At 45.4% G+C, this 131,939-nt stretch overlaps 4 protein-coding genes across 6 annotated transcripts; 2 read left to right on the top strand and 2 right to left on the bottom strand.

Moving 5' to 3' along the window:
• Positions 1–13,371: 13,371 nt before the first annotated feature.
• LOC132221033 (olfactory receptor 10J1-like) lies at positions 13,372–14,304 on the top strand. The gene has a single exon (XM_059674966.1). It carries the CDS (start codon positions 13,372–13,374, stop codon positions 14,302–14,304), a length of 933 nt encoding a protein of 310 aa, XP_059530949.1.
• Positions 14,305–27,573: 13,269 nt separating this feature from the next.
• On the top strand, positions 27,574–28,506 carry LOC132221009 (olfactory receptor 10J1-like). The gene has a single exon (XM_059674894.1). The coding sequence runs from the start codon at positions 27,574–27,576 to the stop codon at positions 28,504–28,506; it is 933 nt and encodes a 310-aa protein (XP_059530877.1).
• Positions 28,507–74,397: 45,891 nt separating this feature from the next.
• Positions 74,398–80,932, bottom strand: ACKR1 (atypical chemokine receptor 1 (Duffy blood group)). 2 transcript variants are annotated; one of them, XM_059674846.1, is made up of 3 exons: positions 80,807–80,932; positions 75,847–75,921; positions 74,398–75,410 (listed from the first exon to the last, which is right to left on the bottom strand). In XM_059674846.1, exons 2-3 carry the CDS (start codon positions 75,865–75,867, stop codon positions 74,448–74,450), a joined length of 984 nt encoding a protein of 327 aa, XP_059530829.1. In that variant the 5' UTR covers positions 75,868–75,921; positions 80,807–80,932; the 3' UTR covers positions 74,398–74,447. The 2 variants fall into 2 exon arrangements, with proteins under 2 accessions (XP_059530829.1, XP_059530830.1); XM_059674847.1 differs by having other exon boundaries at positions 75,847–75,918; positions 80,807–80,931.
• Positions 77,427–109,092, bottom strand: CADM3 (cell adhesion molecule 3). Of its 2 annotated transcripts, XM_059674844.1 has the most exons (10): positions 108,853–109,092; positions 91,020–91,121; positions 88,938–89,078; positions 88,290–88,442; positions 87,432–87,569; positions 86,925–87,095; positions 84,595–84,685; positions 84,084–84,253; positions 80,807–80,932; positions 77,427–79,765 (listed from the first exon to the last, which is right to left on the bottom strand). In XM_059674844.1, the coding sequence occupies exons 1-10, from the start codon at positions 108,932–108,934 to the stop codon at positions 79,647–79,649; spliced, it is 1,293 nt and encodes a 430-aa protein (XP_059530827.1). In that variant the 5' UTR covers positions 108,935–109,092; the 3' UTR covers positions 77,427–79,646. The 2 variants fall into 2 exon arrangements, with proteins under 2 accessions (XP_059530827.1, XP_059530828.1); XM_059674845.1 differs by lacking the exon at positions 91,020–91,121 and having other exon boundaries at positions 108,853–109,090.
• Positions 109,093–131,939: the final 22,847 nt, after the last annotated feature.

Genomic DNA, 131,939 nt, shown 5'->3' with positions numbered 1-131,939 from the left:
TTCCTGGAACGGCATCATTAAATTGTTCACTATTTCAGAAAATCTGATCACCAACAGCGACGCCGTTCAGGTTTGTATCGCTGACACCTTACCCTCATATCAGGCTGTATTTGTTATCACCATATTCATCATGTATATATTTGCTCATTATAAAGTTATTTTATTTCTTCTTTATATTAAAATTGGGAATTATATTGATTTAGAAAATAAAAATGTGTATAGGTAGGCGAGGTGGGTATAGTTTCAGGCTCCTGAAACTTCCACCATTTTAGGGCCCTTCCTTAAAAAATGAATAGAAAATTATGAACTTAATATTCGATGTTAGAATGACTATGTAGAACAAAAAAATGAATCACAACAAATTACAAAATGCAAAAGCTGAAAAATAACATGAACATTACAAAACCCAGGAAAAATGACAATGTGCTGCTTGACACTCTACTATAATACTTTCATTTTCCTTCATATCTTTGCTACATCTTCTCATCAGCTATTCTAATAATATTTTTATAGAGAAACTAGAAATATAATTCATTCTTTCCTCTAGCATCACTGATCAGCATTTATTTTCTATTATTGATAGTTGAAGTGCATTAAAAATGCAATTCTTATGAGATATTCTCGCCGTGTGTAGTACTACTAGAGGTTTGTGCCTTCCAAACACAAGAATTTTGATGAATTTTACATTATCTTATTCCAATCAAAAGAGACAAAAACATCATGATTATTCTGTATTGAGTGCATTCCTGATAAGAGAGAACTTCCATTTTCACTAGACACAAAGGAATCCAATTCTCAGCTTACACATACCCTATGCTTGTAAAAAAAAAATGACAAAATTGCCTTCAGACTTCAGATATTTCAACCTTGGTTTTCCTTTATCACCTACCAATGTCCAGTGTCAAGTTCTGGATGGAGCAGGGGTTCGTACTGTGACATGGCCCTAGGCCCTTCACCTTGTGCCCAGAAGCCAGGAAAGTGGGCTCTTTGGGAGGATTTTTCTGGAAGCCATTTCTGCCCCAGCATGGCTCGCAGTGCCTTACCACACCTGGACGTAACTATGAACCACACATATCTGTTACACTAAACCAGAACTGGACATCCTCAGCTTAAGTTCACCTTAGCTGGTCCCAAAAGCTTCCTGCAACTAACATCATGCTCCTGATAGGAACCAAAGTGTGACAGAGGGAAGACTGAGGGCAAGCAGAACGTAGTCTTGTCCAAATGTGTTAAATATGTTTCGTAAGTTTTACAGAGACAGATGCCTCTTCCAGGAGTTTGGAGGTGTCCTGAAGCTTAACTCTCATCAGTTACCCCATAACTCCATCTCTGGGAGGCAAGCTCATAACCTATGGATTTCTTCTCAGGGTCACAGAGAAAATGTTCCAAATGGAGGTCATGAAAGGGAGCCTGGCTGGACTGAAAACCACTGGCCTACATTTTAAAGAAGGAGAAAGGGCCAGAAGAAAGGGAAACAGAGGCCTACACAGAGGAAGTTTCCAATGGACTTTTTCTTCAAAACAGGCCAGGCTATCATAGAGGTTCAAGAAAACAACAGAATAGCAAGTGTCTGATCAAAATTAAAATGTGTGTTCTAAACACTGGACTGAACATTGGAAGTAGTGCCGTGTCAGAAAATTCAGGACCTTTTGGTAGCCATAACTATAGGTCAGTGTCTCTCATAATCAGAGATTTGCACAATTTTTAATGAAAAAACAAATATGTATTTTTATTGGTGATAATCTTAAAAAATTAAGGTAAATATATTATGACTCATTCAGATGAGTCATTGCTACTTGACCTCAGTGCCTACATTAGCATTTTTTGTTTACAATTTACAACTGCATCCAAATGACTATCAAATGAAGTCTCGGTGCACCTAAGAACATGCGTTAAAACAGTGGAAAGTGGAGAGAAGACTGAACCAACATGAGGCCCACCACAAGAACCTCAGAGACAGATGTCGGAGAAGGAAGGGGCGTTTATCTGAGGCGTTCCTTGAGATAAACTTTAACCGTGCAAGTGTTCGGCCAGTTAAAGTAGTTGCCCCCAAAGAGACCACCTTATGCAGGCAGGACCCGGGGCAGGCATTGTCATCTGACCTTCTATCAGTGTAATTACGATGCCGGAGGAATTATGCCACATACATAGTTACAGTTGCAATTCACATAGCAATCTGTTCTCCTTTTAACACTGCAGTGGGCACAAAGCTTATCAGCACTCAGGACACTGTTACTTAAAAAATTCCTGGTGTCCTGGGACAGGCTTAAAGGGAGCTCCCAGAGCTGGCTTCCCCTGGTGGCAGCAGCGCCGCCTTCTCTGGCTGGCTGGGCAGGTCAGGAACCAAGTTTCAGATTTAGGGCGGCATTGCCTTCAGAGATATCTCCCTGTACACGCACAGCCAGGATCCATCTGAGGCCCCACCTTTGTCTGTCTTCTGCAGGGAGTGGAGCTGAGCGGAGTGGGGAGGGGAGGGGGACTACGCCCAAGCTGAAGGCGATCAGCGAAGATAAACTTCCAGCGATCAGAGCCACCAGTGCAGCGCAGGGATCAGAGTGATTAGCGAAGACCAGGCGTCCAGCGATCAAGCCATGATCAACTCGAATGGTGTTCGGGGACCCTTTAAATAGCCTGTAGTACCCATGGCAGGCCAGGGGGAGCAGGGGGATTCTGAAAAACAAAAGGCATAACAAGATTTCAAGTTTAACATTCGTTCCAATGGGCATATTAGTAAACAATCTTGTAAACACTTGGTTTCACTCTGGGGAGGGGGAGGAGTATATGCTATTAGATATATGGTTATCAGGGTAACTCACTGTAAGTCAGCAAAGTTCAAATCTTTATTTGCACGTGCCTCAGGGCAGTGGGGAGTGTGTCCTGAATATCACACTTTAAGTTTTAGGAAAGTTAATTTAAATATTTTAAAACCTTTTTTAGTATTTTTAAGCATTTTTAAACATTTCTATATTTTACTACAACAACAGACAACAAGTAGGGTGATTACCAGAGGGGAAAGGCAGCGGGGGTGGAGGGGGGGGGCGGGTAGGAGAGGGTAAAGGGGAGATAAATGGTGATGGAGTCTTGACTTGGGTGGTGCAACAAGCAAGTCTATTGGTGCCATTTCCCAAAGAGCTCAGATGAGAGCATTTTTTAGCAATACATTATTTTTTCATTAAAGCATGCACATTGTTTTTTATACATACTGTTACACACTAGTAGACTACAGTATAATTTAAACATAACTTTTACCTGTACTGGGAAACCAAACCTATTGTGTTACTTGCTTGCAACATTTGTTTTATCAGTGGTCCGGAACCACACCTGAAATATCTCTGAGGTATGCCTGTACAGATATACATTAGAAGGTTCCTTTTGTTTGTTTGTTTTGGCTGAAAATTTAAAATGAGAAAGGGGTGAGAACCAAGTGCTCTTAAGGGCTATATCATCCAGTGTGAGAAGAAATACAGTAAAGATATGACCAAATAGGTAAACAAAAACCTATCAGGTAGTAACAAGGCAGAGAATTAAATCAGAGTGATGTGATAAAGAGTGAATTATTTAGGTTAATACTAAATAATTCATACTAAGATGATAACTGCAGTAGAATCTCTCAACAACCTCAAGTTCACTAAATCATCAGATTAAATGATATTCACCATCCTCTCTGCAGAACAGATGGGCAGGTGCATACTCTATGCTAAATGACCACCACTGGTAAGCGTCTCTGTAGTAGGAATAGCAGGAGTTAGCAGTACCACGGAATCACGGCTCAAGAGAGTGATTAACAATGCTGACCGCATCAGAGTTACCAAGTAGTGGGAGATGGATGAATTTGGTAATTAGAAAAATGTTGGTGTAATCCCTGTCTTCCAGGGTCTGTATCGGCCATGGAAGTAAACTCACTAAAGTGATCAATCTCTGAGGCTTTACTCAAACTCATAAGATAACGCAAAATGCTAATTCGTTCACTTTTAATGATAAATATACCAGGCCAGTCTTTTCTGTGTGGTTTTGCTTCCTGATGGATATAAATAACTTAGTGTATTAAAATGCATGTCAGAATGTTACTTACTGTTCCATTCTTACCCTATCAAAGCATGTATCCCAATAAATGAATGCTGCATCTTGTCTTGCTCCTCATCACATACTGTATGTGTGTTTGAATCATTGGTGCTTAGCACAGTGCAGGGCATATTTAGATTTTTAATAAATAATTAAAAGATATAAATAAGCTATTAAATCATGACTTTATCATGATGTCACACCTAATAAATCATTCTCCCCTTCCTTAGAGACAATTTTCTTTTTTTATTTTTAAAAATGATCTCTTGAAGAGCACTAGAGACATGCTAGACAACTCTTTTCTCTGATTGTTCATTATTTATGAAAACGATTGATCTTGTCTTTGTATTTGTACTTAGGAAAATGATCACCCAAAACCATACTCTTCAATTAATTCCTACGGTAATTAGTATCATAGAATATTTTCTTTTATGACTAATGGCCTGCCTGCCCTATTGAGATATGTAAAATATAGGAAAGATACGGTCTTCTAATCTTTTTTCGTACGATTCTAACCACAGGATATTAACTATAAATTTAATTAACTGGAAATACAATATAATAAAGTCACCAAATGGAAAGGAAGATAAATTCCTTGTGCTGCTAATTCTGGTTTATAGGTACCTTTCACCGCAGACACATGGCTGAAGAGAGTCTTCTTTGACCTGCTTGTCACAGTCCCTTTGTCAACAAACACTTTACTTCATTTTTAAATATGTATTGTTGAAAGTATTACATATGTCCTCATTCTCTCCCCATTGACCCCCCCCCCCCCGCTCCAGCCCTCCCCAGGCCTTCACCTCCTTATTGTCTGTGTGTCCATGGGTTATGCATATATGCGTACAAGGTCTTTGATTGATCACTTCCCACCCACCCATCCTCCCCCGCCTTCCTTCGGAGATGCCATTCGAGATTGGCACTCTGTGAACGAATACGTTAGTCTTTTCAGAACCCACAAGCAATGTGCTTCTCTATGGCACATCTGTAGCATGTACCTGGCTGCAAGGATTAGTTTAATGTGTGTTACTCAGAATTTGTGACCAGCATAAAAGAAAAGTGAGGGAAACTTGAAGAATGTTTAGACTGTGCATTGCTCTTTCTTGTTCTGGACACCATCATTTACCCCTTATTTATAGAGCTTTTATTATTTCTGCTTAGAGAAATGCTTTAGTGTTCAGGCATCACTCCCACGACAACCTATCTACCATCTTACATCTCTGCTAATTATAAACCATAGGCTTGCTGGCTTATGACTATTTGTAGTCATATATCATCAACAGGTCAAAAGTGAATAGTTTTGGGTTTTTTTTTTCTCACTGACTGTAATAAAATGTATACTAGAAAGAGGATCCAGGTTTGAATTCCTATTCTATTCAGTTCTACCTTGCACTCTTATCCTAATTGACAAAAAAACTTCTTCTATAAATAAATAAATAAATAAATAAATAAATAAATAAATAAATATCCATGGAATAAATGTAGAAGAAATGACATGATTAGCAAAAACACTATTTGCAAGCCTTAATAAAAAATAATTCAGACAAAGTCATCAAAAGATGAAATAGTAAAAGATTGATGGGATAAATTTGAATAGAGCATCAAGCTCTTGCAACATGAAACACTGATCAATTTAGCATTGCTTAGAGTGGAATAATCAAACAATATCTGCCTCTTGATTAGTGTTGCCAGATAAAATACAAAATGCCTAGTTGAAAATGAATTTCAGATAAATAATTAATAATTTTTAGTATAAATATGTACCTTGCAATAGTTGGGATATAGTTATCTTGAAAAATTATTTATTGATTATTTAAAATTCAAATTTAACTGAGTATTCTGTATTTTTATTTGTTAAATCTGATAACCCTGTTTGATGTCATGCAAAATTTTCTATAGTAATATAGTATAATATAGTTTATAGAATATATAGTCTAATATAGTTAACATGATTTAATAAATCAAACTTGCATCTAATTAAGCTTTTAGAACTAACTTCCAGTCTACAGGAAATACAGGATATGAAGAACAAATTAAATGATACAATGAGTAAATAGATATGCAGAAGGTGAGACTTTGACCTAGTTTTAAACATGTCAAGGAAATGTAAAAAAAGGTGGGGGAGAGTGGTAGTGGCCAAACCATGCTCAAAGCAAAGAAGAATGGCCTTATCCCCTGGGGATATTTGACAAAATTTAAATACAGTTTTGGTTTTCTCCAATTTAGTGGGGGCAGGGGAGAAGATACTTCTGACATCCAGTGAATAGAAGCCAGGGATGCTACTAACCACCAAACATCTTACAACACACAGGGCAACCTCCCCTGCTCACCTCCTCCCTGCCTCCACGCACACATCAAGGAGCTTACGTGCTGGTGAGGATGTGGAGGAAGGGATCCCTAGTGCACCACTGGGATTGCAGACTGGCACAGCCACCTTGGAAAACAGTGTGGAGTTTCCCCCCCAAATTAAAAATGAAACTGCCATTTGACTCAGTGAACCCATTTCTAGGACCATTTCCTAAGAATCCTGAAACACCAGTCAGAAAGAATATATGAACGCCTGTGTTCATAGCAGCATTATTTACAAAAGCTAAGATCTGGAATCAGCCAAGTGCCTATCCGTAGATGAGAGGACAAAAGAGCCGTGGCATATGTACACCATGGAAAACTATGCAGTTGAAAAAAAGAAAGATATCTTACCATTTGGAACAACATAGAGGGACCTGAAGATTGTTATATGAAGCAAAATAAGCCAGTCAGAGAAACACAAAGACCACATGATCTCACTTGTATGTGGGATCTAGTGCACAAAATAAACTGACAAACAAAATAGATCCAGAGACGTGAAAGCACGGAACAGACTGACGGCTTTCAGATGGAAGTAGTGGGGGGACAGATTAACCAAAACACTTATTCTCTGCATAAATGCATAGCTCACGGTGAGGTCCTGAGGAGGGGGCAGGAGTGGGGAGGAGGGGGTCAATGGGGGGAAAGGAGACCTCGGTGATACTTCCAACAATGAAGATAAATTTAAAAATAAAAGTAAAAAATAGCAACAACAAAATGTCCGTAGTGCCACTATTGAGAAGCCTTTGTAGACTAAAAGAGACTTTAAAGACTTAACAACCACATGCAATGGATGGTGCTTGTTTAGATATTGAAACCGCACTTTAATATAGAGCAATCCTATGATTAAAGGCAAGGCAGCTATTTTAAAATGGCAACGTAGAAAATTGTTTATTGATATAAAGAAGGTTCTCCATACATTGTTAGGAGAAAAAAAAAATGGGTATAAGAAGTTTGCGAAACTTCATTTTGTTAAAAAGGACAAAAGAATACAAAAATAATTATCTTATTTTTGGCATAAACCTAAGTGTACGTGTGTGTAAACAGATACACACATATGACTGCGTGGAGAAAAGATTTGAGACAATTTATCAAAATGTTAATTGTGTTGATATTTCTAAATTGGAGATCATAAATGATTTACGTTATCTTACGTTTTCTCTCCTGTGTTTTCTAAAGTGAACATAAATTACTTTTTTAATTAAAGGGAAAATAGGATTATTTGATTTATTTATTAAATCTTTATTGTTGAAAGTATTACATATGTCCCCTTTTTTCCCCATTGACCTCTTCTAGCCCACCCCCATCCCCCACCCCTGGCCTTCACTACCCTACCGTCTGTGTCCATGGGTTATGCATGTACGCATACAAGTTCTTTGGTTGATCTCTTCCCACCCACCCTCCCCTGCCTTCCCTCTGATATTCAACAGTCTGTTCCATTCCTCCATGTCTCTGGATCTATTTTGTTCATTGGCTTATTTTTTTCATTAGAAAATAGGATTATTTTAGACAGAGAATTCTCAGTCTGGTTTGAAGATCATTATAGCAATCTCGTTTTACAGGGTATGGCTAACATGGCTCCTCAAACATCTCCTGTGGGTACAGAGATCATCTTAATGCAGTTGTGCTTAGCCAGAAACTGAACTTGATGGAGTAGTGATCTATTGCTGTTTCATTTTCTCTCCAGCAAAATCTGTGCATGAACTGAAGGGAGCATGAGGAATAGGTCTGCTGTTGCCAAGAATGAGAGGTTGCTCTCCATAAATGAGAGAGTTAGGCTGACGTGTATATCCAATGAGACTTAAGAAAATTGGCTGTAGGCTGAAGCTGGGCAACAGAAGCTCTAGCCCCTATAACCTCTGCTTGCCTCCATCTTTTTTTTTTAAATCGTTACCTGAGGATATGTTTATTGATTTTAGAGAGGGGGGAAGGAAGGGGGGCGGGGCATCAATCAGCTGTCTCTCATATGCTCCCCACCAGGGATCAAACCTGCAACCTAGGTATGTGCCCTGACCAGGAAGGGAACCAGCAACATTTCACTGATGCTCCAACCAACTGAGCCACCCAGCCAGGGCACCTCATCTTATTTGAATCCATTGCAAGAAGTTGGTTTCTCTCTAATCCTAAAAAAATCTAAAAATTGCGCTTTTCTCTGTGTAAGCTTATTAAGTATTCCTAGAGGTTTTCTTGATTAAAACTCAGTGCAATGAGGTTCTCAATCCCCAATAGTGAGTACTAATAAACACATAGCAGCCTGAGTCTCATCTGCTTCCCTGGTTCCTAACGAAACCTGTGAGACATGCTCTAGGGCCCTTGCATTCTAACTCTTAGTACCCGGAGGGGTTTTCAAAGGCGAGTTCCCAGGAGGCTTTAGGCAAAGAGATTTTCTCCTCTTGGGGAAAATAAACATCCAAAGCGCCTGAAATCTGGGGTTTAAGAGATGGCATTTTTCCTGAGCCACTTCCCCAGCCAAAGAAACCAATGCCCCAGCCTCAAGGAGTTCAGCAATAATTTGCAGTTCTCTCTGATGCGAGGAAAAGCTGACTTTTCCTTGCTTTCCTGGTTCTTTTTATTATTATTATTTTATTGATTAAGTTATTACATATGTGTCCTTATCCCCACGTTACCCCCGATCCCCCCCACTCATGCCCTCATCGCTTTCCTGGTTCTGGCTTCCACAACAAAGAGCTTTCCTAGGCGTCCTCAGAACAGATGCAGCCCCTATCGTTCCTCTTAAAGATCACTATCCAGAAAGTGGCTCCTCCTTCCTGTGGCCAAGGTCAGAAGCAGTGAGTTGCTGTTGGCAGAACTAAATGAAAATGGCTGCCATGTATAGTTTTCAAAAGCTAATTCTTCTCCCTCTACGGTTTTCAGTATTTGGATGTATTGATTCTCATGTCCATTGATATTCTATTTCTTTAAGCTCATCTTGCTGTGGGTATGGATTCAAGGACATGAAATTTAGCAGACATGATAATGATCTTCAAATATTTAAAAAACTATCTGGCTGAAAAGGAAACAGAAGGTAGGCTACTGTGGGGAGGTGGAAAGTTGCAGGCAGGCAGCTATTGAATCAATATAATGTAACATTTTCTAAGAATTAAATTCATTCAAAAATAGAGTTAATGACAGTATATCTACATGGATCTAAATGGAATATTATGCACCATTGAAAGTAAAGTGTGAGATAGATTTATAGTACTGTTATGGAAAGTTCTCAAGAAATAATATTTAAGTGAAAAAAACCACTTGTGAATTGGTGTGTCCCACATAATTTCATTTGTATAAAATTGAAATGATATAGAAATATGCATAATTGTACATAGAAAATTTCTAGGCATAAATAAATAAATTTAAAATACAAACATGAATTATGTTTCCTTCTGGACTAAAGAATGCAAATTACAGAAGGAGATAACTAACTTTCCCATTTATACTCTACTTTACAGATGGCTTTTTCCCCCTTAAGCATTTTTATTTTTTTTTTAAAAAAAGCCTAGTTTTATATTTGTAAGAAAACTTAGTATCTTAAAGAAAACAAACAAACAAACAAAAAAACGGGGCATTAACTTGTAAGATAATGAATTTCCAATCGTTGGAAGCACTGAAGCAGAATTTGGTGAACTATTTGTGAGGAAAGCTGGGCTTTAAAAATTACCTCCTAACTCTAAGTTTCTATGATTCAGTTCTGATGAAAGAACTTAAGGCTACAAAGAATATGAGTTTTCCCAGCTTGCTTCCAACTGGAAGGATTTGAATAATGAAACGGATAAGATTAACCCCTTGCCCAGGAGTGCTTGTCAGGTCTAAGCAGAAAATGATTTCCCTAGAAGGTAATAATTTTTCATTTTTTAAATTGTGGAGAGATGTTTTAGGCTAAAGACCCAGAATATAAAGAAACAGAAAATGGTGTCAAATGCTGCATTTCTTGGTGACATGGTTTCAGGGACGGAGGCTGCCATGTGGTCTCAGTCACGCATCAGGTCTTTGCCACTTGATGGGGCGTTGTTTTCGTGAGGGGGTGATGAGAGAGGAAACATAATGGCAGTAATGCACACGCACAGGTCAATCTTTTCTCTTCCATAGCCTGGCTGAGTTTTTCTTTCCTTTTAGTGTAAGTACGATTAGTGAGTTTTGTTCCATAATAAATTATGAGCCACAGTAAAGCAGGAATGCTTAAGGACTAGCTTATGCCCACATCCCTGCGGAAAATTAACATGTACATTTTCCTCTAAATTTTGAAATGGTTTATATTTTCTTGTTCTTAAAAATCTGTAATAAGGAAATTTCAAACTCTGACCTCACCCAACTACTTATATCTCACTGTAGTAATACCCAGAATTGACCCTGTGGTTATTAAAAGTTTTAGTATTTTTTTTCATCATGGATTTTTGCATTAAGGTTTAAAAACTATTGTATTAAAATTGTGTTCATCTTGATTACTGACTTTTTTGGAGTTCCCTTAAATTTTGCACCCAAACCCAGTGCCTCACTTACCACCCTTACTTCCAACACTGTTCAGAAAGGTTTTCCTTCTACCAACCTTTCTACAATCTTTCTTTAAAAGTTGAAGTTCATTTCCTCCCGATGTGGTCCTGAGGTGCTCAAATTGCTATAAAATATTCTGTCAACTTTCCTGTCTGGGCCATAAATTAACCCCCTACTTTCACTTTTTCTCCTCACTCCTCTCTGCAATCTCATAATAGAGTTCCATTTTGGAACAGAATTATAGAATTTGGCTGTGTTTAGGAGATAATAATTAAGAAGAAAATATGTATTATCCGCAGTGAAAGATAACTTAAGATTCTCCATTTACCACCTAGAACAAATTATTTTTAGCATTTTGCTATATTTGTTTCCAGCCCTTTTTTAATGGCAGGTGTGCCATTGAATGCATTACCTTCATTTCTTTCTTCCTTCTTTTTCTTTTCTTTATATTATTTTTATAAAATTATGGTCTGTCTATGTATCTTTGTATCTACCTATGTATCTGTGTAACTATGTATGTAGGTGTATAGTTCCCATTAAATGAATATGATATAAATTATTTAATCATTCCTTTTTTCATTTACATTGTTTTTGGTCTTCATTATTATAAACTAGAGGCCCGATGCAGGAAATTCATTCAAGGGGCTCGGCCCTGGTAGCTATAGTGGCTGCCTCGGACCTCACAGCTCTGGCTTCATCCAGAAGGTTGTCCAGAAAGATGTCCGGTATTACACTTTTATTATTATAGATGATATTATAAAACCTTCTTACACATGCATCCTGATACATATCTCTGATTATTTCTTTAAAATAAATAATTGGAAGAGAAAATATCAAGCCAAGGAGAATAGGCATGTGTTATAATTAATACACTAATATTTTACCTACTTATCTAGATAATCCTAAGAATCTTCCAGTTTTCCTAATGATTTTCAATTTTTCCAATGTATTCCTCAATGTAATCTCATTCCCAGAGTAAGGCAAATGTATTAATACTTGTTAATAGAGACCAAAATAGCCTTCTTTATTTTATCTGTTCAAACTGGCCTTAGAAATAAAAGATTGAATCTATGATTTTTTAAATTTTGGACAAATCACCTAATCCTAGGTGTCTTAGGTTTTCCATCTGTAAGATGAACATAATAGTTACCTAACACATGGGATGGTTATGCTGTTAAATAATATATGTAAAAATGCTTTATAAACTAAAAAGTGCAATAAGTGACTATTATTTTTGTTGTTATCATTATTAATTTTTTAAATGAGAACTTTGTGATCCCCAATTACTCCTCAAATAGAAAATAGGGCAGATGTGCAAAATGCTTTCCCTAGATACCCAGTTTATAATGCTGAAGAAATTAGAAAGGAGAGTTCAGAGTAGTGAGGAAGACTACCTATAAAAATTCATATGCAAGCACAAGCTACAATACACAGAGAAATAACACATTTCATGAGAATTAGTTACAGAGCAACACTAGCAATGGAAAAGGGCTTGGATTGATAGGATTAAGAAGACTTTCTGTGCAAGAGGAGACTGGAGTAAAGTATTGACTAAAGAGAAAAACATGCTTCATTAAAAACCAATGCAAGTTATTGAGAAACACACACACACACACACACACACGCACACACACGCACACACACGCACACCCTCATAGACACAGACAACAGTATGGTGAATCACCAGAGTGAAAGGGGGTTGGAAGGAGGTAAAAAGGGAAAAGGGGAGATAAAATGAAGATGGAAGGAGACTTGACTTGGATGGTAAATACACAATACAATATCCAGAAGATATTCTATAGAATTGAACACCTGAAACCTATATAATTTTATTCACCAATGCTGCCCCAATAAACTCAATAAAAACTTTTTTTTTTCAAAAAAAGGAGGGTGGTCAGGTTTGAGGCTATTGAATGATTTGTGAAAATGGTTTATGAAAGATGCAGACAAGTGGAACAGGGAGAAAGCAAACACTTATCTGTTACTTGGCAACTTAGAAAGGAAGATGTTTAAGATCAAAATTGTGCTTTAAACAAAGTAGGATAGATTGGCAAATTTGTTTTAGGTAAACAAAACCATGCAACTGTAATCCAGGAGAAAATTCTTTTAAAATTTAACTATTTATCTATTTAACTATTTAACTATTTCTCTTTAGCCTCAGTTTTCCCCTAACACCTGTGTTCTCACTCATCAGGAAATCTGTTCTAAACTTGACCAGTTAGCCTTCCTTCTAACTTATCACAACTCTGTGGATTCTCTTTACTGGTATACATAAATCTGCATACACGGAATTGCTTCCTGATTGTGTTTTTCTATCTTTACCTATTAGTGAGCAGTCGTCACCATTTCCCTGGCATCCATCCAGGAGCAGGTTCTTATTATCTACTCCTCCTAGAGTTCTCCTGCTCAAACCATTGGGCGCGGATATATACTGACTGATTGGCCTAAATCTCCAGCTTCCAGATGTGGAATTTATCAATGAAGAGAGAGAACTACACAGTGGTGAGTGAATTTTTTTTCCAGGGTTTTTCCAGCTTTCATGAACACAAACTTATTCTCTTTGCAATATTTCTCACCTTGTACGTTTTAACCCTGGCTGGCAATGTCATCATTGTGACAATTATCAGTACTGATCGCCACCTTCACACCCCCATGTACTTCTTTCTTAGTATGCTTTCAACTTCAGAAACTATGTACACATTGGTCATTGTACCACAAATGCTCTCCAGCCTCATAGGACAAAGCCAATCCATCTCCTTGGCTGGCTGTGCCACCCAGATGTTCTTTTTTATCACTTTGGCCATCAACAACTGCTTTCTACTCACTGCAATGGGGTATGACCGCTATGTCGCCATCTGCAAACCTTTGAGGTACGCAGTCATCATGAACAAGAAAGTGTGTGCCCAGCTGGTTTGGGGGGCCTGCAGCATTGGCCTGCTTGTGGCCATCATTCAGATTTCCTCTGTGTTCAGGCTATCCTTTTGTGGTAAAGAGGTGGCCCATTATTTCTGTGACATCCGCCCAGTTATGAAACTCTCCTGTGCTGACACCAATCTACATGACATAATTAATTTTATCATCAGCTCCCTTGTCATTGTGGTGCCCATGGGTTTGGTCTTCATCTCCTACATCCTTATCATATCCACCATCCTCAAGATTGCCTCAAGTGAGGGCCAAAAGAAGGCTTTTGCAACATGTGCCTCTCACCTCATCGTGGTCATTGTCCACTATGGCTGTGCCTCCATTGCCTACCTCAAGCCTGAGTCGGAGAACACCAAAGATCAGGATCAGCTGATCTCAGTGACCTACACCATTTTTACTCCTCTCCTTAACCCTGTGGTATATACTCTGAGAAACAAGGAGGTCAAGAATGCCCTTCTCCGTGCTTTCAGCAAAAAACCTTTTACCTAGGACCTTAGGTAGTTTGACATATAACCTATCATACTCTGGGTATGTTTGCAATCTGAAAAAAATTATCTTATTTTAATTTTTGTATGTATCTGTCCATTTTTCCCATCACCATTTGTTGAAAAGACTGTGTTTACCCAATTGTATATATTCTTGCATCCTTTGTCACAGATTAATTGACCATATAGATGTGTGGTGTTTTTCTTCTGGGCTCTCTATTCTGTTCCATTGATCAATGCGTTTGTTTTCATGCCCGTACCATGATATTTTGATTACTATGGCCTTGTAGTGTAATTTGAGGTTAGGTAACGTCATACTTCCAATTTTGTTCTTCTTTCTCAATATTGCTTTGCTATGCAGGGCCTTTTGTGGTTCCATGTAAATTTTAAAATTATTTGTTCTAGTTCTGTGAAAAATTCCATAGGTATTTTGATAGAGATTGCATTGAATCTATAGATTGTTTTGGGTAATATGGATTTTAACGAGGTTAATTCTTTTTATCTATGAGCATGGTATATACTTCCATTTATTTGTATCTTCTTCAATTTCTTCCTTCAATGTCTTATAATATTCTGAACACAGGTCTTTTACTTTCTTGGTTAGATGTATTCCTAGGTATTTTTTTGTGCAGTTGGAAAAGTGATTGTTTTTATTCATTTTTCTTTCCAATTGTTATTGGTGTATAAAAATGCAACCAGCCTTAGCCGGTTTGGCTTAGTGGATAGAGTGTCAGCGCACAGACTGAGCGGTCCCGGGTTTGATTCCGGGTACAGCACATAACCTCAGTTTCAGGCTCGATCCCTGACCCTGGTTGGGGCGTGTGCAGGAAGCAACCAATTAGTGTGTCTCTCTCACATTGATATTTCTCTTTCTCTGTTTCTCCCCCTCCCTTCCATTCTTTCTAGAAATTATTAGAAAGATATACTTGAGTGAGGATTAACAAAAGATATTCAACTAAATTCTGAATGTTAATTTTGTATTCTGCTAGGCCACTTTCTTACAACATTACAAGAATAAACTCACAATAGATTAAAGATTTAAATGTATGACCCCAAACCATAAAACCCTTAGAAGAAAACAGTAAACTTTCTGACATAGCTGTCAGTAATATTTTTTTGGATATGTTTCCTCAGGCAAGGAAAACAAAAATAAAAAGCCAACCTACTGAATGGAAGAAAATATTTGCCAGTGATACAAATATTTGCCAGTGATGGAATTCATATTCAATATGTAAAAAGAATTCATACAACATATCAGCAATAAATGAATGAATTAATTAATGAATTAATAAACAATCCAATTTAAAAATAGGTAGAGGAACTGAATAGATATTCCTCAAAGAGGACATACAGATGGTCAATAAACATATGAAAAGATGCTCAATATAATAAACATCAGATAAATGTACATTAAAACCACAATGAGAAATCACTGCACACCTATCAGAATAGTTATTATCAATAAATCAACAAACAATAAGTATTGGTGAAGATGTGGATAAAAGGGACTCTCATGCATTGTTGATGGATTTGCAAATGGTGCAGCCTCTATGGAAAACAGTTTCGGCTGTTCCTTGAAAATTAAAAATTGAACTTCCTTGTAACCCAGCAATTATACTTCTGGGTGTTTATCCGAAGAAATCCAAAACACAGATTTGAAAAAAACATATTCATCCCTATGTTCATTGAAGCATTATTTACAATAGCCAAAATATTTAAGCAACTCTAGTGCCCATTAATAGATGAATGGATAAAGAAGTGGTACATATCCTACTATTAAATGGAATAATACCTAACCCAAATGGATGGATCGAGAGGGTAATATACTAAGTGAAATAAGTCAGAGAGAGAAATACAAATACCATATGACTTCACTTACATGTGGAATCTAAATAAGCAAATAAATAAATAAACAAACAAATGAAAGGGAAACTCATAGACATAGAAAACAAACCAATGGTTGCCAGATGGGAGGAGGGTTGGAGGGCTGGGTGAAAAGGTGAAGGGATTAAAAGTACAAATTGGGCCCTAGCCAGTTTGGCTCAGTGGGTAGAGCCTCTGCCTGCGGACTGAAGGGTCTCAGGTTCGATCCCAGTCAATGGCACATGCCTGGGTTTCGGGCTCCATCCCCAGTGAGGGGCATGCAGGAGGCAGCTAATCCACTATTCTCTTTCATCATTGAAGTTTCTATCTCTCTCTCCCTCTCCCTTCTTCTCTGAAATCAATAAAAAAAAAATACATATTTTTTTAAAAAGTACAAATTGTCAATTACAAAATAGGCACTGGGTTGTAAAGTACAGCATAGAGAATATAGTCAATAATCTTGTAATAACTATGTGTGGTGTCAGGCAGGCATTCACCTTATCAGAGGGAATCACTTGACAAAGTATATAAATGTCTAACCACTATGCTGTACACCTGAAACTAATATAACATTGAATGTCAACTATAGTTGAAATTTTTTTTAAAATAGATTCTCTACAATAAGACAGTTGCAAAATTTGATGGTAAGACTGCATTAAAGAATCAAGAGTGTCTCTGACTTGAATTTTTTTTATCATCACTCTCCTAAGCCTTTTATTAATCACAGTAGTAGCCCATCGCGAGATATCGCGCACAGTAGGCTGCCAGATGCTTCCGCAGGAGCAGGCAGGAACCACAGCGCGCAGGAGGTGGAAGCGAGCCACTGGCACCCACGGGAGCCAGGAGGGACCCGAGCTGCTTCCGCAGGAGGCGGTCCCACCATCTCCTCTCTGGGCCTGCGCTCGGCTGTGTGGGCTGTGGGCCGGCCCCCCCCCCCCCCCCTCTCTGTTTCTGTCTTCGCTCTGGGCCTCACCTGCATGGGCAACCTCCTCCTGTCTGGGCATGACTGGTGCTGCGTCCTGGCCTAATTTGCATATTTCATCTTTATATATATATAGATAGGTTACCAATTTTGTTGAAGCTCGTATTAGAGCTATTTCCTTGGTGAGTCTTGTACGTTTACATGTTAGTAAGTAACTTGTTACATCCAGCAACTGAATTTCTCTGATACATGCTTTCTACCGAGTGATGCAGATGCTCTTCTGTATTCACAGTGTAGGGAGATCTGAAGATATTTTCTGAAATTAAATTTATTAATTCCACCTCTCAACCAGCTCTGGCTGTCTCAGATTTGAAAATTAGCCCATGATTCTTGGTCTTTCCTATGTGGAACCTGAGCTGGTACCCTTGTCTTGCCTTGACCCTCGTCACCTATATATATAAAAAGCCAGCGTCCATAACAACCGGAACGACCGATGACCAGTCGCTATAACGCCCACTGTGTCCAGTGAACTGGCCTCTTCAGGCATGGGGCCGGCAGGCAAACCTCCTGCGGCCCCTTTCCCCGACTGGTCTGGCCCTGATCAGCCTGTGCCACTGTGAAAGGCCCACAGCCCCTCCCCCAGGCTGGCCCTGCCACTGATTGCACCCCCACACAAATAGGGGGTGGGGCTGGCCATCCAACCTCCTGTAGCCCCTCCCCCAGCTGGCCCCACCCCCAATGGGCCCCCACTACCCTGATCAGCCCAGAGCCTCTGCCCCTGGCTAGCCCCACCCCTGATCACCCCCTCACTCCAATAGGTGGTGGGGCCAGCCAGCCAACCTCCTGCAGCCCCTCCTCCAGCTGGCCCAACCCCCGATGGGCCCCCAACACCCTGATGGCCAGCAGCCCCTCCCCTCGCCCACCCCCACTCCAGATCAACCCCCCCACCCCAATCAGGGGCAAGGCCGGCTGGCTAACCAACCATGGACCCTCCACCAGGCTGCTGGCCCCAGATCAGCACCCCCACCCCATTCAGGTTCAAAGCCCACTGTCCCACCGCCCACAGCCCCTCCTCATGGCCGGTCCCACCCCCAATCAGCCCCCAAACCCCAATTGGAGGCAGGGCCTGCCGGCTAATCGCCTGCAGTCTCTCCCTCCAGGCCGCCTGACCCTAATCAGACCCCAAATTCCTGCCATCTCCTCCTCCCAACAGGCCCAGCCCTGATCTGCCCTGATTGGGGCTGGGCTGGCTGGACCCCACCCATGCACAAATTCCTGCACTGAGACTCTACTTTCTACATAATTGGACTCATTTTCTGTGAACAGTTGGGTGCCTAGTTTAAACTCACAGTTTCAACACTTGTCTAAACAAGTCTGGGAATCTCCCAATTCCTCTTGTTTTTTCTCTCTAAAGGGGAAAATTGTACCGATATGTGAAAAATGTTTAAGGCTTTGGGATTATTTGGCCTTGAGTAAAATGAGGCAGAATGGCAGAACTTGCCAAATGAATGCTGGTACATAAAGGGCTGATATTTAAAAATAATACTAATAATAATCCATATCTACCACCCATTGTCCTTCTCCTGCTTAAAGACAATCCAAACCTGCATTGTAAGTTGTATTGAAAGTGCATGTCAAACCCAGGTCTTGGGAATCCCTGATAGCAGAAGGGCCAATAAGGGAAATATTCATGTTTATGGAGCATTGCCTTGAAGAAAAGTTTGCCTCCTCAGAACAGCTATCTCCAACCTGACAGTGAGTGTGAAGAGGACCTTTTGGAAAGTTTTCCATAGCCTTTATCTGGGTTCCCTGGGAAGACTTCTGAATCTTTTCTCAGTAAGTTCAAGGGAAACACTCTTACAACCCGGCTTCTGATAAAGCCCCATTTGAGATTCTGGCTTTGGGAGTCCTGCCGACTACAGTAACCTATTCCTGAAAGCCTCTGCCAGCAGTGATGCTATTTTTATAGATTGTTGATTTGTTGCATACAGAACCCTATAGACCTCCTGCGGCTGTACAGGGCTTTATGAGATTGTCACCCTATGGAAAGCAGTGTGTTCCCTTTGGGTCCTACAGCTGGATAATGCAGAAAATTAGGACATGATTCACCCAAATGAATCAAAAGGCCTACCTATGTCTTGTTTTTTGTTTGTTTTTATTTATTGTCATTATTGAAAGTATTACAGATGTTCCCCTTTTTCCCCCATTGGCCCCTTCCATCCCACTCCTGCCCCCCCCCCCAGGCCTTCTGTTCATGGGTTATGCATATATGCCTATAGGCTACTTGGTTAATCTCTTCCTTCCACCCCTCCCCCTTCCCTCTGAGATCTGCCAGTCTGTTCTGTGCTTCCATGTCTCTGGTCTATTTTGTTCATCAGTTTATTTTGTTCATTAGATTCCACATACACGTGAGATCATGTGATACTTGTCTTTCTCTAACTGGCTTATTTCACTTAGCATAACACTCACCAAGTCCCTCCATGCTGCCTCAAAGGGTAAGAAATCCGTCCTTTTCACTGCTCTATAGTATTCCATATAGTGTTCTATGTGTCAATGTACCATAGCTTTTTTATGTCATTTTTTTCCCTTTATTGAATAAGATATTACAAATGTGTCCTTATCCCCCCAATGTCCCCTCATCCCCCAAATCCTGCCCTCACCCTTACCCCCTGTTGTCCACATCCATCACTTGTGCTTATATGCATGAATACAAGTCCTTTGGTTGATCTTTCCCCCTCACTCCCACCCTCCCCTGCTTTCCCTCTGAGGGTTGAGCATCTGATCGATGCTTCTCTGTCTCTGGATCTGTTTTTGTTCATCGGTTTACGTTGTTCATTATAATCCACAAATGAGTGAGAGCATGTGATATTTATCTTTCTCTGACTGACTTATTTCACTTAGCATAATGCTCTCCAGCTCCATCAATGCTGTTGCAAATGGTAGGAGATCCTTCCTTTTTACAGCAGCATAGTATTGCATTGTGTAGATGTGCCGAAGTTTTTTAATCCACTCATCTGCTGATGGGCACTTAGGCTGATTCCAAATCTTAGCTATTGTAAATCGTGCTGCTATGAACATAGGGGGATGCATATATCCTTTTTGATTGGTGTTTCTGGTTTCTTGGGATATATTCCTAGAAGTGGGATCACGGGGTCAAATGGGAGTTCCATTTTTAGTTTTTTGAGGAAACTCCATACTGTTCTCCACAGTGGCTGCACCAGTTTGCATTCCCACCAGCAGTGAACGAGGGTTCCTTTTTCTCCGCATCCTCGCCAGCATTTGTCATTTGTTGATTTGTTGATGATAGCCATTCTGACAGGTGTGAGGTGGTACCTCATTGTTGTTTTGATTTGCATCTCTCGGATGATTAGTGACTTTGAGCATGTTCTTATATGTCTCTCAGCCTAATGTATGTCCTCTTTCAAAAAGTGTCTATTTAGGTCCATTGGCCATTTTTTGATTGGGTTGTTTATCTTCCTTTTCTTAAGTTGTATGAGTTCCCTATAAATGTTGGAGATTAAACCTTTATCAGAGATATCATTGGCAAATATGTTCTCCCATGCAGTGGGTTTTCTTGTTGTTTTGTTGATGGTTTTTTTTTGCTGTGCAGAAGCTTTTTATTTGGATACAGTCCCATTTGTTTATTTTCCCTTTAGTTTCCATTGCCCTAGGAGATGTGTCAGTGAAGAAATTCCTTCGGCATATATCTGAGATTTTGCTACCTGTGGATTCCTCTAATAACCTTATGGTTTCCTGTCTTACGTTTAAGTCCTTTATCCATTTTGAGTTTATTTTTGTGTATAGTGTAAGTTGGTGGTCTAGTTTCATTTTTTTGCATGTGTCTGACCACATTTCCCAGCACCATTTATTGAAGAGACAGTCTTGACTCCATTGTATGTTCTTGCCTCCTTTGTCAAATATTAATTGAGCATAGTGGTTTGGGTCGATTTCTGGGTTCTCTATTCTATTCCATTGGTGTCTATATGTCTGTTCTTGTGCTAGTACCAGGCAGTTTTGAGAACAGTGGCTTTGTAATAAAGCTTGATATCTGGTATTGAGATTCCCCCCAACTTTGTTCTTCTTTCTCAGAATCACAGCAGCTATTCGGGTTTTTTTTTTTTATTCCAGATGAATTTTTGGAACATTCTTTCTAGATCTGTGAAATATGCTGTTGGTATTTTAATGGGGAGTGCATTGAATCTATAGATTGCTTTGGGTAGTATGGATATTTTGATTATGTTGATTCTACCAATCCATGAACACAATATGTTCTTCCATCTGTTTATGTCTTCCTCTATCTTTTTTTTCAATGTCCTATAGTTTTCTGGATAGAGGTCTTTTACCTCCTTGGTTAAGTTTATTCCTAGGTATCTTAATTTTTTTGGTGCAATGATAAATGGGATTGTTTTTTTAATTTCTCTTTCTGTAAGTTCACTGTTGGCATATAAAAATGCCATAGATTTCTTGGCATTAATTTTGTATCCTGCTACATTGCCAAATTCATTTATTATTTCTAATAATTTTTTGATGGAGTCTTTAGGGTTTTCTAAGTACAGTATCATGTCATCTGCGAATAATGACAATTTTACTTCTTCTTTTCCAATCTTTATGCCTTTTATTTCTTCTTCTTGTCTTATCACTTTAGCTAGCACTTCCAGTACTATGTCGATACTTGTCTTTCTCTAACTGGCTTTTTTCACTTAGCATAACACTCACCAAGTCCCTCCATGCTGTCTCAAAGGGTAAGAAATCCTTTTTCACTGCTTTATAGTATTCCATATACTGTTCTATGTGTCAATGTACCATAGCTTTTTTATCCATTCCTCTATCAATGGGCACTTGGGCTGTTTTCATGTCTTGGCCATTTGAGCACATTTTGTAGAGCTGGCTGCTGCAGGAACCATTTCTTCCCATGTTTAGAGGCTGTGGTATCTCTGGTACACTGCACACTCACTGACTCAGATGCCGGTCTACTTCACAATAGTGTGAGATGAAGGCTCCCTGGCTCAAGGCAGAGAGGAGACCTAGCGCTCATGATCTTGAGGATGACGTTGCAAAGTTGTCTGGAAAGGAGCTTCTGGATGTTGGGTTAAGATGAAGCTTTTTGTTTGGAAACAGGACATTGGTTAGGACATTAAGAGCTCAGAGAATGTGTCTGTGAAGATGGATAGCTGAGCCCATCTCAGGAGGGCATGGAAAAGTGCTTGGATACCATGTTATCACCTCAATTTATGATTTACAAGCCTGACTTTTTATTTATTTCTTTATTGATTTTCAAATATATTTTTGTAGATTTCAGAGAGGAAGGGAGAGGGAGAGAGAGAAACATCAATCAGCTGTCTCTCATATGCTCCCCGCCAGGGTTCAAACCAGCAACCTAGGTATGTGCCCTGACCAGGAAGGGAACCAGCAACATTTCACTGATGCTCCAACCAACTGAGCCACCCAGCCAGGGCACCTCATCTTATTTGAATCCATTGCAGGAAGTTGGTTCCTGTATAATTCTAAAAAATCTAAAATTGGGGTTTTCTCTGTGTCAGCTTATTAAGTATTCCTAGAGTTTTTCTTGATTAAAACTCAGTGCAGTGCTAGTTTCTCAATCCCCAATAGTGAGTACTAGTAAACACATGGCAGCCTGAGTCTCATCTGCTTCCCCCGGTCCTAATGAAACCTGTGAGACATGCTCTAGGGCCCTTGCATTCTACCTCTTAGTACCCGGAGGGGTTTTCAAAGGCGAGTTCCCAGGAGGCTTGAGGCAAAGAGATTTTCTCCTCTTGGGGAAAATAAACACCCAAAGCGCCTGAAATCTGGGGTTTAAGAGATGGCATTTTTCCTGAGCCACTTCCCCGGCCAAAGAAACCAATGCCCCAGCCTCAAGGAGTTCAGCAATAACTTGCAGTTCTCTCTGATGCGAGGGAAAGCTGACTTTTCCTTGCTTTCCTGGTTCTGGCTTCCACAGCAAAGAGCTTTCCTAGGCTTCCTCGGAACAGATGCAGCCCCTTTCGTTCCTCCTAAAGATCACTGTCCGGAAAGTGGCTCCTCCTTCCAGTTGCCAAGGTCAGAAGCAGGGAGTTGCTGTTGGCAGAACTAAATGGAAATGGAACGCCATGTATAGTTTTCAAAGTCTTATTCTTTTTCCTCTACGGTTTTCAGTATGTGTTTGGTTGTATTGATCCTCATGTCCATTGATATTCTATTTCTTTATGCTCATCTTGCTGTGGGTATGGATTCAAGGACATGATATTTAGCAGACATGATAATGATCTTCAAATATTTAAAAAACTATCTGGCTGAAAAGGAAACAGAAGGTAGGCTACTATGGGGAAGTGGAAAGTTGCAGGCAGACAGATATTGAATCAATATAGTGTAACATTTTCTAAGAATTAAATTCATTCAAAAATAGAATTAATGACAGTATATCTACATGGATCTAAATGGAATATCATGCACCGTTGAAAATAAAGTGTGAGATAGATTTATAGTACTGTTATAGGAAGTTCTCAAGAAATAATATTTAAGTGAAAAAAACCACTTGTGAATTGGTGTGTCCCACATAATTTCATTTGTATAAAATTGAAATGATATGGAAATATGCATAATTGTACATAGAAAATTTCTAGGCAGAAATAAATAAATTTAAAAAACAAACATGAATTATGTTTCCTTCTGGACTAAAGAATGCAAATTACAGAAGGAGAAAACTAACTTTCCCATTTATACTCTACAGATGGCTTTTTTCCCCCTTAAGCATTTTTATTAAAAAAAGAAAGCCTAGTTTTATATTTTTAAGTAAACTTAGTATCTTTTTTAAAAAAGAGGGGGTGCTAACTTGTAAGATAATGAACTTCCAATCGTTGGAAGCACTGAAGCAGAATTTGGTGAACTATTTGTGAGGAAAGCTGGGCTTTAAAAATTACCTCCTAACTCTAAGTTTCTATGATTCAGTTCTGATGAAAGAACTTAAGGCTACAAAGAATATGAGTTTTCCCAGCTTGCTTCCAACTGGAAGGATTTGAATAATGAAACGGATAAGATTAACCCCTTGCCCAGGAGTGCTTGTCAGGTCTAAGCAGAAAATGATTTCCCTAGAAGGTAATAATTTTTCATTTTTTAAATTGTGGAGAGATGTTTTAGGCTAAAGACCCAGAATATAAAGAAACAGAAAATGGTGTCAAATGCTGCGTCTCTCGGTGACATGGTTTCAGGGACCGAGGCTGCCATGGGGTCTCAGTGATCAGGATCACATTGCAGTCCAGTGCCATCACCCATCAGGTCTTTGCCACATGATGGGGCATTGTTTTCCTGAGGGAGCGATGAGAGAGGAAACGGAATGGCAGTAATGCACCCGCACAGGTCAATCTTTTCTCTTCCATAGCCTGGCTGAGTTTTTCTTTCCTTTTAGTGTAGGTAGGATTGACTTTACTCTTCCATAGATCTGAGTATTGTTCCATAATAAATTATGAGCCACAGTAAAGCAGGAATGCTTAAAGACTAGCTTATGCCCACATCCTGAGGAAAATTAACACATGCATATTCTACTGTTCATTTTTCTCTAAATTTTGAAATAGTGTATATTTTTTTGTTCTTAAAAATCTGTAATAAGGAAATTTCAAACTCTGACCTCACCCAACTACTTATATCTCACTGTAGTAATACCCAGAATTGACCCTGTGGTTATTAAAAATTTTAGTATTTTTTCATCATGGATTTTTGCATTACGGTTTAAAAACTATTGTATTAAAATTGTGTTCATCTTGATTATTGACTTTTTGGAGCTCCCTTAAATTTTGCACCCAAGCCCAGTGCCTCACTTACCACCCTTACTTCCAGCACTGTTCAAAAAGGTTTTCCTTCTACCAACCTTTCTACAATCTTTCTTTAAAAATTGAAGTTCATTTCCTCCCCATGTAGTCCTGAGGTGCTCAAATTGCTATAAAATGTTCTGTCAACTTTTCTGTCTGGACCATATATTAACCCCATATTTTCACTTTTTCTCCTCAGTCCTCTCTGCAGTCTCATAATAGAGTTCCATTTTGGAACAGAATTATAGAATTTGGCTGTGTTTAGAAGATAATAATTAAGAAGAAAATATGCATTATACTCAGAGAAAGATAACTTAAAATTCTCCATTTACTATCTAGAAAAAATTATTTTTAGCATTTTGATATATTTCTTTCCAGCCCTTTTTTAATGGCAGGTGTTCTATTGAATGCATTACCTTCATTTCTTTCTTTCTTTTTTTTCTTTGTATTATTTTTACAAAATTATGGTCTGTGTATGTATCTTTGTATCTACCTCTGTATCTATGTGACTATGTATGTAGGTGTATAGTTCCCATTAAATGGATTTGATATAAATTATTATTATTATTTTTTAATATATTTTATTGATTTTTTACAGAGAGGAAGGGAGAGAGATAGAGAGTTAGATACATCGATGAGAGAGAAACATCGATCAGCTGCCTCCTGCACATCTCCCACTGGGGATATGCCCCGCAACCCAGGTACATGCCCTTGACCGGAATCGAACCTGGGACCTTCCAGTCCGCAGGCCGACGCTCTATCCACTGAGCCAAACCGGTTTCGGCTTGATATAAATTATTTAATCATTCCTTTTTTCATTGACATTGTTTTTGGTCTTCATTATTGTACACTAGAGGCCTGATGCACGAAATTTATGCAAGGGGCTCAGCCCTCACAGCCCTGGCTTCATCCAGAAGTTTGTCCAGAAGGATGACCATTCATTCAGCTGTCTGGTCTAATTAGCATATTATACTTTTATTATTATAGATGATATTATAAAACCCTCTTACACATGCATCCTGATACATATCTCTGATTATTTCTTTAAAATAAATAATTGGAAGTGAAAATATTAAGCCCAGGAGAATGGGCATGTGTGATAATTAATACACTAATATTTTACCTACTTATCTAGATAATCCTAAAAAATCTTCCAGTTTCCTAATGATTTTCAATTTTTCCAATGTATTCCTCAATGTAATCTCATTCCCAGGGTAAGGAAAATGTATTAATACTTGTTAATAGCTTTGTTTTTTTATCTGTTCACACTGGCCTTAGAATTAAAAGATTGAATCTATGATTTTTTAAATTTTGGACATATCACCTAATCCTAGGTGTCTTAGATTTTCCATCTGCAAGATGAAGATAATAACACATGGGATTGTTATGCTGTTAAATAATATATGTAAAAATGCTTTATAAACTAAAAAGTGCAATAAGCGACTATTATTTTCATTGTTATCGTTATTAATTTCTAATGAGAACACTGTGATCCTCAGTTACTCCTCAAATAGAAAATAGGACAGATGTGCAAACTGGTTTACCCGGATACCCAGTTTATAATGTTGAAGAAATTATAAAAGAGAGTTCAGAGTAGTGAGTCAGACTACTTATAAAAATTCATATGCAAACACAAGCTACAATACAAAGAGAAATAATGCACATTTTATGAGAATTAGTTACAGAGCAACACTAGCAATGGAAAAGGGCTTGGATTAATAGGATTGAGAAGACTTTCTGTGCAAGAGGAGACTGGATTAAAGTATTGACTAAAGAGAAAAACATGCTTCATTAAAAACCAATGCAAGAGATTAAAACACACACACACACACACACACACACACACACACACACACGCGCGCGCGCGCGCACACACACCCTCATAGACAGACAACAGTATGGTGAATCACCAGAGTGAAAGGGGGTTGGAAGGAGGTAAAAAGGGAAAAGGGGAGATAAAATGAAGATGGAAGGAGACTTGACTTGGGTGGTAAATACACGATACAATATACAGAAGATATTCTATAGAATTGAACACCTGAAACCTATATAATTTTATTCACCAATGCTGCCCCAATAAACTCAATAAAAACTTTTTTTCAAAATGGGGAGAGCAGTCAGGTTTGAGGCTATTGAATGATTTGTGAAAATGGTTTATGAAAGACGCAGACAAGTGGAACAGGGAGAAAGCAAACACTTATCTGTTACTTGGCAACTTAGAAGGGAAGATGTTTAAGATCAAAATTGTGCTTTAAATAAAGTTGAATAGATTGGAAAATTTGTTTTAAGTAAACAAAACCATGCAACTGAAATCCAGGATAAAATGCTTTTAAAATTTAACTATGCATTTTCTATTTCTTTAGCCTCAGTTTTCCCCTAACACCTGTGTTCTCACTCATCAGGAAATCTGTTCTAAACTTGACCAGTTATCCTTCCTTCTACCTTATCATAACTCTGTGTATTCTCTTTACTGTTATACATAAATCTGCATACACAGAATTGCTTCCTGATTGTGTTTTTCTATCTTTACCTATTAGTGAGCAGTCGTCTCCATTTCCCTGGCATCCATCCAGGAGCAGGTTCTTATTATCTACTCCTCCTAGAGTTCTCCTGCTCAAACCATTGGGCACGGATGTATTCTGACTGATTGACCTAAGTCTCCAGCTTTCAGACGTGGAATTTATCAATGAAGAGAGAGAACTACACAGTGGTGAGTGAATTTTTTTTCCAGGGTTTTTCCAGCTTTCATGAACACAAACTTATTCTCTTTGCAATATTTCTCACCTTGTACGTTTTAACCCTGGCTGGCAATGTCATCATTGTGACAATTATCAGTACTGATCGCCACCTTCACACCCCCATGTACTTCTTTCTTAGTATGCTTTCAACTTCAGAAACTATGTACACATTGGTCATTGTACCACAAATGCTCTCCAGCCTCATAGGACAAAGCCAATCCATCTCCTTGGCTGGCTGTGCCACCCAGATGTTCTTTTTTATCACTTTGGCCATCAACAACTGCTTTCTACTCACAGCAATGGGGTATGACCGCTATGTCGCCATCTGCAAACCTTTGAGGTACACAGTCATCATAAACAAGAAAGTGTGTGCCCAGCTGGTTTGGGGGGCCTGCAGCATTGGCCTGCTTGTGGCCATCATTCAGACTCCATCTGTGTTCAGTCAGCCCTTTTGTGGTAAAGAGGTGGCCCATTATTTCTGTGACATCCGCCCAGTTATGAAACTCTCCTGTGCTGACACCAATCTACATGACATAATCACTTTTATCATCAGCTCCCTTGTCATTGTGGTGCCCATGGGTTTGGTCTTCATCTCCTACATCCTTATCATCTCCACCATCCTCAAGATTGCCTCAAGTGAGGGCCAAAAGAAGGCTTTTGCAACGTGTGCCTCTCACCTCATCGTGGTCATTGTCCACTATGGCTGTGCCTCCATTGCCTACCTCAAGCCTGAGTCGGAGAACACCAAAGATCAGGATCAGCTGATCTCAGTGACCTACACCATTTTTACTCCTCTCCTTAACCCTGTGGTATATACTCTGAGAAACAAGGAGGTCAAGAATGCCCTTCACCGTGCTTTCATCAGAAAACCTCTTGCCTAGGATCTTAGGTAGTTTGACATATAACCTATCATACTCTGGGTATGTTTGCAATCTGAGAAAAAAAATGATCTTATTTTAATTTTTTGTATGTGTCTGTCCAGTTTTCCCAACACCATTTGTTGAAAAGACTGTGTTTACCCAATTGTATATATTCTTGCATCCTTGTCATAGATTCATTGACCTTATAGGTGTGTGGTATTTTTTCTTCTGGGCTCTCTATTCTGTTCCATTGATCGATGTGTTTGTTTTCCATGCCATGATGTTTTGATAACTATGGCCTTGTAGTGTAATTTGAAATCAGGTAACGTCACACCTCCAATTTTGTTCTTCTTTCTCAATATTGTTTTGCTATGCAGGGTCTTTTGTGGTTCCATGTAAATTTTAAGATTATTTGTTCTAGTTCTGTGAAAAATTCCTTAGGTATTATGATAGAGATTGCATTGAATCTATAGATTGCTTTGGATAATATGGATATTTTAATGAGGTTAATTCTTTTTATCTATGAGCATGGTATATTCTTCCATTTGTTTGTATCTTCTTCAATTTCTTCCTTCAATGTCATAATATTCTGAATACAGGTCTTTTACTTTCTTGGTTAAATGTATTCCTAGGAATTCTTTTGGTGCAATTGGAAAAGTGATTGTTTTATTAATTTCTCTTTCTGATTGTTATTGGTGTATAAAAATGCAACCAGACTTAGCCGGTTTGGCTCAGTGGATAGAGCGTCAGCTCACAGACTGAAGGGTCCCAGGTTCAATTCTGGTCAAGGGCACATACCTCCATTGCAGGTTCGATCCCCAGCCCTGGTTGAGGTGTGTGTGGCAGGCAACCAATTAGTCAAACAGAAACTTTCTCTGTTTCTCCCCCTCCCTTTTATTCTTTCTAGAAATCAATGGAAAGATATCCTGCGGTGAGGATTAACAAAAAATACTCAACTAATTTCTGAAGATTTATTTTATATTCTGCTAGACCACTTTCTTACACCATTACAAGGATAAACTCAAAATGGATTAAATATTTAAATGTATGACCCCAAACCATAAAACCCTTAGAAGAAAACAGTAAACTTTCTGACATAGCTGTCAGTAATATTTTTTTTGGATATGTTTCCTCAGGCAAGGGAAACAAAAATAAAATAAACACAGGAGACTACATCAAACTAAAAAGTTTTTGCACAGCAAAGGAAACCATCAACAAAATAAAAAGCCAACTTACTGAGTGAAAGAAAATATTTGCCAGTGATACAAATATTTGTCAGTGATGGAATTCATATTCAATATGTAAAAAGAATTCATACAACATATCAGCAATAAATGAATAAATTAATTAATGAATTAATAAACAATCCAATTTAAAAATGGGTAGAGGAACTGAATAGACATTCCTCAAAGAAGACATACAGATGGTCAATAAACATATGAAAAGATGCTCAATATCAATAATCATCAGAGAAAAGTACATTAAAACCACAATAAGAAATCACTGCACACCTATTAGAATAGTTATTATCAATAAATCAACAAACAATAAGTATTGGTGAAGATGTGGATTAAAGGGAACCCTCATGCATTGTTCATGGATTTGCAAATGGTGCAGTCTCTATGTAAAACAGCTTGGCTGTCCTTGAAAATTAAAAATCAAACTGCCTTATAACCCAGCAATTATACTTCTGGATGTTTATCTGAAGAAATCCAAAACACGGATTTGAAAAACCATATTCATCCCTATGTTCATTGAAGCATTATTTACAATAGCCAAAATATCTAAGCAACTCTAGTGCCTATTAATAGATGAATGGATAAAGAAGTGGTACATATCCTAGTATAAAATGGAATAATACTTAGCTCAAATGGTTGGATCGAGAGGATAATATACTAATGAAATAAGTCAGAGAGAGAAATACAAATACCATATGATTTCACTTATATGTGGAATCTAAATAAGTAAATAAATCTACACTAATAAAAGAGAAAAATGGTAATTGGAGTACGATGCTACCCTTTTCATTGGCTAATCAGGGCTATATGCAAATTAACTGCCAACTAAGATTGGCAGTTAACTGCCAACAAGATGGTGGTTAATTTGCATATGTAGGCACAATGCAGGGAGGCGAAAGGGAAAGCAGGAAGAAGCCCCCTGCCACTGACAGTGATCGGAAACCCAGGGGGGAGCTAAGAGCTGGGGGACAGGGCAAAAGCGGCCCTGGGGCCGCCTTTGCCCTGCCCCCCAGCCATGATCAGAGAATCAGGTGCCTTTTCCGCCCTGGCCAGTGATAGCAGGAAGTAGGGGTGGAGCCAGCGATGGGAGCTGGGCACGGTCGAAGCTGGCAGTCCCGGGAGCTAGGGGTCCCTTGCCTGGGCCTAAAGCGAAGCCCACGATCACAGGGCCGCTGCAGCTGCGGGTCCCAACTGCCCGGGCCGGACGCCTCAGCCAGAGGCGTCCTGCAGGGGCAGGGGCAGAGCCCGCGCGATCACGGCGCCCCGCCGCTGCCACTGCAGGTCCCCGCTGCCGGGGCCGGACGCCTAGGCCAGAGGTGTTAGGCCTGGGCAGGGGTGGAGCCTGCAACCGCAGGGAGCTGGGGGTCCCCCGCCCAGGCCTGACACCTCTGCCGGAGGCCTCAGGCCTGGTCAAGGGGCCAATCCGGTGATTGGTGATCGGAGGGTGATGAGGGTCAACTCCTCTGGCCGAGGCATCAGGCCAGGATGGGGGACAGAGCCGGGGATTGGGGGGATATGATGGTCCCCTTGCCCAGGCCTGAAGCCTGGGTCAGAGGCATCAGGCTTGGGCGGGGGGTGGAGCAAGCGATCAGAGGGAGATGGGGGTCCCCTGCCCAGGCATGATTCCTGGGCCAGAGGCCTCAGGCCTGGGCGGGGGCCAGAGCCAGTGATCGGGGGGAGATGGGGGTCCCCTGTCCAAGCCTGACACCTCTGGTGGAGGCGTCAGGCCTGGGCAAGGGGCCGATCAGGCGATCGGAGGGTGATGGGGGTCTACTCCTCTGGCTGAGGAATCAGGCCTGGGCAAGGGGCAGAGCCAGCAATCGGAGGGGTCTGGGGGGCCCCTGCCCAGGCCTGATGCCTGGGCCAGAGGCATCAGGCCTGGGCTGGGGGCAGAACCAGTGATGGGGGGAAATGAGGGTCCCCTGCCCAGTCCGATCCTGAGATTGGAGGGTGATGGGGGTCAACGCCTGAAGGCTCCCAGTATGTGAGAGGGAGCAGGCTGGGCTGAGGGACACTCCCCCCCACACACACCCGGTGCACGAATTTCGTGCACCAGGCCCCTAGTAAATAAATAAATAAACAAATGAAAGAGAAACTCATAGACACAGAAAAGAAACTAATGGTTGCCAGTTGGGCAGAGGGTTAGAGGGCTGGGTGAAAAGGTGAAGGGATTAAAAGTACAAATTGTCAATTACAAAATAGTCACTGGGCTGTAAAGTACAGCATAGAGAATAGAATCAATAATCTTACCTAATAATAGATAAACATGTAAATTGACTGTACCTTCACTACACTAGGAGAGTATGCAAATTAACCCAACAAAGATGGTGGGTTAATTTGCATTAGTAGACTCCAAGCGGTGGAGCGAAGTCAGATGGCCCCAGGGCTGGAGCAGTGAAGCCGGACAGCTCCGGGGCTGGAGCAGTGAAGCTGGACAGCTCCAGGGCCAGCTCTGGCCGGAGCCCGGCCAGAGTGAAGGCCTGGGTCCCGGGTGGCAGAGGCAACCGGTGCCAGCAGCCAAGGGAAGGGAAGGCCTATTGCATGAATCTCTTCATGCAACAGGCCTCTAGTCTTGTAATAACTACGTGTGGTGTCAGGCAGGCATTAACCTTATCAGAGGGAATCACTTCACAAAGTATATAAATGTCTAACCACTATGCTGTACACCTGAAACTAATATAACATTGAATGTCAACTGTAATTGAAAATTTTTTAAAAAAATAGATTCTCTGCCAATAAGACAGTTGCAAAATTTGGTGGTAAGACTGCATTAAAGAATCAAGAAAAAAAAAAAAAGAGTGTCCCTCACTTGAATTGTTTTATCATCACTCTCCTAAGCCTTTTGTTAATCTCATAGGCTACAAATTTTGTTGAAGCTCATATTAGAGCTATATCCTTGGTGAGTCTTGTATGTTTACATGTTAGTAACTTGTTACATCCAGCAACTGAATTCTTCTGCAGTTATATATACTTTCTACCGAGTGATGCATATGCTCTTCTGTACTCACAGTGTAGGGAGATCTGAAGATATTTTTTGAAATTAAATTTATTAATTCCATCTCTCAACCAGCTCTGGCTGTCTCAGATTTGAAAATTAGCCCATGACTTTCGGTCTTTCCTGTGTCTAACTTGAGCTGGTACCCTTGTCTTGCCTTCACCCTCATCATTTTACATGGTTGGACTCATTTTCTGTGAACAGTTGGGTGCCTAGTTTAAACTCACAGTTTAAACACTTGTCTAAAAAAGTCTTGGAATTTCCCAATTCCTCTTGTTTTTACTTTCTAAAGGGGAAAATGGTACCGATATGTGAAAAATCTTTAAGGCCTCAGGATTATTTGGCCTTGAGCAAAGTGAGGCAGAACTTGCCAAATGAATGCTGGTACATAAAGGGCTGATATTTAAAAATAATAGTACTGATAATCCGTATCTGCCACCCATTGTCCTTCTCCTGCTTAAAGACAGTCCAAACCTGCATTGAAAGTGCATGTCAAACCCAGGTCTTGGGAATCCCTGATAGCAGAAGGGCCAATAGGGAAATATTCATGTTTATGGAGCATTGCCTTGAAGAAAAGTTTGCCTCCTCAGAACAGCTATCTCCAACCTGACAGTGAGTGTGAAGAGGACCTTTTGGAAAGTTTTCCGTAGCCTTTATCTGGGTTCCCTGGGAAGACTTCTGAATCTTTTCTCAGTAGGTTCAAGGGAAACCTCTTACAACCCGGCTTCTGATGAAGCCCCATTTGAGATTCTGGCTTTGGGAGTCCTGCCGACTACAGTAACCTATTCCTGAAAGCCTCTGCCAGCAGTGATGCTATTTTTATAGATTGTTGATTTGTTGCATACAGAACCCTATAGACCTCCTGTGGCTGTACAGGGCTTTATGAGATTGGCACCCTATGGAAAGCAGTGTGTTCCCTTTGGGTCCTACAGCTGGATAATGCAGAAAATTAGGGCATGACTCACCCAAATGAATCAAAAGGCCTACCTATGTCTTGTTTTTTGTTTGTTTTTATTTATTGTCATTATTGAAAGTATTACGGATGTTCCCCTTTTTCCCCCATTGGCCCCTTCGATCCCACTCCTGCCCCCTCCCCAGGCCCTCTGTTCATGGGTTATGCACATATGCCTATAGGCTACTTGGTTAATCTCTTCCTTCCACCCCTCCCCCTTCCCTCTGAGCTCTGCCAGTCTGTTCCATGCTTCCATGTCTCTGGGTCTATTTTGTTCATCAGTTTATTTTGTTCATTAGATTCCACATACACGTGAGATCATGTGATACTTGTCTTTCTCTAACTGGCTTATTTCACTTAGCATAACACTCACCAAGTCCCTCCATGCTGCCTCAAAGGGTAAGAAATCCTTCCTTTTCACTGCTCTATAGTATTCCATATAGTGTTCTATGTGTCAATGTACTATAGCTTTTTCATCCATTCCTCTATCAATGGGCACTTGGGCTGTTTTCATGTCTTGGCCATTTGAGCACATTTTGTAGAGCTGGCTGCTGCAGGAACCATTTCTTCCCATGTTTAGAGGCTGTGGTATCTCTGGTACATTGCACACTCACTGACTCAGATGCCGGTCTACTTCACAATAGTGTGAGATGAAGGCTCCCTGGCTCAAGGCAGAGAGGAGACCTAGCGCTCATGATCTTGAGGATGACGTTGCAAAGTTGTCTGGAAAGAAGCTTCTGGATGTTGGGTTAAGATGAAGCTTTTTGTTTGGAAACAGGACATTGGTTAGGACATTAAGAGCTCAGAGAATGTGTCTGTGAAGATGGATAGCTGAGCCCATCTCAGGAGGGCATGGAAAAGTGCTTGGATACCATGTTATCACCTCATAGCTTATTCTCCGTCATAGCTTATTCTCCCTCTCATAGCTTATTCTCCGTCATCTATCACTGTGATTAATTTGTAGTAAGCGCCCTAAAACTACTTATGGAAAGAACTACTCTGGGTTTTTTTCAAGTTGATTAGAATTAATAAAGTTGTGCGAGTTAAGTCTCCCAGTTGCAAACAACCAAAGCCACTGTAGGTAGTTGTAGTAGTCTATATCCACTTAACTATGCTGCACGACAAACCACCTCAAAACTCAGTTTTTAAAACAGTAAACATCTATTTAGTTCATGAGTCTGTGGGTTGCTTTGGGCTTAGTGATTGTTTTGATTTCAGAGGGTGATTAACAGCATGTCAGTTAGCTTTTGGACAATAACATAATATGAGTCAGAAATGAGGTGATGGGAATTAAAGCATTTTAAGATCCTTGTCTTGCTTGTATAATTTTAAATTGGCCTAAATCAATCTTGATTTTTCATTTTTAATTTTAAAACTCTATAATTACATAACATCAAAAATTTCCTAAGGAATATTTTTTAAATCATTTTCAGAGCATTTTGTATAATATTAAATAAATAAGCTATTTTCCATAAAATATCTTACTTTATATTGATTTATTACAGCTCCAGGTAAGTTAATTTTATTAAAGTCTTTTATAATATCCATAACACATACCTTAAGAAGAAAAATTTGACATATCCACATTTAGTAAGTGCTCCACATTATTGAATTAAAATAACTATGACAGAATATAATTTATGGACATATTCAAATGGCATTTTAAAAACTACATTTCACTTAGGGATAAATATATATTCATTAAAATAAAGATTGAAATGAAACTATTTTTGTTATATCAGAAATATACAAAAATATCTTTAATGATTTGAATTGTGTTTCTGATATTGAGAAACTAAAACACACAAACAACTGTTTTGTAAATAATATCCATGCTTAGTTTCCAAGTAATTATTTTTCAGAGTCTAATTAAGTGCTAAAGATATCTTGATGTTTTATAGAATATTTATTAGATTGGGATCTCTTGGACAACCAATATGAATAAGATTCAAAAATCAAGAACATGTAAATTTAAAATAATACCCTATGTTTATAAATATAGACATATGTATTAATGTATAAACATGTAAAAGAACAATACACATGTACTCAATAGACTGTTGACCTCTGAGGAAGGAGAACGTAAGGAAAGGGAAAGGATGGGTGTGAGTTTCTGTTTGTATCCATAAATGTTATTATTTTAAAAACAGAGATAGGAAACAGTTATGACACATTGGCAAGGCAAATGCATGGTAATTGATATATAATTTTATAACTTTTCTCTACTGACTTATAAATTTAAAATTTTCAGACTCATTATTTTTAAAGATAATTTCCAGGTGAATTCTGAGTGATCATTTTTTGTTCCTCATTAACGTGTTATATTTCAACATGAATACTCATTATGATCCATAACTTTAAGCAATGACTTATAATTATTAATGAAGCAAATGTATGACTAAGGGGAAAAATGTAAAATGGTACAACGGTAAAAACCACCAACTTGGTTTGCAATGATAAACTCTTGGAGTGGTTGAGTCATAAGCAGGCACTTCTGATTCCCACTAAGTATCAGACCTGCTCAATTGATTTCCACTGTAAGTTCTGTTTTAAAGGAACATGGTCAAGAAATAGAGGACCTCCCCTCCCCTCCCCCAGTTTCCATTTCAGAACCGACAGCTGACCTGCATAGTACATGATTTCAGTTTTCTGATAAGATGCCACTCCTTCATATTTTGACATTATCCCATGACCTGGAAACACAGATAGTAAATGTCAAAGGGTCTGTACCCTCATGAAGACATGGAGCCTGAGCCTGCTTCCTTGTCTAACATGTCCAAGCTTCCTCAGGTAAAAGTAGGAAATTAGAAGTTATGGGCGATGGGGCAAACACAACAGGTGAAAGAAGAGATCAAGGAGTAAAAGGCATTCTTTCTCTATATGTACGTGTTTTTATCATCTAAATTTGACTCCTGTTAGCTAGAAAAAAAGACTTTGTCCTTGAAAGAAGAGGGTAAGAAGTCAGGTGGTGAGTTTCTCCCCTTTGCTGGAACCTCTCCAGTCCTTGAGAATATTTTCAGTTCTCAGTATTCACATAGGAGAGAGGCATCAGGTCAGGGAGGTACTGAGTCCAGTTGGGTGAAATACTGCAACCGATAGAAATGGGGAGAGACAGGGTGTCTTTTAAAGGAGGGAAGATTTGGGGTGAAGAAAGGAAGAGGTGGTAGAAAAATTGGAGAAACGATTTTTCAAGCACCAGAGATTCCTAAGGCTCGAGAGTTGGTTTGATTACTAGATGGGAACACTGTTAACTCTAGTTTAAGAGAATGAGAAATGGTTTGGGCCTTGTTGGTTCACCAACTGTCCTCTGTACACAGAAGGCAAGGAGACACCAAAGAAAGAGGCAGAGCACTCCAGATCGGTAGGTGGCAGATTTAATAAGCAACTTACATATGAGGCTTGTCTTGGGTGGGTCTCCACGCCACCCATCAGAATTTTAAAAGTTTAGAGGTTTTAACTGGGTTCAGTCATCTATACTGGCCAGATGGTCTCAACAACGCCTTACCCTCTCCTGGCTATGTCCCTGGAACAGCTCCCATTGTGTGAATGGTGAGCAGAGTGCACATTCCAAGGACAAGCGAGGAAATGAGAAGCTTGCCCAGGTTCAGCTCATGAGTTCCCTCAATTACCTCCTTCAATACTCATCCCCTTATGACTGGCTCATATAATCTTATATGCCCGCCTCTTCCACAATACTCTTGGCTGTCAGCAAGAAGTTTCTCTAGAATGAAGGTGGCTGGTTTGGCTGCTCTCTGGCTACACTAGCAGCAGACGCCACAGGAACAATATAGGTGCATGCAAAAGAAACTAGATTAAGAAAATGATTCCCCAGTAAGTAACTTTTTTCCCTATCAAAAGCCCCATGATCCGACCACTGATTTAAGTCCACTAGGCCAGGGGTCGGATCACTCAGGGTGTGCACTTGTGTCCTCGTGTGATTTAATAAATGTGATGCTATACTAGCAGACTCATCAACTATGAACGCACAGCACTCTGTCTGAGTAATGGCACAGCTTCCTCCTTGCGAGCGAGTAGTAATGTCCATTGTTACTGCCATTATAGAAAGGCTATTGTATTTGGGAGAACAGCTTTCCTCATTAGAAACATTTCAGAGTTTAGGAAGGACTGGCTTTGCTGGCTGTCATTTAAGGCTTGCTGGGGGAATTTAATAAGGGCTACTGTGTGCTATAAAGCCTCCCAGGACATTGGAGGAGAATGTGCTCAGCCTCTCGTGAGGAGAGGGAGGATGGCAGCTTTAGGAACTTGAGCTGGTTGTATATGCCATACGTGTTGGCCAGGGAAGACAGCATGCCAGACCAGAGCCTCCACATTCTCTCCTCTTTCAATGCTATATGTTCCATTACAAGTATAGTATGTTTCAACAATTCTAGTTTATGTCAGGACAAATGAATCTCAGTGGAGATTGAGTAGTTCCCCAGTGGTGTATAGTAACTCACCCATCCTGGTGAGATGTCTCATTGAAAATTCCAGTAGATAACACCTCTTTCAGGCATGATGGGGCTTGGTGTTCTCATCAGTATAGCATATTGCTCTACAGTGAGAGTCAGGGCAATGGCTGTCTCCCAAGACTTCCATATAATATGGTACTGGGTCAGCAGACATACCCAGTCTGGAATGTGAGACAACATGCCCTACTGGCTGCTCATGAAGAGGTATTAAAGCCTGGGACAGTATTTCAGTCTACCCAGCCAAGGTGGTTCTATCTGTTAATTATGGGGCGCGGCTACAGTGTTTTGGACAGGTTCAAGCCTTGGACTAATCAGAAGGCACAGTCCTCTCATTGCCACGTGCAAATCCCAGCTGAGGGGCAGAGCCTTCCCAGCACAAATATAGCCAACAGCTATAGCTGTAAGCTTGAACCTGTGGTCCGAACACGTGGCCCCACGTGCCTTGTGATAGAGTTCGGGTGCATGTAGTTGAGTGAGCTTGAAACTCACGAGAACGCTGTAAACAACGTGATCACGCCCCTACTTTGCCTCGTGGCACCTGCAATAAAATAAAGACACGGCTTGTGGGCGCTGTCGCTGTCTCCTCATCAGGGAGGCAGCGTCCCACCGAGACCCAGCTTTCATTCTCTTGTCTGTCTTTTCTTAATCCTTTCATCACTCAGGATCACCCTTGGCTGTGCTGGCATGGCACAGTTAGTAATTTAATATGCTGCTTTAAAATTCCATTCTGTTTCCGTTCACCTGAATGCTTGTGGGTTATAGGGAGATGGGAACTCAATTCAGTGTCACCTTCTTTTGACCAGCCTTACACATCAAGACCGTTTAAATGTGACTTCCCTGTCCCTGGTCATTCACTATCTAATTGAGGAGGCTGTCCATATATGGCACTACGTGATACTCAGCTCCTCTAAGCCCCTAATGGTATCAGCCTGGTTTGCTCCACAGCAAGGAGAACTTGGGTTACACCAGACACAGTGTCTGCACAACCAAGGTAAATTTAGGGAACCTCACTTGAAGATAGGGCACCAATGCAATCAATTTACCAATCATCACCAGTTGGGAACTCCTAGGTGAATGGCTCCAAAGTCCTTTGGCAATTGCCTTGGGTGTTGTTTAGAAAACATGGGACATTTTTTACTGCATTAATCAAGTCACTGTATTTCAAGGGCAATGAAGCATCCTTGGCAATATGAATGCTAAGGTATGCACCCAATCTGCCGTATCTATTGAAGAGTCAGTTGCTAGGGAAACAACTTCCTGATTGTCAGGGGGTGTCAGCGACTTATGAGCTGGGACATGGAAAACAGTGAGGGTTGCCTCAGACTTTTGCAGGAAAACTTCAAACATCTTTCCATATATCCTGACCCCACCAGGGCTTATTCATGGTCATCCACCTGTTGGCTTTCCATTGTCCAAGCCATAGGGTTAATTCCTTTAGAACAGCCCAATTGTCAATGGAAGTTGACTTTGTCCACCTGGAACTTGGTCTCAAAGATTCCAGAAGTCAAGGCATGGCAGAGAAGCAGGTCCTAAAACATAATTAAGGTCAATGGATCTCACCAAAACCAACCGATCTACAGTAAAACTCACCAAAATCACCAATCTAGAGTAAAACTCTTGACAAGCTTGAGGACTTCTGTGTACCTGATCGCTGGAGACATAGTCAACCTGCTGCTTGATAACATCAATCTTGTCCAGAAAGCTGGGAGGGGAAGGAAAACACAGTGGTGTCGAGGGTTGTCAATTTGCCCAATATTCCCACCTCTCTACCACGTCAAGCTAATGGAAATCACCACCCTACAGTTAAGTCTATGGGAATTCTGCTTGTGTTGGTTACATTTATGACTCGAAGCTTATGCCTTAGAGTAGTTAGAGCAAACAGAACTTGAAATAAATGTATTTGTCTGAGCAGTAGATCTAGGAACCAGGCCTGGGCTCCCAGGACGCCTGGCCTATAGCTGCAGTCTGAAGTCAGACCTAGCAGCCTGTGTGCCTTTGATAATGACTAAGTAAAACACCTTAAATGTAAAATTGGTTGGCTTTGACTACAATGGTGGGTAGTTTGAAAATTGTATACTTTCGCATCTCTCACCTTGGATTTCCCCAGCAAGGGAATAATGAAAGTGCGATGTTTGAGTTACTCAGCAGGGGCCTTCCTTCCTTCTGCCTTTTAAGACTCTCACTTTTTAAGGAAAACAATAGAGGTTGACACACAGGGGCCCTTTTTATCCTGACCACACACACTGAACAGGAAACACACAGTGCTCCCTTCTGGTCTGTTTGGTCCATGAAATAAAACAGCCCAGAGATGAAATTTATGGTTTTTAAAAAACCTCAGGGCATCCGGGTTATGGGTCCTGACATGGCAGGGAGGAGGTTTGGGGGGGCTCGAGTCTCAGGGACTCCCATGACTGACCCGAAAGCTTGACATGGAAAAGTTTTCCCCCGTCTCTCTCCCAGCATGACTTTGTGCCAGGGCTCATGAGTAATTAATTACCAGCCAAACAGTCCCAAGTTCAGGGCACTGAATTCTGCCCACTGGCTGCTGCAGCTCTTCCTGTTTCCAGGAATCTGGACTGGAGGCATCAACAGGAATGTTCCCGCTCCCTCTCTACAGGCCCCAGGGGTTGCTACAAGAATAGGAGTGGAGCATTTGAAGGATCTACATACACCACCGAGCCCAGCAGCACCTGCATGTCCAGAGAGAGTGAGCTGATGAACTGTGCTCCTCTGCTGAGTGTGGCATGCTCTTCGTCACAGTAGGGAGCTGAACCATGGCAGAGGTGGGTCGGTGGGAGATGGTTTTCTTTTCTTTTCTTTTTAAAATATATATTTTTATTGATTTCAGAGAAGAAGGGAGAGGGAGAGAGAGATAGAAACATCAATGACAAGAGAGAATCATTGATCCGCTGCCTCCTGCACGCCCTCTACTGGGGATTGAGCCCACAACGCCAGCTTGACTGGAATTGTTCCCTTGACTGGAATTGAACGCGGGCCCCTTCAGTCCCCAGGCAGACACTTTATCCACTGAGCCAAACCAGCTAGGGCAGTGGGAGATGGTTTTCAACCCATTCTTTGATGGAAAGAAAAGTTCTTACCATGCTATGCTGTTCCTGAGGAGAAGCTCTACCTGCAGGAGCGCTGTGTGCACTGCTAGGAGCCCTTGCTCTATGGGGCATTTGGGGTGTGTGTTTCCTTCCGGAGCTGGGACCAAAATCCTAGGGGTACTCTCTTCTTCTGTTGTCTCTGCCACAGTGCCCACCGCATGCCTTCTGGAGTCACAGACACACCTAAATCAAATGGTAGCCCTGTTTGGGAGATGCCTAGAGCTTTAATCCACTTCCCTCGCACTTTGCCTTCTCAAAGGCGGCTTGTTACCCTAATCCCCTTTCCCGTGCGTGACCTTTCTTTACCAGGCAGTAGAAAGAATGGAGACACTGTGCCAGGTGGGGATAAAAGTCTTTCAAAGTCCCCAAATCCCTACAAAGACTATCAACTCTTCCTTTACTCACTTGTTCCCTTCAATCTAAAGCTGAGATGTTCTTTTCAATAAATTTAAAAAAAAAAAAAAAAACACACCTTTTTAGGCCACTCTGTGCCACAATGTTGAACTCTAACTTTGTCTTTCTTCCTGGACACTGCAGGCCATTGTCTAGAGAAGAACAAATAAGCTGCTGTGTATGAGGAATGACCTGACTTACTGTGGCTCTCTGGAAACAGAGACCATAGAGGAGGTGTAGAGAGAGATGAACAATGCGGCAAAGATGATGACCTATGAGCCCTGGTCGTGTGGCTCAATTGGTTGGAGTATTGTCCTGTACATGGAAAGGTCTTGGGTTTGATTCCCAGTCAGGGCACATAACTTGGTTTTGCTTCAGTCCTTGGTTGAGGTGAGTGCAAGAGGCAACCAATCATATTTCTTATTTCATCTCTCTCTCCCCACCCCTTTCCTCTCTCTAAAATCAATAAACATATCCTCAGGTGAGAATTTTTAAAAATGGAAATATATCACAATGAGAGATTGTTTGGAGTGGAGATTGTTGAAGAATTTTAAGAAAAATGATAAGATATTTAAATTGTAGCAGCTTGCAATGAAGTGCTATAATGTAACCCGTCTCCATTCCCTCATGCTATTAGTTCTGTTTAAGAACAAATATCTGGCTGATTACTACTTTGTGGCTGGATTCCTTTTCTGTGTTAGTGTGAGATCAAGAAAAGACAATAGCCACAGTAAGTAAGGGCAAGAAGATCAAATGGAATCAAGAAATTAAAATTAGGAGCAAGCATGAAAATAAAAATTCTGGTGAATTTGCAGAAACTATAAGAGGGTTTTAGATTTTTCCAACAAATATAGAATGATGGTTTTGAATCAAATTCAATATATATATATCAAAAGACAGGTTTACCTTAACTGACATCTGGGTCAATTATGTATGTGAAAAAACATCAGCAAACATTTGACAACCAGAATATTTTTAGTAAATATTTAGATTATCTTCCTGAGGTAATGAGGTTGGGGTACAATGACCATTAAGGGGAGGGGAAACTTGAATCCTTAATCCATGTATGCCTCCAATTGGTTTCCCTTTTGAGAAAGTCAGAAATAGACCTACAGCATGAAAACCTACAGCAGTGAATGAAATACCATGTGTAGAGCTGGGGGGGGGGGGGGAGGCGTGGGCGGAGAGCTTTGGCTCAAGTGTCCGCTCTTCAATGAATTGTATTCATTGGACTAATTCAAGGACTAAACCCTTCCATTTATCTTTCTTACAGGACACCCATTTTTTGTTTTGTTTTATTTTGCTTGGGGCATATGGTTTATTATCTGAGCCATCAACAAATTCTATTGATCATAGCTATGGCTTAGTAACTATACATCATGCCCTGGTTTCCATTGCCATTCAAGAAGTATTGCCCTTTTTTCTTCCCCTAAAGAATTCTCCTTGATTACCCTCAATATGACTTTCTCTGCTATCTAGACAGAAGAACAATGCACCAGGGTCTTCCTGATTCTTCACCCTAATTAAGTCCTAATGGATGATGCCTGTTGCCACCAACTCCCATTGGCGGTGAAGCGAACCAAACTTTAGAGATCACTACTTCTCTTAATTATCCAGAAACTCCTAGCTATTTTTTATTTGTTTCAAATGAGTTTATTGGCTTTTCTTGGTGGGGGCAAGGGTGTAAGGATCAGAAACTATTCAATGTAGTAGGCAAACACACTGCTGATGGCTTTCCATTTGTTAGAACAAAATTTCTAGGAACTTCTGATTAAACAAATCCTTTCCCATTCAGGTTTACAGTTAAGATAAAGCAGCTCCAATTGTGTGAGGTGGCTGGTTTTATTTTAGGGGGAGTTCCCTTCTGTTTATTTATATTAATAAAAAGAGCTAGATGTTAAGTGTTGATAATAACATAAATACTGCATGATTATAGGACGGGTTATCACAAGAGTATAAAATAGATAACATGCTTATAAGAAAAGTATACTAATTAATATTTATCAGAAGAGTATAATATAGATAGCACACTTATAGAAAGCATTAGATGTTAAGTGTTGGTGATATTGTAGGTAGATGATAGATAGATAGAATGCTTATCAGATTAGTATATTCAATTTACTACCTTTATAAAGGGCCAGTTATATTATTTCCTACAGGAAATAAGTTTCTTTTGCCAAATAAACTCTCTTTCTTAAATAACTCATTCTCATTAAAAAGAAATCAAAGGCTTCCAAACAAGTGCTACTAAACTTCACTGAAGTAATTCTTAGCAAAAACAATGAACGTTGACATGTCATAAGCCTATACTACTTTACAGAAGGTAAAAATACAATTTCTTTTAGGACATTTGAGATATGTAAAATAATATATATTGGTCTTCCGCAGACAAAATTATTGTAAGCTCAGAGACAGAACTTATACTGATTACTGTAGTGGATTGAATGGTGCTCACCCAAAAGATATGGCCACCCAGAATCTCAAAATATGCTTATATGGAATAAGGGTTTTTTCCGGTATAATTAAGGTGAAGATCATGGAATGGGATTTATCCTACCATAAAGGTAAATCTAATGATGTGTCATTACAATAGACAGAAAAGGACAAGAAACTCACACGTGAAACCTATATGTTCATGTGGACCAATGTCACCCCAATCAATTCAATAAATAAAATTATTGCCCTAGCCGGTTTGGCTCAGTGGATAGAGTGTTGGCCTGCGCACCAAGGGGTCTTGTGTTCAATTCAGGTCAAGGGCACGTACCTTGGTTGCAGGCTCCTCCCAGCCCGGGCCCTGGTCGGGGCTCATGCAGGAGGCAACCAATCGATATGTTTCTCTCACATTGATGTTTCTCTCTGTTGTTCCCTCTCTCTTTCACTCTCCCTAAAAATCAATGGAAAAATATCCTTGGGTGAGGATTAACAAATAAAATAAAATAAAATAAAATAAAATAAAATAAAATAAAATAAAATAAAATAAAAAATAAAATAAAATAATAAAATAAAATAGAAAACAAGGACAAGACAAGCTACACACAGAAGAAGGCTATATGAAGACAGGGGTGCAGATTAGATGTATGCTGCCGCAGACAAGGCAGACCAGGGCCCCCCAGAGCAGAGGGAGAGAGGAGGGCCCCCACAGAGCTTTCTGTTGGAGCCTGACATCGCCCACAGCACCTTGACTTCCGATTTCAGCCGCCACAACTATGAGAGAACATATCTCTGTTGTTTTAAGCCATTCAGGTTATGACGATTTGTTACAACAGATTGAGAACAGTAATATAATTTTCTTGCTGGAATAGCCTACCAAGAGCTTTACAGAGTAGGAAATAGAAAAAATTTGACTAAAGGATCCAGAATGTTATGGATGAGCTGAGGCTGGCTGGGGTTGATTCCAAACACAAAGGAGTAAGGGAAAGTTTCTTCTTGAGTATGGGGTGCACATGGGCTCGGCAAGATTGGCTGAGACAATTATGTTCTGGTCATGACTATGCATTTTACTTTTATCTAACCCCAGAGATTCTCCCCTCCACCCCCCACTTTGCTTTCTCCTGCCTGCCCAATCTAACGCCAACAGAGTTCATGTAACACCCTTACTCTGTCCCTTTGATTTGGATGCATAAAATAAGTGGTTCACTACCATTTTCATAAGCATTTCCTCAATCTCTTGAGATTTTGCTTCTCAGTAACTGTCAGTTTGGATCTAATAAACTCATAAAAGTTCTTACAGGTTGGAATGTTTCTTACATTGACACAAATAATTATCCTTTTTGTGTGTGAGGAGAACATTAAGATCTACTCTCTTAGCAACTATCAAATATACAATACAGTATTATTAACTCTAATTTCCATGGCATATTAGGTCCTAGAACTTACTCATTTTACAACTGCAAGTTTGTACCCTTTGACCAATCTCCTTATTCCCTCCCCCACAACCTGCCCCAGTCCTTGGCAACTTCCAATCTGTTCTGTTTGTGTGAGTTCAGTTTTTAAAAATATTTTATACAGTATTTGTCTTTCTCTGCCTGATTTATTTTACTCAACATAATCCTCTCAAATTTCATTTAATTGTTGCGAATAGCAGGATTCCTGTCTTTCTCGTGGCTGCATAATATTTCATTGTGTGTGTGTGTGTGTGCGCGTGTGGGTGTATAAAGTCAAAGTAAATGTATATTTTACAAACAGAATACTTTTTGTCTTCACTAATGTTATTTTTCTAAAGCATTTAAATGTGTTAAAAAATTATAAGGCAAATAAAAATTATAATTACTGAATATAAAAATGTAATTTAAATATTTTAAGCTGAAAAGTTTAATACATAGTTGAAACTTTATTTAACTCATACTGAGTATTTTTATAAAAATTAAGATAGCCACAATTCTAAAGTTCAATGTATGGTTACTTGCCAGTGTAAGGAATTGATGCCATGCTATTTGAATATTATGCATGTTATGTTTGCTACATGTATCTAAACTTAAGCATGATGTGTATTGTTTAACCCAGCAAAACATTTCTCATCTGTCCTGTGAAACCTGTGCTAATTGCTGAGTCTCTGTGGAACTGCAAATTGAAATGCAAAGAGGAGCAAGAAAATGGACAATTAGCACAATTGGGAAATGATAGTCTTTTATACAAGAACTGATTGCATGCATTTTATCAGAGGGGACAAACTTGACAAATTAATTAATTTTGTTATTTTCTGTCCCAAGAGGTCTGCCACTGAAACCTCTTCTCATGCTGCCCAGTATCTACCTCAAAGTGACACAACCCACCCATGTAATGTATTTATGTTAGCACTGGTAGCTATTTATTAGTAAAGGGAGGAGGCAAAGGGAATTGGACATTATTAAGCATAATAAAGTAGGGAGAGGAGTCAGACAATAAGCAGCAGGAACTAAGATGGCAACCATATGGGGTGGAGCCAGGCCTGGGCAAAGGATCAGATTGGATAAGGGACACAGAACCCCAGAAGATCTAGGAAATGGGCAGGTTAGGAGGAGTACCCATCGCAAGCTTGCAAAAGATTGGGTAGTTGATTGGTTAGTTTGAAAGGACACCTGGTCCTTCCCAAGCCCGAGATAATATAATTCAAGCTGAACACAGCTCGCTCTCCCTCTTGCCTGGTAACACACGCTCACCCCACAATAGCCATGGGGCCTGGCAACCACCTGGAGTCTGGCAGCTGCACAAGCCGGGCTCCAAGTGTGAGCCTGGGTACAGCAAGGCAGGGCCAGCCGGAGCCAGCTGGGAACAGGGACTATGCTAGCCGGACCAGGACACAGGCTAACCTGGACTAAGCTTTGGCCTGACATGGGATTTTTGGACACTGGTCTTTGTTCTGGGCCTGATGAAGACAAGGTTGGACTTTTTCCAGAGCGGGATGGACAGAAATGAGGCATGGGGAACCTGGGCACAGCTATTTATTTTAACCCCCATAAATCTTACCACTAAACCTCATCTTCCCATGGGTGGGTACCCAGAAATGCTTTTCTAGTGACTCCATGAAAGGACCCCATTTCCACTGGCAACATTAAGACACGATTGCTTTTAATTCTGAGGACAAAGAACAAGAGATATGGAAAAGCATTTCTCCGGGAGAGTTAAAGTTATTAGTTATAAGAGCAGATTTCGGATTGTATGTCCTTTGTCCATCACTGGACACTGGATCTCCGGGGCAGAAACACCACTGTGTTTTTAAATACATTTATTTTTGCTGATCTTCTGACATGAGTCCCTCTAAAATGTGGAAGCTAGGACAAAATCCCTTTTCCAGAATCAAAGTGTTACTGACACTAATGGTTGTCTTAAATATTTAGTTTAGCTGGGTATTAGTGATGAGAAGCCAAGCTCTCTTTAGTTTTACCTCAACTGACAGCTATAACATGAACAGCCTTATTCTATATCTTGAATTTCAATCTCCTTTCCAGTTGTACACATTAGTTGTTTTCTTTTTAAGCTTGTTTTCTTTACCTTTTTCTCTGCCTTTGGTAATAAAATTCTACTTTTCTAAGAACCACACCCCCCCAACTCTGCGCTGTACTCAGGGGGTAAATATTCTGATTGCTCAACCTACGTTATCTGCCCAACACAGTCTTGGGAGAGATGGGGTCCTACAACCATGTTGGGCACGCTGTTTACGTTGATCTGTCAGAGTTTCCTTCCCTACTGCAGACATGATGATTAGTTCAGAGGTGGGCACGTGGCCCCAGCAGAGAGGGCTTTTCAGAGATCAATATGATCTCTGAGCTATTTCTACTTTAAATTGTAGGCAGGGAGGACCATGTAAGCATAGAGATGCTCTCAGATACTTTTGCTACCAACAAGAGAATGGCTAAGAAAAACAAAAAGAAAACACAGAAGAATAAGAGCCAGGAGATGAAGAGAAAGGCATCTGACGATGTCATCTGAGCCCCTCGATCCAGGCTCACCTACTATGGAATTTTGAGTTATATGAACAATTTCATTCCTGTTTTATTTGTTTGTTTGTTTTTGTATCTAATTCAGGTAAAACTTCTGTCATTTATAACCAAAATGCTTCAAATAATACACAACCTTCCTCCCACCTGGCTCTTTTATGTCTTGTTCTTTTATATACTTTACTTCAGCATTTTCAACATGTCTTCCTCATACAAGCCTCTGTGACACTGAATAAAAGAGTGAATAAAGCTAACAATGACTTATTGAGGGTTTTTTCCCCCACATATAAAAGTTTTCTCACATCCTTTGTTTTTTAATTAATTTATTTGAGATGTGAATTATTATCCTTATAGTTATGAATGAGAAAATGTCTGCTCACAGAGTTGAAGTCTCTTTTGCAAGATCTCACAGCTAATAGGCAACTGAAGCAGATTTTGAAGCCTGGAAGGACTGAGTCCAAAACCTAACTTTCAGCGGGGAAAAAACCCCCAAAACAACAACAAAACAGTATTTGTTTGTTTCAGATGCCCTAGATCCAGTTGCTTCTTGGTTGCCTTTCTCTTCATGGTTCCATGATTCTTTGAACTCACCGTATCTCCCAATTCACTTCTCTCAAAGAGATTATTGATCTTTTCCTAGTGTGTGAAAACCATTTAGTTTAATACTTAATAGTTTTCAGGTGTGCCTTTCATACTTCTGAGTATCCTTTTAGGATTCTTTTCAGTATCCTCAGAGCCAAACATAATCCCTGGCACATGGTAGGCACCCTAGGCTAAGGACTCATGTTGGGAATTATTTGGCCATTGATTCTTGCCTCTCCATAAGCTAGCTCCTTCCGCATGTAAACATAACTACTGTGGCCTCCTTGAGAGTTCTCTTTCGTAGAGTCACCTTTTTAGTTCTTGCCAAAACATGTTCCAGTTGAGGAGGGTTTAGGCTACTGTAGCCTGATAAGTATGAAGATGCAGTTTCTCAGGAAGATTAATTTGGTGTTCATTTACATAATGGCGAAGAGGGGAAAGGAGCAGAGAGCAAAAAGGCAAGTGATGTTCTCTCGCAGGCCCTTACCACAATGTGCAGCATTAATTTACTTGTTTACATGCAGAATCAGGCTGTAAACTCCATGAGGGCAGGAACACTATCTGTCCTGTTTGTTAATTTATTTTTTTAATGCCCAGCACAAAACATATGACCTTGTACCCGGTATTAAGTACATACATAGATTCTAATGCCACACAATTGGAGTTCAAATTCTGGGTTAAATATATACAGGCTCTCTGGCCTTGGAAAGCCACCTAATTTCCATAACTCTTGATTTCCTTATTTTTAAATAAAAATGAGACTAATTCCTCTCTCATATGGTCATTGTGAAGATCAAATTAGATTATCTAACCACAGAAAGTGTTTAGCATAATGACTGGCACACATTAAGCACTCAGAAATGCCTATTGCTATCAGTTGTTATTAATAGAGAGGTCTTTAATAAGTATTTTTAAAATGAATTATGTATATGGTTCCAGACCCTCACTATTCCTGTCTCTAACTCTCCATATATACCAATTAACCAACATTTCAAATAAGAATTAACCAATGAAATATTATAAAGACTGGCCACCTCCCTTTTGAATGGTTATTTTTGTCATCTATTAATAATCAGGAATTACTCATATTGTGTTTGCCAGATCCCTAAAGCTTTGCCAAATGTGCCATTTATCAACTTTTCCTAGGGAATCTGAGGGTAGAAATGATGGGCTTACTAGGTTGGAATCTATAAATTAGGATGAAAGCTTTGGCTTCGCCATGAGGTGTGGACTTTAGGGCAAGATGGAAAGGCCATCTTTTGATCCAGGGAAGCAGAGAAAATAACTCTGGGATTGGAGCCTAAGGGGTCGGCGGGGGGGGGGGGGGGGATGGGGAGTGGGGGGGGACAATAGATATAATTAGAAAGCAGTACGGAGATGACAATGAAGCAGTACAGAGATGACACATCTCTTTATGTGTTAGCAAATGCCAAGCTAAAGTCATAAAACTGTACTTCTAATTATTCTCTCAGATGCCGCTTGTGTCCTGAGAGCTTTGTGTATTGCACCAAGGTGTGTGTACTCTGCAACAGCCGTGGGGGAGGAGTAGGCAGGAGGAGTGAAGGGGAAAGGATGTGGGTTCTGGGGCCTGACCTTTGGAGAAGCGAGTCCCTCTTGCCTTTTGTGGTGTCAGTCAGTGGAAATGTACTTGGCAGCAAAAGTGGCCACAAGAGCCTGCTGCTGGGGAGCCGCTCTGGGCACCTGTTTTATCACATGCTCAAGAGAGATCATGCACTTTCACCAGCCCAGATGGATGTTCTGTGCCAACGTCCTACATTTGTGGGCACTGAGCAGTTGCCAAAGGGTTATGTCCCGACTAACGCATAGCTGTGGGTCTGAGCCCTGCAGTTGAACTAAAAGCATTTTTCCATGCCCTTGACTCTGCTCTCTCTGTGTGGAGAGGGGCCACAGCTCAGACACTTGTGGGGGAAAACCAATACCTCCCTTTTCTGAGGTCTATCTGGGGCTGAACCAGTATAGCCTCCAACCCAGAAAATGGACTTAGTCTTCTTTTGAACAAATCTTCCTCAGGGTCTGGTATCTTGAAAATGCATAATAAATATTTGTTGAAAGAGTTGACTCATTGATTAGTTAGTTAATTAAAAGATTGCTACTAAACCTAACTTTTGGCTTTTGTAAGACTTAGGTCTATGTTAACTCTTTTGTAAGACTTAGGTCTATGTTAACCCAAAGTTAAAGTTCCCTTTTCTCCCAAACTCATATTGAGAACTAGAAAATGATATGTACAAATCCTGGAGCCTTAGGTGGCCCAGTCTTATCTCCAGGTTGCATATAAAAATACTCTCACAACAGAAAATAATGAAAGTCAGAAAAAAATGGGCTGGTCTTCATTTCACTCCCTTTTATTCCTTTCAGGACATCCTCTTCAGAATCCACATTCCTGGCACAGATCAAGCATTTCACAAACAGCAGTTTCGCCTATGTTTTTATTACTATTTTCATTTATAATTGTTTTATTTTGCCCCTTCCCCAGATTCCCACTTCTGCGGGTTCTGTCCTGGGACACTCCCTTCCTTTAGTGAAAGCTCCCGTGGAAGCACACGTTATCAAAATCACACAGAAGCCATTATCAGGAGCACAGTTTAGATTAGTTTATCAGATTGGCTCTAATCGCCTAACGAAGACCAAGTAGCAGAACAGTGGAACCCAGTAAATAGCAAATGTTTTCCTAGCTCCTAACGTGAAGAGCATTCAAAGAGTTGCTTGCAAGAGGCTCAAATTCCCTAATTAAAAAAAAAAAAAAAAAAAAAGACAAATCCCTTGAATGACTGTAATAAGAAAACAACAATTTACCCATAGTGTGTGGAGTGTCTTCTTACACACTTGGAAGAAGTAGCACCTTTAAATGCTGTGAATGTGAAAGAAGATAAATTCGTAGACTATCCAAGTCATAAGGCAAGTGATATAATACAAATACAGGTTCTGCTTTAGGTTATCTTCTATAAGAAGCATTATAAGTGAAGGGTATGTGTCTTGAACATCGATTTAGAGAAACAATTTGATTATTCAATTCTTGAGAAATATCCCATTCACAAGAGGTCAGTTCACCAATCACCAGAAAGGTAGCATTTGCAGGTAAGAACGTCCCACTCTTTTCATTTTAAATTCTATAAATCACCAAATAGTTGGAAAATTCTCTACTTTGTCAACTGTGTGACCTTAGCCAAGTCACTTAAATTTCTGGGCATATCTCTAAACATTCAATGAAAAGGCTGGACTAGATAATCACTACAGGACTTTCAAGTGCTAAGCGTTTGTGTAAATTAGTATCACTTGGAATTTTATCTCCTAAGGCAGCAACCCATCAAGAAGAGAGTATAAGGGGACTAGTTCCAATTCTCAAGGTTTATGTAATGTGACGGTGACGCATTTAACCAAGTTGCTGCCTCTATTTATCTTTAGTCTGGACTCACTAGCCTACGTCACTAGCACAGTATGACCATTCACAATGAATATCATGCCATAGTTGACAGGGTGCTTTCTGCTGGAAGACAGGCACTAAGGCATAATGATCAAAGAGTGTGAACTCAGGAGTCATATTGCCTGGACTTGTCCCTTCTCACTTGTACCTTCATAGTTGTGTGTTCTCGGGACAGTTACTGGTGCCTCGGTGGTGTCACCCATATAAAAAGGAATGCAGGAGCCCTAGCTGGTTTGGCTCAGTGTATAGAGCGTTGGCCTGTGGACTCAAGGGTCCCGGGCTCAATTCTGGTTGGGGGCACGTGCCCAGGTTGTGGGTTAGGTCCCCAGTAGGGGGCGTGCAGGAGGCAGCCAATCAATGATTCCTTCTCATCATTCATGTTTCTATCTCTCTCTTCCTCTCCCTTCCTCTCTGAAATCAATAAAAATATTTTTAAATAAATAAATAAATAAAAAGGAATGCAGGAACACTTACTTAATGGGTTACTACTGGATTAAGTGCATTAATACTTTAAGATGCTTCAGATAGTTGCACAGCCATAGATACCACTCAGTAACCATTAGCTATAAATGCTAGTTACTATCATCATGTCCATTTATTTTCATAAGGGTAAACAGAGATTTCCAGTGACCCCTCAAGATGAAACAACTAGAGGAAATTGCCAAAGGTGACCCAATTCAGAAGTGTCTAGTGATGAGAGGGGACCCTGCATTCTAGGTTCCAGTCTAGTAGTAATCTCTCTACATATTCTGCCTTCTAGGTGAAACCAAGGGTTAGAGCAGTGATGGCGAACCTTTTGAGCTCGGCGTGTCAGCATTTTGAAAAACCCTAACTTAACTCTGGTGCCGTGTCACATATAGAAATTTTTTGATATTTGCAACGATAGTAAAACAAAGACTTATATTTTTGATATTTATTTTATTTATTTAAATGCCATTTAACAAAGAAAAATCAACCAAAAAATGAGTTCGCGTGTCACCTCTAACATGTGTGTCATAGGTTCGCCATCACTGAGCTAGAGTCTGATCATTGGCTGCTCTTAGGAGCTTCATTCCAACAGAATCTGCCTACTAGGTCCGAAGGCACAGCCAGTCCCCACCAACAAAGCTCTCACTTGAGGCCTGCAACTAGGACTAATAGCTATACAATTTTCCATGTACCGAGCTAGTATAGTACCTCCCAGACAGCTGCTTTTACTCTGTTTTCAGTGGGAGAAATTAGTCTCTTCTTTTAAATGGTCATATCAGTTTGCATGTACCTCTTCCATACAGCATCATTCACTTCCCAGCACAGTTGAGAAATCCTGCACAAATATTTTATCTACTCTGCTACATGCTCGCTCCTTGAGTAAACTATTGCTGTCTTATTCTTTTTGCATCTAATTATGTACTCTATAAGTATTTGTTGATGAACTAAATGGATGAATGAATGAATGTAATATTTGAAGTAGTAAAGTATTTGAGATCAGAATCAAGCCCCTTCAGAGAGAAACATGATTTAATTCCACTCAAGTAAAGTTTGCATGGTAAAAATGTACCTGGCACTGAGCCACATATAATAGGTGATCCAAAACATATGTCATAGTCTCTTAAACACTTTTGGACAGGCAAGACATATATTCATGAAGAAATCATACCTCAGGGGAAAAAAGAAAATGATATAACCGAGTACTGGCAGTCTTTAAATTAGAAGGCGTTTCAAAAAATTCATTTTAAGTTAGTTATTTAGAATTTAGAGTACACTCACGTATGAAAACATTATCACAAAACTAGAGGCCCAGCGCACGAATTCATACATGGGTACAGTCCCTAGATCTGGCCTGCAATCAGGGCCATCTTCCCTGGCTGCCCGCAGCCGGCCCTGCCCCCCCCCCCCACTGCTACCCACCCCCAGTTCCCCATTCACCATCGGGTAATCAGAGCTTGCTGGCCAGAGGGAGGAACTGAGAGGTCGCTGTTCTGCCTGCTTGCTGGCCCTGGCCCCGCACCCGCTGAGGGTTGTCCTCTGTGTGTGGGGCGACTGGTGGGGTGGGGGCCTTGGCCTGGTGCCACCCGTGTTCCCCACCACCCACCCATGGTTCCCTGTTTGCCATTGTGCGATTGGAGCCTGCCAGCCAGGGAAAGGGATCAAGAGGTGGTCAGTGCGCTCACAGTGACTGGTTGAGCAGTCGTTCTGGTTGTTCTGCTGTTAAGGTCAACTTGCATATTACCCTTTTATTTTATGGGATAGAGGCCCACTGCATGGGTGGGGGCTGGCCGGCTTGCCCTGATGAGGGCCCTAGATCGGGGTGGGGGTCCCCGACTGGGGGGCGGGGCCAGTCGGGGTGAGGGACTGTGGGCAGTTTGCAGGCCTGCCACGCCCCCAATCAGGGTCCCCACTTGGAGGTGGGGTCAGCTGGGGCGAGGGGTCTCTGGTTGTTCTGGTCGTTCCGCTGTCTCAGTCGCTGGGCTTTTTATTATATAGGATATGGTCTGTTTCCAATATTTGTCCACTATATTTTGCTAGAAAAGTCAAAGATGAAAAGGACTTCAGAATTTATCTGGTCAAACCCTTTCATTTTATAGGATACACAATGTGACTTTCTCAACATCACACAGTGAGTGAACTGAGATTAGAATCTTAATATCTTGATTTCCTATAAAGAGCACATTTTATAATAGTACTAATGATAGCAACAGCAATCATCATAACAGTGAACTGCATTTATGTACATATTTACCAAACATCCATTGGGTGGCAGACACTGTGAAAATGACTTTTCACCCAAGCTGCAGACCCAGGCATCCTCTGCTCAACCTCCTCCTTCTGCTCCCTTTCCCATCGCGTCCCACTGACTTTACTGCCCAGATATTCCTCAGGCCTATCCCCTTCTTCTCATTCCTACCATCACTTTCTGAGCTCAGGCTATCTCAGTTCTTATCTAGCTGATTAGAGCTGCTTCCTACCCACTCCAAAAGTGATTTACCTACAATATCTAAACAAAACAATACACCAGCTCATCACATTTCTCTGCTTAAACTGTACCCATGAGTCCACATTGTCTACCAGGTAAAATGAAAGCTCTCTAACTTGTTTGACAAAGTTCTCCATGATCTAACTCCTCCTCATTTTTTGGTCACTCCCTGCCTCCCACTCTGCGCTACAGCAATGCACACCTGCTCTCCATTTTCTGCTCAGGCCTTGATGTCCTTCCTCCCCGTGCAGGCTCACATTCTCCCCTCTGCCTGCAACCCCCACCTCCCTTCTCTCTCCTGGTGGGTCTCTCTCTCTGTCCTTTGGTAACAGAGATTCATTTCACTGTCTCCAGGTTGTGTCAGTCTATCCTTTGAGTACAGGTTCTTGAGCTCCTTGCCCAATGGAGGGTGATAGAACAAACAATCCTACCACCACCTTATTAGGTGAGCAGAGTTTCTACATCTCCAGTAGCATTGCTTAGGTGACTCACATCAGGGAATCCACGGCATTGCTGGATCCGTTGCAGTGACTGAGGAGCTGTGGGTGACATCTCTGAGGCAGAGACCAGAACACACACAGTGAATGAATCCTCGGGGAACAAGAATAGTCAGGGCTCCAGAGAGGACGGGTCAGCTGCCCTTCTGGGAGGATGGCCCCCAACAGGCACCACTTCTAGGAAGCCTGCCGTCTTGTCCCCTAACCTTACCTTTCCTGGCCTCGTGTCCAGGTTCCAGAAACTATTCTATCAGGGACTTAGAACCCCAACACTTCTCTTGCTTGTGTCTCCCTCAGGTTCTCTCATCTCTTCTCTCAAATCTTCTCCAACAAGGTCTGATTCCACCTTCCTTACATAATAGGAGTATTGGCCTGTCAGGGCCCAAACATTGCCCCCAAAAGCCTGTGGGCCATCTATAGATACCTGGCGATGTCCCTTGTCCAGCCTTCAAATGCAAAGGGGTTTATTTTATGCCACAGCTGTATCTCTCTCTGACTAAAAAGAAATCGATGGCATTTACACCAGGGAGTTTTGCTAAGCTTTAAGACTTAGCTCAGCATCACTGCTGATCAGAAGCCACTCTTACTAGTACAAGCAGCATCCCTCCCACTCGCCTCAGGCTGGGCCGGGTGCCCTGGAATAGGCAGGGCAACATCTCTGTCACCGCGCTCACTGCACTGTGTTGTAAAGATCGGTTTATATTCCTATCTCCACCATGCTTATGTGTTTCTGAGAGCAGGGGCTATCTCTTAATAATTTTTGTATTTTTTACCCCAACAACGGTGTTTGACACAGAGGAAAATACTCACTAAAGGATTATTGTTGTTTTACTGCATTTCAGGGATCTCCTTTGATATCTGAAGTAAACGGGAGAGCTAACATCTGCCCTCAGGGAACTTATATCCAGTTCAACCTTGACTATTACTACTATGGAGAGTGTGATCTTTTCCTGATACGGGGGGTAGATGAGGCACCAAGAATTACTATCCAGAAGGAAGACATATAGAAATGCATTTAGCAAACCAACAACCAATAGCTCAGATCAACTGAATGGCCAGCTGTGATGATTCAGCATTGATCAGAGACCTATGATAAAATATCCACCAGAAGCTCAGGTATTATACATTTTTTTAAGGGTTTTAAATGAGGTACAGTTTGTGGAGGGGTGGCACGTACTGTGACCCACGGAGCACAGAGTGAGATATCAAAGGAGTGTTTAACAGGCACTTCTTTCAAAACAGCTTCATGCTGGGGGGAAATCCTAAAATCCAGGTAAGCATTGATTTTTTTAAAATCTATCAGAGTCTTAGGAATGCATAAAGGGTGTTTTGAATAGAGGCTTCTGAGAGCTGCCATTCTTATGGAGGAGTTGAGATGGGCGCGTGTGTGCAACTGGTGTGTAGCTATCTCCAACCTCATTTCTCCAAATTGCAACATTTGGCAGAGAGGCAAGACCTAGAGGTGATGAGGGACTTCAACCAGCAGGGCACTTGCTGGAAGTCTCATGCCTCTCATGAATTTTTGCCTTGCCTTGCTGACAACTTAATCTCTCAGTAGGTAGAAAAGGCAATGAGGGAAACTGCTAATCAGGACTTAATTATGACCAGTGAGGGAGACCTGGATAATGGCTTGTGTGGTATAGGAAACAGAAGAAAGTGGCTATCGCATTTCTGAAAATTATCTTTTTAGTATATTTTTACTGATTTCAGAGAGGAAAAGAGAGGGAGAGAGAGATAGAAACATCAATGATAAGAGAGAATCATTCACTCATTCATGCATAATAGAGACCATTATAAACTTTTGAACAATAATAGATACAGAGGCAGAGCTGCCTCAAACAGATTGTCAAACTGCAGCGGGAAGGCCGGGGAGGGTGGGGGTGCAGGAGGTAAGGGGGTAAGAGATCAACCACAGGACTTGTATGCATGCATATAAGCATAACCAATGGACATAAGACACTGGGGGATAGGGGAGGCTAGGGGACTGTCTAGGGCGGGGGGAAAATGGACACATATGTAATACCCTTTGTAATACTTTAAGAAATAAATAAATAAATAAATAAATAAATAAATAAATAAAATTTATTTATTCTGGAAAAAAAAAATGATAAGAGAGAATCATTGATTGGCTGCCTCCTGCATGCCCCCGACTGGAGATCGAGCCCATAACCTGAGCATGTGCCCTGACCAGGAATCAAACCATGACCTCCTAGTTTATAGGTAGACACTCAACCACTGAGCCACACTGACTGGGCTAAAAACTATTAACAAATGATAGGGTGGCCTCTTATTATAATAAAATATGACAACCATCTCAATTCTGTTTGGAAAACAGATAATGTATGAATAAATTAATTATAATATTTAGATTAGTGTACTTCATACACCAGACAAGCAGATTTTTAAAAGTTCAGAGAAATGGATTATGATCTTGTGACCCATGATGCGAAATAGTGATGGAGCTCCACTCTTCAGTGGACTGGGCATTTCTTTTAAAAATGAAATTCAAATAAAATAATTCATAAGTCATTCTGATTGAGAGAGAGAGAGAGAGAGAGAGAGAGAGAGAGAGAGAGAGAGAGAGAGAAGGCAGCAAACAAAACCTATGGGATCGCATAAAGAGCTCTTTGATGAGCTTAGATTGAATAAAGACATGCATAAAAGATACAACGAGAAAAACATAGCTCATAACAAATCCAAAAGCTCACATGGTTTTGTAGGGACAGTCATAATATTAATGCCCCACATTCACTGAGGATTCACTGTGTGCCAGGTACTGTCCCCAGCACTTCACACACGTTAACTCATTGATTCCTCAGAAGGACACCCTGAAGTGAGTATAAAATTTATCTTGTTTTTACAGATGAAGACTCTAAGAAACATACTGGTTCAGTACTGACCCAGGGTCAAAACAAAAACAAAACAAAACAAAAAAACAGCAAGTAGCAGAGTCAGTATTTGAATGTAAGCAACTGGCCCCAGAGTGGATGCTCTTAACCTCCGTGCTCTCCTTCTATCCACTTCACCACGCAGGCGAACGAGCAGAATGCACGGTTTCGGCACAATTTCGTGTGGCTTTTAAAGGGACTATTCCTTGAAACAAGAAGAAGGAGGTAATAATGGGCGTAATAGCGGTAATCAAATGGGAACAGATGTCAAAGGAAAGGCAGTCCTTTTCATATCTTATTTTGGTGCCATTTTCTCCAAGGAGAAAATAGTTTCGTTAAAAAGAATAAATTATAAACACTGCTGTATTCTTGAAGCCAAAATGAGAGGAAAGGCTTCTAGCTGCTCCAAAATCATAGCTGCCCCGGGATTCTGGAGATGCTACGTGGCCAGAGAGAAACAAGACACGATTGTGCTGCGAGGAGGGGTAAAGGAGGGAGAATCACGGAAGCCAAACCCTGAAGGCCATCCAGCCCAGCTTCGTCTCATTTTCCCTCGTGCAGTTGCCTGCACTGCTCTCAGTTCTGGATGATATTCCTTCATCCCCACATCCTCGTCAGCAGGAGATGCTCCTGAGCTTGTTTATCCGAAGTTGAGAGGCGGAAACCAACGTGCTCAGACCTGGAGCTGAGTATAAAGCAAGCGCTCTGCTGGCTGTTCCAGGCTCCCGCGTGGCTGCTGCCTCCACCTTCTCAAGTGCAATCATGGAGAGCAGGCTTAGATTTGCTCTGTTCGCTCTATTTGGTCTAAAGCGGAAGGGGTTTCCCAGCAGGACAGTCCCCCGGCCCCGAAAGTGTTCCAGTGGGACCGAGAGATTGGCATGGGAGGCTGCCCTGCTGAGGAGAGGTTGGTCTGATGAAACAGTGGTCCTCAGACTTCAACTGCATGAGCAGAACGACAGTACTAAGTGGAGGACTGGTGTAGGATTAACACCCTTACCGTCTGTCTTTTATCAGTCCATTGAAGAAGGGCAACTGCAAACCAAATTAAAAATAGCCAACTACTACACTATATTTTTCTTTCTACATTTGGCTACAAACTGATAAAAAAAGATTTCCCACCAACTGGCAAAAATCCAGAGTGTTATTTGGGAAATATTGGATTAGGGGCTGTCTAAGGTTCTATCGAGTTCTAAAAGCTGTGCAACTCTAAGTCATATATTTTGGTACCTAATTATGCCTTCCGTGTACTCTAGCTAACATCTTGACATCTTACTCAGCGATGTGTTAAGTTCTTTACGTGTGAGCCAGTTTAATCTTCTACATAACCCTGTGTAATAGGTACTGACTAACCCACTTTCCATGGAAACTGAGATTCGGCGAAGTTCTGTGACTTGTCCCTGGTCATACAGCTGGGAATTCAATTTTGGTCTTTGACTTCAATGCCTTTGCTCTCAACAATTGTATTCCATCCCTTCAATTATTAAATACTAATAGGAGTATAAAATATTTCAAATATCTTCACAGTCCCTGAGTCCCTAGGTACCAGTGTGACCAGACAGGGGACCTGGCCCTGAGCAGGTCTGCCCAGCACCGGCCAGTCGTGTGTGGGCTCTTGACTTCCTGCAGGAAACATTCCACAATATGAGCCCCGTGGTTGAGCGTATGTTTATTAAAGCTGGGGACAGTGAGACAAGGAAGGGCCCAGCCTAGAAGAAGCAACAGGAAAGACCTCGGTGGGGCCGCTCTAGCTCACTGGGGAGCCAGAGGAAAGGGGCGGAGACAGGTCCAGGTTAGCCCAAGATGAGCTGCTACTGCCCATTGCTCCCCTGGTTGTGAGTCTTGTGGGGACCCTTAGAGTTTAGGCCAGGGGTGGGCAAACTTTTTGACTCGAGGGCCACAATGGGTTCTTAAACTGCACCGGAGGGCCGGAACACAAGCATGGATGGAGTGTTTGTGTGAACTAATATAAATTCAAAGTAAACATCATTACATAAAAGGGTACGGTCTTTTTTTTTTTTTTTTTTTTTTAGTTTTATTCATTTCAAACAGGCCAGATCTGGCCTGCGGGCAGTAGTTTGCCCACGGCTGGTTTAGGAGGTGCGCACCTGCAGGGGAAGAAGAGGAAGAAGGGAAAGGTGCCGGCATGTTCCCAGGTGAGAGACAGAGCACTTTGTTTTGAGGGTTTTTTTTTAATCTCTTTCTTGCAGGCAGGGATCTTAGGGGAGGTCTCCGGGGAGGGCTTTAGCAGAATATTCATCAGTTTTCCAGTTGTGCCCTTTCAGCGTCGTGGTCTCCAAGGATCGGTCAGTGCCAAGGGGGTCATTAGTCATTGCAGCTGGCCCGGGTGTCACCCACTTGGTTTTGCCGCCTTTCTGGGCCTGGAGCTGAAATACAACTGAGGCCTAGATGTTGTCTCTAGGGAGGTGACCTTCTGGATCTGCCGTAAATTGCTCAGCCCGTGTGCTCAGCTACCTGTCTCCATTTCCACACTCTACTTGCCAAGGGATTTTCCTATCTTGCTACTAAAATACCTCAGAAGGGCCTGTATACTTTCAATTTCTAAATCCCATGATTGCAATTAGTACAGTACCTCTACTGCATCCCATAAAATTTGCAAGTATTTATTGAATGCCTGCTATGGCTCAGCTAGTAAGCTCGGGGCTAACTGGGGCACACAGAAGATATTTGTTGGTTTGTTAGTTGACCGGCAGATTTGTATAGGAAAATAGGAATCAATAAAATTGCTAAAATAGTTCTCCCATTTAACTTACTTGCTGAGTATTCAAACTACCAAGAATCACCAGCAAGGAGGGTCTTTTCTCTGACTTACCAACCCGAAGAAGAAGAACGCTGATGTCCTATCACTTCAGACTCTCGTCTCCGTGCCGGGGAGAATATCAGGGACCCCATCCTCTATGTTCTCCACCTCCGGCTGTGCCTGCAGACTGTCTCACAGCCTGAGAGACCGCATAGACTCCCCTCTGGATCTTCCTGAGCCTCTGCACCATGGAAAAGATGTTGGGAAGAACCTACTGCGAGCCAAATAGTAGGAGGAGTGGGTCTATGAGAATAGGTGAGAGGAGTTGGGGTCATCGGGTCAAGAGGAAAAGACTGAAAGGACTGAGAGCCAGCTGTTTGACTTCACAGTTCATACTTCCATCATGCTCATCTGTGCCCTCCGCCCTGTGTGTGTGCAGAGAGGGTTTGTATTGCCTGTCACCTGCCCAGTGAAAAGGTCTGTTTTGCATGTTCTCCTCCTGTCAATGTACTCGTTATCTTAGTCTGAGCACAGTGTTTGGAGGGGAGGGGCTAAGGCCAGGCTGCGGGAGCTGCCCTGCTGCCCCCCTCTCTGCCCTGCCTGCCAGCTCCCTGGTGCTGCATGCTCCCCTGTCCTTCCAGCTCTGCCCTCCCCACGGCACGGGTACACACTCGCCAGTGTCTGGGCTCGGGGTCTGTGCGTGGGTGAGAAGGAAAGCGAGAAGAGCAAAATCTATCCATGACAACCTGAAGGTGACAATAACCACATCTCGTTGAAAATTGCCTGAGAATGAGCTACATGTTCTTGTGAGGCTGTGCAAACACATGCAAATCTGTTCAACCATGTGACCCTCTTAACTATGTTCTCCATCTGGATGTGGCCCCACGTGGGGAGGCCAGGAGAAAGTGGGCGACCGTGATGGTTCTGTCTAGTTCTCCCTTTAAGCTGAGGATGTGGCTAGAGAATCATCCTTCATTCTCCAGGCCACCTTTTTCATACAGCTGGGGTCTGCGGAAGGGGCTAGGACCGAGGTAGGCTCGTGGTCAATCAATACATACTGCTTTAATCCAGCTTGTTCTAATCTGGACAAGGCGGGCTTTCTGTTTCCTGTCCCCTTCCTCATCCTCAGCCCCTTCCATCTCCCTCCTGCCCAGACCACAATACGAAGACAACATTGTCCTATTATTCTGGGGATCCCAGTAAACAGGAGCCTCTCACACCCTGAGACCAGCCATCAGCCCGGAAACAAGAAGACTGAGCCTGACTCGCTTTAAGGCACCTCCCAGAGTGCCTCACCTGAATGTCGAATCTACCGTGGAAAACATAGCAACAGGGCTGTGCTGTGTGACTCACGACCAGCTGGGTGCAAGAGAGAAAGGAGCAAGGTTTGGAAGTCCTTCTGGAACACGGAACTGGGTTCCACTTTTAGATTCTTCTGGTTCCTAGCTATTTTTACTTGGACAAGTTGCATCATTTCTGATTGGAAGACCTCACTTTCCCCTTTTGCTACTTAACCTCTGTCCTCCATATATGCATTAATATAAACAACAGGCATTCAAAATTCAAACTTTGTGCCAGCAGTGGGCTGAGCTCTAGAAATTGAAAGGTAAGAAAGCCATAGACCAGGGGTGGGCAAACTTTTTGACTCGAGGGTCACAATGGGTTCTTAAACTGGACCGGAGGGCCGGAACAAAAGCATGGATGGAGTGTTTGTATGAACTAATATAAATTCAAAGTAAACGTCATTAAATAAAAGGGAACGGTCTTTTATTTCAATAGTTTTATTCATTTCAAATGGGCCGGATCTGGCCCGCGGGCCGTAGTTTGCCCATGGCTGCCATAGACTCTGTTCTGAAGACACCTAGTCTAGTGGGAGTGACACGCAAGGACCGAGGCTCAATAGCACAGGTGATCATTGTTCTACTCGTGATGGTTTGGGAGCACAGAACAGGTGCACCTAACTCACCAGTGCAGCCTGTGGGGACATGGGGGATGGCTGTAGGTCAGGGGGCACCGGAGTCTGAAAAGCAAGTGGAGGCACTGGCTCGGTGAGGAGGAGGTAGGGAACGCTGCCCAGTCCAGGAGCAGCCCCGTGCAAAGGCACAGAGGCCCAAGAGAAGAAGCTGGCTTTGGGGAGCAGCTTGTCATGCCCTGTATCTGGAACTTTGCATAACTGGCCAGACTGGGGGGGCAGTTAGGTGCCATGCTAAGGCTTGGCTTTACTCTAGGACAGGGGGGCGGTGACACTTGGAGGGGTGATGTGGGCAGGTAGGGCATGTGGTCAGAACCTCTCTGCTGCAGGTGGGAGGACCGGGCTGGAGCCTGAGAGGCCCATCCGGAGGCTAGAAAAGCTAGTCCCTGCTCATGGCCCCAGAAAAGCTCATCTGAGCAATCCCAGCTCACAACCTGCCCTGTGAACCCCAGCTGCTCCCGGGCACAGGTGCGAGGCGGTAAAGTTTAACACGGGGCTCCCTCCATCTCTGCTCCTTCTTCATGCGGCTCATTGTTCCTCCTCAGCTGCCTGATTTTCTCCTGTTGCCCTTGACCCTCCTTTTGGGCAACATTTCTGATAAATTAACCTGTACTTAGTGTCCATTATTTAATTCCTTGCCACTCAGAGGGATTCTGTGTTAACAGAGAATCACAGGCCAGGGCAAGTTTGACCCCACGAGAGAGACATTTCCAACAGCTCCCATTGGAGGGCTCAGCGGAGGAGTGTGGCTGAGGAGAGACTAAACTATGAGGCCAGCCCTGCCCCATTCAGATCACGGGAGAGGTGGGTCTGAGAACGTTTCTGGGGTTAAGTCTGTGGTACCAAATGCAGACAAGGCCTGGCCACTGGGAATGGGGCAGCCTGGCCTCTGCCTTAAAAAACATGGTGCTTGCACCTGGGGTCTAGACGAGGGGACCGTGTGTGGCTGTGCACATGTGCCTGCCCAGGGCCTGTGGGTGCACAGGGTGAGCCCATGTGTGGTCTGTCCACCTCGAGGGAGTGACACTTTGCCATCCTGTGACTTGTGACCAGCTCCTTGGCACCCACTGGACACTCGGTCGCTTCTGATCCTGCCCTCACCTCACATCTGACTTACCGACACCCCTGCAGTCACCTTCCTAGAGGTCACCCGAGCAAGAGAAGAAGGAAAGGTAGACGGGCTGGGTTCCCATTGCCCACAGCCCACAGGCCTCTGCCTTTGGGGGGAATGTTTGAGGAAAGTCTACACTTTGGGGGCAGAGAAAGCCTGGCAGCAAAGAGAGAGATGTTTTTGTTTTCTCACTTGGTCTGAAGCATGGGGACCAGGTGTGTGCAGGGCCTGCTCCTGGTGCTGGTAACCCCTGAATTCTGAAGTGGAGTCTGGCGGGTGGGGAGACTGGAGAAAGGGGAGTTCGGGGATCCAGGGCCTCTGCTCTGCTGGGGGCCAGGGAAAGGGTGGGGCTCTGGATAAAAACAGAGCTCCCCTGAATATGCAACCAAGTGTGCAGTGTAGACTCCGTGTGCAAACGCGTCCCCTGCCTTCTTGTTCAAGTGCAGACGCTGATTCCATAGCAGGTCTTTCTGAGAGTCTGTATTGTCTACAAGCTCCCAGGTCATACCATTATTGTGACCCATAGCCCACACTTCGAGTGGCAAGGCTGTAGAATATGTGGCATTAGTTCATGGTGTCCCCGAAACATGTATGCGCACTTTAACAGCTGATAGCTCAATTGATGTTTCTGTTAGGTTTGATCAAGCAATTGAATCAATACCCCTCCCCCGGGAACCGGCTCTTCAGGCCATTTCACTATGGACATTCCCTTTGCTGCGACCACATTCCATGATCTTCCCATCGGGTATGCACAAAGAAGTCTCGGCCCAGAAAAAAGCCTGCCAAAAGTCCTTTAAAAGACGCTGACTCCCGTCCCTGGGGGCTGGAGCCATCCAGACTCAGCCACCTGGTGTGCGGATGATGGAATAAATTCGTGATCCCTCACCACTCTGGCCTCGTGCGTTCCTCCTTCAGAGACCTAACAGTTTCTTTCTTTTCAGCCAGACTACGCTTTGAACAAAGGAAACTCATCCTAAAATGATGCTGGAAGTTTGAAAACACAGTTTAAGTACAAACACTGCCTTTATAATTATTCAAAGTGTGTATACGAAAAAACAAAAACAAAAAAACACAAAGTGTGTATACATTTTTGTGGGGGTTTTTGAGACACAGGGTGTGCCCCCAAAAACGTATTCACACTTTTACAGCTGATAATTCATTTAATTTCCACGTCTTTCCAGGTTTAACTGATTTGAAATAATGGGTGAAGTCAGACTAAGCTTTAACCAAAAAAAGTCTATCCACTAGACTTTTTTGGAGGGATACACAAAAGATAAAGTTTACCGTACAAACCTGGCAACAGTTGACAAATTGAGGCACACAAATACCGAATGAAATGATTCCTGATGTTTGCCATTCCATTGCTTCATATTATCAGCAGTACCTGGGCCAGAACGGTCATCAGTTTGAAAACAGGCATTGACAAAAGTAATTATTCATTTCTGTAGATTCTTTTACATTTTGAAAATGAACTGTATGTTAATAAACACTGACTATGATCATTCAAAGTGTGTATACATTTGTGGGGACACCCTATATTTCCAAAGAGTTGGGGGGAAGCTCAGGGGCTGCTGAGCAGACCGGTTCTCCCTACTCTTCTACCTTCCCGCAAAGAGCATCCGGAAGATGCTATGTTCCCAGAGACAGAAATCACCGGAGAGGATGTGTGAAGAGCTGAATGTGGTCTTTGCAGGGTCTCCGGAGCAAGGTAGGTATAATAAATGGCGCAGCGTTTTGGCAGGCGAAGACCATTTTATGCTCTGCCCTAAATAATACTGGAGCAAAAAAGTAATGCAGCAAAATCCAGCCCAAATGTTAGCAAAATGCCTGCCAACAGCCCCCATCATCACCATTCCCATCACCCCCACTGATGGGCTGCTCTTTTAAAAGAATACTTTCTGGGAACTTCCTACCAAGCTCTCTGGGGCAGGCTCTGTTAGCCCTTTGGCCACTAAGCCAAGGGGAGACCCAAGGACAGAGGTGGAAGGGTAACTCTCAGCACTCCTGCGCCTTCTGGGAAGTCATCAGCCTTTGTGAGAACTCACATTTAGGTGGAATGGCCCGGAAGGCAATGGAGATTTTCCAACTGCCTGCAGGGCAAACTCTTCTTTAAGATTAATTGCAGTGTATTTCCTCCAAGCTGTAACTCATTTTACAGCTTCCACACCTGCTGGCTCATTTAGTCTTTATGTCAGGTCTGTGAGGAGGCAGGACAGGTATCGTTGCCTGCCTTTCCCAAGTGGGAAAATGAAAGCTTAGAGAGTTGGTAGGTGGCTGCAGCTCAAAGGCCAGTGCCCATGTCCCAACTCAACCCGGTGTTCCCTTCAAACACACAGGGAACAGAAATGACCCTCAGAACCCTTGACCGGCAGTTGGGTATCCTGGGAGTTGTCTACTTTGGTGTGTAAAAAAGTTATTTAAATTAAGATCACCCAAGACCTGGCAACAAGGGGCAGGGCGTTGTTGGTAAGCAATCCCTTCGTTCTAAAGCTGCTACTTATTAACATTTATTCTGGTTAAGAACTTTCTAAAATATGTACTTAGGCTTCTCTGCTCTCTTTTCAGAGGATACCAGTGTCCTCATAGAGCCAATAGCATCATATGATTGTCCGGCCAAACCCAGGTCTGGAGGGAAGTGGAGCTGAAGTGACAGCTTCTGACCACTAGAGGGGCCCCAGGCACCAGCTACAATTTTTCTTCAGCAGCGGGTGCTGGGAATAGTACCCATCTTTTGGAAAAATTTAGGTCAGATGTATATCTGGCAAAGAATCCCTTCATTGTTTAGCGAACCAGGTCCATAAGGGACCAAAGTATCTCAGCTCGGAACCAAAGAACTTTAATTTTAGGATCCAAGCAAAGAGATTAAAATCATCATAAGTAGGAGAAGACACCAGAATCAAAGAATATGCATTTTAGTTTAGCTCTTTCCTTTAACATGTTATCATAGAGTTTTCAGAGTCTTCTAGTCCCAACTATTCTGATTCAGAATAGCTTTTTTTTGTTTTTAATCCTCACCTGAGGATCAATTTTTACATGTTGATTTTAGGGAGAGAGAGAGAAACGGAGAGGTAGAGAGAGAAACATTGACCAGTTGCCTCCCATATGCACCCCAACTGGGGATCGAACCCACAACCTGGGTATGTGCCTGACCTGGAATTGAACTGATGACCTTGCGGTGTATGGGAGGAGACCAACCAACTGAGCCACACCACCCAGGGCCTGATTCTGAATATCTTACACTGAGTCAAAAGAACTATTGAAAATTTCTCCTCAGGCGATTCTGACACACTGCCAATCTGGGGGAAAGCTGTTGGATTCGTTCTGCCTGTGTCCCTCCCATGCAGGGGGTGGCCCTCTACTCTGTTTTGATATTGATGACTGTCCAGCCTCTGGCTGAGACCTTCTATAACTGTGAACTCAGAACTCAGCTCTCTCTTCTGTGGCACCAGTTCTTTTCTCTTATAACTGCATTTGTAATTGATGTGTTTGCTTAGTGTCTAATGCCTGTCTCTCCTATTTGTCTGTAAACTGCACAAGAGTCAGGCCTCACCTCATACGCTCACCACTGGAGACCAAGAACACTGGGCAGAGTGGAGAACAGTGGGTGGGGAGTGTCTGGGTGTATGCGTCTACATGAACACGAATGCGCAGCCCCTCCCTGTCATCTGTAATCCAATTGTGAAAAGCCTTTCCTCGCACGCAGTCAAAATCCACCTCTGTGATTTCTTCCCGTCCCATGTGTCTGGTTGTAAAGCTACAACTACCTACACGTGTAATGCTCATTCCACAGGGCAACCGCTCAGCTACATGAGGACAGCTATCTATTTTCTATATTTTCCCAGCGTCAGCAGCGTCCCACCCCTCTCATGCCTGCTCCTCAGCCCCTCCTTAGAGCAGTACCGTGGCCTCTGGGCTGTCTTCATGTTGGCCACGCTCCGGTTAAAAGTGATAATTTGTTAATGTCACTTTCAACATGTGGTAACCAGAGCTGCGCTCTTGGTTCCAAAAATGGCCTGTCCAGGGCGAAAGTGAGTGATGTAGCCCCCCCCCCCCCCCCCCCCCGGCAACTTCCCCGTCCTTGTACTAGTACACTGTGTCTCTTAATGCACTTTGAGTCTGATTCGCTTTTTGGCCACCACACAGGCTATTGAATCATCTTTAGCCCATGGCCAAAAAAGAAACCTCTGTCTTCTTTTTTCATGAGAACTTCTGTTGAGTCAGGCTTCTTCCATCCTGCTTTTGCCTTGCAATAAATTTTTTTGCGTTAAACCTATTAAATGTTATTTAATTTCTGCATTTTTTGCGGTCTCGGAGACCTTCCTGCCCGTTGGCTCCTTTCACATTCCCAGCGCTTTCCAACGATGTGGCGTGAGCAACCCCACTCTGGGCCTTAAAGGAATGGATGTGAAGGAGGAGAAATGGGCTCATATTCTTGGAAGCTTCCAGGCTGATAACAGCGTCCACTTCTCCCTCCCTGCTTTCTCCGGCCACAGACAGAAAAGGGACAACTAATTTGTAAAGTTTTATTTTCCAATGCCCTGCGCCCCTGGCTTCTCCTCTGGGTAATCAGCCTCATTGTTCTGGCTTTCAGAACCCACCCACCCACCTGTAAGAATGTCTGAGAACATTCCAGCATGTGCCAGCGCTGCAGGGCCACCACCTACAAGGGGCTCTGCGCTGTGCTAAGGGTCTTTGCTGTGTGGTCGAGGCCTGGGCTGGGAAGTCCAGGTGACTGAGGGCTGGTGGGTTTTCAGTGGGTCCTGGGGTCCAGGTATGTTCAGGGTTACTAAGGAGAGAGCTGGGAAACCCCAAGAACCGAGGAAGAACGCGGACAGGTACCTCTCACTCACAGCGTCTTGAACTTCGTAGGCACTCCGTACATTCATTAAATGAAATGAGCTCTAAACCCCAAGTGCCTTAGAGGGTTACCCAGAACTACATACAGAAAGGAGATTGCAGGAAGGCGGGAGGTGGAGAGGGGGCAGGGTGTCAAGCTGGAACTGAGGAGAAGGGAGAAGTGATAAGGAAAAAGAAACATCAAGCCTGGAGACGACAATGACTTTTAGGCCCTAGGAGCGTGTGGGCTTTCTCTGGCTGAGCGTGATAATATCTAGGGAGGTGACCAGACACCAATGTTGGTTCTGAGCCAATGGCTGACTGTCTGCTGGAACTCGAGGGCAGTGTCTTTTCCTCAGGTTAGAGGAAAACCACAGCCCTTCTCAGCTCCACCCCCACCCCCACCCCTGCTCCTACTGTCCAAGGCCCACGGTGTCGGGAAGCTCCTCCAATGTGTGGGTCAAGAAATGCGACAAAGTCCTCCCGCGCCAGCCGGCCAAATGTGGACACACAAAGCAGGTGCACGCACCAGAAGCTGTGTTCGAACAATCCTTCCGTCTCGTTGGTCCCCAGATGATTGGCTGGCCTGGGAGGGGCACCCCAGAGGCCTGGGGAGAGAGCGCTGTTTGGGGGCAGTGACTCTGCACTGATTCTTTGCCTAGGTGTTCCTCTTCTCCACGAGACTTTCAACCGTCTAGGGTGGAGCAACATGTGTGATTCCTACAAAATTAATTAGTTCCTATACTCAGCACGTTTCCTGAACTCTCACTATGCTCCAGTCACTAAACAAGTTCTTGTACCCTTACACTTGTTTTCCAGTGGAGGGAGGAGGTGGTAGATGAGCAACAAACTGGTAAACAAGCAAATGAAGCACAAACAGAATTTCAGGGTGCGATAAAAGCCCCACTGACAATGTCCCCAGTGTGTTGGTGAAGAATCATGGGGAAGTCGGGGCTACACCCCATTGGATGTCAGGGAAGTCACTTTTTTTTTTATTTCAGAGAGGAAGAGAAAGGGAGAGAGAGAGAATCATTGATCAGCTGCCTCCTGCATGCCCCCCACTGGGGATAGAGCCTGTAACCCGGGCATGTGCCCTTGACCAGAATTGAACCCGGGACCCTTCAGTCCCCAGGCTGATGTTCTATCCACTGAGCCAAACCAGCTAGGGCAGGGAAGGTCACTTTTGAAGAAGTTGATTTGCACTGAGATCCCAAGAAGGGCAGCACTGTCAATAACACAGGAATGAGCATTCCACATAGACGAGACGTCCAGTGCCAAGGCTTTTAGAAGGGAAACAGGCTTTGCCCATGCAAAGAACAGACTGCTCTTCAGGCCCCTGGGCCTCTCAAGCTTGGTGAGCAAAGGGGAGATGAGCCATGCTTGGTCCTGGAAGTCCTAGAGGCAGAAGCCCGAGGCTAACTCTGAGCACAGTAGGGAAGAACCAAATGCCAAATGAGGGGTGTGATACTGTATCTCCCTAAAGAGAGACTTCCTAACTTCATCATATTTCCCAAGACTTATCACCCCTCCTCCCCCAAAGTGGATAGCACCTAATCCAGAGAAGAGCTTAGGAAAACAGTACCCGCAATCGCCCTAGAGAAGGGAAGCGGAACTTGGGACATTATCTGTGAAGTCTGAGGGAGGAGGAGGAGGCCTAAAGTGTCCCCAGGCTGTGGGAGAAACATACACAGAAAGGTGAGGAGAAATGTGCAGCGAGGGGAAAGTTGGGGTTCTCATGCCAGAACCAAGTCCGCAAACAACTGGACAACGCGTTAGAGCAGTGGTCGGCAAAGTCAATAGTTAACAGAGCCAAATATCAACAGTACAACGATTGAAATTTCTTTTGAGAGCCAAATTTTTTAAACTTAAACTATATAGGTAGGTACATTGTTATTAACTTAATTAGGGTACTCCTAAGCTGGCCTTTGCTAAAAACGTCCTCAATCTGATTGAGGTACGTTCGCTGAGGTCTACCCCTTCCAACTCTCCCACCCACACTCGTCTTGTATACTTGTTTCGTCTATCTCAGTGGTCGGCAAACTCATTAGTCAACAGAGCCAAATATCAACAGCACTCTTCCCTCCCGTTGATTCCAATATGCCTAAAAGCGCTCCTAAATCGAAGCGTGACATCAGGAGGTCTGAAACCCCCTAAAGCTCTGCCTCCAAATTCCCCAAACCCGCCTCCAAGTGCCGTTCCCCCTCTTGGAGATTCCCTCTTCCTTTCCCCCAGTAATTACAGGAAAGATAAAAGCTAACATGCCTTTCTGCGGAACTTATTTTTAAACGCTCTTCCTGCCCAAACCACAGAGACGATGTGCAGAGATGATTTAGAAGGACTTGAACTTGTTAATTAACCTAAACAGTCACATTCATCTGCAAGATGCATTGTTAATTAAAACTGCGATTCTCCGTGTGCCCAGACAGAGGGCTGCTGATGTCAGAATAATTAGATAGTCTGTAATGGTTTTCTTGCAAATCCCTGGCAATTAGAGTTGGCGATGAATTGGGTTTAAAATCCCAGTGAAGTTTTCAATTAGGATTCCTCTGAGGGTGGCTTCGGAAGGAAGGTGACGGTGAGGCTGGGAGGATGGGGGGGTGAAAGGAAAAGGGGGAGGTGAAAGGGGGTGAGGACAAGCTCCTTGTTTCCTAAATCCTCTGGGAGGGGCCTGAGCTGGCGATAAATGAACAGTGGGCACCAATGTGATCTCCAACCTTCCTTTGAAAACAAGTCTCTCTCCTTAAAGACACAAACGCAGGTCGACCCTCCCCCGGGGCGTTGTGTGCCCCCAGGAGCCTGCTGCCTGGATTTCGTCTGTCTCTCGGAGAGGATTTTTCTTTAGTCGGGAGGCCCAGTAACTCTCATACAGCTGACGTCCCTGCCAACCCTGAGATTAAAGGCTTAAGGGTTCTAAGAAAACAGGATCTGTGTTCCTGAAGGGTTGCATAAAAGATTCAGGAGAAGGCTGAAGTGTTTGCTGGCATGCAGTGGGTTAAGTGGGCTGGGTACCAGGACGCTGAGGGATGCCTTAGAGAAGCGGCTGAGGTCAGGTCCCCTTAGACTTTCCAGACTCTCTAAACGCAGCCGAGATGATGACACGGAGCAGCAGGGCCTGAAGGGACCAGGCAAAGCAGAGAAGAGGTCCCTGAAGGGACCAGGCAAAGCGGGCAGGGGCAGAATGGGGAGGAGGTAACTTTAGGGAGGGGTTTCTAACCAGCCCTGACCTCTGAGAGGCTGCTAGGTGGCTGGCTTTCACTTCCCCTTTTCCTTTGGAGGGATGGGAGGCTGCTGAATCACCTGGGATTCTTGTTCATTGGACTGAGCAAGGAGGGATTTTCACTGGAGGCCTGAACCGGTGTAGATAAGACAAGGCCAGTGGTCTTCAATGAAGTTTCCCTCGCCTGGGATTGATACTGAGCAAATCAGCAAGTCAAAGACACCCTCACCTTCCCCGTATCTAGGCCATTCTACGCCATGGGAGGCGGTTGGGCCATGTCTGTAGGACTGAGCGGGTGGTCACAGGTTGGAGGGGCAACTATGAGAGGAAGCTGAAAAGGAAATAAGAGAAAAAGAAAAGACTGGAGCACGCTCAGGAACTGTGTTAACATCATTCAGGTTTGCAAGTTATCTTTCTTCTTCACTTCCTGTCCCTTCCTTTCTCTTTCGGAATGTCTCCCGCATCTCCATCCGTCCCTTCATCTTACCTTTCCACTTGGCATGCACCAAGCAGCAGCTAACCTGGTAGCCACTAAGAGACAGGAGGCGGGGGGCTTTGGAGGGTTTGTCACCGCACCCACCCAGGGAACTTCCCAGGGCCTCTCACGCTGTCCGCCTCGGATGCTCTGCTTCTCTCTGCCTCTCCTGCCCTCGGCGAGGTCTCTCCAAGCCCAGAGCCAGGCAGTTGGCGTGGGGCAGGAGCCCAGTACAGCTCACCTTTGAAAAATGGAAAGACCATGTTTGGATTCCAATGCAAGGCACCCTCTCAAGTTTCCCCAGCTTTTAACTGAGTTAAAGAGAGGAACTCCAAGAGAGAGAGAGAGAGAGATATCTTGGGTAGAGGGGGAATTTTTGGTGGCAGTATAAGTCGCTCCCCTTACGTAGAGGGGCTCTTTCATGTTCTTCCAATCATCACCTGAATGTGGCTGAGTCAGGGTGGAGAAAAGCCTCCAGGACCAAGCTTAGCAGCCAGAAAATCAGGGGGACATTTAAGGAAGAGGTACCCAGGGCACAGGGATAGTGTGAGAGATGGAAGAAAAGATCTGTGTGGGGAGAAAAGGCTTATTCCAAGAGCTGGGGTTTGAAAGAGGAGTTTGGGGCATTCTAAGCAGAAATGAATCGGGTCAGGCCCCTAACCCTTTAAGTTTCTCATGTTGCACCACCTCTTGACTCTTAGTTCCCTGCACACAACCTCTACAGAAAAGATTAGGCACAGAAACTGGGGTAAAGAAAACATATGTGTAGGAAGTGTGTCATAATTCCCGATTCCATGTCCTGTGAACAGGGATGGAGAGCAGAATGAAGTGGGGGGGGGGGGGGGGGCTGAGGTAGGCGAGAACAGACACACACACACACACACACACACACACAGGTGTTTGCAATTCACACACTAATGGGAGGTAAGCAGACATGTCAGCATAGTATTATATGTATGCATCTAACATGGATGTGAGCTTTAACAGATGGAGACAGGCAGGTGTACATGCCCACACACATGGGGATGAGGGTCATGCTGAGGAACCAACCTCACAAGAATGGCTTCTAGGTAGTGGCTTCCAGAATTACCTTGATATGTTCCCTGGACTCTGTGAGGTTCCAGGAAGCTTCTCACCACCATTCCCACCACCACTCTGATCTCTAAACAAAGCCAACAGGTGTCGGAGACAAAAGGCACGGAGGACTGAGGACCACAGAACAGGCCAGCCAGGGAGGGGGAGTCGGGCTGTGGGCTCATCTCTGCTTTGCTTTCTCCGGTTTCTATTTGTCGTTCATGTGCTCTCTGTAGCAGTTTCTCTTCTTTCCTGACCTGCTAAGCCATCTCTTCTGGTGTTACAGGTTTAGCTGCTCCCCTCCTATTCCGGTCCCCTTTCCCTTCCCCCTGGAAGAGATGGCAGTGACCTCCCACCTGGAGAAAACACCTGTGTGCCCCGAGGATGTAGGTACATCCCCCACTTCCTCCCCAAGCCAGGCAGAGCAGCAGCAGCAGCAGCCAGCAGGGCAATCTGGCATGAAATCAATCGATCTCTCTCTCTCTCCATTTTCCTTCCTCTCCTCGACGTCTCCAGACAAAGTAAGAGACCACCAGCTTCATAAAAGCAGCACAGACTTTAATTCAGGTTGGCAGGTAGGAAGGGAGCTAAGATTTTCCTCCCAGGGCATCTGGAGGAGAGGACTGTCTTGCTGGGAGGGCCAAGGACGGCACGGCCCTGCGAGTCGCCCGCTGGCAGAACAAGGCCAGGAGCAGGGGCACGGCCACGCAGTGCAGGATGGCCAGCGCTTCCGCCAGGTGCAGCAGCAGGTCCAGCGCCTGCTGGGTCGGACAGGACGACAGCACCAAGAACCTGGACCTCACTAGTAAGTCCAATCCCCACAGCACTCCGTGAAGCCACCAGAAAATGAACCAGAGCCACAGCACGTCAACCCAGGGACACGGCCCCCTGCCCAAGGCCCTTTTCACCCCCTTGGCTCCCAATAAACCCAGTGGCAACAAGACAAAGATGGCAAAACAGCTGGCAGCGTGCAGAAACTTCAAAATGCCCTGGCCAGGTGACAAGGAGCAGAGTCCATGGGAGGTGTCACTGGCCAGGGTGATGGGCAGCGCCAGGAGGATGGCCAGTCCCCAAAGGCCCACAGTGAGCCCCAGGATGAGGCGTGGGACCGGGCCTGCACCCAGTTTGGGACCCAGGCAGGCATGGCAGCCTATCAGCAAAGCTTGGGCAAAGGCTGAGCCATACCAGACTAAGTGGGCCAGGTGGCACACGTAGGTGTTGTGGGCACCACGGAGGCCTGGTGCCAGGATGGGCACCACGATGCTGAAGAGGGCACTGCCCACGGCTAACTGTGTGAGGAGGAGCTGATGGCCAGGACAGAGCTGCCGGTGAAAGAGGGGTCTGAGCAGAGCGAAGAGGACAGCCGCACTGGTCAGGATGCCCAGGACGCTGGCGAGGATGTAGAAAGGCAGTGAGGACTCGTCCAGCAGGTTGCAGGAGCGGCAGGGGGCAGCTGCGTCCATTCCAGAGTAGTCATAGGTCTCAGTATAATTCCACTCATTAGGATCAAAGGAAAAGCTACTCGAACTGTTGTCAGTGGAGGAGTCCACCTGGAGGGTCCCCAGAGGGACAATCACACATCTAGTTACCCCGCTGGTCTCGGGAATGAGAGGGGGGGGAGGGAGGGAGACAGGGGGGAGCCTGGGGTGGAGAATACGGGGCTGGAGTGGGGATGCAGTGGGGCTGGTGGGAAAGGACATCGCAGTGGAGACTGGGGAGCCTGCCGAGGCAGAGTCATGGGTCAGCCAGGGCAGGGCAGGGGGCAGGGCTGGCAGGCAGGGGAGTCCCAGGGAGAGCAGCCAGGGGCCTGGATGGTACTGATTGAAAGACAAATGAGGAAAAGCATAGGGACCTGGAGTCGGGAGGTAAGAAGAGAGGGGAGACGAGGGAAGGGATACGAGATGAGGAGGGAAGGAAAGAACGAAAAGACAGGGGGGAAACAGAGGGGTAGGAGGGGCAGAGTTGTGGGTTCCGCCCCACACTCACCGGGTGCAGGCAGTTCCCCATGACACTGCTGGGCTCACGCAGGCAGAGAGGGAGGCCGGGCAGCTCTGTCACCTGCTGTGGTTCCAAGATAAGCGCCGGGCTAATGAAGGCCATCAGTTCTGGGCAGGGCCTTTGGGTGGCACGGGGTGGGGGCACTCAGGAAGCCTTCACCCCACGCCCACTGCCTGTCTAAGCTTGAGGCCCACACAGGGCATTGGCCCTCGGCTTCCTGTTTTGAGGTCGGAGCCCCCTGGTGGGGTCCTGCACTTGGAAAAGGAAGGAGGTGGGGGCCAGAAGGTGGTACTTTCCCGAAGGTGGAAAGGGAGGCTGAGAAGCCAAGGGCTTTCCAGCAAGAAGGATTCCTTGGGTTCAAGGAAGGAAGAGGGGCCAGGGGTGAAGTGTGAGGCAGAGATAAGAGGCATGCTGGGAAGTTGGAGGGGAAGGCAGCTGATGACGCTCACTGCTCCTCCACCCCTTGAACCTGAGCCAGTGAAAGATGGTTCAAAAGCCACGCGTTTGTGAGAGGCGTGCTCGGGGTGCAGGGCTGGACCCTGAGGTGCTGAGGCTGGGCTCTCTGTGTAGGAGTCCGGGAGTGAGCAGGGCTCATTTACCTGTGGGGTGGCTGGCGTGTGCCGTGTACCTGTGGGGTGGCGTGTGCTGTGTACCTGTGGGGTGGCGTGTGCCGTGTACCTGTGCACATGCCTGACGCAGGTGTCTGGATCTGGGGGTTTCACTGTGGGAGGGGGAGGGCTACTGCAGGGTGTGACTGGGCATGCGCCTCATCACCTCTGGGTACAGTGAAGGCACCTTCCAGAACAAGCAGGGCACGTGGTCTGAAAGGTAGACAGGCTCTGGGGACAACGGGACAGCGTCTTTTCAAGGGGCCTGTGGCCTCTGGGGGAACCTCTGTTCGTGTCCGTGGGGGACACAGAGGCTGTGCAGCTGCTGCACCAGCGGGGACCTCAGCCCTGTGTCAAGTTCCTCGTGTGGGGAGAGGCCCTTTCTCTCCAGATGGCGACAGAGTGTCTCCCGGGGAGGGTCCCCTAAGCGACACACGCCGGCTCTTAGGTAACCCTGTCCCCCAGGAGCTTTCCCAGGGTCTCTGCTGAGACCCCCTCTGCCCCCACGATCTAGTTCTTCAGTTAGGGAGGCTTAGGCGGGACATCGGAAGAGATGAGTAATGGCGTGTCTGGGTCCGAATGGGGAGGTAGAGGGGCTGCTTAGGCGACAGTTTCGTTGGTCCAAGGAGGCATGTGGTGTTTCAACTCCAGTCCTGCCAGGGACCTCCTTTCCATGCCCACAGGGCGCCTGCAGGTGGAGTAGGGAAGCCCAGGGGTGACAGAACGGGTGCCTTACAAAGACAAGACCACCCCTCATCTCCCGGGACACTAGCTCAGGTTTACCATGGGGGGGGGGGCGGGGGAATGAGTTGGGGGACCTGTTGAAACCGTCCTGGAATGATGTCGGTGGCATCTTCACCTTCACCCCCACCTCCTCCCCTCCTGCCTGGGGAAGGCAGGGGGAGCCGTCGGAGGCTCCGCCCCAGACACTCAGGAAAGCAAGGACCCAGCCAACGGGAGTGAACACACTTCTCTCCCTCGGAGAGCTGTATTGTTTCCGTACAGAGACGCCCTTGGGAGAGGGGCCCGGCGTGGCCCACGCCACCCCTGCAAATACCAGGCGCGGGGGATGCCGGCGAGCAGCCCTTAGACACGCATCCCCACGGGAGCGAGAGCGGCAAGAAGGAGGCAGCCGAGCGAGCGACACGGTGATCCGATATATTGAGGGTGCCCCTCTGAGATTAGCATAGGAGAGTTAGAAAGGTTATAAAGATATACGGTCCCCTCCCTGCGCCCGGCCCCACCCCCACCCCAGACAGACACACAAACACAATGGTCCCTCTTCCCCGACTCCCCGTACAAATATGGCTTCTGTGTAATATGGACAGAGTGATTCCCTCAGAGGCAAAGTCAACTTCCCCGGAGCGGGTGCTAGGAGACAGGAGCCCGGGGCTGGGGGGCCGGCTGCCCGCTGCTGCGAGGGGAGAGCCTTGGCTTGGGGGGCTGCTGTGTGCCCAGGGCCCCAACCGGCTGCTGGAAAAGCCACGGTGTTACCTGCCCTGGGGGGTGGGCAGGCCTGCGGGTGCAGCGCCCCCCCACCCCCACCCCCGTGCACACCCCTGGGTGTCAGCAGGGAGGACATGCCGGACGAGGGTGACAGCGGTGCCCAGGGGCATCCTGGGTCTGAGGCAGGGCGGCTGGCTGGGCCGGGAGCCTGAGCAACTCATCTCTATGGCAACCAGCTCAGGCCACGGAGGAAGACAGAAAATCAAAAGGAGGGGTGGGGGTGGGCAGAAGGGAAGTTTCTCTCCAGCCCTCGGCTCACCGGGCCCAGAAGTGCCAGTGGTCGTCTAGGGTCGGGGCCAGGGAGAGGCTGAGGGTGCATAGCAAGGGGTGGCACTGGCTCCAAAGCTCCGAGAAGGGAGGCCGGGCCGAGGTCTGATGCTCCGTGTTTTAGGGCGAGACTCGCTGGACAACTGAGCACGGACACATCCCGGGACTGCTTTCTCCATGACCGATGGGGTCTGGGGGTGGCATGGCGATGCCAGGATGAAACCGCCTCCCGGGGAGGCCCCCCCGTTGGCTAGGAGCCCTCTCCTCGAAGGCCCTCCCTCACGGGTTCCACGGCCGCCACCTGCCAGGACCGCTCGCTGCCTCTCACACACAGATGTGCACACAACACACACGTCCACACACTCACAAAGTTCACATTATCTGCTTTGTTCGGGCAGGAAACAGCTCAGTGCAGTGAAGCTCCTTTTAGTGTTTTTGTGGTTATATCTGCCTGGCTGCTGGGAAGGGGGGAAGGATGGAGGGACAGCGTAGGAATTGGAGGGGCAGGGGCACGGGGCAGGAGGAGGAGTTGGTAAACAATGCCATAAGAGCAGTGGTCGCCCAGCAACAGTCCAGGGCTGGGTGAGTGAGGGCCGCTGGGCAGGGGAGCAGACAGTGGCCTCTCCACGGCTGCTGGAGCAACGAGGGGCCACCTTGCCCTGCGGCCCCCAAGGGCAGCTCCTGTGTAAAGGGCCTGGCTTCATACATCACGGGGGACAAGGGTAGGTGGGCCATCGCGACATCCTGTCTCTCCAAATCCATCCCTCCTGGCGGGGACCACGTCCTCCCCACGTGGACGCCCTGGGTCTCTGTGTGGCTGCCTGCCCTCTGCAGGTCCCCTCCTCAGGAACCCATTCGTTCCTTTTCCAGGGGCGTGAAACAGGGGGAGCAGGGAGGCACGGTCTGTCCCCCTCTGGCTCTGCTCACAACCTCCTCGTCCCAGAGAAGTCCAGGCAGCAGCTGCTCTGCGCAGAGGACGGAGGGCTGGTGCAAGCCCCCTCCCCCCCCCCCCCCCATACACCAGCCCTGCTCCTGTCCCGTCCTGACCTCTTCCCCCTCCTCCTCCTCCCCCTCCTCCTCCTCCTCCAGCTCCAGAGGCTTTGCTCCTCTCGCCCGGGCCCGGCCCCCCGGGCCTGGAGACAGGTTTGATTTGGGATTGTTACAAAAATAATAATAACCCAAATGCAGAGAAGCCAAGGAAAGGGCCGAGGGCAGCCCTCCCTCCCCCCCTCCCCTCCCCATTCCAAACCGAGTACAAAACCGCACCCAAAGCAGACATTCTGTACAGGGGTGGGGGCTGGGGAGCAAGCGGGAGGGCGGCCCCGGGGTTGCTCTGTACAAGTCCGAGGTGGTTACGGCCCCAGAAGTGCCTGTGGGGTCCCTGCAGGGGCGCAGGGGAGCGGGCCCCTAGATGAAATACTCCTTCTTGTCATCCCCGCCCGACTGCCCGCCTTCCGCGTTGATGATGGCTGTGTCCGCGTCTGGCGCGTCGTCAGAGCCTTTCGCTTCATGTGTCAGGTAGGTTCCTGGGGGGGGCACAGAGGCTCCTCTTCCAGGAGCAGCTTCCAAACCTCTGACGCCCCCGGCCCACGCTCCCACCCGCCCATCCACGCCTGCTCCTGGCCAGAGCTTCATTCCTCCCATCAGACCCAACGTGCACTTTGCTGCCAACACCCCTCCCCCGACCACACCCCTACGAATTCATGAGTGCTGCCTTTAAATAGAGAATCTCAATAATACTGGCAAAAAAATAACAGCGTGTGTGTGCAGATGTGCTTGTGTCTGTCTGTGTGTCTGTGTATGCGTGTACAGTGTATGTCTATGTGTATATATCCATGCACACGTGTGTGTGCACATATGCATATATGTGTCTCTCTGTGTGTGTCTGATGTGCCTGCAGGCCGGTGTGTAGATATGCATGCATGTGCATGCATCTGCATGTGTGCGCACATATTTGCATGTGTACGCATGTGTACATGTGTGTGTCTGTGTGTGTAAGGTGGTGCTAAGGGAAATTGGCATGTCGGCTCCTTGTGCAATGCAGTAGAGAGCTGGCCAGCACCTGATCAGTCGGGTAGCCTGGCTGCAGCTGGAAGTTACTAGGGGAACATCTGAGAGGAGGGCATGTGAAGAGAGGGTAGCGAGATGGCGTGCATAGAGGAGAGAGGAAGAAAGAAACGAGATGTTGTGGAGACCAGGGGCAAGGAGGTCGAAGGTCAGGGAACATGAGGCCAGACAGAAAGGCAGGAAAGTGTCCAGAGATGGCAAGAAGAGGCAGAGTTGTGCAGTTCCCTCTGAAGGCGAGAGCCCTGGTGGCGGAGCAGCGTGGGAGCAGCAGCTGGCTGAGTGGGAAGGTTGGATTCTGTGGATGATGAAAGCAGTGAGGCTGCACTGAGGGGCCTGGGGGCTCCATCACTACCGAGGTGCCTGCGTTCTTCTTCCTCAAACCTCAAAGGGGCTGCCGGGTCCCCGAAGGCCCTCCATGCAGCCAGCTCCCGCCTGCCTCCCGGAGCTGACCCGCCTCCCTCCCCGTGCCCACCTCTCCTCATCCCTCCCTCACAGCTGACCTTTGTGCCGAATCAAGTAGTGGCCGATGAAGATGAACAGGATGAGCAGCAGAAAGACAATGAACGCCACGATCCCGCCGATGATGGCGTGGTAGGTGCTGGAGGCCGAGGGCACCGGACTGGGGTCTGGAGAGAAGGGGCAATGCACACGGTCAGGCCCGAGAAACCCAACATCCCAGCATCTCCGGCCGGGCCACAGGGAGCCTCACACAGCAGAGAACACAGGCTGGCGCTGGGAGAACGGAGTGGCTGGAGTGGCGTCGCTCAGCAAGGGGGCTGGGCCTTACCACGTGTCTCACACAGTGTGTGGGACATAGCTACGTTTGCAAGCATTAATGTGCTCGTGCATAAATAGATACATCTCCTCCAATTAACCTTTTAAGTTGAATTCATGGCCCTGAGGTTGGACCTTAACAAAGTCCAAGTTCATCACTTTAATGTTTAGGTCATCTCTTGAACTCTCTCCCTCTCTCCCTGTCTGCCTCTGTTTCTATATTTCTTTCTTCTAATCTCTGGGCTTTCAGAGTATTCCTTCCCTATCCTCCATCCCTCCTTTGCTTCTGTCTGCTTGATATTCTGAGATGGATTCTCCGCAGGGGGCTTCTCAACCTGTGACCCCTTTGCCCTGAGATCAGACAGAGAAGGAGCAGTGAAAGACTGATGGGCCCCAGAACCGGGCACTTACGTAAGATGCACCTTAAAAATGAGAGACTGCGCCCCCCTGCCCTGAAGACCAGAGCTCCCCTCAGCGGAGGAGTTTGAGTTCCAGCAAAACCCAGCCCTCCAGCAGGTCTCATCAGGAGGGCCTGCGACTGCATGTTCACTTCCCACCACGCAGAGGCCTGTGGGAAGCTGAAGATTTCCGTTATGAAGTCCCACCATGATGCTTCCAAGGATGGCCGATGTCTCTGCCACCGGATAGCGAGCCTGTCCTCCATAGCAGCATCCGTGGAGGATCGATGCCCACCGCACAGAGGGACCAAGCATGCCAAGGCCAGTACCCGCCAGGGCAGAGTCCCAAATGCCCGGGAAAACAGGGCCCAGGCCCAGGATGCAGTGCTGATGTGTCCAAAATTACCCTCAGCATCAATGTGACCCCCACCCATGGGAGAACTGCTGTTTTTCCACAGACTCAGCTTGAGTCTCGATGCCTCATTGACTCCTTATTCTGTATTTTGTCTCTGCCACCTTGTCTCCTCGGGCTTGATCAGGCCGGCTTTAAGCGCCTTGCCTGCTTATGCCTTATTTAAAAAGAAAACATTTGTGCTCTGGTTTTTCATGTTCCACTTGGGAGGGAAAGGGAGGATGACCCTGGGGTGCCCTGATAGGATGGGGGCGTGTGATGGTGTGAGTGACAGGAAGCAGCATGAAGGTACCCACTGCCCTTCTCCTGGGGAGTACGTGAGACACAGTCCACATTAAAAACAAATCCTGGCCGAAACCGATTTGGCTCAGTGGATAGAGTGTCGGCCTGTGGACTGAAAGGTCCCAGGTTCGATTCCGGTCAAGGGCATGTCCCTGGGTTGCGGGCACATCCCCACTGGGGGATGTGCAGGAGGCAGCTGATCGATGTATCTCTCTCATCGATGTTTCTGACTCTCTATCCCTCTCCCTTCCTCTCTGTAAAAAATCAATAAAATATATTTAAAAAAAACAAATCCTGGGTAATTTTTCTAGCGATTAGGGAAACGGAAATTCCCTAGACAACAGGTCTCCATAGCAACAGGACCTCGTGGGTCATCCACGACAGGCCCCCGTCTCTCGGTGGAACGGTGGAACGACGTTTAATTTCATTCCAGGCAGGTGGAGTCAATACTGCTAGGCTATTCCTGCAAGAAGGTGCAGTAACTCATTCTACCATCAGGGGTCAGCACTGGAAGCAGTTTAAACAAGACTCACTTTCCAGCACAGGGCACAGAGGACCAGCAAGAGGCCAATCACAGGGCTCAAGATCTTGCTCTGGCTGCCAATCATCATACAGCTTGTCTGCGGAGATGCGGGGGTGGATACCGAACCTCAGTGCCCGCCCTTGCTCCAGGCTTCTGGCCCTGTTTGTTGTGCTGAGCCCGTCCCCACCTGCTGAGGTCTGCCCTGGGGTCAGATCCGCCCCAGCCAGACACTCAGGTCCCTTGTCCCTGGGAGCCCGTCTGTGGGAGAACTGCTGTTTTTCCACCGACTCAGCTTGTCTTGATGCCTCATTGACTCCTTATTATATATTTTCTCTTTCCTACTTTGTCTCCTCAGGCTTGATTAGGCCGGCTTTAATGGATGTTTCACTCAAGGGAGCCTCGATGTTCCCCTGACAATGCATTTCCCTATTCTCAGGAAAGGCTTGTAAGACTTCTTGGCACGACCCCACTCCACTGCTATTGGGTTCTGCAAAAAAATCTCCTGCCTAGCCCGGCCAGCATGGCTCGGTGGTTGAGCATCGACCTATGAACCAGGAGGTCAGGGTTCGATTCCCAGTCAGGGCACAGGCCCGGGTTGCGGGCTCCATCCCCCGTAGGGAGCATGCAGGAGGCAGCCAATCAATGGTTCTCTCTCATCATTGATGTTTCTCTCTCTCTCTCTCTCTCTCTCTCTCTCTTTCTCTCTCTCTCTCTCTTTCTCTCCCTCTCCCTTCCTCTCTGAAATCAATAAAAACATATTTTTTTAAAAAATAATCACCTGCCCCACTCTCCATAAGGGAATTCTGCGTTAGCCCGTCTCTTCTCCTGACCTGGGTTTTAAGGTTGCACCTTTGGTAAGAAGGTCAGAGGAGAAGCAGCACCTAGTTTCTGTAGATGTGGTAATTGGGGAAAGATTCCGACTATTTCTCAACAGAGCACAAACTTATCTCCACGTCTGGCCTTGACCCAGGTCTGCAGGAGATTGCATTCTGTCCCAGTCACAAAGCAAGTCTGAGACTAGCCTGTTGCAAAGGGACAGGCATCGACAGCCGTACGTGAGAGGCCCTGGGGGTAAACACAGGATGACGACTCCTGCTGCCAGGTGAGTGCAGGGGCTGGAGGATGGTGTCCCTTGAGTCATCATTGCTAAACGAAGGCCTAGGAGAGCCCTGCACCCTGTGGGTCTTTCCTTATTGCACGTGTCAGGGTGGATCCGAAGCTGAGTCTTCAAGCCCTCAACCGGGGGGGGGGGGGGGGGGGGGCTGTTGTCCCTTGAGTCCACTCCAAAGCACCATCGGCGGCGCTCTCAGGTGACAGAAAGATGAGCGTGCCTGGTGGACAGAGAAGGGGAGAAGAGGAATGCGGGAGGGGAATGGAGGGGGGCTCACCGTTCACGTTGAGAGTGTAGCGAGCCTTGGAGCTGCCCAGGTTGCTGATGGCCGTGCAGTGGTAGGTGCCGCTGTCGCTCTTGTTGAGGAAAGGGAAGATCAGGGCATTCTCCTGGGTGTTCTTCAGGGGTGGCACGCTGCCTTCCTTCTCCCAGAGGTACTGCTGGGGGCTGTTGAGAGTTCAGAAGAGAACCAGTCAGGGAGTTAAAGGGAAACAGAAATAACGGAGCAGGGAAGTCGGGGGCTATTGGATGAAAGCTCGAGAGGTTATAGGGGCCAGAGACACTGAGCTGCTCAGAGGCAGGGGGAGGGTGACCTCTTGGGGTTCCTTATGGGAACCAGGGAGGGGCCCCTCCCCACTTCTGCTGCTTTGCAGTGGAAGCAGGATGGCTGTTAGTGTCAGGGAAAATGAGAGGCTCGGACAGTACGGAGGCGACGGGAGGACGTTATGTGAAGATGTCCATCTGAGAGTATGGAGTTGTACTGGCGGCCAGGAAATGAGTGCTCTTACACGGGATTGCCTCGCCCCTCGCAGTGCAGCAACAGCTTCTGGCCCTCGCGGGGATGTGGAGGTTCTGGCCGGATCTCCGCCTTTGGTGAGTCTGTGGAGAAGGAGATGGTGTCAATACAAAACTCCCACAGGGTTCAGGAGACCGCCTTGATCTCCAAAGCATCCTGTCACACACCACAGCTCCCACCCCTGATGCCTCGGGAGGCCACGCGGCTGTGAACCGAGGCCTGGCTCTTTGTGAGCAAAGAGCGCTATTGCCATTGAATGTGGGAGGGACTGGTGCTGCCACCTGGTAGAGGTAGGGTGCTGGGGGGTCTGTCCTTGGTGAGGACTCAAGACATGCCTGACAGAGAGCTGGGGAGGCATGCCACCGGTGCATCTGTGCCTCGCACGCTGCCCAGCACATCAATGGAACTTAATGCAAAGTTGTGACAGAACAAATACATTTGCACTTGACTATTGAGCTCACAACCTCTCCATCCTCTCTGTTCTGTAGGGGAACTTAAAGCAGTTGAAGAAAACAAAACATAATTTTTAGCTGTCTGTCCAAACATGAAGTAAGAGCTTTGAAGCAGCAAGCGATGGGGGCATATTTTGGCTGCAAAAAGGGACTGACACAATATAGACGGGCTATGCAAAGGAATGGTGGCATCTGCCACTGACACCAAAGGGCTGCTGAGGAGGCTTGGTCCAGATGGCTGCGGAGAACAGTCCAACCAGACCCTGGCTTAGAAGAACAGGTAAAGAGGCCGAGCTGCCCCTAAGACAGAACCAAACCTAACCAGTTAATGAACGCGTTTCAGTCAAATCAAACAGGACAAAGAGAAGCAGGCCCCGCAGACACCTCCAGCATCGTGCCTGGAGTACAGCATTTGTCGACTGCCCGCTGATCACAGGTGGGCCACCAAGCTCCCTGGAGAGTCCTTGCCAGATGGCCGGGACCTAACAGAAGTCTGTGGGACCCCGACAGGGGAGAGCTTCCTTAGTCCTGGCCTGGGCCCAGGCTCAGAGGAACACGCCCAATGCCAGAACGACCCATCAGAGAAACAAATTACAGCAACATAGAACTCAAGTTTACAAAGCATTTCTTTAGATATTATTTCATTTATCCTCAAGAAAGTTCAGTGGCGTAAGCAGGAGCCACGAAGAGACGACATGCTTTGGTGAAAATAACACAGAAGTAGAGGCACCGCAGCCAGAATCCGGGTCGTCAGCTTCCAAATTGAGAGTCTGCTAAATGGGAAGTGATGCGACCCCAGACCTACCTCATGTTCAAGTTTCAGCAACAAATTTAGCAATTGACTTAAATAGCCCTCAAGTCAGGCCTGTATCTCCCACAAGAAAGAGATTAAGGGTTTTGGAAAAACCCTTAATTATTATTTTGGAAAAACACCCAGCCTTTAGATGAATTAGGAAAAAAATACATTATTTTACAACTCTTCATCTTCCAGCTTTGGACTTTATTTTCCTTCCCCCTTGGTTCCTCCTCTTGGAAAAGCTCTTTTTGAAAATGTTCAAATTTCCTCGAGTGAGGAGGGAAGTTCACTGTCCATCCTCAAGGCAGAGCCCATGGAGGGAGGAGGATCCTGGGAAAGGTTAAGAGTAGTGATGGTGATCGTGGACATGTTGGGTCAGAATCCCAGGAAAAATCAAAGAGCTGTGGTAGATAGAGGAGGACATAGGAAAAGACCTGGGAATAATGATGCCGGAGAGATTGTGTTTCCTACCGCCTGCATTTTCTTGAAACCATCAAAAGCTAGATCAAGAAGAAGCCTCAGTAATCCCCATGTTCATCTTCTCATTTAGCAAGTAAAGAATTGAGCTCAGGGAGGTGTAGCAATTTTCTTAGCATCACATGGCTCATAAGTAGCAGAGAGCAGACTAGAACGCACGTCTTCTGATTCCTGACTTGCTATAGTTAGCACGACAGCTTACATGCTGGTTGCATCATACTGGCCTACTCCAGGGCTTGGCAAGCTTACCCATTGGGTCCAATCCTGCCAGCTACATGGTTTTGTAAATAAAATGTTGTTGGAACACAGCTATGCTTGTTTTTTTGTTTACATATTATCTTTGCTACTTTCCTGCAAAAACAGCAGAGTAGTTGACAGAGAGACCATATGACCCCCAAAGCCTAAAATGTTTGCTGCTGGGGCCTTTACAGAACTAGTTTGCTAACCCTTGGCCTATCCTACCACCTCTTGTCTCATTTTGTTTTCACCTACTCAGTTCTCTGTGCCTATTTCTTCACGTACAGCCACCACCACTTTCCTTTTCCCCACACCCCATCTCATACCTGATTCGTCTTCACCCATAAGCCCATGACATACATAAAACTTCAATGCGTTGAGAGGTGGATCTGTCAGCTCCGTTTAGAGATTCATGGTTCACAGAGCATGTGATGTCGGCCCCGTCATCGTCCTGAGTAACCTGGAATGTCACTGAGCTGCTCACGGTGAAGGTTTTACCATTGGAGTCCTCCTGTATTCGGGTTGGTTCTCCTAGAGTAGCGAAACAGATACACACACACACACACACACACACACACACACACACACACACAGAAACAGAGTGAGCCCTAACACACAGATAGTGTGTGGGCCCCACTGTAGACATACAGATGGTGAGTTTCAACTTTGACAAACTTAGGAAGTTGTGAAATGGATATGTACACACATACACCCATGAGTGTACACAGAATATCTGTCATTCCCGTTTTTTCCTTTTGCATCATGCTTTGTGTGCACACGGACATACAGACACGCACCCCTCCCTCTCTCATCCTCTCTGCCTCCCAGCACACCTCCCCCTGTAACCCCGAGGCAGGAGGGACTTACCATGAAGCTCTTGCCCACCCTTCCGCCAGGTGAGCTGAGCTGCGGGTTTGCTCCCAGAAGACTGGCAGTGTAGGGTGATTGTATCCTTTTCCCGTAACGGTGACTTGTAGCCGGTGATTATGGGCTTCTGTGGGATTCCTACCATGCACAGGGGATGGGCAAGAGGTGAAGGGGAGGCCATGACGTTATTATACTTGGCTCTCCCTGCTGAGATGGCCTCTCTGGGGGAGAGGATACCTCGGTCCTACTGTGGTTTATGATGGGTAGAAAACTAGTTATCTTTCCCTTTGATCTCCTACCTAAGGACCAGGAAGAAAGATCTGGGCGGGGAGGGGGGTGGGGGGTGGGAAAGAGGCATGGTAGTGTGGAGATACACCGCACCTAAGACATGCTATGTGACCTGACAACCCAGAGGACAACGGGGTGGCCACAGAAGCAGTATGAAGCTCAGGGAAACAAAGAAGGGAATTGAAATGTAGGATAAAATATAGGATGAGAGCATGTGAGCAACTGTGGTATTCAACCTGGACATTTAAGCATACACTGCATGCGCCTCCCATATTTCCCTCACATAGTCTCGGGAGGCAGATGGAACAGACCTCAGCATCCTTCTGTTACAGGTTAGGAAGCTCAGGCTCAGAGAGAGTCAGAGACTTGTCCCAGAGCAAACGGTAAGTAGAGGAGAAATTATTATAAGTCAGTGTTCTTTCCATTTTGTTCCATTGCAAAGGGAACGTGGGCTGAACTTTTCCAAAAGGCTCGGAGCCTTGCCTGGCTCTAGACTCCTTTGGGGACCCACCTAGAGAGGTTTGTTTGCACAGAGCATGCGGCAGTGACCCTGGGGTTGGGGAGCCTCACCCAGCACAGTGATGAGGGACTTGGCAGTTCTCACGGGCATCGTGAAGATGGAGCAGGTGTACTCGCCCTCGTCCGCCAGGGCCACGTTGCTGATGCTGATGCTGAGCTCATGGGGTGTGGATTTCACCAGCTGAATCCGATTATCTCGAAGGGCTAGCAGGGAATTGGGAGAGTGGGAGGCGAGGCTTTTACTGGCACCTTTCATGTTTATCTCCCACCCCAGGTCAGCATTTTGGGGGGAAGGGGTATAGTGCGATTTGGGGCAGGGGGAAAACCCTGCTCCCGCATTTCAACAGTCTTTAGGTCATTTTCCTGGGCCACTGGCCACAGTAGCCTCAGATAGACTCAGAAAAGGATGTTGGATCTCGAGGGCTTCCATGTGAGACTCACAGGTCAACACTTAGATTAGGCTCTCTTCCTGCTCCTTTGAGGTGAAGTCCACCCAGGCCCCCTTAAGACCATGAATGGCCCAGGTCAGGGCTGTGATAACGAAGTTTCTCTGAAACCAGCCAGGGAGCCCATGGCTTGTTGTTTCTTCAAATAGCCATACCTTCACCTGTCTCAGCCTCTGGGCTATAGGGACCTTTCCCCTAGGTGCTGCAATCCCCTTCCCCAGCCCACGGTCCCCACAGAGAGAGACAGCTCTACCTCTCTTCTCCCCAAAGTAAAGAGTCTGCTGAGCAGGGTTAGACCACTGCAGGGATGAGTCCTCATGGTCTTTCACTTGACACTTGAGCACCACGGTGCCACCAGCCACCACCGTCTCATCGGATGTCCAGGGCTGACTGTCTGCAGGAGTAGAAGAGGGTTAGTTTCCGGAGCCAGCCCTAGCCCCTCCACCCATTTCTGGGCCAAAGTCTCATTCAGACCAGCCACAGTCCAGGGCTCTGTCTCTTAAGGCATCACGGAGGAAGAACAGGGGGAAGAAACAGAGGTGGTGGCGGGGACCTTATTTCCTTGTTTGGAATGCACAGGACAACAGTTACTTGTTGAATGTTTGCTTAATAAACTGACATGGCCCCACACACTTGGAGGAGTAAAAGCCCCCCAAATCTACCCATGCCACTCCACATGTGTCTTTCCTGATAGAGGTCTACCATTCACCTTTGAAAAGTCTATACATTCACAGATGTATCTGTCAGCCTATGTTTCGCCTTCCTGCCACCACCTGCCTATAGAAGCAAGAACAGGAGAAGCAGTTGTGACTAATAATCCCCAAACTAAAAGCGAACACGTTCACTTACATAAGCGGTAGCTGATACAACTTCAACCCAAACAAACAAAACAGCTTTAAAAAACGGAAACATTTGACACCGACTTTTCAGTTCCTCCAACAATAGCTGCTCCCTTAACATATTTCTTCAGTGTTTGTGCTACCCGCTTCCCAACACACAAACCCATCACCATCCCGGTGTTAGAGGACTAGTTTTCCCTTCGATGTGATGGAAAGATGTTTTCTAATTCCTCTCTCCCTAGTCATGTTAAACACACAAACAAAAAGGACGAATCAGATATCATATGGATGAGCCACTGGAATCCCAAATATGTCTTCTAGTCAGGCGTCAACTGTGAGCCCCTGGGGCTGCCTGACCCTTGCTCCTCCTCCCCACAGCCTTGTCTCTGATTCCCATGATTGACTCCCTCCTCTTCAGGACGGACTCTGTGACCCAATAGCACTGACCTTCACAGACTAAAATAAACACCTCCCAGCTGATTCGGAAACATCTACAGTATTTCTTCTACGGTGCGACATTACTTAGCCAGCGTGACTCTCCTCTGAATAGGAGGCCAAGAAACACAATTCCTAGGTTTCCTAATGGAGTAACTCAGACAATCCCTATGCTCCCCATGGCACCGACCATACCCCTTCCCTGTCTGCTATTCCTTTCTTCCTTGGTCACCACAGCTCCAGCTCCAGCTACCATGAGTGCTCCCTCCAGCTCCAACTACCGAGTTCTCCCGGTAGAGAAGGTGCATGTGCTGAAGTTGCTCTCAGGGCTTCGGGATAGCTGTCTCCACACTGAAGCACAGAGCCTGGCCACTAGTTTCAGGGTTTAGAATCTGAATTAGAACGGAAAGGGATCTTAGGGATCATGGAATCCAATTCCCTCATTTTACATGTAGACAATGAGACAATGGAGGTGCTGTGAGGGCCTAAGCTCATTCTACTTATCAATGATTCCAGTTAGGACTAGAACTTCGTTCTTCTGAACACTCAATGCAGTTGCTTATGTCATTGGAATGCCCCTCAAGTAATCATCTAATTAGAATTAAAACTATGACTATGAGATTAATGACCCATAGGTGGAGCTGGCTGGGTAAATTTGGGAGTGGTATATTCCTTAACTATCTCAATGAAAGATTTGGGAAGCCTTTCATTTACTGCTAGCTATATATCAATTTTTGACTAGCAATTCCATTGTCCCTGGTTCCTTATGAAAATTTCTACGTTGACTATGTCTTCCAGACCTTTTTATTCTGAGCAATACACTCCTCCTGAAATCATTCCACTTTTCAGAAAAAAAGTGTCGGGGACACAGAGGTCTCTGTACTATAAAGGAAGAAGGAGCAGGTGCTAGAGATAGAGATGTTGGTGTAGAACTAAGAACTACAATGTCAGATGGGAAGTCGAGGAGGAGAACACAGGGTGAAGGCCACATGAGTGGGAGGTGATATGAGGATGGCTGCGGGCACCGAGAGACACTGAGATGAGGAGGCCTGGATTCTCACCTTGACTGACCAGCATGTCAGGCGTGCTCCAGAGTGTGGAGCGGATGGCCTCGTCGAGTGGAGCCAGAGTTCCCAGCTCCAAATCCTGCTCCTGCCAGTAGCCTGGGGAGAGAATCTCCATCAAGGATGAGCCCTGCATATGCGCTGCTGTAGTGTGGGATCTATACTTTCATTGGTGGAGGTGGGGGAGAGCTAGGCCCCTGTGCAAAGGAGGTCCACCAGATTGCCCAAGAAAAGGCGGGGTTCTCACAAAAAGGCGACATTAACTAAAGTACTGGAAAAGGAAGCAACTCTTCCTCCCACGGGTGAATTAAAGGAGGATGCTAAATGTTGCCAGTCAACCAGCTCATGTTAGCGCCAAAAGTGCTCCTAGAGGCCACTGGTCCAGTTCTCCCACTTGGCAGCGTGTAAAGGTTAAATGTGACATGGTGGAGGTCACTACAGCGACAATTAAAGGTAACCCAAGACTTCTCATTCCTCATCCAGGATTCTCTCGGCTTTACTCTATTATCTACCGAAATAATGAGAGGTTTAATAATTAGAAAATACTTTCCCATTAATCCTTTTAAAAGGCCTGTAAAAGCAGCACTCTGGCATGACTACTACTACTTGCAGAGTGGAAACAGAATGAAGTGACTTGCCCAAGGTCATATAAATAGAAAACAAAGACCAGAAATGAATGCCCGATCCAAATCCAAAGTTCTATTTGTCTCCGTTAAGACCCTAGCTCTACAGACAGACACCACAGTGAGGGCAGAAGGTGCCCACCACCTTCCCAGAGGCTCACCTTCCTACTGGGGGCTCCAATTCTCAAGTTGGCCTCCTTCCTCCTCAGTCCAATTGCCCACTTACATCACTGACTCTGCTCACTCCTCAGGCGCAACAAATCCCTCTCTTCCTAGCAAGCAGCCCATGAACCATTCTGTGACTACATTGTGCCAAAGGCCTATTCCCCCAAGCCAACCTGAAGGGGCAGAGGGACAAAGAAACAAGGGGATCTTTTCCGTCTCCCGCCATAAGCCCAGAAGTAGCCAATCACGCGCGCAAGATTCAGTGAGGTCATCGGCTGCTGAGCAGAGTTCTGAGCTGCTGCTTGTCCAGACCCGGAGTTCCGGCACAACTTCAGTTGGGGCAGCCTGCTCGTTAGAGACCTTGGGGAGGGTGGGTGGGAGAGGAAAGGGCGAGAGGAGGAGAAGGGGGAGCTGGGACCTAGGGGATGCGTAGGGGAGGTGTGGGGAGGGGCAGAATGGCAGGGGTGTGAGACTAAAAAGAGAAGTGGCACAGGGGCTTAGGGTCCTTGCAGAAGAAAGGGGAGAGAGAACTGATGAATCAGAAGGGAAGGTGGGGGGAAGGGAAAGGAGATAGGGAGAGAGGGGGGAAGATGGAGGAGTTAAAGAGATTTTTGGCGTTTGGAGGGGGGCTCGAAGAGATAGTTTCAGGGGTTCGCAGGCCTTCATGGAGGCACCCCCTCTCCAGAGTGTCTCATAGACATGCTCTCAGAGATTTAGAAATTACTCTGTTGTCAAACAGAAGTGTTAATGCGCAAATGAGAGGGGGAGTAAAGCAGAGAAAACAGAAAATCTGTTACAGGTAGAGAGAAGCAGGCAGAAAGGGGGCAGGGCACGTGTGGATGGAGAAAGGCAGCGAAGATGAGGACCAGAGAAAGAAAGGTGGCCTGGAGAGGGAGGACCAGGGGTCTCCCACCCAGCAGGGACCCTCCCTGGTGCCCGGACCTCACCCTGCTGCCTTCTGTGGACATCAAGGAAGGAGGCAGCCTGAGGCTGGTGAGTGTTTCGTCTTATTTTTCAGTGGTTTGTGTGTTTGTGGGTGTGCTGCTTCCACACACAGCAGGAAGCCAAATGGTGGTGCTAAAACTTGGGGTGGTGGAGGGAAAGGAGGCTCCAGGGAGGATCAGTGCTCAGCCCACGGTATTAGAACCAAGTGCACAGAATAAGCACTGAGTAGGCCTTTGCTCAAATGAACAGAGGAAATAGCCCGGCATAGGGCTTGCAGTTTGCAGAGTGGATTTCCAACCATGAATTCACTGAATGTCAAAACAACCTTGAAAGATAAGCAACTAGACATAATCGCTTTTTAGAGACGAGGTTTAAAGAGGTTCAGGGACTCACCTGAAAGCGTACACATAACAACTCTCAAGGACCCTCCTCCTCTCTCCGCTGGTGCTCTCAGAGCTTTTCAACAGCTCCTTTCCCTTACAGCATTTCGGCCATTGTATTGCAATTTACTTGTTTAATTCTCCGTCTTCTCATTTAAGCCTCGAGTTGCTGGAGAGCAGGGGGCTTACCTTATTCATGTCTGTGTCTTTGAAATTTAGCTCATAGTGGGCTCTGGTATATTTAATTGGTCTGGTCATGCATTCTGTCGCAGCTGGCACTGTGCTATGCCTATGCCTAATCAGGCAGAGTGGGTATTCTGCCCCACAGCATGGATTTAGTCTTTACTCTCCTGCTCCTTTTTTTCCCTGTATTCTCATTTCTGTTCTCCCTGCTTCCCTTCCTTCCCTCCTCCTGCATTTGCTGGCTTTTTTTTTTTTTTTTTTTTTTTTTTTGCATAGGATGAATAAATGAAATGGTGATTGGGTCATTCAAACTTAACTAAATTGTTCAGGTGATGGGACTGATAACTAAACAAATGATCTCCAATAAACGGCATATTTGTAATATGCTTGATATATTGTCCCTATATGCGAACAGGGAACTCTGGTTTGTAGTGTTTTAAAGAAATTGCTTAAGAGGTAGACGTTTTATTTCTGCACCTGGGGTGACAGTTCTTCCTCTCATTTTGCGAAATACTTAAGTTTTCTTTCTCTTTGTGTAAAATTGTACACCTGTAATGATAACATTATGAATGGCCACTCCGTGGGAGCAGATGAGTAATTATGATTCTATCAACAGGATAAGTAGAAGAAATTATTCCCTGGGTTGTGAAAGGCTAGTGCCTCCTTTGAATTTAGATCGTGCCAATTATTTACGACATCAACACAAGTCCATCCATAGAGTCAAGACTGGAAAGGAAAACTTGAGAGGGTTCTGAAAGGGCCATGTGGACTTTGGAGTGGAAACAGTGAAAATTCTTCTCAGGCAGGGGCTTTGGAAGGAATGAAGAGATTGAAACCACAGGACCCTCTCGTAGAAAAATAGGTGGTCATATTGATCATACCGTGTCCCTGCTCAGGACCCTTCACTAACTTCTCTTACTCCCCCCATTGTCCACAGATCACATCTAGATTTGTTAGCCTCGCCTTTCAGATCCTGTACAGGCTGAGGCCAATGTGCCTCTCAGCTGTGTATTTCCTTTGCTTCACTCACCCATATCCCAGACATATGACTCTATTTGGAATCCTTTTTGTAACCGCTTTGCTTTCTCGCATACACCCCCATTCCCACAATAAGTGTTGATAATGTCCTTCACCCGTCTTCACACATCTAAGCACTATTCATCCTTGAAGCCTATTTTCCGTGGCATCACTTTCAAAACGTCTCCCCTGATTGTCCCCGGTGAAAATAATTTCTCATTTCTCTGAGTAACAACACTTTATCTGCCTCCCTTAAATTATGCATCACTCTACTTTGTACTGCATGTTTGGGTTCCCTCCAAAATTATACAGATCATGCAGGTAGGGTTGATATCTGATTCATTTTTGCATCCAGTATTGGATCTAATACAGCATGTTACACATAGAGGGGGCTTGAAAATATGTACTTAATAAATGAAACAGAGAGGCTGAGTGCGCATTTTCTCCTGTGAGAACTAGGTTCAACATCTGCCAGGGAAGAGGCAATAGCAAACACAACAGGGTAAACACAAACAGGCCCTCCAGGAGGGTCGCCCATCCAGAGGTGAAGTTCTGGACGTGTACAAGGCGGTGGGGATCAATATTCATCGGTCACCCTCTGTGTCTCAAGATCCAGGTTAGTTGTTCTATATGCATTACTCCAGGATGACCCATTTAGTTGGTATTCTACACGTTAAGGATGAGTTAACTAGGACTCAGAGACTAACTAGGGCTAAGAGAAGCTAAGTAGCTCATCTAGATGATGGATTCAAAAGTGTTGAGATGGGACAGGCTTTAAACTTAGATCTGTCTGACCATGAAGCCCCGGCTTTCTGCACATCTTCATGACACTGCCTTCCTTCACAGACACGCCTTTGTATCTGTGGTTGTGGGGCAAGGGTCACAGGGGGAAGACGGTTGGCCAAGGGTGGCTCGCCCAAAGAGTACTCACACCCTTACTTGCAATGTGATTAAAAAAACAACAGGGTAGCAAGATGGAAATGAGTGTTTGTGGTGATGGTGGTACCATCTGTACCCACTGGTTGTATTTTTTATTGGATTTCTTAATGTATCTTCATCTATACTTTGGGGGCTATTTCGTGCACCCTTAAGAGCCTTACAATATGGGACTCTTCAGTTATCAAAGCTACGGATGTGTCCAGTTAAAACTATGGCCCCATGTTTTCATAGCACTCTAACACCTATGCTAAAAACTAACGTTATCTTCCTGTTGGCCCTCAGTTGCCTCGGAGGTTCCGAATTCTTGGTTTATTTTCCCATGGGTTCAAGTATCTTTAGGATTCCCACCATTTTAAAGGACAACATGGCCCTGATTGATTGTTCACATTAAAAGGAGCAGAGGTTGAATTGGAAACTTACTAATGTGCCTCCTTAAAGCATACGCTGGCACCTGTGGTTGAGGTTTTCACCTTGCACATAGTAAGTGCTCAATAAATGTTTATTGAATAAGTAAATAAGTGACTCCAATAACTAAAAGTGTATTATCTCTTCGATTTAGATGATGCTAGCAGGGAAGGCTCTGTGCCAGTATAATCCCTGATTGCTTGGATTTTATATCTTCCTTGCCCTGTCTGTTTTGGGAATCTAAGGTATATTGGCCTGAGGGTCAGTGTGCACAGGTGCACATTTAGGATGGTGGGACAAGGGGGCAGGACTCTCCCACATAACTGTTGCTGTCCTTGACACTGCTTGGGTCCAGACCCCCACTTCACAGACCAGAGAAAATCAGCTCCCTGAGTAAGAGTTGATGATGGTGATGGTGATGATGAGTCAGCATTTCTCTAACCGCAGAGTTAAAAATAATCTTCATCTCAGCCTACTTATTTCTCATGACTACTGTGACAGGTGGGTGGAGGAGTGTTATCTCCAAGGGAAAAATACGTTGCGAGCTGTGGCCCAGAATACTAAGGAACACATTTTTATTTTTTTTAGTATATTTTTATTGATTTCAGAGAAGGGAGAGCGAGAGCGAGAGCAAGAGAGAGAGAGAAACATCAATGATGAGAGAGAATCATTGATCGGCTGCCTCCTGCATGCTCCCTACTGGAGATCGAGCCTGCAATCCAGACATGTGCCCTTGACCTGAATCAGGCTGATGTTCTATCCATTGAGCCAAACAGGCTAGGGCAGGGGAGGCACTTTTCGAAAGGCTTACCCACTCCCATGCTGGGGCCCCTGGCCAGGTGATTTCACTCTAATTCTTCCCTGACCTCAGACACATAGTAAAATCTTGTGCCACACACTACAGAGAACAGCCATGGCAAAATCAGAATTAGAGCTTAGCCTTGGAGCTTTATGCCCAGAGCCAATCCCAGCTGAGTCCTGATTTAGGCAAAAACTCCAAGATTTGGGAAGTCACTTTGACTTGAGAGACTTCAGAGCACAATACCCTGATCAAAAAAAAAAGAACTCCCCTTAACTCTCCAGTTGCCCTCGAACTGGCATAAACCACACTACTCCTATGAAGTCATGGTGCAATTTCTTAGTATAAGATTTGGAGAGACTGAGAGATAAAATATTTCTTATTTTCTGCCCTCCATTCCTTTCAAACTCTGTCTGCCCTTCCTTAAATTCCCAGCTCCCTGATATTCCCAGCATTACAGTGCAATCAAACAAAAGCTGGGGCCACAGAGGTGGGAGTCACGCTGTCATCTGAGATTATCTGTGGCTTCAGGTATTGTCTGTGCATTTTCCTTCTCTTTCTGCTGTTCCTCGGGGACAGGGCTGTGTGATCCCCTAAAGGATCTCCTTGCTTAGCTCGGATATGCTCCAGGTCACATTTCCTTCAGAACTTCAGCGCTCAGTCACGCTTCAGCGGCCGGCCAGCCGGCCTGCCTCCCGGAGCGAGGCCTGCTCTCCAGCTCGCTGCCCCCTCCACCCTCTCTCTGGCTGGACTGCTGAGCTCTTGCTCCTCCTGGTTCCCTCCCTCCATTGTTCTCCCCGGAGCTGTCTGGTTTTTCGGCAGTCTTGTTTACCTACTTTCCTTCTGGCTCCCAGCAGCCTCTTGGGCCTAAAGTCGCCACTCTCGGCCGTACTTTATTCTCCCAGGAGGCTTACAGGATGTCAGTGAAAACAGGTGGGAATAGAAGCTTCACTCTAAGAAGACCCTCACCTGCTGCTTCGCCCTGCAGCTTGGAAAAGCATGGGCAAGAAAGCCAGGATTTACATAACCTGCACTGTTAGATGATCCAGGATTTAGGTTCCACGGGGGCTGATAGAGACTCAAACAGGCGTATTGTTGGGCATTGGCAGACACCTTTTGGTTCCATCCTAAGCAGGTTGCTGCAAATGAAAGGCTTTGTCTCCTAGGCCTGGAATGCTGTGTGGCTAAGCTTTTCCAGGCCGGATGAGAGAAGGGAACTTTGCAGGTAGCTAGCTAGCTTGCCTGTGGTGGGCCTGAGGGTGGAGTTAAAACAAAAAGCTCATCTAGGTGTTAACCCCCTTTTTCACTGAAAACACACACAAAAAAAACCCCCAAAATCCACCAACAACAAACAATAACCCAGTTATTCCAACTTTAATATGTCATGAATATTCCTTATATTTCCTAAAACCCTGCAATCAGTTTGCATGTCTGGTCATTTTCTACAACCCCTAATGGCCAGATGTGGTTACTTTTTTTTTTTTTAATATATTTTATTGATTTTTTACAGAGAGGAAGGGAGAGAGATAGAGAGTCAGAAACATCGATGAGAGAGAAACATCGATCAGCCGCCTCCTGCACACCCCCCACTGGGGATGTGCCCGCAACCCAGGTACATGCCCCTGACCGGAATCGAACCTGGGACCCTTCAGTCCGCAGGCCGACGCTCTATCCACTGAGCCAAACCGGTTTCGGCGAGATGTGGTTACTTTTAAGATTTTTTTTATTCTACCAGACAGGATGGAACTGATATCCTTTTAAATCCCCGTTACCAAAGTTCAGTAATTCCTCACCTTTCTGTTACACTTAATTCTTCCCAAAGTATTTTCCCTTCTGTGACTCTCAGAAGCATAAACTTTTAGAGCTGACCAGAATCCTAAGTAGCATCTAGTGCAACCTTCTTATTTATTTATTTTTTTAATTGGTTCTAAAGAGAAGAAGGGAAGGAAGTGAGTGGGTAGACACGCACACGTGCGCGCGCGTGCACACACACACACACACAGAGAAAGAGAGAGAGAGAGAGAGAGAGAGAGAGAGAGAGAGAGGTGTGAGAGAAACTCCAATTGCTGCCTCCCTCACGTGGGCTGGAACCCACAACCTGGGTACGTGTCCTGCCTGAGAATCAAACCCATAATCTCTTGGTGTGTAGAAAGATGCACCAACCAACTGAGCCACACCAGCCAGAGCAGCCCTCTTATTTTAAAGATGAAGAACTCAGGCTCAGAGGGGCTTAGGAACTTGAGCTCAGTAACACAGGCAGCAGGTGGGAGCTGTGGTTATAGCCTGGCCTCCTGAACTCATTGCCATTTGAAAGCAGGTCTTCGCACCAGCTAATTCAAAGGTTACGTTTCCATTTAGTGTAATTTCACTTCCAGTGACATCCACCTCCCTATGTATTGTTGTGAGAAACCCCAGGACCTTTGCCCTCAAGGAAATTAAACTAAATGCCGGGCAGGTTAGAGAAGTTGCAGTGAGCTATGGATGTAACCCCTGAAGATGCACAGAATCGCATCTTCACAAATTCCAGGACCTGACCAGCACATCTCAGTTCTCACAAAAGATGAGGCCAAGGGGCCGAAGCCACTTCCTGCCCTTAGGAGTTAAAAAGGACAGGCTGTGTGTGTGTGTGTGTGTGTGTGTGTGTGTGTGTCCTGGCATCGGCATGGTGCAGAGCTGGAGGAATGCTAGCCTGATTGTGAAATGGGAGACGGAGACTAGAAGAGATTTTTCAGAGACTAGAAGAGATTTAAAGAAAAAAAAAAAAGCAGAAGAGCATATCTTATCCTTGAGCTAGAGAGAGGAGGAAAAGCTGGAGGCAGGCTGGGCTTGCAGCAAGCTGAGGCCCTGAGAAGCTCCGTTAAGATGCCTGGGAGCAGAGACTGGGAAGTGGGTGGCACAGGAGGAGTGGGGACAGCTGTTGCTATGATTTGATAGTGAGTCAGTGTTCTACATGCATTAGTGCTGGGAGGGAGCCCGGGGCTTGCCCCCAACAAAAACAAGCTCCTCTGCGGCCAATACTGTGCTGCAGCAAAGACTGCAGTTAGGAAACAGAAAGGAAGGGGGCTCTGTTCCCAAGGAGCCTCTTCCTGGCCTCAGCGCCTTGCTCCTGGCACTGAGCGCCTAAGGCTAGCAGGGGAGACAAGACAGAGGAAAGGGAGGGCTCAGGACTGGATGGGTCCTGTGCAGGGGGGTCCGATTCTAATCAGGTGTTTCCCAGGTGAGCTCCTAAGGCCGGCCTTGCAGTCACTCAGCCCTGAGAGGTTTCTGGAGTGTCCATGGCCCCATTTCCTCATTTCCTTCCCAACGTGCTCACACACTCAGAAATCAGGACCAGAACGACCTGGGATTTGCATTCTAACACAATGGAGTCAGGAGGCCAGACTTCATCTGAACTTGGAGATGCCCCTTGAACCAACTGCAGGCACTTATAACCTTCCGCTAAATGTATCTTGCTGGTTTCATATGGATGTAGTAAAACTGGGGGGAAATCCTCACCTCCCGCATCTTAGGAAGTACTTGGAAAGGACACATAACAGCATCACTTTTATGCAGAGTTCAGTTTAGCGGTGGGAAATTTGGGGCTGCAAAAGGGCACGCAAGCCCAGAGGCATGGGGAGAAGGAAAGGATGGACGGATCCCCTGAGGGTGAGAGGTCTCTGTTCAGGCTCCAGAGGCTGCACCAACCCTCCGAAGGGATGTTTGAGTGCATGGGTGAATCCCCTCTTTCAGCAGGCTGTCTTCTCAGCCTGATGACCTGGGGCGGTAGGTTACTATGCTGTGAAAAAGTTTAATTTGTTAGAAGTCAGGCAAGAAAGCATCTATCTCTGCTGGTTCTGATTTTACTGACTTGTTTTCATGGTTTCCCTTCCCTGGGCGATCTGTCAGGGTGTGGATGCCAGGTTCAGGGCAGTGGCTAGAACGTTACATGGAAAATGATGTGTTCCATGCTCCACGCCCACACGACTCGGGTTCCCCTCTTCTCCCGATCCTATCCAAGATTCAGTCTACTCCCCTCACTTTTTTTCACTTAAAAAATGTGTCTTTTTCAGAGGGGAACACATTGTTCAATCAGCCTTACTTTGTGCCTTCCTGGGAATTTAACTCTTCTGTGAAACAGAAACATTCTCCTAAATCTGCAGACTTCACAGTCCCCGGAGTGGCCAATAGCACTGACGTCCTCTTCCTCTCTCGTCCTAAACCTTCACTGGGTGTCTCTTTTCCAATGTGGGGATATACTCATTTTTGTGCCCAGGTGCATATATATTCCAACTTGATTATGTTCTTTTTTCCCTTCAATATGTGTCCCTCAACATACATGGCACACTACAAATTTCACTATTCATATATGTTTTCATTTTTTTTCCAGACATAAGCACACAGCTTTTCTTATGACCCAGATACAGAGCCATTTTCACAAGCCCATTAATAACCAGAACCTCTTATTTCCAGAAAACCATATGGCTTCAATGCAGATCTTCTCCCCAAAGCAGAATCTAGGCTCTCTTTTCTGCTCACACTCCCCAGGAGAGGGCCAGATCCTCTCCTCCCCGGGGCTGAGGCTCAGTCCATCTGTTACTGACATTGGACTCCAGGGCTTGGAAACCAGAAGAGCGTTGGCATTAAGCAGCCATTGAGGATAAATGAGAATGTGTGAGCCCATGGGCTTTGTGATGGGGCTTTTTATATTTGTCTGATATTACAGGATAGAAATTGGGGGAGGAAACATATGTGTTTGGGAAGATTTCATCTTTAAGAACTAGAGTGAGAACTGGTAGGAACGGGTAAGTACAGTTGTCCCACTGTCATTTTTGCATTTTCTGAGGAACAGATGATAGATGATTAGGAGCAGATGGTATAACTGGCCCCGCATTTTATAATAATAAAAGAGCTTGGCCCGTGGCTCTTCAAAGGCTGACCTAGGCTATACTAAGTCTCAAGTTACTTGTCATCAATGTATTTATTAGAGCCTTGCTGGGTTTCCAAGAAGTACCAGGCATTTAAGCCAGAGCCTCAAATAAACCAGTTTACCTCTGTAGCTTTTTACCCCACCTGAGCCTTTGGCTCGAATTCTAGAATCAGAATAGAAGCAGAGAGCCAGGGCACAGAAGAAAAAGAAATGTATGAAGCAAGAACCTGCTTATTCCCAATGAAATCTGGCATTGGAAGTACTAGTTTTCATTCTGCCTTGCCAATAACTGGGACTAGATGAAAGAAGTGGAGAGCTAAGTCATGGTTAACTTGGACATGACCGGCTGAGACACCAGCCTTCATTTCTTTTTTTCTCCCCTAAGGCAAGGTGATGCATCTGACTGTTCTGACCCTGAACTGGAAGTAAATGAACTAAAGGTGCTTATGATTATTAATCAATACACAATTAGTGTAGGTCTAGCTGGGGTAAGGAAAAAAAATCCTTAGAGAAGACCTCTAGGAGAAAGATGGAGAGATGAGAGGGTTAAATAATCCCAGAGGTAAGAGTTCACATAGAACTGTAGTCGGCAAACAGCAGCTCGTGAGCCACATGTGGCTCTTTGGTCCCTTGAGTGTGGCTCTTCCACAAAATACCACGTGCGGATGCGCACGTACAGTGCGATTTAAACTTTGTGGCCCATGCGCAGGTGTCGGTATTTTGTGGAAGAGCCAGTATTTTGTGGAAGAGCCACACTCAAGGGACCAAAGAGCCGCGTGTGGCTGCCGAGCCACGGTTTGCCGAGCCGCCATTTGCCGACCACTGACATAGAATGACACAGATGTTGAACAAAATGTTGGAACCTCTGCACTAGAATCCTTTCTGAAACATGTCTGCTATGCGTGATAATAGGGGCACAGGGAGATGAGTAGATGGAAGATACTCCAGCTGTTACTGTAACCCTAACTCTGTCTTCCTAAAGGCTTGCTCATAGAGATAAATCACTTCTATTACCTGTCCTTGAAGAATGAAGTTTCTCCTTGTTTCAAATGAGGAAATGTAAGAGGGGTCCCTGAAATTCATTCTGGAAGCCTGATTCCCAAACTAGACTCTGCTGTAAGTCATTCTTTGGTGTTAACTTTTATATGAAATATTATGCAGACATTGATACAGGGAAGTAAGCACTTAGAAGGAGAGAAGCTGGTGCAATTCTCCTGTGATGGGAGCAACTAGCTGCCTAGTCCCAGACTGGCAGGGGCTGAGCATTCTCGGCTCCTTGCCACCCTTGATGTCATCCACTTATTGGCAGATACCCTGAGAGAGTAGCAGAATCCAGTTTAAAGATGCATCTCCTGAGATTTGGCCAAGCACTTGGACTCTGGATGGATGGGATGGTTAATGTATTTGAGGCCCATTTAGTTCTGTACAAGATGGTTGTAATAAGAGGGGGCATGAGTCAGGGTTTTGATATTTGTTTCCTGTGCCTCTCATATGCTGAGTCCCTCCAGGATCTATTCTGATAACCCATCACTGTGGGTTGTCTTTGCTTTTACTTCTAAGTTTGAGAGAAAAGGAAAGAGACGCTCCTTGACAGGATAGCTAGCATTGGCCATCAAGCTGAAGTGGTTTTAAGAGGTTTGTGCTTATAAACTAAGTAAGACTCATTTTGCATTCCCCATTTATAGTGTATGTGTGGTTATTGTACATGAGCAATCCTGTCTCGATCTAAAACATGACTATTTGTAGTTCTGTTTTTCATATATGAGTCCATAGATGACAAAACATCCAGTTCTTTTAGGCCCTTTGATGTCACTCTCTAGGCTCTAATCCCCTGAACATTTCAAACAACAATTCTTTTCAACCTCAGAATTGCTTGTCTTTTCTGTCCCCTCCTACAGTTGGCTAGATGGTTGTGAGGACTCTCCACATATATAGCTCAAGGTTTTGTTCCCCTTTTCCTGGTGGATCAAGTCAGGGACCATCACCAAGATACCGTGGGTGCGTTTGTAGTGGGGGAGGGAGATTCCAACACTGTTCTGAGGTGTGTCTTGTGGAGAGTAGAGATTATGAAGCAGGAAGGGACTGTAGGACCATGGACAGCAACAAGAAGAGTCTGGCGTGTCGCCATCAGTAGCCAGCACCTTGGAGAGCTCAAAGCACAGGTAGTTCATTCCACAAAGAACAGGGGAAGCAGCCAGCTCTCTAAGAATCAATCTGAAGGAACAGACACCAGGGCTTCTATGAAGATCATGTTCCATACCCACCACTCGCTCCGATAGGCCTCCTCAAAGACTGTGTTTGAACCTGTCATACGTACAGCCAACCAGAGTATGTGAAAATGAGGACTATCACCAGACTTAATTTGTCAACATGAGCTTCAGTAATTACGACAAATTACCTAAGTATTAGTGGTGGAAAGGGTTTTAATTTGCTGCAACCAATTAGGAATAAAATTGCAGTTATCATCTAATGAGGTAAGCAGTGCCACAAAGCCTGTGTCCCCTCAGAGACACTGGGCACGAGGAAGTCAAAATGTGTTACAAGATAGAGTCTGATCTGAATTAGAGTGCTCGAAGGTGTGCAGAACTGATGTGACTATTCCAGTCCTGATCCTACATGAAAAGGAGAAATGGAGCATGCCTCTCAAGAAGGGTATTGTTTCCAGGACTTCGAGGCTGCTATGTTGATTGGGGCATTTGGTCACTTTCCTCAGGCTGAGGGAAATTTTGATAAAGAGAGAAACTGCTTGGCCTTCCATCCTTGTTGCTTCTGTGAAGAATGCGTAGCTTTACCGAGCCTCTATTTTGTAAAAACCTCAACAGCTTCATGTGTTCAAGACTCTTGAGAGCTTGGTTTCTCAGTGCCAGAAGGGCTAGATCTCCTTGTCATAGAAGAAGATTGAACTGGGTTTTTATTTGGGTTATAGGAGCCCTTAGCATTACCTGGTTCTGCCCTTGTAAGGAATCACCACGACTGCTGATTTTGGAGTTTATGGATGGACTTCTAGGACATGACCTCATCCAGGAAACAAAATGTGCCAATATAGGGACTTATAGCCAATGGTCAAACTGAAATTACTACATTTCAACATGAAAAAAATCAAAGCAGGAAATATAATTACCAAAATGTTCTAACACCCAATATTTTTCATTCACTAGTAAGTAAGGAGCTGGTCCAATCCACAATTTGTTTCCAGGGAGAATCTAGAGTCTAGAAACCATCCTTAGGTGAAATTCCATTACTTAGAAGTAGATAGCAAAAGGGATAGTTGGGCCAGTACAGTTCTACTAGAATAGGAAACAACAAAGAATGTAACTAGTCACAGCCCCATAACTATGCAGATATTTTTTTCCTAGCCTGTGACTTAAGGAAAAGCACCTTTTGATCAAATTCTACATACTACCTGGACTGCAATAAAGTGGTAACAGCAAGGAGTGCCAAAATAAAATCTAAAGTTTTACAGAGCAATAGCTCAACTACCCAATCTGCTATTTCAAAATGACCAGAACACACACACACACACACACACACACACACACACACACACACACCCATCTGTAGAATGTGATGGCTGCAGAACTATGAGTCACTCTCCAAGTGGATAGTGAATGTCTCCAACAAGGTACTCTTGAAATTAGATTTGTACCTTCTTTCTCTCTCAGTTGGAAGATGAAGGAGAGAGGGGGAGAGAAGAACAGGGAGGGAGGGAAGGAGGAAGGAGGGAAGAAGGGAGAGAGAGGGAGAGAGAGAGAGGGAGAGAGAGAGAGAGAGAGAGCCTAAGAGTATTGAGCTGACTCATTTTACTGTCAGTCTCTGGCACAGGATTTCAGGCCTTATGTAGCAGAACTCCAGGTTGTGCCTTAAGGATCACGGGGAGTGTGGGGAAGCCAAGAAGAAGAGTAAAAGGACTAGTTTTACTCTTACTTCTCTCTTTCAACATGAGTAATTTTCCCTTTATCTTTTTATGTATTTGAGAAAGAAGTTTACATCTTTAAAAAAAAAAAAAAAGAGTCCAAACACCACTGCCCCGGAGGAAACTACTAAAACCAACATGCTTAGTTCTAGAGAGAACGCTGGGAGAGAATCTGAGTAACAGCTGGGTGGATGGTTGACCTTCCACAGCTGGGCCCACGCAGGCAGGCTGCTCTGCATGGAATTAGCTCAACTGGAGACCAGTGACTCTCTGGTGGTCTCCACTTCTCTGTACCAGAAAAGCATATCCTCCCAAGGGTTACAGCTGCACTAGGAAGAGAACAGGAACAGGAAGAGAAAACAGAACAGTGACAACGGCAACTAGGAACAGAAAGTGGGTGGAGTAGGTCTGCCAAGCAGATATGGAAGCTGGTCTGGAGCGAATGCCTTCTGGACTCCCCTGGCACACTGGGCATGATCTCCACACTGGGCACCTGGCCAGGGGGCTGCAGAATGGATGGCAGCGAACAGAAGGTCATTGGGAAGGGAAAAGAAATTCATGTGTGGGGCAGCGCAGTGCCAGGTTAACCTGCTGTAACCGGGTCTAAAGCAGAGGGAGGCTGCCCACTTATCTATCTCTGCACTGGATCACCTCTCACCATGCTAGAAGGCACTGGAGAAGGAAGAACCCAAGGAGGGCTGGTCGCAATGTTGAATGTCAAACTGCTCACCAGGACAAATTTAGTTCATGGGGCTTGTATTCCCCACACCTGGAGTTGCTAACTTCTGCCACTCCTAGTGGGGAAATGTGAGAAGGAAGGGGCAGGTGGAAAACTCTGAATGTCTACACTGTGCTGAGCTTCTAGCCACAGCACTAATGGCCGGGCTCAGATATCACTGCTGCCCTTCTCCAGCCTCTCATCCCTGCTCAGCCTTAGGAGACGGAGAAATGTATGCTGTACTCCAGGGAGCAACAGACCTCGGCAGCACATGAACTCTGTTTGTCTTATCCTAAGTGGAAATAGCCACTCTACCACAGACCCTGGGCCACTCAAGCAGCGGTGTATTAAGGTATCTTTTCCTTAAACCTTCATACCACATATCTCCATGTTTTGGTCAAACATTACCAGGTATGTTACGAACTGCCTGGCTTCCTGCTCAGCCCCCCTCCCCCCCCCCCCCCAGACCAAATGAGGGATACCAGAGATCCCTTCTACCTGATCCTGGTCTGAATGGCTTCACCAATGAGCATCATACCTATGCACCCACCTCCCACTATCAGAACTGGCGTTGTTAGATCCAAAAATTAAGAGATGGAATTAATTCAGATAAAAGATCCTAAGTGGTTGTTGCTCTCCTACATCCGAGCACCCTGAGACACTGCACACCAGACATGAGCCCAACTGTCTGGACAGATAAATGCTCTACGAAGAAAAGGATGCTTGATTTGACTCTTCCTAGTTCACAGACCTCTTCTTCCCCATCTTCCCCATCTCCGCTGTATTTTAAATATGAGGATAGAGCATTTCTCTCCCTCTCAACCGTATGCCTGTGTGGCAGCTGGGCCTCCAAGTTGAGGGCCAGAAAAGAAGAGTGCGGTTGGTGAAGATGTAGCCAGCATAGAGATGTACTCTGTTCTCCAGTGTTTACATTCTAGGATTGAAGAGCTCACAGCTTTCCGGGAGGACTTCTTTCTGGTTAGGGTCCAGCCTGGCACCATTAGTTCCCATTGCTGAGCAGTTGCCACGTGGGCCACACTTGTCCTACACTTCCCACATGCAGCTGGCAGGATGGGAAGGCCAGGGGCTGAGTTGAAAGTCAAAGCCCAGTAGAGGGTTGTTACTGTGGTACGAACACCCAGTGCCTCTCGGGACCTTGCCCTTAATTTGCCCTCCCTCCCGACTCTCCACACCTTCTGGGTGAGTTGGGTCAGCAGTACAGGCCTCTGGGGACGGGGATCCACACAGCGGGAGGGGAGGCTGCTGTCTGTCTCTGTGGTGACTCAGGCGGGAGCTCCCTTTGGGGTGTGTTGCTGGATACTGGGTGGAAGGAGCCAGCCAGCCCGCTGCAGGGAGGGGATCCCAGTGTCCCCCACCGCCCGGGGAAGCCCCTTTATCATGCTGGAGACAGGGCTGGGGGAGGAGGTTAGGATGGAGTGATTATCTCTCCAGAGCTCTGGCTCTTGGCCTGTTTTCTTCAAATGAAATTCTCTACATCATTCTCCCCAGCTTCAATCCCTTCCCTTTCCACCGGACCCCGCCCTGTGCCCATCCCTCCTGGCCACTGAGTCCATCACCTAGGAGCCGCCTCCCTTTTCTCCTCCCCTGCGGTTCTTTCTGTTTTTCTCGCTGGCATCTGGCTGGGCATAGCTACCATCCTCCCCCTCACTCACCCCAGATCCCTTCCTTCTCAAAGGTCCCGTTCCCTCTTCCCCCACCCCCACCCTCGGCCCAGCTCCGGCTGGGCTGGTGACTGGAGGATGCATTCCTTCAGTCCCTCCGTAGCCTGCCCTCCCTCCCTCCTCTGGGACCCGCGGCCCTGAGCTCCGGCTGCCTTCCTGTCTCCTTATAAACTGTCCCTACTACCCAATTAGCCACCAGCAGCCTGTGAGGAAGCCGAGGTGCCCACACAGCGCTGACCTACATAGCCGGCCCGGCTCGGGAGGGGCTTCCCCAGGTCCCCTCGCCCCTGGCCCCGCCCCCTTCCTCCCCGCACTCCCCCTTCGCCTCCTGTCATTACAAACCACAGGGGGTTTGAGTTGCAGACAGGGGTTAGGGGGTGAGCGTGCTACCCCGCCCCAAATTTGGGGAAATCAATGTTTAGCTCCGGGAAGCGGTGGGTTTCCCATGCATCCTCCTTCCGGAATATCTTGATCCTTCCCTTTGCCTCATCAACCACCACCTCCTCCGCTCCCTTCTGGGGTTTGTTCCCCAGCTTCGGCCACCGCTGGCGACGTCTCCTTCCCGGGGCCCCATCCTCCCGGTGTTGTTGTTTTGCTCCAAGGAGAACCCCCCCCCCCTCTTGCCCACGCCCCCCTCCACAGCCCGGCTCAGGCCCCTGCCCTGGCCACGGGTCCGCCGCGGGTGGGGGAGCAGGCATGTTTGCCTATAGCACTGGCCACCCAGCCCTCCAGACACACCGACACAAACAACCCACACACGCCCTGCCTGTCTCACTCCGCCCCCCGCACACCCTGACACAGACACACACAGACACTGACACAGGAACGCCGCGCAGACACCGACAGAGACGCGCACAGCCAGACGCCCGGACACCCGCACCCACACCCACACCCACACCCAGACCCCCGGCTGCCGTGACGGACCCCCGCCCGCTGCGCTCGCAGACACGTCGGCGGGGTGCAAGGAGGGCGCACACCCGGCACACCCACGACCCACAGAGGCACGGATGCTCCGACAGACACGGGGGGACGACCAATGGCTGGCGACTCGCACCCCGGGTTCCAGACAAAGCCCACCGACCCCTGGGCCCCGGGGGCCGCGGGCACCCCCGCCGGCGGCCGCCCCCTCCCCGGCGCCGCCCCGCCCGCACTCACCGTCCTGGGAGAGGTTGGCCCAGCCCGGCGCCCCGCAGCAGGCGCAGAGCAGCAGCAGGGCCAGGGCCGAGGGGGCCCCCATCGCGCTGGCGGCGGGCTCCCCGCGGGGCGCGGGCGGCCGGGTCCCCGGGGGCTGGCGCGGGGAGGGTGGACAGCGACGCCGACCGGAGGGCGCCCGGGAGCCGCTGCGAACCCGGGGCCGAGACGGGACCGGGAGGGAGCCGCGCTGCTGCAGTCGCGGGGATTAAATAGGACGCTCGGAGCAAACCATTCGGGTGGAGGTGGAGGGGGGTGGCGGGGGGCTGGGCTGGGCGCGGGGGGGTACGGATTGCAGCATTCCCCGCTCCCGCCGCCCCCCACCCCCCCTCCGCGCCGGCGTGGTGCCTCCCGCCCCCTCCCCGGGGAGCTCCGCCAGCCGGGCTCGGGTGTGGAGCCGAGGGAGGGAGCTGGCCCCGCCACGGACCCGCGCGCACCCCTCTCCGGTTTGGGGTGGAGGGAAGGAGTTGGCATGGCCCTGGGCCAGCTGGCGGGAGCGGCCACTGCAGGCCTGGACCAGGGTGTGCCCACTAGCCCGAGGCCCTCCCGCCCCTCCCTCTTCTCTTTGGCAACTGAGATCCCAAAGAGCCCTGGGGGTCCCCATCAACAGTGCGCCCAGGGACATCATCCCATTGGGTAACCAGTTACCTTGACCTTCTCCTAAATAAACACTAACATCCCAGTTCCTCTCGCCCAGAGGCCCCCAGTGATCACTAGGGCAACAATCAGTGGCCCCAGGGGATTTCCCTTGAAAGACATCTTTCAACAAACCCACAAGTCATGAGGCTTAACGTTTCCCTCCCCCTGTCATGGAAATTACCGCCTCCCCCAAAGCAGTGGCTTCCCTTCAGACTCCTACCCAGCCAAGGGGCCTACCAGCAACGCAGTAGTTTGCCCCTTCATCGTTCCTATGTCCCCCTTTACTCCCAGTCCTTCCCTCCAATATTTTTCCATTTTTTTCTTAATCTTTCAGAGGATCCTGCTTTTTCAAGTTTTAGTGCGTGAGATTCCTGAATGAATGATCTACAGGCCCTCAGAAGGCGGCTCCTTTAAGGACCGATGTATATGTGACTAATGCAGCTGTTGACTGAGGCCAGACATTGTCTGGGGGAGAGGCAGGGTGTCTGTTCTCCCCGTGGCTCAGGAGTGCCAAGTCCCTGGGGTGGTGGTTCTTGAGTGTGAGTACCTCTGGAAGAGCCTTGGTCTAGCTCAGAGAGGGATCCGTCTGAGTCAATTTGCTCAAACTGAGCTTTTGGCAATCAACTTCTAAATTTCATAATCTCTGAATCCAATAATTTTGCATTTATAAGCATTCTTTTAAAATATTTGGTCCAACCTCGTATTCAGGTACAACTTAGGTCTAAAGGGTATCAACTGATCTACTCAAGGTTCTACTGACAGTGAATAGTAGAAAACACAAATATTTCTTAGGACATGGAACACCATGGTTTTCACAGTGCCTTCCCTCTCCATGAGGCCATATTCTGTCCTTAGAGGAGGGATTTGGGTCCATGTCTTTCAACTCCTGGACCAGTCCCCTCCTGTGCTGATGACTGGGCCGCAGCCTGCTAATCCTTCATGTCTGGGTTATCTTTTTCCCTCTCAGACAGGCTTCCTCGGGCCTCTGTGATGGATGCAAGGACGAGGATGTGGGAAGTACGTTGTAAACAGTAAAGCTCTATGTCAATGTTAGTCCCTGATGGAGAGGCCAAGAGAGGATATTCTCGAGGGGCATCCTTCAGGGTGGCCGGATGCTGCCCCACGGCTTTCCCCTCAGCGCTTCTAGAGCTTAGCTATGGTTTCTGGGAGAAGAGCGCTGCCTGCCTTTGGACATTCCCTGAGTGGCTGAGTCGTTGTTAAGAATCATTGGCAGGACAGCGTTTGACCACCTCGGCCCACCTGCCTTGCCTGCCTTGACACCTGCCAGTGACTCCGAACCATTCCTCCTCCCTGGGTTCTCTGGCCCCTTGAAATCTCTGAGAGGCAGAGATGGAGGGAGTAGTATGCTTGAGGGATGTAAAGGCCTGGGTGTAAGAGAGAGGAGAGGATGGTCCATGGGGTGGAGGAGGAGGCGATCATAGGAAAACTGGACTGTCTAAAAGAGGTGAGACCAAGTTGGCATAAGCTTATCGTGCAGAGAAAAGCAAGGAGCAGGTATGTTTTCAAAAAGAGAACGGGACTTCAGAGGGGAAGGATCAGGCTATCCTTGTTAAAGGATCTTGATGGATAAAGAGTATTAGCTTTGGAGCTAGAAGAAACCTTAGAGCAGCGGTTCTCAACCTGTGGGTCGCGACCCCTTTGGCAGTCAAACGACCCTTTCACAGGGGTCGCCTAAGACCATCCTGCATAGCAGATATTTACATGACGATTCATAGCAGTAGCAACATGACAGTGATGAAGTAGCAACGAAAATAATTTTATGGTCGGGGGTCACCACAACATGAGGAACTGTATTTAAAGGGCCAGAAGGTTGAGAACCACTGCCTTAGGGATCATGTAAGTGGGTTTAATAGAGGACAGGTTCGTGTGGGGATGAGGGCAAGGGGGTGAGACTGGGGACGAGGGGGGTGGGGATGGTAGGATGTGGGCTTGGGTTCCAAGCACCTCTGACTAATGGTCTTTCGCATCTGCTGCTCTGCAGTGGTCTCCTCCTGCCTGTTCTCTCTGAATTCTCTCATGGCTCTGCTGGTCCAGCCCTGCCCTGTGCTGGAGCCGCCTGGGAGGAGAACCGAGTGTGGGTGGAGAGGAGGAGAGTTGTTTTGGAGAGAGAGTATTAAGCACAAGCAAATGAGACTCTGGAATGCTCTTTTCCTCCTGGCTCCCTTTCCCTTTTCTGCATCATCAGCATCAGTCTGGCAGCGCTTTGGGCGCTGGGAATTGTAAGCAGTCGTTGGCTTTTAGAATCACAGAATAAAAGAGTATTCGCGTTGTAAGAGACCTTTAAGATTACCTAATTAATACCCCTTGTTGAACAGACGATGAAAAGGAAACTTAGAGACGTTAGGTGACTTTCTGTGCTCGCATACAGTAAAGGGTTACCAGGACCGGATAGGGGAGACACATACCACCGTTGGAGGCAGGAGGAATAAGTAGAAACAATCCCATTTTGTAGAGTTTGTACAAGAGGAGGAATTCCTCCCTCCTGCCTGGCTCAGAGTGAGAGGGTAATTTCCCCTGCAGATGTGGGTGTCTACACTGGAATAACTCCTTATCTGTAACCATTCCTGTGCACCCAGCATCTTACAGGTGCCCTATTCAGGCATGCTAGGAATGGGGTTTTACAAAGAAGACTGGGCTACACGTAATAGTAGGTAAAATAAAAGTATCCATGTTGGATTGTGATCTCTACGGTTACTTACCACTTTAAAATGCTGTGGCTACAATCTGTGTTTCCCAGAGATTTGCACAAAGTCTGGAGTAGGTAGTCTGTGGGATTAAAGAACTGGTAGCCACAGTGAAAACTGGGGGTTGGGAGTAGAGAAGGGGAGTGGAGGGAATGCAGGTTTTGGCTCCTGGATGCCCTGTCCACTCAGCAATAGCCTGGGTCACTGGGGGCGTGGAATGTGAAGCTGGCACCAGTGCTGGGCTGGACACAGCTGTGTGGGCCCTGGGCATTCCGCTCCCCACGCTGCCTCTGTGGGGGGAGAGGAGGGACTCAGCCTGAGTGGGGTGAATACTACATATTCTTCTGGGAGGGGGATGGCAGCACCTGGAGGGGGGAAAACAACGCAGCAACTTGGCTCAGTTCTGCTTTGCACTCTAAGCCTTCTCTGTGTGACTTGTTCTTTATCAGTAAATTCTACGTAGATTTTCCACATTGTTTTCCTCTTGAATTTTCCACCCAACTAAACCAGTGCTCCCTATTCTGCTTCTTGCTTCTACTATTCAGTTTTAATGAACCCCATCCTTAATGGTAAGCTCTGTATGGGTTTTAATTCTAACCTTAATTGAATTCTAATTTTGGTCTTAGCCTTAATCTATCATAGACTCTAACCGATAATCCTAATACCAAACCCAACTTAATTGTCAATTTTAACCAGTATCTTAATTCTAACCTGTTATAAGCCAGCAACTAGGATAGCGACTTGCACATCATAAAAATGACCACAGGTAGCACTTATTGAGAACCCTCTGTTTGCCGACTTTGCACTGGGTAGCTGACGTGTGCACGATCTCATGCAGGTACCTGAAAGCATCCTAATGCGGTTGGCATTATTAGCTGCCTTGCAACTATGAGGAAACAAAGGTTTAACTAGATTATGCAATTTGTAAATACTAAATCCAAATCCACTCTTTAATTTCTGCTTGACTGGAAAGCTGGTACTCATTCCTTTTTCCACCAACAAATACCTTTTTCAAAATCCTAATTCTAACTGGAGTGATTTCTAACATACTGAGTTTCTCCAAAGTATATTATGAGATTTTAGCAACTAAATAGTAATAAAAAGTAGAAACCAACCAACCAATCAACCAACCAACCAAAGCCCAAATTTCTCTGCCCAGAAACTGCATCGACACTTAAAAACATGAAAATAATCTATAATAATTAAAGCATAATATGCTAATTAGACTGGACAGCCAAACAACCTTCTGGACATCCTTCCAGATGACCTTCCAGATGAAGCCAGGGCTGCGAGGGCCGAGGCAAGCCGCTGCAGCTGTGAGGACCAAGTCCCTTGCACGAATTTCGTGCATCGGGCCTCTAGTGTATTTATAAAGTTAAAACAATCAAACTAGAAAGAAACAAACTGTAAGTAAAAGCCTCCTTCTCCTTCCAGCCTGGCCACCCTGCACACCCAGGGGCGTCACTGGAGCTGGCTGTGCAGCACCGTGGCCCTGCCTCCCATGGCATCAGCAGGCAGGCAAAGTCAAGGTAAACGCCAGTGGAGCCACCTGTGCATGCACGGGACGTAGACATGAAGATCACTGGACAATGTGAATTACGATCAGCAAAGACTATTCAAGGCCAAGGTTCTATATACTAAGCTCTTCAATGTATTCCACCTTTTAGTATTCACACGCTCTCTGTGCAGTGTGCATTACTTTACACATGAGGACAGCAAGGCCTGGAGAAGCCAAGCTGTTGGCACAAGAGCACAAAGACAGCAAAGAAGAGATCCGGGTTTCAAATACAGATTTGTCTTCCTCCAAAGCCTAAATTTTTCACCAGTAGACTTAGCCAAGAAGGCTTGTAAAAGGACAGGTTATTTGATCTTGCTTCTGAAGGAAAAATAGAAAGAAGAATTACCTATGAGACTGGACTCATATCGATGTGGGAGGAAACATTACAAGGGGAAAAGGAGCGCTCGCACTAGAGCACAGGGAGACGCGTGTGAGAGGCGAGAGAGCAATCGGGGAATAGAACAGATATGAGTGGAAACCAGGGACATTTCTGTGATCAATTCAGAAAAGAAAAGAAAAACCATGTTGTAAATATGAGTGTTACTATTGCTTCAATTTTGGGCTGATTGATGTATTTTGGAAAGAGTAGACACTCATAATTATCTACAAACAAAAATACACATTTTCGGTTATGTGTATCTGTATCTGTAGTCTCTGCTTTTCCCTACTCGCATTCGTGCTCCAGCAACATCAAATGACTTGTAATTGCCAAAGCACACGATGTGGTTTCATGCTTCAGGGGCTTTGCACATACTGTCCCCTATACCTGGGTTGTCCATCGATGTTTTTTTTAATATATTTTATTGATTTTTTTTTTTTACAGAGAAGAAGGGAGAGGGATAGAGAGTTAGAAACATTGATGAGAGAGAAACATCGATCAGCTGCCTCCTGCACACCCTCCCACTGGGGATGTGCCCGCAACCAAGGTACATGCTCTTGACCAGAATCGAACCTGGGACCCTTCAGTCCACAGGCCGACGCTCTAGTCTATCCACTGAGCCAAACCGGTTAGGGCTGGATTGTCCATCTTATTAAGCCTGCTGAACTTTGTGCTTGTGTTTATCCATTCAAACACTGATGAGGTGCCACCGTCTCTGGGAAGCCTTCTGCCCAGAGAGAATGACTCCTTGCTGGGTGCCACCATTACACGGACCATATAATTCCACTGTTACACTTCTTTTTGCTGTGTTGCAATGATTAGTCTATGTGTTTTTCCTCTCTAACTGTGAGCTCTTCAAGGGCAGGGATGATATATTCATGAACCTTGTTAATCCTGCTTAGTGTAGAAATGGAAAAAGAAGAGATTCTCAGTTAATTCTAGTAGGTTAAGCTGAAATATTCCTGTATAATAAAATGCTAATCTGCAAATTGACCAAACAGAGGAACGACTGTTTGCTATGATGTACACTGACCACCAGGGGGCAGACACTCATACAGGAGCTGCCCCCTGGTGGTCAGTGTGTTCCCACAGGGGGAGCGCCACTCAGCCAGAAGCCAGGCTCATGGCTGGTAAATGCAGCAGCAATGGCAGGAGCGTCTCCCACCTCTGCTGCAGGAGGGCAGTAAGGAGTGAGGGATCCTGGACTGTGAGAACCCCGGACTGCAAGAAGGATGTCTGACTGCTTGCTCAGGCCTGATCCCCAGGGGTATTGGGCCTAAGCCGGCAGGCGGACATCCCCCAAGGGGTCATGGACTATGAGACAGGGCACAGACCTGAGGGACCACCCCCCTCCCCCCAGTGTATGAATTTTGTGCAAACACATAAGCTTTATAAACCATTTTTTCAGAAGCACATATCAATAATAATAAAAGCATAAAATGCTAATTAGACCAGACAGTTCAATGACCTTCCGGACGAAGCCGCAGTGGCAGAGGCTGAGGCAGAGGTGGTTAGGGGCAATAAGGCAGGCAGGCAAGCAATTAGGGGCAATCAGGCAGGCAGGCAGAGTGGTTAGGGGCGATCAGGCAGGCAAGTAGGCAAGTGGTTAGGAGCCAGCAGTCCCGGATTGCGAGAGGGATGTCCGACTGCCAGTTTAGGGATGGGGCCTAAACTGGCAGTCAGACATCCCCCAAGAGGTTGCGGATTGCAAGAGGGTGCAAGCCGGGCTGAAGGACTCCCCCCATCCCCATGCAAGTTTTCGTGCACTGGGCCTCAGTATCTATATAACACATTTCATTGGTATGTATATGTTCTTATGGATATAATGTATCCAAAATAAGGTGAATCATTGTAATATACATGTATACATATTTTCATCTACTCACTCAAGGAACATTTTATAATTCTTAGAATTGATCAGTTGTGGGAAGTTATCCTTTCAGATTGGTTTTTAGTTTTGAAAATAGCCAAATGTCTTAGGATCCAAGTCTTAAGAATAAATGTTGTATTACTCAACATCAGATTCATGTTGGGTAACACAAAAGCAAGATTTGGTTGTAAAGTAATAAGAAATGGCTTCTGGGTGTACTAATATGTTGGTTCTTAAGGCAGTTCCCCAAAAGTAGTCCTAGGAATTTCTGAACAGTATCATTCTGGTCTATTTGTTAATACAAACAAAATCAAACAAGAGTTTTATCATTTTATAGTCACACCTGGTAAATGTATAAGAACACAAAAAATCATGTGTCCAGAATAAACTCCTGATCATTCATTTATAGCTTATTGAATTTTTATATGAAATGCACAATGCTAGTTGAAATTGGGTGTTTTGTCCCAGCTGTTTTGTTGCAGTGTATAAAAAAGTTATCAACTCTCAGGTTTTATTTTTCCATTACAAAATGAAAAGACTATCCCACTTCAACTCCCACACATTTTTGAGTTCATTTTATCTGTGAGAAATAATGCAAGGGTCAAGGATAGGATAATATTCAGGGATGCAAAATACTTGATTGCTAAAACCAATCTGATAGTAATGGTTTTTCTTTCCAGAATCCTAAAATAGGTGTGAATGTTTAAAAAAAAAAAACCAACCCAAAACACTGGGATCTTGAGAATGCAAAGATGAGTCAATAAGTCATGAAACTTACCTTCAAGGAACTTCTAGTCTAGTAGGGACACAAAGCAAACACGTAATTACTACACCATGTGATAAATGCTGCAGTACCATTATATGTAAGTCACTGCAGAATGAGAGAAGAGGCAGAAATTAAATTTTTCAGCGACTTTCAAATTTGTCAGACGATTTTAAGGAATGACTAAGAGTTGACCAGGCATTACAAAAGAGGGAACAGCATATGCAAAAGCAGGAAAGCGGAAAACAGTATAGTCAGTGCGGCCAGAGTGTGAAGGGAACTTAGGCTAGAGGTTGCTCTTTATTCTGCAGACAAGGCGTCATTGGAGGTTTTAAGCCGGCACATGTCAGTGCCGGATTTGCATTTTGGAGCGATAACTCCGGCAGCGGTGGATGGATGGGCTGGAGGATACATATCATTTGCTTAAGAAGCCTGACCCTCCCGGAGACCACTCATCCGGTATCATGACACTGCATAGGACCCGCTGAGTGTGGTCTTGTCTGAACCTACGGGTAAGGTGGACATGACACTTAGAACATGGTTGTAGGACCCAGACATCAATACATGGTGTGGCCATGGTGGGGAGCCCACAGGTGCGGACAGCGGTGCACAGCGGCATGAAGTTGTGTGGGGTTGGGGTTAGGATCGATGGCCAGCTTTCCCCGCCCGCCAGGGATGGAAGCCCTTTCCAGAACTTTCAGTGCTGACATTGGGGAAGTCCCTGACTGACTGGGATGGGTGGTCACCTTAGGCAGTGCCTGGCAGCAACAGCCTGCACTCAGTGGCAACTGTTCCTCAGAACTTCTCCCTGGCAACCAGCTGGGGGTCATCTCCAGGGCAGACTGGAGGGGGAGGAAAACTGAGTGAGTTAATTTATGTCTTAGAGCAGCGGTTCTCAACCTGTGGGTCGCGACCCCTTTGGTGGTCGAACGACCCTTTCACAGGGGTCGCCTAAGACCATCCTGCATATCAGATATTTACATGACGATTCACAACAGTAGCATCATTACAGTTATGAAGTAGCAACGAAAATAATTTTTTGGTTGGGTCACAACATGAGGAACTGTATTTAAAGGGCCAGAAGGTTGAGAACCACTGTCTTAGAGGAAGGTAGAAGTGGGAAGGGGGAGGGACTGGTGATGAAAAAAGCTAGGCCATTTGAATGGGAGGAAAGGAGAAAGGCTAAGTAGGAGCCAGAGGATGGAGGCTGGTGCCTGGTCCAGGATCCTGGGCTCTCTGCCGGTGTTAAGGAACATTACAGACTCAACACAGCAAACATCCCAAAGGGTAACTCTACATATTTAGCTTTTTATTCATGCATAGGTATCATATATTCATTCAGCATTAATGGAGGTCCTACTGTGTGTCTAAGCACTTCACATATGCTCTCATTTAGTCTCCAAACACAGTCCTATGACTTGTAAACGGGATTATTCCCATTTCACAGGTGATGAAAATGAGGTTCCGGAAATGGCGGAGCTGAGATCTTAATTTAGGTGTGTCTTCCAAGTCCCTAGTTATTCCTGCAAACCAGTATGTCCATCTTTGCCTGATCATAATAATTTCATGGGGCACCTGCTAAAAATAATACAGGCACCAAGGAGATTCTGATTCCAGAGGTTAAGGACCAAGATCCCCAGGCTCTCTGTTAACAAGTGCTCCCAGGTGATCTGTAGGCCCTGACACTCCTGAAAAGCAGCACACCACAGCCTGCATCTCCTCACCAGGAGCCACTGACTGCGGGAAGAACCATACGTGTCGATAGTCCGTTAGAACAGTTATATGAAGTTTTAAAACCAAAATGTGTCACTGAGTCTTTCAACAAATAAGTTCCTTGGCTCTTCCTAGCCAGCGACTGCTAAGCTTGTTTATAAAACGCTCTGCAGTCTGGCCCCTGCCTGTCTCTCTGACCTGTGTGACCTTGGGGCCATACTGGTCCTCCTTTAGCTTCTCTAACACACGACCTCATGCCCACACTAACCCTCCGCACAGGCCGGCCACCCTGAACCGGAACCTTCCCTCCCTACTCTGTGCAGCTTCTTTTGCTTGCACATCCGATTTAAATGTCAACTTAGAGAGGCCTTCCCTCACAATCCCTTATTGTGTTTTCCTGTTTTCTTTTTAATTCATCTTTTGTTTATTTGTTGTCTGCACCCTTTTCCTGGTAAACATAGGCTCAATGAGAAAAGTAACCTCAGTTTTGTTCAAAGCCGTCTCACCAGGAACCAAAAGGACATTGCACAGAAGGCCTGGCACATAACAGGTGCTTATTAAATGTTTGCATGACTGCATGAAAGAGCACGCTCTCACTGAGCACATTCGGAAAAGGGTGGCCACATTTTTTGATTTTACAATCAAGAGCTTTTTTCTTAGGCCCCAAAATAAACCTCCCACTGCCACTTCAGGCTTTCCCCTCTGGTTCATGGAAGAAGAAATCTTTTTCTCTTCACTAGCCTCTAAATAATGTCCCCCTAGAGGCTTTACGACTGTTATTAAATTGCCCCTCAACTTCCTGTATAAGAGATGAAGTGTCTTAACCTCCTGTCAATTCTTTTATCATTTCAGAATCTCTTCTCTGATCCTTTTTTCTCAGGTAGTTGGGTTCAGAACAGGTCCTGGTGGGTGAGTAAGGTTGACGGTAATGAGTTGAACATGAGATGCTATTTCAGGCCCTCTTGTATGTTTTTTCTGTTATTCTTGATTTTTTAAATCTGTTTTCTTTGGCTCACTGGTGGTTACCGGTGCTCCATTTTGGTCCTAAGAGCTTTCTAAGCCCAGGGCTTGCTACTGCTGGAGTAGTGTTGCCTAACCAGGTGACCTCTGATGCGATTTGCCACCAGAGCTTCCAATCCCATGGCTTGTTTATGGACTGGTGTCCCCACATGCACGTGCCTGTCCGGCTGACCATTGCCGCTGCTATTCCTGTGGCTGAGCCGGAAGTGGAGGCAGGTACATGGAGGGATTCTCGCTGCATTCCTGTGAAGGTCTGTTGGTGTGGATCGTGAAGTTCCAGGGATGCCTGTGTGTCCTGCTCTGAGAAGAGTAAACAGGTCTGGGTCCAGCTGCAGGGAGCCACTCCGGACTCAGCTCATCGAAGAGAGAGCACAGGGGTGAGACAGAGATGGGTTTGAAGTTTGACTCACCAGGCTTGGATACCAACTGGGCTACTTCCTTTACTTGAGGTCAGTTTTTTTCATTTGCTAAAAATTAGACATGATTATTGTCTGTTTTGTAGGCACCCTGTGAGGATTAAATGAGGGCATTTACGCAAAACTCCTAGTTGAGAAATCAGGGCTCGTTTGTTAGTGCCCCTTTGCTTTGGAGCACGGGTGTGAGATGTTTCCTGCTCTGCTTGGGTGTGCCACGGAATCTTGCTCTGTGCCCACTGTCTGAATATAAAGTACTGCTTGGATCTAGACTTCAAGTTCCAGTAAATCCGTTCATTCTTACCAGGGCGCCTCTGTTTAGACTGCTCTCTGCTGCCCTCCTGTGGCCGCTCTGACCCCTCGCCATTCCTGATCCTATGCTCCCTCAGTGTGGTCGCTTGGCTGTAATGCAGCCTCTTCCCAGCTTCTTGGCCAGAAGAGCTCTCAACTCCTCTGAGTTAAGAACATGTACATAAACCTGGCCGGGGGCTCAGTGGTTGAGCGTTGACCTGGGAACCAGGAGGTCTTCAATTCCAGGTCAGGGCACATGCCCGGGTTGTGGGCTCGTCCCCAGTGGAGTGTGCAGGAGGCAACTGATCAGTGATTCTCTCTCATTGATGTTTCTCCCTTCGTCTCTGAAATCAATAAATATATACATATATATTTTAAAAAGAACGTGTACATAAAACATTGTTTAAGTTTATTTAATTATTTTAAATATATGACTCTGTTTTTAATTTTTAAATTAAATGTACTGGGGTAACATTGGTTAATAGCATTATATAACGTCCAGGTGTGAACTCTGTTATAACCTATATATTCCATTGTGTGCTCACCACCCAAAGTTTAATTTCCTTTAGACTGATGCCCTTTACCGAGTTAACATTCCTTCACCCCATCTTCTCTGAAAACCACCTTTCTGTTGTCTGTATCTACGAGTCTGTTCGTTTGTTCATCTGTTGCTTTTTCTTTTACATCCCACAAATGAGTGAAATCATGTTTTTGTCCTTTTTCATCTGATTTATTCCATTTATCATGATATTCTCAGGATTTATCTATGTTGTCACAAATGGCATTATTTTGTCTTTTCTTATGGCTGAGAAGTATTCCATTGTATGTATGTGCCACATCATCTTTACCTAATCATCCATCCAAGGACACTTAGCTACCATGTTTTGGCTACCATGAATAATGCTGCACAATGAATATAGGAGTACATATACTTTATGAAGAATTATTTTCAAATTTTTTTAGGTAGATAGCCAGAAGGGGGGTTTGCTGACTCATATGGTGGCTCTGGTCTTAATTTTTTGAGGAACCTCCATACTGCTTTCCATAGTGATGAGGAGGAAACTGGTCTTGCAAGGCATGTCAGGCCATAAAAACTGTAAACAATGCACTGCGGGGGGGGGGGGGGGGGGCGGGGGCGGGGAGGGGTCGTTGTCGCTGGCCCCAGGACAGATCATCGGATGTGGCCTGACACCTGGGGGCCTTCCTGCAGGGCCACCAAGGGGGCAGGGGGCATATCTGCAAGACAAAGACCCCAGCGGGATATATATAGACAGGCTCTCTGCATGTTTCTTCACTCTGATTGGGAAATTATTCCGGAGTCCACTAGTGTTAATGAGCGGGGTCCCTCCCTTTCTCTAGGAAGCGGGCTTGGTATTTCTGGGGTCTTCTGTCACAGTGACTGCACTAATTTACATCCCAACCAATGGTCTGAGGGTTCCCTTTCTCCACATCCTCTCCAACACCTGTTATTACTTGTCTTATTGATAATAGCCATTCTAACAGGGACGAGGTGATATCTCTTTGTAATGTCAGCCTCCTCCTCTTGGGTAGTATTATCTCAGTTCTAACCTTTTCTCATGTCTTTCTGATATTTATCTCATCTGTCAGAGATTCTGTTGGAAACATTATGCATTTTTAGAGTTTGGATGCGAGTAAGTCCCTAAATTTCAAATCCCATTATCTGTTGCCCTATTCAACAGGGAGCTCTCCTATGAATGCTGAAAAGGCAGTATGTTGCCATTGATTATTTAATCACAGAAATGCCCTATTTCTGCTCTCAAAGTCAGATCTCTTTAAGTTAATAAGGAAACACACAGCTATTTTTGTCTTGCTAAAGGGTAGTGGTGGATCATGGATGGCCCCAAATGCCAGTGCTTGAGTGAAGATGTATAGACAAAGGAGAAACCTGCTCTGTCCCTCTCCTAATTGCAGAGCATGTTTAGCAAGGGGAAGGAAGGGGTTTTTTTAGGATACAGTAAGTATACCAGTTTGAAAAACTTTGTGGATGAGAATAAAGGGCAATAAAGTTGGTGAGGTGGCTTTAAACCAAACTTGAGAGGGAAAGACTTGAAAACCAGACACCGAAGAATTTTATTTTTATCATAATGTTATGCGATTGAATTGGTATGTAAAGACTAATCTTCATGTTATGGCAGAAATCAGGTCGGCGGGAAGCGACAAACCGGTTATACGCACTCGGAGGTAAAGAAAAGGACTGTTTATTCCAATCCTGCCGGCAGCATGGGCGAGCAGCAGGTCCTCCACAAAAATCTGCTCGGCCGCCCCCCCAGGAACCAGCTGCGTATCTAGGGTAGGACAAAGATTACACAGGGAAATTGGATTACAGGCAAGGGGAAGTAGGATGCTGGAGTGGGACTCCATTGTTTGGGCAACAAGGGTGTTAATCTTTCCATGAGAATGGACCGCATTCCAAGGTTGACTCCCAGGTCCCAAGGGCATACAGCTCCCAGGCAGGTTGGAATGCCCTTTCTTTAACCAACACAAGGCAATCATGGTTAACAGAACATGATCAATATTTCCCATAACCATAGCCAGTCCCCAATATTCCTTTCTTGCCCCTAACGTTCAGATTCAGGACGGTAAAGATGTTAATTTTTTCTTCCTCTTACTCTGTAAATTCAATGTACTCCTTTGCTAAACCCCAATGTTATGCCCAGATTTCAAGATCCCCAAAAACCACACCAGGGAGCCATTCCGATGCAAAAGCAGAGGGTCCTGTATTGAGCTAGCTAACTCGACCCTGCCTCCTGGCTGACGCAGCGACCGGAAGCAGAATGCCACTTGTGAGAATATCAGGGCTTTAATAGTGAGGGGAGGGGAGCTGACTGTGGGCCCTGCTGATTGGCCAGGCGCAAGTCGGGTCTTGTTACACAGGATGTGGTCATCTCTATGGCGCACATGTCCCTTGATTGTCATTGGTTAGTTTAAAGAAATCCCGGCTTCCGGGAAGAAGGTACTTTCCTGAGCACATGGCGGCTGCCCCAACATGGAGGATCCGGGGTAAGATGGAGGGCATAGCCCTCACCCTTTCACCCAACAGTTCATTTTATGAAACTTGACCAGTCAATTCTAACATTCTGTGGGAAATAAAGTCAGAAGAATAGCCACGATTGTAAACACTTGGGGTTTGGGGTGGAAAAGGGTTTTCCAGCTATCCTGAGTTACTTTAAATTATAGCAACGAAAACACTGAAGTTTTACACAGGAATATACAAATAGTTGCATGGGACAGGAGAGCATAGTGACAAATCAATGGGAGAACTTAGTGTATAAGAAAAGTACTACCTTCATCATATACTACCAGGGCTTGGACTGGTTAATGAATGTCATTCTTATAACTGGTTATCTGTTTGCCAGTTGAGGTGGGGTAGGTTGAGCCCTCCCTCCAACCATATACAAAAATAAATTTCAGATGTACTGAAGTGTTCAATTTTATAAACAAAACACCACTAAAGTCCTAGCCGGTTTGGCTCAGTGGTTAGAGCGTTGGCCTGGGGACTGAAGAGTCCCGGGTTCGTTTCCCGTCAAGGGCATGTACCTTGGTTGCAGGCACATCCCCAGTAGGGGATGTGCAGGAGGCAGCTGATCGATGCTTCTCTCTCATCGATGTTTCTAACTCTCTATCCCTCTCCCTTCCTCTTTGTAAAAAAATCAATAAAATATATTAAATAAATAAATAAATGACTAAAAAATAAAATAAAATAAATAAAAAATTAAATTAAATTAAAAAAACACACCACTAAAAGACATTTCAAAAAACTGTAGAAAAATGTTTAATCTTGGAGTGGGAAAAGCCCTCCTAAGCAAGACACATATTGTAGACACCTTAGATAAAGTTTAAAAGTAAATTACAGAGTGGGAAATTTTTATATACAGCATATTTAGCAATGCACTAAATTGATAATATGCAGAATATCCAATAAATAACTGTGGATGAAAAGGGGCCATATGCTAACCTGACAAGCTCAGGGAGGGCCTGTATGATGACCTTGAAAACTCAGAGACCTAAAGTAACTACAAAAGATGGTCTGAAATGAAAACTTTTTAACTAAAAGCAGTTTGTGATGGGTAGTTATATCCTAGGCTGGAATCTTCCCTGACAAAAGTCAATCTTCGTATTGTCAGGGTAATGCCCCCTTTTTCCAGACCCCTTGGGGCACAACCAGTGCCCCAGGGTGGAGACCATAAATCTCAGTTATTGTATCATGTTAATTGTTAACTGTTAAGTATCCTGCACCCACCTATGTAGAAGAAGTATGTGTCTACCATTTCACTTTCCATCCAATCCCAGAGGTTTCCCTGCTTGGCTTTCTTCTGCCTCCCTGATCTATCACCAATGATTGCAAGTCTTCTCTTTTAATTGTAATATATAGAATAAGGTGCAAAACTGCTATTCTTTGGAGCATGATCTCAATCCATTGAGATTTTGTTTCCCGGCAATTGTTGACAGTTTGGCTCAAATAAATTCACAATTTTTTTTTTACGGGTTTGAATGTTTCACAACACAAAAAGAAAAACAATTGAAGAGGAAATTGGACACAAGATAGAAGTAGGAATTCTTAGAAAAAATAAAATTGCCCAATAAACATCTGGAAAAAAACGATTACCTGCATTTGAATTTTGAATGCAAGTTAAAGCAACGAAGAGACCCTAGAAGATGGTTAAAAAATTAAAATGGTGAGTAATATCCAGTGTTGGCAAGTATTTGGGGAAACAAGCATCTTCATTTATTGTTGGTGGAAATGTAAATCTGTGAAGCATCTTTGGAGACATTTTGGCAGTACGCATCAGAATTAAATATGGAAATACCAGCAGTGCTATTGAGGGTGGGGAAGGACATGTAATGGGAATGGAGCCACAGGTGCCTAGTAATTACTCACCTCACTAACCACTGATGAGAAGTTTTCCTACAGACCCCGGACACTGGAGGATGCAGCAAGGCTGTAGAAAGATAAGATGCCTCGATCTTACTCAGAAAGGAACTACATTTTGAGAACAGACCAAGGACAGAACACGCTTTCATCTGGTTGCTGTGTTGGGCCCTGACCCCTCCGGGAGTTCTCTCAGGAACCCTGACAATTCTCCGGTGCCAGGAACGGGCTGCGCCTTTTGTAACATCATAGATTAGCCGCCTTGTCATCGGACATTGACCTCCTGAAGGCCGGACTGCAGACCCTCCCCTGCCCCTTCCCGGTGACGCTTGCGGCTCGCAGCTGCACGGAGCGGTCTTCTCCCTCCTGTGTGTGTATATGACCAGCCCACTGGCGAGGGGGCAGAGCAGGTTTTTGTGGGTGACCAACTGCTCTCCATGCTGCGGGCAGTATTGGAATGAACACTCATATAGGAGTCAACCCTGTCTCAGCCTAATTGGCTCAAGTGGTGACAGGCAGCCCGGACCCTCTGGTTGTCCGGTTACACTATTTCCACAAATCTGTTCTATAGATCTATTCACACACAAATGCCGTGATTTACATAGAAAGAGGTAATTCACGCCATTGTTTTTAGTAGTGAGCAATGGAAAACAACCTAAATAGCCTTCACTAGTGAATTGGTTAAATAAATTATACCACACTCAGACTTTATAATAACACATAACCATTAAAAATAATGAGGTAAATTTCTACGTGCCAACATGGAAAGATAACCAAGATAAATATATTGGTAAGTAAAAATACAAAGAAAATACACATACTATTATTCTCTTTGCCTAAAATAGGTGGGAAAAAGCTGTTACTAACAGACATTTGCGTATGTTACATTTCATATATATGTAAATGTGAGTTTCAGTGAACGAATAGCTACTTACTAGCTGTATGGCCTTGGGCAAGATGCTTACCCTCTCAGGATTTTATTCTCCTTATATGGAAAGTGAAGCTAATGATAGTACATATTCACTAGGGTTGTATGATGAGGCTTAAATAAATTAATCTAGTTAAAGTGCTTTGAAATGGTGGTGGTGGGGGGGGGAAGGAGGCATATGTAATACTTTCAACAATAAAGAATTTAAATTTTTTTTTTTTTTTTAGGAATTTAAATTTTTTAAGTAGTGCTTTGAATATTGCCTGGCACATAGTAGGCACTTGATAATATCCAATAGATACCATTGTCATTAACCTAAGTCCTATATAATAAAAGGCTAATATGCAAATCGACTGAACAGCCGAACGACTGGTCACTATGACATGCACTGACCAGCAGGGGACAGACGCCCAATGCAGGAGCTGCCCCCTGGTGGTCAGTGCACTCCCACAGGGGGAGTGCTGCTCAGCCAGAAGCTGCGCTTGCCAGCTGGGCTCACCGCTGGCAAGCGCAGCAGCAGTGATGGGATCCTCTTCCACCTCCATTGCAGGCGGGAGGTAAGAAGTGAGGGGTTCCAGGCTGCAAGAGCCCGGGACTGCAAGAGGGATGTCTGACTGACTGCTATCCCACAAGTGGTCCCGGACTGCGAGTGGGCGCAGGCCAGGCTGAGGGGCTCCTCCCCACCCCCAGTGCCTGAATTTCATGCACCGGGGCCTCTAGTTATCAATAACAGGAAAGGGGCAAAGGGCAGGCCAGATATTATAAGCATGACATTTGGTCATTTGGGCAGCATTGCCAAGAAGCTGCAACTTTACACTCCCCAGGGGTCCAACGGAGGGGAGATAGAAGCTTGCCCAGTCAAGTTGGGGTGACACAGGGAAGGTACTTGTCTGTCAGTCACACCTGGGAACAGGCCGTTGACCAGAATAGGCATGGCCACTGCAAGGGCATGAGGTTTAGGATATTTAATCCCCTAAATAAAGGAGTTAGCTCTCTTGTGTTCTAATGCTCTTGACTCTCTTGGGCCTCTTGTTGTAGGGAACATGCTCTCTTGGCTCCCCTGTATTTGCCCACATGCCCCATGGCTGTGTGGACCCCACACACCATGGACTGATGGACGGTAAACACCTACTGCGGTCAGTCAGGCCCTCTGGACTGGGGGTCCCTCGATGGTGTTGGGGATCCCGGAGAGCCCCCAAAATGTTATGCCCAGATTTCAAGATCCCCAATAAAACCACACCAGGGAGCCAGTCAGTCCGATGTAAAAGCAGAGGGTCCTTTTATACAAGCTCGCTTGGTCCCCCCCCTTGCCTCCATTACTGGATGCAAGAGAGAGCCCCGAGTCCCAAGAGAACAAAGAATTTATAGGGCAGGGGTCGGGGGTTGGGGCAGGGTGCAGCTAGGGTCTGGTTACACAAAGACGGGGGTGGGAGGGGGGGTGGCCAGCATACTTTTGGCCTTGGGCTAGTTTCCCCTGCTTTCCCATTGGCCGAGATAAGGGCAGGCTGAGTGACTGATACACCCTGCGGCTTTTTCTCGGAAGAGGGGTTAAGGACACAGCCATCAGTCCTGCTCTGTCCTTTCAGTAACTAGCCTCATGCTGAGCTGGACCCGGCTGCGACGTGGAACGGAAACCCTGGACCCTGGCTTTGCTTCTCGTGGCGCTGAAACCCCAGCTACACTTCTTCCAGGACTGGAACCCAGGGTTATAATCCCACAAAAATAAAAATCACTCATCCTCCCAGTGAGTCTCAGAAAATTCTTTTTCTTGAGATATCATTAGGTCTCCAACCCCAGCACTCAGTGTGGAAAGGGATACCCCAATTTTCCCGCTAACACTATTATTCAGGTACATGTTAAATTTGGGCAGAGAAATGATTATTCCTGTGGTTGGAATAAGATTTAAGGTATAAGAGGGGGCTATAATTGCTTATATTATGTGCTTAATTTTTTAAAGTGACCATATGCTATGTGTCGAGTGACTAAAATATATTTTTAAAAGCTTATCTAAGGAGGCTGTTAAAGAATGATGATAGAAATCCAGAAACAAAGTCCAACAGTCTTGTGCTAGGGCAGGAGCACTGGGGAAGAAAGGAGGTACAACATTTGATGTTGGTTATGGGAAGCGAGAGAGAGGGAGAGGGCAGAGTGGCTCTCAGCTTGGGCGTTTGAGTGGCTGGGAAATGCTGAACCCTGGACAGAAATAGTGGAGGCATGAGAACCAATTGGAGGGGTGTAGCATTTTAGGATGGAGGAAGATTAGTATTGTTTGGACTATGTTGAGTTTAAGCCTATGGGAACCCATCTAAAGGGACATATTCAGGAGACAGGAGAAAGCTGAATGTTTCAGCTTGCCACTCTGAAGGAGGACAGCGGAAGTCTCAAATTCTCAGGCCGCATTTGAACAGTTTCCATCTAATATTTCTGTTATAAAAATAAGTAATTGTGGCACAATGGGAACCATCTCTGTGCTTGGGAGACAGAGATCTGTTCTAGTCACTCAGACTGACAAGGGTGGAAGGAACTCAAGTCGCTCACGAACTGGGAGGCGATAGGCATGCACAGTGCTTGCTCTCAGTGCGCCAGTAGCCACAGGCACAGGGTGTGTAACAGTGTGAAGGTGGGTGTGATCCAACCCACGTAGGGTGATGGTGGATGTCAGGGGGGGTGTAGAAAATGAGGTGACTGAGCTGAGCCTTCACAGAGGAGTAGCAGTCTTCCAGACAGGTGTGAGGGTGGGGAGAAGGGAAGGGCATTCCAGAGAGAGGAACTATCTCCTCCCAAGGCAGGTTACTATGGAACCAGAACAGTTTTTTGTTTGTTTGTTTACAGAACCGTAAGTACTTCGGCATGACACAACGTAAGACCAGGGGCGGGAGGGGTAGACAACAATAAATGAAGCTGAAAAGAAGGTCATGAATCAGACCACAGAGGGCCTTTAGGCTCTTCTCTGGGCCGTGGATGGACAAACATGGAGTGGGGATGCCTTTAAGAAAAATCACCATCGCCCCAACTGGTTTGGCTCAGTGGATAGAGCGTCGGCCTGCGGACTTAAGTGTCCCAGGTTTGATTCCGGTCAAGGGCATGTACCTTGGTTGCGGGCACATCCCCACTGGGGGGGTGGCGTGCAGGAGGCAGCTAATCGATGTTTCTCTCTCATCGATGTTTCTAACTCTCTATCCCTCTCCCTTCCTCTCTGTAAAATATCAATAAAATATATTTAAAAAAAGAAAAGAGAAAAAAAAAGAAAAATCACCATCGTTCTGTTTGTGGTGTGGCAGATCAGTAGGAAGACAACAGGAATGCTTGCAGGTAGACAAGGGAATGGGTATTGAAATATTCAAATTGCTCTGATTACAAAGGATGAACCACCTGAACTATGCCCAATGCCAGGGAAATGGAAAGCGGTAAGCAGGATTGATAGAACTCTGTCGATGATTAATTTTGGAGGATAAAGGTGAGCCAAGAAGCTTTGACAAGCTTCAAGTTTCCAGTTTAAGTGCCTGGGTGACCAATTCTTTCTTTCTAATACTGTTTTTATCAAATCAATCATCCCGTTTCAATTTACTGTTGTGTAGCCAGTTCTATTACTGGAGTCCCGATCTCCATTAAAACTTACCTTGACCATTGCAAAAGCCTCTCCCAGAGCCCTCTTGAAATTATTCCCCACACAGCAACCGGAGCAATCTGTCTAAAATGCAAATAAAGTCACAGGTCTCCCTTACTTGAAATCTTTCCCTGCGTCTGCATCGCCTGCAGGATTAAAATCCAAGGCCTTTACACGACACATGGAGGTCTCCGTGGTCTGGTCTTTCTAGACACATTGTTACTCCCTGCCTGGGACTTCAGACTTCAGCAACTCCTCATTTCTTATAGTTTCTTATACAAACAAGATGGTTTGGGCTATATCTTTGCTTTTAAAAAATATATATATTTTTGCCCTAACCGGTTTGGCTCAGCGAATAGAGCGTCGGCCTGCGGACTGAAGGGTCCCAGGTTCGATTCCGGTCAAGGGCATGTACCTTGGTTGCGGGCACATCCCCAGTGGGGGGTGTGTAGGAGGCAGCTGATGGATGTTTCTCTCTCATCGATGTTTCTAACTCTCAATCCCTCTCCCTTCCTCTCTGTAAGAAATCAATAAAAAATATGTTAAAAATATTATAAAATATATATATACGTATATATTTATTGATTTCAGAGCGAAAGGGAGAGGGAAAGAGAAATAGGAACATTAATGATGAGAGAGCATCATTGATTGGCTGCCTTCTGCACGCCCCAGGGGAATCAAACAGCAACCCCCTGGTTCACAGGTTGACGCTCAATCACTGAGCCACACCGACAGGGCCATCTTTGCTCTTGACGTTCTCTCTTCATAGAGTGCCTTTCTACCTCCGTTTCACACACACACGCACACACACACACACACACACACACACACACACACACCCTCCCCACCCCAATCTCTTTCGCCCCCTCAGGTTAACAACTGCTCTCACTTTGAAGCTTGGTTCGGTCTGTAGCTCTAGAAAACCTTCTTAGACCCCTCAGACCAGGTCAGTTTGCCCATTTTATTCGTTACTGTAGTATTCTGGATGTGTCTCTGCAGTTGGGCAGCTTTGTTTTATGATTCTATTTATTTTCTGTTTCTGAATGATTTTATTGAGGGCAGATATGATGTCTTTATTACCTTTGTGTCTCAAATGCCTAGCACATTTCTTGGTATATACCACAGGGTTTGTGGAATAAACAAATTAATAAATGAGTTGGTGGATAGTGCTACCATTAACTAAATTAGTGTATTACAAAAAGTAGAAGAATTATGGGAATAAAAAGGAAAATTTATGATTCTATCATAAATAAATTTTATGGAAGTTCAGATTTGTACATTTTGTAATTGGGATGCCTGTGAATCATATAGGGATGGCTATGTCAAAGCCGCTAAATAGAGCAATCTGGCTTTTATTAGTAGGTGAAGTGTCTGGTTTTCAGAGACAGATATGAGAGTTTTCAACTCATTGTTGGTAGTGTGTGCTGTGCTACTACTTAAAATCAAATTCAGGGAGAAAATAGAAGATAACCAATGCACCCTCTAGGGCAGTGATGGCGAACCTTTTGAGCTCAGCGTGTCAGCGTTTTGAAAAACCCTAACTTAACTCTGGTGCCGTGTCACATATAGAAATTTTTTGATATTTGCAACCATAGTAAAACAAAGATTTATATTTTTGATATTTATTTTATATATTTAAGTGCCATTTAACAAAGAAAAATCAACAAAAAATGAGTTCACGTGTCACCTCTGACACGCGTGTCATAGTTGGCCATCACTGCTCTAGGGCAATCTTTTGACCCACAGAAGAAATCAATCAAGAGCACACATATCCACACAAATACATGTGTGTACCTGAAACAAACCTTTTATGAAACAGTGTGTGCTATTATTAAAGGGTGATGTCTTCTGTTATTTTCTCTCTCTCTCTCTCTCTCTCTCTCTCTCTCTCTCTCGCTCTCTCTCTTAAATTCTGTCTGGTCCTACTCTATCCTAACCTATTCTATCCTATCCTACCTGTCCTGTGTGATAAATACAGCTCTTTGCAACACTTCCATTTAAGAAGAAAGAGGAATGCTGGTGGAGACTGATACCGAGGAGCCAAGAAATAGGAGAGAAGTGAGAAGAGGGTAGTGTTTGTCAGAAATCAGAAGAGTAAGCATTTGGGGGAGGGAAGGTGTGGTTGTTAGTGCGAAATGCTGCCGGAAGGTGAAGTGTGACTACTAAATATGATGACTAGGAAGCTATTAGTGACTTTAGTGACATTTTAGCATTTGCAAGGTTGAAGGCAGTTGAGGAAAGGGTGAGGGTAAAGGGAAAGAGCCTGAGCAGGAC

The sequence above is a fragment of the Myotis daubentonii genome, chromosome 18 (genome assembly GCF_963259705.1).
Source record: "Myotis daubentonii chromosome 18, mMyoDau2.1, whole genome shotgun sequence".
NCBI lineage: Eukaryota > Metazoa > Chordata > Mammalia > Chiroptera > Vespertilionidae > Myotis > Myotis daubentonii.
This window is presented reverse-complemented; position numbering and strand designations above follow the sequence as displayed.

Coding starts and splice junctions, on each gene's coding strand:
- LOC132221033 (XM_059674966.1), top strand. CDS start 13,372: ATGAAGAGAGAGAACTACACAGTGGTGAGTGAATTTTTTTTCCAGGGT.
- LOC132221009 (XM_059674894.1), top strand. CDS start 27,574: ATGAAGAGAGAGAACTACACAGTGGTGAGTGAATTTTTTTTCCAGGGT.
- ACKR1 (XM_059674846.1), bottom strand. CDS start 75,867: ATGGGGAACTGCCTGCACCCG. Junction 75,411..75,846: donor TGGGGAACTGCCTGCACCCG/GTGAGTGTGGGG, acceptor GGGACCCTCCAG/GTGGACTCCTCCACTGACAA.
- CADM3 (XM_059674844.1), bottom strand. CDS start 108,934: ATGGGGGCCCCCTCGGCCCTGGCCCTGCTGCTGCTCTGCGCCTGCTGC. Junction 84,254..84,594: donor GAGGGGCGAGGCAATCCCGT/GTAAGAGCACTC, acceptor AACTCTCAACAG/CCCCCAGCAGTACCTCTGGG. Junction 80,933..84,083: donor CTACACTCTCAACGTGAACG/GTGAGCCCCCCT, acceptor CCTTCTCTCCAG/ACCCCAGTCCGGTGCCCTCG.